Below are 144,179 nucleotides of genomic sequence, written 5' to 3' on the forward strand. Positions count from 1 at the left end.
ATGTAGAACACAGCTTCCAACGTTCATTTATTAATGAGCAGACAAGAGAGGGAACTCTCCCCATTCTGTATAGGTAGTCCTCAACTTACAGCCATAACGGAACCCCACATTTCCCTTGCTAAGCAAGACAATCGTTCAGTGAGTTTTGCCCCGTTTTAGGACCTTTCCTGCCATTGCAGTGAATCTCTGCAGTGTAGTAACGCAGTTAAGTGGCTTCCCCATTTTACTTTGCTTGTCAGAAGGTTGTGAAAGGAGATCACGTGACCAGACACTGCAACCGTCTATTCTGCCCCAGCTACAGACCCCAAAGAACGCAGCACACACAGTCTGTACAAACCTTAGTTTACTAAATTAAATCAGTCTTTTTCAAATAAAGGCTGTTAATTAACTTTCTTAACAGTTTACAAGAATCCAAAGAATAAATAATCGTAATCTTACTATGGTTGGCAGAAAGCCCAGATACAATCTGCAGGAAACTGATAAGAGAACTAAGATCAGGATGTGAAGGAAAGTGAAAGAAGTTGTTCCCTGCAAATTGCCTCAGTCGTCGTCCTTCCTTAAATAGGCTAAAGGAGTGGCCAATTAGCCCCACGCCTTACTCTCGAGGAGACCTCCTCCTGAGGAGCCACTTCTGCCTTTTAACAGCTCTGCGCGCTCGTGCATCGAGAAGATCTTCTTCCTCTTCTCTTATGGGAGGTTCTGGAGGTTCTGAAGGCCCTGGATGAATCCCCGCCTCTGGCACCACATCTTCTCCAGCCTCCTCATTGTCTGACTCGAGTGCCAGCTGCACACACTGCTGGCCCAGCACACCAGCCTCATTGCTGTCTGAATCAGCTATTAGCTGCACAGACCGCTGACGCCACACCACCATCATAAATACATGCCAGTTGCTGAGCCTCTGAATTTTGATCACAAGACCACGCGGATGCTGCAACAATCGTGTATCAGGTTATCAGTCCCTTTTTTCATGTGCCGTTGTAACTTTGAACAGTCACTAAATGAACAAGTTGTAAGTCGAGGACTACCTGAATATAAATTTTAGGGCTAAAATATATGACTTGCAGCCTTGAGGGAAAGATGGCGATTACTTGATCTGAAAGCTCCTTCCAAGTTGTGATTAATCCTGAATGTCTACACCAGAGGTCTTCCAACTTGGCGGCTTTAAGACTTCTGGACTTCAACTCCCAGAATTCTCCAGCCAGCATAGCTGAGTTGAAGTCCACAAGTCTTAAAGCTGCCAAGTTTGAAGACCTCTGGTCTATACCTCCTGTCTGTAGTTTTATTAATTTTATTTACAGTACTTATATACAACCATAGGACTTCCAGCAATTTACAATATCAAAATTTAAAATGTCAGCAGACAAATACAGGTGGTTCTTGTTTAACCACACTGGTTGGAATGAGAAAGTCGCTCATCAAGCAACAGAGTTTTAAGTTGAACATGGTGCTTAGCAATGGCAGTTCCAGCAATCCTGGTTGCCATTGTTAAAACAATTGGGGGAGACGGGGGTCATTAAGTGAGGATCTCACCTGACTTAACATCTGACTTTCCGCTGGCTTCCCCAATGACTTTGCTTATGGAAGCTGGCAGAGGTCATCACAAATCATGATCACGGAAGCAGAGGGACGCTGTGACAGCTGTTCAGTTAAAAAAACTTGGTCATAATTTATTCATTCATTCAGAAGTTGCCATAAATTCAAATGTTGCTGAACGAGTGGACATTAAAACAAGAAGCACCTGCACATCAAACTGATGAAACTGTTAACGTTATCTGTCTCCTCAGCCGAGGAACAAACTTAAGAGGTTTTGCAAACGAGCTCCGTTTAAATCACCTTCTTTCCAAATCTCTACGGGGAGAAACTGTTTCGAGAGCTGTGACAAAGTTATTTTCTTCCACCCCATATATGTGGGGAATCCTCGGCATCTCCTATCTAAGTATCCCAGATAGCTTGGGTCTATTTCCATGATGGCGGACCTATGGGCCAGAAGTGGCACACGAGTCGTCGTCCGTTGCTCTTCCGGGTTCTAGCCAGCTGGTCTTCACATGCGCGGGAGTGCCAGAAACCAGAAGAGCAGCTGCCCGGTGCGCCCAGTGCGCTGACCACCTGGTCTTCTGGTTTCTGGTGCGCATGCGTGCACGAAGACCAGTTGGAAACCAGAAGATCATCTTCCTGGAGCACACATGCGCACCGGGCAGCTGCTCTTCTGGTTTCTGGCACTCCCGCATGCATGAAGAGCAACTGGCCAGTGTGCCAGAACCTGGAAGAGCAACGGGAGCAGAGCTGCCGGCCAGGACGGGCGGTCCTGGGCTTACCTCCCTCCCTGCCGGACAGGCTTTTTGTGCGGGGAGCCCTCTACCCTGTGACACCGACGTGCGTCCGTGTTCCGGAGCACTTGGCTCGCTCTGGTGCATGGGGCAGCTGCTGCCGCTGGGGGCAAGGGGTTGGCAGTGGTTCTCACGCTGTTGCTTCCAGCTAGGATGCTGGAGCAGCCAGAGGAGGAGGAGGAGCCTTCTCATGCATGGAGACAGTGCCAAGGGCCTGGCTCGCCAGCGGGGGTAGTGGCTACGGGGGCTGGCCAGTCGCTCCTGCCCCTTGCTGCTGCTGCTGTTCTGGGGCAGCGGGGCTGTGCAGGAGCTGAGTCCGCGCAGGAGGAACATCTGTCCAGCGCCAGGTAAGAGGCGCACTGGCCAGGAAGCGATCACACTTCCTTGGCAAAAGTGGCAGGAGGGGGGCTGCGCTGACTGGTTCTCAGTGGGTGGGTGCTTCATCCCAGCCAGAGTTGAGATAAAGCTCTCCCATCTGCTGGGCCCCCCAACCCGAGCACCAGGAATGGCAACGCCTCTTTCCTCCGAGGCTGGGAAGGAGGCTCCAGCTTTCCAGCAGAGGGAGGGGCATTCTAACTTTTTCTCCCTGTCCTGTGCTGCAGAACCTGGTTGTTGGGTCGATGTCCCATCACCCCGATGGGGACCAGGGGGGCGGGCAGGGAGGCACAAGGCCCCTGAAAAGCTAGGTAGAGCTGGCGCATGTGCACCGGATAGCTGGTCTTTGGGCGTGCATGCATGCCAGAAACTGGAAGACCAGGTGGCCTTTCCGGCACGCACATGCTCTCGTTTTGGCACTCGGTGCCGAAAAGGTTTGCCAACACTGGTCTATTTGAACGAAATGGTCCTGGAGATGTTTAGGGACCAAACTATAAAAGGTTTTCTGGGAGTTGAAATCCACAAGGTCATAAAGTTGCCAAGGTTGGAAACCCCTGCCCTACACCATTTCAGAAAAATGGTTGTCCAATCTCTTCTTAAAAACCTCCAGTGTTGGAGCACTTACAACTTCTGGAGGCAAACCCTTCCACTGATGATTTGTTCTCACTGTCAGGAAATTTCTCCTTAGTTCTAGGTTGCTTCTCTCCTTGATTGGTTTCCATTCGTTGCTTCTTGTCCTGCCTTCAGGTGCTTTGGAGAATAGGTTTCTGAGAACTTTAAATAATACACCGTTGCACCATCCCCATGGTCATATGATCAAGGGGGAAGCCAGATTCACTTAACAACCATGTTACTAACAACTGCAGTGATTCACTTAACAGCGGAGGCAAGAAAGGTAATCAAATGGAGCAAAAGTCACTTAACAAATGTCTCAACTTAGCAACAGATACTTTGGGCTCAATTATGATGCTGATTTGAGGATTACCTGTAGTCTGCTGATTCTCCATGAATGGTGGACATATAAGTAGCCTGAACATTAATATTTATTTATTTATTAGACTTAGAGGGTTGGCAAATCAGAAAGGTTCAAGGCGGTCATATGACAAAGGAAGACGAAACACCAAAGATGACAAATTCATTCAATTTTAATTTTCTAGGAAAGAGTCCCTCAATGCTCTATTAGACATAATCCATTCCTTAAAATGATCCGACGGAATATGAACAAACCTTGCTATATATATAGTATAATTTAAAAAAAAAAAAAAACCCCAGCTTTTGCTGTCCCAGCCCCAAATTTACAACTATTGAAACTGCACTCCAAGTACAACTGTGACCGAAAAGACGTTATTTCAAAATGAAAGGTGTCTTCAAGAGGTTGGCAGTGATAGGGTGGCCTCTGCGTTGAGCAGCTGGTCATGATCGGAGAAGAGTTCAGAAGACCAGTCTGCAACATGAGGCACAGGAGAAGGTGCGGGGAGCAGCTTTGATCTGCTGAAGTCTACCAAAGGTGGTTTGTCAGGCGATTCGGTGACTGGCGGACCAAGCATTGTTCTCTGTGGACGTACAGGTTGGCCTTCAACGTCAGCTTCTTCTGGTTGCTGCTTTTTAGGAAGAAATCTGAGCTTTGCTAATTTGGAAAGATTTTTTGGACTCGAGGATCCTCCTTGGTTTTCAGAAAGAGGAAAGTCCTCCATAACTCGGCCATCGCTGTGAAACCTGATGAAGCTTTTTGACCTCTTTCTTCTCCACGATTTTACATCCTGATCTTGGATGTTCCCCGAAGGAGGACTCCATTCTTGGCCACCATCTTCAGACAGTGACTCTTGGGCCAAGAGGCGACTCGGAGGTCCACATGGGCTGTCCGTGCCAGCTTCTGCGTTGCTTGACCTTGCGGACGGTGAGAACTTGCTGACAAGCTGTTTCACTAAAAAGTTTTTAGAGGGGAGCCTAGACCTTTTACACCTGGCCTTGTCCCAAGGCAATTTATTCAGAGGGAGTTGGCTTAGAAAGGATCCTTTCCCTGCAGTGAGACACTCTGGATGACAAGGCCTTGCAAGGGGAATGGAGCGGGGAGTGGGAATGAAGTCCAGGATCCCTACAGGGCTGCATTCAGATGTGAACTCTGAGCCAGCAATTGGAGTACTTGTTTTGGGGACTGAGACATCCATTGTATCATATAACGATAACCACAAATGAGAAGTAGTCCAGCTAGCATTTCCCTTACCTTGCCTTGGCATGAATTCTGATATTATACAGTTTGGGGTCAGCATGCCAGCCCGAGACGTAACTATCTGGGGCCCGTGTAACGTTGCTGGAGTGCTTTTCGTTGATCCCCTGGCACTAATATCAAAGAGATCTGCCGAAGCATCAAAATTAGCCTCGCGGCAACTGGAACCCACCTGTGGGAAACAGTAGATGTCCCTTCCTCTCCAAGCACAGTATTCTTCTTCTGCGAGCAGCTCGTTCTCTTTATTTTCGCCTGTTTTTTCGCCAAGAACCGAGGCAGGATGCTGCTCTTGACCGTTTGGGAGATCGGCAGTGGAGCTGCCGTTGTCAAGTCTGGCAAGAAATTCAATCAAGCCTTCGGAGGAGGCTTCTTGAGCGGTTACACCTCCTGTGGCATCAGGAGAAGAGGAGGAAGCAAGGTGCTCCTTAGGTCTCTGGTGGGGCAAAGGGTGCTGCGGATTTGCTAGCCCATCGCTGGATTGGATGCTAATTATGCACGAAGAATCTTTCTGCTCCGATGCTAAGGGGCCTTCTAATATATCACCATCTTTTCCTTTTGCGGAAAGTCTACTTCCCAGTCCGTCCCTAGTGGTGAGACTTTGTGGAGAAGGATACAAACAAGACTTCTTATCTTCATGTACATCTCTCTTATCTCGCTTTGAGTTTGGGCCCCTGAAATTGTACGCCAATTGGTTGTGTGATATAATAAATCCATCTTCGTCTTTTTGTTTCTCCGAGCTGGCCTGGCGTGTATCTAAAGCTGCAGAATGTTCTGCGTCTTCTGATGAGGTGGATGACCAAGTAAGCCCGAATGAGTAAGGCCAGAGGGTTAAAAAAACATTTTTGAGATTTGACTGAGTCGCATCCAAATCGTCAGAGAGATGGAGGCTCTTTAATTCTCCGCTTGGCTGATCAGATGCCAGGACGTGATCCAGAGGCTGTAAAGCCCCATGACTCTGCTTAAACGGACAACTTCGCTGCTGCTCAATATAGTGGATAACGGTGTAGCCCACAAGCCCAGGGTGAGGTAGGGACATTTCACAGGCGATGAGAGCTTTGGTGTTTCTCTCCCTTGGGGGGCCATTTTGCAATAAGGGCTTGTCAGAAGGGACAACGTAGGGCAGGTCGGAACTCTGCAAAGAAATGAAATCCAGTTATTTATTTATGAAATTAAATGTCAGACCTGGATTGTCTTCCTCCGCTCATCCACCTGACAAGGGAGGATTCAGAAACTTGTTTTATCATGTTGTCCACATCAGCCAATTTCAAACTGTAATTACTTGAAGCTGGCTAGTTTAAACTAGACATAGGAAACCTTAGTCACAGTTCTAGATCCAGACTAAGAGGAAGTTGAATCAATCTATCAATCTATCTATCTATCTATCCATCCATCCATCCATCCATCCATCCATCCATCCATCCATCCATCCATCCATATTGCTGCCTACTCGTTCATGGCACCTTAAGGCAGTACAGGAAATAACAATATAAAAGAAAGTTAATAAAAAATAAAAATAATAAAATAATAACCCCCACCCTGGTGACAACACACACACACCAGCCATTTAAAGGGGTCCATCCCGCTCTGGGTCCCCCAGGCCCATTGGCAGAACCACGTCTTTAAGGACTTCCAAAAGAGTGTCAGAGTGGGGGCCAGTCTAATCTCCGGGGGAGGGGTGATGTTCCAAAGGGAGGGAGTCACCATGGAGAAGGCCCCTTTTCTGGGTGCTGACAGATGTTATCTCCTTAGGGGATGAGACCTACAACATTCTTTGCCTCTCTGCTCTAGTAGGTCAGGTGGATGTGACCAGCAAGAGACGGTCCCTCAGATAACTTTGTTTTAACTAAAAACAAAGTGCCTCTTCTTGTTTCTTCAGAGTAGAAGCGTAAGAGGCTGAACTATTTTTGCTGCTCATTTATGCTCATTCCCGAAATGCTTAACTAAGGACTGTCAATCTTTCAGTAAATGATTTACCGTATTTGCTGAGTTTAAGACGCACATTAGTTTTTGGGGAGGAAAACAAGAAAAATAAAATTCTGCCTCTGCCTACCAGCATCCATTGGTATTCATCTGGCTTGTGTCCTTGCAGCAAACAGCAAACAGCAAACAGCCTGGTCAGCTTCAGCACGTTATTGCAGCCTGATTTAGCATGAACAGCTGATTGGCGGTTGGATCAGCCTCCCGGAATACCGCCACTCAGCTGTTCTAAGCTGCAGGGATTGCCAAAGCCCATCGCCGCCTCCATGCACCGCGTTTTTGGCCTCCGCACGCCCCATTTTTGGCCTCCACGCATCACATTTTCAGCTGGTTCCAGGCAGCAGGGATTGCTGCCACCCCCGAAAATGCAACACAGAGGCCAAAAACGGGGCATGTGGAGGCTGAAAATGCGACGTGAGGAGCCCGAAAATGCAACATGTAGAGGCGGCAATTGGTGGCAATGTGCTGTGGCAATCCCCGCAGCCTGGAACAGGTCTAATACGGGGCATGCGAAGGCCGAAAATGCAACACACGGAGGCGGAAAATGGCCTAAGGGTGGGGGCCAGCGGGGCTTCGGCAATATTCGGTGTATAAGACGCACCACAATTTTCACCCACTTTTGTGGTGGTGGGGGAGGGAGTGCGTCATATACTCAGAAAAGTACGGTAATATTTTGGGGAGAATAAAGTCCCCACTGTGGGTATCAATAATGCAAAAGTCCAGGTCTCTCCCATGGCAGGGGTAGATCTGTAGTTTTGTGCATTTCTTGACTCAAAATAGCAATTCATATCATGATTTATGGCTGCAGCAAATACTCTGAAACCATGACAGGCTTGTAATTAAGCCTGTGAAAACTTTCTTTGCTTTCTAGCAAAATCAAACAGAGAGTGCTATTCCTTCCTAAAGTAGACCCTGAATTTATGTTGAGTTTCTCTGCCAACGCATCTATCTGCCTTTGTGAAATTCCCTACCCATATAATTAAAGGATAGTATTAAAATGAGGTTAGAGTCTTGTTTGGATCATCTCACCAAATTCTGCAGAGCTGAAAATTCACTGCATGACAACCTACTATCTCTTTTGATCGGCAACGTCTCCGAAATCTCACAGACTATGCAGGTAGTCCTCATTTAGTGACCAAAACTGAAACCAGCAACTCAGTCGTGAAGCAAAGCTACTGTCCTTATAATCTTATTTCAGCCCTCCTTTGATTTGCAGAAGTGCAAAAAGTGGCAAATGTGACGATTGGTCGCGAAGTTACTTTATTCATCACCGGAGGAATGGTTGTTCAACAAGGCAGTTGCTAAACAAGGACTGCCTATATAAATTTCACAAGATCTCAGGGACCTTACCCTGAGGCAAATATATTGAAGCCCCTGAAATCAGCTAAAAAGTTGGTGCCCTTATAAAATTCCGCCCTCTTTTCTTTTTTCAAAAAAATGTATTTAATCTGAGCAGTTACAGGTCCTATTTGGAGGAATGTTGAAGTCCAGGTGTTTACAGATTGTTCTGTTGCTGACTCTAAGAGATAGTTTATACCAGGGGTGTCAAACACAAGTCCTGCGGGCTGGATTTACCACGCAGGGTACTTAGATCTGGCCTGCAGGGCCGCCCTGGAAACAGTAAAAGACTGGCTGACTCGCGGTGCCTCTGCCAGCAAAACAGCGCCTCCTGCAGCCCTCTGCCAGTAAAAACGGAGCTCGGGGAGGCCATGTGCAACCTGCCCAGGCTGCGTTTTCAGCCATGACGACCACCTCCAGCCCTCTGCCAGTGAAAACGGAGCTCGGGGAGGCTGTTGCAGCTGAAAATGGAGCCTGGGGAACCCCATTTTTGCTGGCAGAGAGCTGCAGGAAGCTGTCGTGGCTGAAAACAGAGTTTTGACTAGTGAAGTCAATCTGGCCACGCCCACCCTGGCCACACCCCCCCCCAGGTCAAAAACAACCCTGATGTGGCCCTCAATAAAATCGAGCTTGAGACCCCTGGTTTATAGCATTTAGCAGTTATGCATGAGGATTATAGTCTTCTACAATTTGAGACGCAACATTATAAACACGAGAAGCAGCACATGGATCAAGGTAGAATCAACATTCCAATTACTGGAACTGTTATTTCAGCCTGTTAAATGCCAGTTATGAGGATGCTCATAATTTAAACCAGAAACCTGACCAGGCACACCCAGGAGCTTGCCCAGCAACATAAATTATCTGTCATGCTTAAATTGCACGTTTCCTAAAAGATTTATTCCGAGCAGAACTGTCACCTTAATCCTGAAGACAAACTTCTTCCCAACAAAGCAAGTTTCAACAGCATGAAATACGGCACCAAACACGGCATCATTTTCGTCCTCTCCTGCTTCGCGGTTCAGTTCTTTGATGTACCTTGATGGAGAATAATTTAATTTCTAATTCAACAGCACTCTCGCAATATTTTTTAAAGTTATACACAGGAAGGGAAGCGAACAGACCTGCCTTTTGATAAATGTTTCATGTTGCTTGTGAACATCTCCCACAAGCCCTTTAAAAATCCAGTCCAAGTTGCTGAATTCAGGATTTTGAGGCACACAATAAACAAAGCAACAGATTTCTGCTTTCTGACCCAATTCCTGTTTTGCTGATAATCATTTATCTGTGTAGTTATAAATCCTTCCGGATGATTTAACCGTGTGGTGATATTTTTTTTCTTCATACATCAAGATTCATCCAGAAAATCTCAGGTGTCTCTAATGCGTGGCTACAATCATGGAAATCGTGTTGTCAATTACATAGAAATTGCCTTCCGAACTGACAGTTGTTTTCAGACATGCTCTAGATAGTCCTCGATTTATGGCTACAATTGAGCCCCAAGTTTCAGTTGGATAGGCAAGATAGTTGTTAACTGAATTCTGTCCCATTTTATGACCTTTCTTGCCACAGTTGTGAAGCGAATCACTGCAGTTGTTAAGTGAGTCCCACTGTTGACATTTTACTTGTGACCAAAGCACAAAGGCTGGGGGAGCCTAGATTACAATAAGACAGGAACAAAACATTTACTGGTTTGATGGCAACATTCTTAAAAACCCTTTATTCCTTATCTCTTGCTCAACTTTCTCTGCAACAGTAATTATCAAATCTGTGAAATATTTTAATTAGACAACCTTAGGCTGTTGGGGAAAAAATATTTATCTGCCTATTACTCATTTTCAGTACAGAATTTAAATGTTCTGGGCAAGAATCCAATAGCTATATTTTCTTTTGATATAGAGAATTGGTGTTAATGAATATATTCCAATGTTCTTATAAAAGAGAAGAGAAAGGTGAGGAATAATTTTCCCCAGGTTAATCATGAATTCAGAGAAATGTGAACTCGAAGAGTTTTGAGACTCAAGTCGAGAATGTTTCTCCATTTAATACACTGGCCCTGCCACAAATTTTATAGCTCTGTAAATTTAATTGCCATTATTAATATATACCAGCTTGGTATCCAGGCAGCAAACTGAACAGCAACTATTCTGAGAGATATAATTAAATCATTCAAATAAGATAGAAGGAGCAGGCTCACGCTTCTTAGCGAAGTAATTCCTTTCTTTACCTTTGCAGGCCTTTTGCTGTAACTCCAAAATAGGTATCTAAGCAGCTTCCAAATACCGTGACCTCAAAAACTTCACGGGTGTCGGCTACCTCCAGCGAAAGTCGGTATCTGTAGTTTGCTTCTTTGGTGTCGCCTGAACAAGCACACTTCTGGCAATTGTATCTGACAAAAGAAAGACAACGAAGGGATTTAACTGTAGGGTCACATGAAAAGTCTCACTACTGCGGGAGGCCCAAGGCTAGTCTCGGACCTGCCACAACTTACCGTATTTTTCGGACTTTAAGACGCACGTAAATTTAGAAGATGAAAACAACAACAACAAAAAGTTTTTGGCCTATCTTTTTTCGGGCCTTTTCCAGTCTTTTTTCGAACGGTTTCCAGGGCTTTTTTCAGCCCATTTTCGAGGCTTTTTTCGGCCCACTTGGGGGGCTTTTTTCGGCCTTTTTTCGGCTTTTTGGGGCCCATTTTTGGGGCTTTTTTGGGCCCGTTTTCAAGGCTTTTTTGGGGCCCTTTTGGGGGCTTTTGGGGGGCCATTTTTGTGGCTTTTTGGCTCTTTTGAAGCTTTTTTGCCTCCTTTTTGAGGTTTTTTGCCCCCTTTTTGAGCCTTTTTGGCCCATTTTCAAGGCTTTTTTGAGGCCGTTTTCAAAGCTTTTTTCAGCCCATTTTTTCTGAAAAAACGGTCCAAAAAAGGGCCTGAAAAAAGGCCCAAAAACAGGGTGTGCGGAGGCCAAAAAAAAAAAAAAAGGCTGGCGGGTGGGCGGGGCTTTGGCAATGTTCGGTCTATAAGACACACAAACATGTTCGCCCCCTTTTGGGAGACAAAAAAGTACTCCTTATAGTCCGAAAATGGTAAGTCTCTGAACAGAAAGAACCTTGGTTCCATTTGTTGAGAAAGGTAGAGTTTATTAGAGGTTGAGCGTATCACAGTATTGATTCTGGGCAATTGTCATAAACAGGAACCAGGTGCCAGGGGTCCAAATTTTAATCGCATGACCATGGGAATGCTGCATAAGTGTGAATAATGGTCATAAGCCACTTTTTTTCAGTGCTGTTGTTAACTTTGGTTGTTAAACAAATGACTGTATAAGTCAGAGGTGTCAATCTCAAGGCCCGGGGTCTGGATCTGGCCTGTGGATTGCTTAAATCTGGCCCACAAGGCCACCCTGGAAACAGCAAAGGACCGTCCCGCAGTGCCTCTGCCCCCGAAAACAGAGCTTGGGAGGGCTGCATGGAGCCCTCCCGAGCTCCATTTTCGCTGGCAGAGGGTTGCAGGAGGCCATCACAGCCGAAAATGGAGCTTGCGAGGGCCATGGGTGGCTTTTTCCAGCTCCGTTTTTGCTGTCAGAGGGTTGCAAGACGCCATCACAGCCGAAACAGAGCTCAGGAGCCAGCTGTCAGATTGCTCGGGCCATCACAGGCGCCCCCAACCCAAGTGACTTTGAGCTAGCCACGCCCACCCTGGCCACGCCTACCCCGGCTCCCCAAAGTCAAACTTTGATGTGGCCCTCAATGTAATCGAGTTTGACATCTCTGGTATAAGTTGAGGACTACTTGTAATTCTTGAGAGGGAGCATACCGTTTGAATTGCAGGGATACTTTGGAAAAGCAACCGTGACATGATGGATACACAAAGCTGCTGTTCTGGATGGAAATCACAGAGGCAACCAGGAAGTGTCCGCCATTCATGTGCTTTCACAATGATCTATCGGGGGAGAAAAAAAATTCAGTTTTAGTTAACCCTGACTGTATGGAATTCTATAATGGAAATATTTCTTACCCTACAAACACATTACACTAAATGTCTATTTGTTGGAGGTTAGCTCACTGGGTGAATTTATCTCCTATAATATTGCATGTACCATATATTATATGACTAAAAAAGCAGATAAATTTTTGCAAGTGTCTTGGAGCATACAATCTGGCAGTTTTGGGGGTGTTCCTTGGAACCCTGACACAATCCTACCTAATTGCACATCTTACTATGCAGTGTAGAATGAACATTTAACACATCGTCTGAAAAACTGACATGGTGAGGACTGTCCCAGAGAAGAAATGGTGAAGTCAGCAAAGTCCAACAACTGTGACGGAATGAAGAGTCAGTTAGTACAGGTAGTCCTCGATTTATGACCACAATTGAGCCCAAAATTTCTGCTGCTAAGCAAGACGTTAAAGTGAATTTTACCCTATTTTACAACCTTTCTTGCCAAAACTGTTAAGTGAATCACAACAGTAGTTAGTAACACGATTGTTAAGTAAATCTGGTTTTCCCATTGATTTTGCTTGTCGCAAGATTGCAAATGGTGATACAATCATGCGACCATCATAAATATGAGCCGGTTGCCAAGCGTCCAAATTTTGATCACATGAGCACGGAGATGATGCAATGGTCGTAAGTGTGAAAAATGGTCATAAATCACTTTTTTCAGTGCTGTTGTTTAACTTTGAACTCTTGAACTGTTGTACACCGGCTCTTTGTAATTCCCCTCGGAGGAAGGAGAGGACATGAGATTGCTCTATCTATCTATCTATCTATCTATCTATCTATCTATCTATCTATCTATCTATCTATCTATCTATTGGTTCGATTTATATGCCGCCCTTCTCTGGAGACTCAGGGTGGCTTACGATGCTTTTAAGCAATAGCCTTCATACTTTTGTATATACCTGCTTAGTAGGGCTTTTGGCCCCCCCTAAGCGGTGTTCTTTTTTTTTTTTTTATACAAAGTCAGCTTATTGCCCCCACAATCCGGGTCCTCATTTTACCTACCTCGGAAGGATGGAAGGCTGAGTCAACCTTGAGCCTGGTGAGATTTGAACTCGCAGTAATTGCAGGCACCTGGCAGCTAAGTGCTACTTTAACAGTACTTTAGTCCGCTGCGCCACCAAGGTGCAGATTACCCACAAGTGCTCCGGACAGTCCTTCCTTATGAGAAGATCGCAATGCAGGGGTCTCCAGTGGGTTTAGAGCTCTAGGACAAGGGGATAACCATCTTGTAGCACAAACTGTGGTCAGATCAAAATCAGATGGGGAGTTTGGGTTGACAGTGTGAGCCTTACCTAATGGTTGTGAGAGAGACAGCAAGTAAGCCATATGGATCTCTTCCAGAATGCACCTCTAAAATGACATCAGTCCAGAAGTTCTTGTTCTAGTGAATGAGTCACTGGCCATAATCCAGGGAGTAACATAAGAGACTAGCCCTCAGTTCCCACCCAGGACAGGTCTGGGAACATTCACTTAAAGGAAGTTGAATTCAGGGTTGTATACTACCTGTCCTGGAAAAGACTATTTCTTGGGGATACGGGTTGGTGAGCCATACACATACAGAAAGTCCTCGATTTACAACCATTCGTTTAGTGACCATTCGACGTTACAATGACAAAAGTGAATTATGACTGTTTTTCAACACTTATGACCATTGCAACCGCCCTATGGTCACATGATCAAAAATCCAGCTGCTTGGCAACCGCCTCAGATTTATGACGGTTGCAGTGTCCCACGGTCATGCGATCACTTTTTGCGACCTTCTGACAAGAAAAGTCAACGGGGAAGCCAGATTCACTTTACAACCGTGTTGCTAACTTAACAACAGCAGCGATTCACTTAACAACTGTGGCAAGAAAGGTCGTAGAAGACTCGACCAAGTTACGGGCAAGACTCGTAACTGTCTTGCTTAGCAAAGGAAACTTTGGGATGATTTCTGGTTGTAAGTCAAGAAGTACCTGTACTAAACGATAATGATAAACCCAGTCAACCTTGGCATTCTATTGGCGTTGCTCAGATCTGGAGTAAGTCTGTCTGTTTCCATTTATCTAGCTTACTCAGATAATGCACAAGAGAGTTTTGCACAATTGCCCATCAGAAAATAGCTCATCTCTGTTTTAATGTACTACATATGCTACTCGAGTAAAAGCTGGTACATTTAGGCCTGCCTAGAAAATCTTCCGTGACCACGGTACAGAAGCATATTTTTGGATGGATTACTCTCTCCTCCTAATGGTGATCTAGTGTTCTACACTCCATTTGGACTAACTCTGAACCAAGAACTTTCTACACAGTCCGCATTCACTCATCCCCGCTTCCCCTGTCTTCGTGCAAAGGCTTGCTTGGAAGTCAAAGAGTTTCAGTCACTGCAGACTCCAATGCAAAGTAAGGTTGCCAAAGCTCTTCTGTCCTAGGAGCCCAGCTTCTTTTTGGAGTGAACAGGGGGCCCTTTCTAAGAAGAAAGAACCTGTTGTTGTTCAGTCGCTAAGACATGTTCAGCTCTTTGTGATCCCATGGACCACAGCACGTCATTCCCCCCCTCCCCCCCCCCCCCGGTCCTCCTCTGTCTCCTGGCATTTCCCCCAATTCCTCTTCGTTGTGTTGACGACACTATCTAACCATCTTATCCTCCGCCTTCCTCTTTTTCTTTTTTCTTTCAAGGAAAGAACCTGGTTTAGCATTTAAAAATAATTCATCATGGAGCAGAATGGGTGAAACACATAAACTGCTTTAGCTATGAGTCTCCATTCCTGGAAGTTGAAGGGATACACAGCTGAATGCCTTAACAAACCATGCAGCCATGAACAACAGGTAGAGGTACTTCCACCAGGTGGAGACATACTGAGAGATTAGGAGTACATGGAGCTCAACTGGTCTCCCAGCCATACATCAGTGTAATAAACCAGCATTGTTAAAGGAATACAGGTAGTCTTCAATTTATAGCTTCATTTAGTGACCATTTGAAGTTACAATGGCACTAAAAAAAGTGACTTACGACCATTTTTCAACCTTACGTCTGTTGCAGCATTCCCATGGTCACTTGATCAAAATTCAGATGCTTGGCAACCGACTCATATTTATGACGGTTGCAGTGTCCTGGGGTCATGTGATCACCTTTTGTGACCTTCTGACAAGCAAAGTCAATGGGAAAGACAGATTGACTTAACAACCATGTGACTAACTTAATAGCTGTAGTGATTCGTTTAACAACCGTGGTAAGAAAGGTTAAAAAATGGGGCAAGACTCTCTTAACATCGATTTCTCTTAGCAATAGAAATGTTGGGCTCAATTATGGTCATTAAGTCAAGGACTACTTGTAATAGCATCAGAGACAACTCAGCCTAACCTGGCACAGTATGATTCCCACATTGACCATCCACAATCAAGTGCAGTTTGTGGGCTATGTAGTTAATCCCATCAAACTGCCCATTCACATGTTCATTTCACTGTTTGTGACTATGTTACATTCACTCTGCTTGTGCAATGATATTCACCCTGTTAAAACACAGGGGCTCTGGGAAAAAGACAAAATGAACTGATAGCTCACCAGAAATTGCCAGGTGGAGGAAAAATGTGTTCTACCCCTTTTTTCCTAGATAATGGGGGTGAGAGAAGCTGGCTCCAACATAGATGGAGAGCGTCAAGATGAAGACATTCAGTTTAAATCTGCCCACTGGAAGAGAAGAGGTCTGTTTTCCTGAAAGATAGGATTAGGATTAGGATTGAACAGAATAGAATAGAAAAAAAAAAGAACAGAACAGAACAGAATTCTTTATTGGCCAAGTGTGATTGGACACACAAGGAATTTGTCTTCGGTGCATAAGCTTTCAGTGTACATAAAAGCTATAAGGGATAAATCATGATCCTAGCCATCATAAAAATACATTCATCATAAATCATAAGATACAACACTTACTGATAGAATCAACATAAATTGTACCAGGAATCTAAATAAAACAATATAAATCATAAAGATACAAGCAACAAAGTTATAGTCATAAGTAGAAAAGGAGATAGATAATAGGAAAGATGAGTAGAATAATAGTAATACAGCCTTACTAGTTTGATAGTTATGATGATGATATTTGTACGTTTCTATGTTAACACCTTGGACACCTAGAGAGCACACTGCTCAACATAGAAAGGAAATGTATGATATAAAATAATAAAAAATATTAAAAATAATAGTTTGATAGTGTTGTGGGAATTAGTTGTTTAGCAGAGTGATGGCATGGGGGAAAAAAACCTGTCCTTGTATCTAGTTGTTCTGGTGTGCAATGCCCTACTACAGCATCATTTTGAGGGTAGAACAGCAACAATTTATTTATTTATTAGTTTGATTTATATGCCACCCTTCTCTGGAGACTCAGGGCGGCTTACAATGCATTAAGCAATAGCCTTCATACTTTGTATATACCTGCTTAGTAGGGCTTTTTTGGACCCTTGAAGCGGTGTTCTTTTTTATACAAAGTCAGCTTATTGCCCCCACAAACCGAGTCCCCATTTTACCTACCTCGGAAGGATGGAAGGCTGAGTCAACCTTGAGCCTGGTGAGAATTGAACTCGCAGTAATTGCAGGCAGCTGGCAGCTAAATGCTACTTTTAACAGTAGTTTAGTCTGCTGCGCCACCAATTTAGCAACTATATTAATTTATTTGATTCTTTTTGTTAGTTTTTACTGTTTTAAATGTGGTCTTATATTCTGTAAGCCACCTTGAGTCGCCATGGGCGAATAGGCGGCAATATAAATTCAATAAATAAGTAAATAATAAATTTAACGCTGGTTGTCTCGGAAATCTCAATTTTCCTGAAAGCACAACTCATTCAGGTTCCCTCTCGAAACTAGAACCTGCACCCGTTGGATTTCCGCCTGCCCCAAGTTTCCGCCCAGGTGTTCCCATGACAGTGAGGCCTTTAGTCGTGAGAAAAGCTGCTGCCTCCATAGCAGTAGTTAAAAGTGCTGGCTGGGGATGATGGGAAGTGGAGTCCACCCTACAGCAGTCTGAAATAATACAAAAACAGGTGCGGTTGGTGTGAATTTAGACCCCCGACTTCTGTACAAAGGATCGAGGCAACCTGCATTATAATCCCTCCTGCTAGTTTTGAGACGACAACAAAAAACAACCCTGTGAGGTAGGCCGGGGTGAATGGGACTGGCCCAAAGTCTCCCAGGGAGTTTCCATCGCTGAGGAGGAACTTCAACCCGGGTCTTCCTAGTCCAATTTTTTTAAAAAAGTTGTGGAGAATAATAATAATAATGAGGTAAATGAGGCGACTATTCACCCATCGCTGCGCCTGAAGAGTAGTAACACACCTTCCAACAGGTAGACTGCTTCTTCCGGAAGCGGTCTCGAGGCTCAGGACGGAAGTGACGACAAACACTTTCTTTTTTTCCTCCCACGCGCCAATCAGCGAAGAGCTCGGAGAGCTCCTCAAAACGCCCGCCCCCCTTTTTTTTCCCGCCTCAACTCAACCTTTTTTCCCCAGCTCCGCCCATTCCCCCGTCTCTAGCCAATCGGAGGGCTTCGCTGTTTCTACCTGCCGTGGCAACCACGAAGCAGTGGGGGGGGGAGAGAGTATAAAAGGCACAGCCTACGCTTTCGCCTCAGGACGTAACCAATCGCAGAAAGCCTCCGAACGGCTTACCTGCCTTTCTGTCTCTCCTCCCACCGCCTTCTCTCTCTCGCCGCGACAGCGAATCATCGAGTGGAGGGGCGTGGCTTCTTTTCGAGAAGAGCCGCTCATTTGTCCGTCTCGGGATGTGGGAGGAGTCAGAGGGCTTTTTTTCGGTCCCGCCTCCTTCCCGAAACCCGGGTATAAAAAGGAGAGGAAACAGCGGCAGACTTGATTTCGGTCGGTTGCTTTGCGGCTATGCGGGTGTTTGCGGGGCTGTGGGGCGGGTGGCTCTTCTGCCTCGCCTGGGTCGGCGATTTCGGGCGTGCCTGGAGCATTTTCGGCCATCCTCACCTCTACGCGGCCTCCCGTCCCGATTCCTCCCGGCTTTTGGGGCTTCGCGCTTACCGCACTTGCTATATAGCCCAGAAGGTAAGGGAGAAAGTGCCGGGCGGCTTCCTCTCAAAGCCCCTTCCTTCGCCAAAAATCCTATATTTCTTCCCTCAACCCCTCTCCCTTCCCGTTCCCCTTTTGAATCATTCTATATATATCTATATCTATGTGTGTACAGTTAATATTAACTGAAAACTTACATAGACAAATATCTATATCTATATATATATATATATCCAGTGGCGGAGAGTTCCGCAGGTTCGCACTCATTTATTGCCTGGAAAAGGGAAAAGATTTGCAGCCAGAGCTCTGCAGCAAACGAGAAGCCAGCAAAAGCAAATCAACCCATGGAACAGAAGCTGCCTTCAGAAGTTGTGGGAGCTTCATCACTGGAAGCTTTCAAGAAGAGATTGGATTGCCATCTGTCAGAAACGGTCTCCTGCTTGGGCAGGGGGTTGGACTAGATGACCTACAAGGTCCCTTCCACCTCTGTTAATGTAATCTAAATTGTGGGAGCTTCATCACTGGAGGCTTTCAAGAAGAGACTGGATTGCCATCTGTCAGAAACGGTGTAGGGTCTCCTGCTTAGGCAGGGGGTTGGATTAGATGACCTACAAGGTCCCTTCCAACTCTTAATTTAATCTAAGTTGTGGGAGCTTCATCACTGGAAGCTTTCAAGGAGAGACTGGACTGCCATCTGTCAGAAACCGTGTACGGTCTCCTGCTTGGGCAGGGGGTTGGACTAGATGACCTACAAGGTCCCGTCCAACTCTGTTAATCTGAATCTGAAAAGTGGACTGGCAAGCAAAAGCCAGTAAAAAGTGATCTGAGTTTTAATGCCGTGATAACTTTAACCATGGTTTGCACATCCTAGCACATCTTAACCTAGCACATCCTCAGTCCTACAGAGTTTAGCATGTCTGACCCATCAACACGCCGCTGGGACTACAATGCACTTGACTCTGAGGTTGTGGGAAGACGGCATAGGAGAATTTGCTGCAGGATGGAGGCATCCTAAATCAGGGTTTCTCAACCTTGGCCATTTATAAATTGTGTGGACTTCCAAGTCCCAGTATTTTCAAATTCAGCATGCAGCCGGTATACTGGCTGGGAAATTCTGAGAGTTGAAGTCCACACCTCTCCCAAATTGTTGAGAAATGTTGGATTAATGCATCTTGTCAACCTGAATCAGGGTTTGTTCAGCAAATCATTGGCTTAGCCTGCCTGAAGATTGTCGTCGTCTTGGACTAGGATGTCTGTGTTGAAAGGAACAGGTTTTGAGGAAGAGAACAATGGATTTTGGGAGAAAGTTTGCAAGACTCTGGGAACAATATTGCAAATAAGAGATGGTCTTAGGATGGCAGTCTGTGTATTGATTATTCTGACTTGAATGCTTTTTTGATGTCTGTTAGTCTAAGGTGTGGAAAGTTTGATGCTGAACATCAGATTAATCAATGAAACAAGCAGCTATCATTAGATAGAGATAGTCCTTGACTTACAATCGCAATTGAGCCCAAAGTTTCTGTTGCTAACCATGACAGTTAAGCGAGTTTTGCCTCACTTTATGACCTTTACTTGCCACAGTTGTTGAGTGAGTCACTGCAGTTGTTTTGTTAGTCACACGGTTGTTAAGTGAATTTGGCTTCCCTGTTGACTTTGCTTGTCAGAAGGTCGCAGAAGGGGATCCCATGACCCCAGGACACTGAAACCATCATAAATATGAGTCATTTGCCAAGCGTCTGAATTTGGGTCACGTGACCATGGGGATGCTACAACAGTTGTGTGAAAAATGGTGATAAGTTTTTTTTTAATGGCATTGAATGGTCACTGAATCAGCTAAACAATGCCGGCTGGCGGGCCCGCGGGGGAGGGCCTTCTCTGTGGCTGCCCCAGCTCTCTGGAACCAGTTACCGCCTGAGGTCCGGACCATCCCCACCCTATTGGCCTTCCGGAAAGCGGTGAAGACCTGGCTTTTCCGGCAAGCCTGGGGCCGTTGATCTCGCTCTTGCGATCTGGTGAGATCCAGCCATGAATGGGGTGAATGAGTTTTTAATGTTTTTAATTTTTAAATTTTATGATTTTTAAAAATGTATTATGAGCCGCCCTGAGTCTTCGGAGAGGGGCGGCATATAAATTGAATTAATTAAATTAAATTAAATTAAATTAAATTAAATTAAATAGTTGTCAGATCTGTAATTGGATGAATATGCCGACTTTAAGGAATGATTTTGAGAGTTTGCTGAAGATGGGATTGTCAATTCAACTTCTATGCAGGTTATATAATGTGAAGTGTAGTTATCTTAATCCTGCAAAAGCAGTTAACGTAAGATCTGATCTTGTTTCCTGGAAGTCTTTAAATTTGGCTCAATTGTACTGGTGCTTTCAAGAAGAGACTGGACTGCCATCTGTCAAAAATGGTGTAAGGCCGTGATGGCGGATCTATGGCAGGCGTGCCACAGGTGGCATGTGGAGGCATATTGGTGGGCACGCGAGCGTTGCCCTATTGCGCTAGCTCAGCTCCAGCATGCATGTGCATGCTGGCCAGCTGGTTTTTGGGCTTTCTGGGCCCACCAGAAGTGGACAAATGGGCTGTTCCCGGCTTCCGGAGGAGTGGGAAGGCTGTTTTCGCCCTCCCCAGTCTCCTAGAAAGTCTCTGCAGCCTGGGGAGGGCAAAAAACAGGCCTACCAGGCCATCACATGCCAAAAGCGGATGAAGCATGTGGGGAGGGGGTGCCCACGCATGCATGTGGGGGGAGGGGCAGGGTGCATAGAATTATGGGAGTGGGCACCACCTCACACTCCCCCAGCTTTTGGCACGCGATGGCAAAAAGGTTAGCCATCGCTGGTGTAGGGTCTCCTACTTGGGCGGGGGGTTCGACTAGATGACCTACAAGGTCCCTTCCAAACTCTGCTATTCTGTCCTGTTCCATTTCTCCTCCAAACATGGAAGTGTGACATTCATTGTTCAGTTAGAAGTGGTGACAGCTGTGTGATTGGAAAGTTAAATGGCAGTTTGTGCTTTCCTAATCGGTCTGTTAAGTAAGCAGGTGAAGAGGCAAATATTGCGATCTTGTAACAGGTGAATTTGCATCCTGTTCAACTTGGGACATCCCAAGCTAACATAAGGATTGGATCACAGTTAAGTGTGGAAACTTTCTGCAAACTTACACAGTATGCCAATCTTCCCACAGATTCCTTTTTTAAAAAAGATTTTTTTTTAGTGTAGTGTAGAACAGCTCTCCCCAACCTTTGTGGCTTGGTGGCCCGGCTTGGGGGCGGGGAGGGGGGAATCGGGCCTCACGAGTAGCAGGTCAGTGTACACGCGCATGTGCAAGCAGCTTGATTTGTGCAAATTGAGCTGCGCGCAGGTGTGCATGCACGCCAGCTCACCACTCATGCGGGCCAGTTCCAAATAGGCCACAGCCCGATATTGGGCCGCAGCAGGGGTGAAATGTAAAATTTGTTACTACCGGTTCTGTGGGTGTGGCTTGGGGTGTAATGTGACTGGGTGGGCGTGGCCAACTTTTTTTTTTTAAACTTTTCAAAGCATTTTTTCTAATGCTTTGAAAGGCCTCTGCCGATCAGGCAACTCAGTTGGGATCGTCAGAGAAGCTTTTTAAAAAATGCTTTGAAAAGCCTCTGACAATCAGGCAACTCAGCTGGGATCAGCAGAGAGGCTTTTTAAAAAATGCTTTGAAAAGCCTCTCTGCCGATCAGGGAACTCAGAGACTTTTCAAAGCATTCAGATCATCTGAATGATTCAAATCGTCAGAGACTTTTCAAAGCATTTTTTTTTACCATCTCTTCGGCCAAGAGGTTGCAGAAAAAAATGCTTTGAAAAGCCTCTGACGATCCCAGCTGAGCCGCGCGATCATCAGAGGCTTTTTTTTCTTTTTACTTTTAAAAGCATTTTTTCGTCGGAAGAGGTTGTAGAAAAAATGCTTTTAAAAGTAAAAAAAAAAAAGCCTCTGATGATCGCGTGGCTCAGCTGGGCATGGTGAGGGGGGGCGCAGGGATTTTTGCTACTGGTTTTCCGAACCACCCGCTGCCATCGCTACCGGATCAGGTGATCTGGTCTGAACCGGGAGCATTTCACCCCTGGGCCGCAGCCACGGTGTTTGGGGACCCTTGGTTTAAAAAAATACAAATTAAATTAAACGTTTAAAGAAACGTTAAAGAAACGTCTCCTTGCTTTTTTAAATTAAAAAAGCAAGGAGACGTTTCCTTTGCTAGATGGGTGAATATAAACCTAGTTACATCTACCCATCCCCTTGGGTAGAAAGCTGAATAGCTGAACCACTAGAAAACTCAATGAAATATAAATGTATGAATATCGGATACTAAAGAAGATGATGTTGCACCTCTATGCATAAACATATCATAATCCCTTGCGGGGTGGAGTCTGGGCAACTGAATGGAGCTAGCAGAGTGTTTACTGGCCAGATGCCGTTCCTGTCACCAGTGTGGAGTTTTGTTCAGCAGATATATTCTCAGTGTGCCCAGAGAGAGAGAAATATCTTGCCTCTACCTAGGATCGAACTTGCAACCTCCTGATTGTGAGGCAAGAGCTCCACCTCTAGGCCATCGCACCACTCCTATGCATAAACATAAACGCACACATCAAAAGAAATGCACATTGGGACTCTTTCGTTGTTTGCGAATTTCTGCAACTTGGCATTGCAGAGGCAAATATTGACGTATCTTGCCCTTCGGTCTGATTTTATATTCTTGCCTAAGGAAGGACCTGAGTACCAATCAATTAGTATTATAAAGGTAAAGGTAAAGGTTCCCCTCACACATATATGCTAGTCGTTCCCAACTCTACGGGATGGTGCTCATCTCCGTTTCAAAGCCGAAGAGCCAGCGCTGTCCAAAGACATCTCCGTGGTCATGTGGCCGGCATAACTCAATGCCAAAGGCGCACGGAACACTGTTCCCTTCCCACCAAAGTTGGTCCCTATTTTTCTACTTGCATTTTTTACCTGCTTTCGAACTGCTAGGTTGGCAGAAGCTGGGACAAGTCATGGGAGCTCACCCCGTTACGCGGCACTAGGGATTTGAATCGCTGAACTGCCGACCTTTCGATCGACAAGCTCTGCGTCTTAGCCACTGAGCCACCGTGTCCCTACAATTAGTATTATAATGACTACCTTTCTTGATCCAGGGATAATATCAACAGCCAAGTACTTTTAGCCACTTTGCAGTTGAAGCATGAGATCAGATTAACTGGGAATTAACGTGGCATTTGATGTGTCATGCCTTAAGCAGAAATGAAAAAAGTATATCGTAGTTTTCGAAGTATAAGACGCACCTACCTTTTTTGGTGAGGAAAAGAAGAAAAAGAAATCTCCCTCTGCCTCTGCCTCTGAGCAATTTTGCCTCCTTATAGCAAACAGCAAACAGCCTGCTTTACTTTCATTTTTGTTTTCAGTATAGCTTGATTAGCACAAGAAAAAAAAAATCTGCTCCCAGCAATTTACCTCCTTGCAGCAAGCAGCAGAGTCCTGTGCAAAACAGCTGAGAGCAAATCAGCTGAGAGTCGGGAGGCCAATCCAATCAACTTGGGTTAATTAGCCTGTGCTGAAGCTGAAAGAAGCTGTTTTTTCTTTCTGTTTGCAAGGAGGTAAACTGCTGGGAGGAAGAGGCCAAAGGGTGGGGGCCAATGGGTGGGCAGGGCTACATTCGGTGTATAAGACGCACCTAAATTTTCACCCCCTTTTAGGGGGGAAAAAGGTGCGTCTTATACTCCGAAAAATACGGTATATCCTTGATATATTTTTGTGTGTCCTAGCAGGTGGTTGGTATGACATAATTTATTTCAGCCACAATAAATTTGTAATTGATATGGAGGGGACTGCAAATCAGTTGCATAGGAGTTGTCCCAGCTGTGCAAGCAATTTTTTGAAAGTTAGATCTAATCTAGCTATGATTTTTTTTTATTTGCTGTTTTATGACCATCTTGTTCTAACCAGAAACAAAAGAGGGCTCTGTTCTTAGGATGTGATGTGCCCTGCCTTCCCTCTGCCAACCTCTCAAATCTCTGAAAACTTGTGAAACCACGCCCTTCGAAAATCTTGTATTTTTATAGCCCTGTGACCCCTCCTGAGATTTCAGTAATTTGGGGGAATGGAAAGGGGCTTTTACTTAAGAACAAGGCTGTGTAAATTACCCAACTTCTTGCTGAAGGAGCTGGTAAATTTGAGAGATGTGGATATTTGCACACTTCTGCTTTTCTTTGCAGCGATATCTGTCGGAGTTAACATATGGCTTTCATAATAATTTCGTTTTATGAATTTATCAATTCTATACCCAGCTAATAATGAATTCCATAACATAATTATGCATTAACTAACAGCTCGGGTGTTTTTACTTGTCCTTATACGAAAGAGAAATAGATATAAACTGCAATAAAGCTTCCTTGTCATCTCATAGCTGATAATATATCAGTAAAAGTCTTTCTTTCTTTTCCGTTTTTTACTTGGTATCAGTGGTGGGTTGCCTCTTGAAAAAAGCACCTTTGGGACAGCCATGGCCTGGATGACTGAGAATCTCCATAGACAGCCAACACCTTGGATTGGACCCGGAAACAAACAGGCAACCATTGCAGGTTGTATGTTATATATACATGGCACCCTAGAGACCTCCAAAACTGTGCCACTGCAACCTGTGCCAACTGTAGCTTCCAGATAGTCTTCAAGTGTTAGCCCCATGTAGAGCACATTGCAGTAATCTAACCCAGTGATTACCAGGGTGTGAGCGAGGCTTCTCTGGCAGATATTGCCACACCAAGTGACCCAAACTGGAAGAAAAAAAAAACCCCACACCCTGGGTTAAAACAATAGCCTTTGAGTAGCTGGGAAAGTACGGAAGTTGTTGTTTGCATATTCCCAGTGAAATTTTATTTCTATGCACTTATCTGCAGGTCACACTGCAGATCTGACTTCTTAAGGATGTCCGGATATGAAGAACTTCCTGCCCCATTTACAGTTTTTTTCCCCTTCAAGACAGTGGGTAGCATCATAAGAAAGCTCCAGCAATTATGGTATCATCCCATTGTAAATATATATGTTTGTGTGTGTGTATATAATTTTTCTTTAACATACATAAGTGCTTAGTGACCAGTGTATTGTCTGGGTCAGTTTACTTATACATAATAACTAATATTTTCTATTTTCTTACTTCTTCGTAGGGTTTATGTGTGTTTTTCCTCTAGCCAGGTTTTCCCTACGTAACCAAGGTTTTTCTGCAGCCCCAGCTCAGTAGAATCACATCCACTCGATTCTGGGCTTTTTTCTGTTCTAGCAGCCAGCAAGCTCTTCCTGCTAGGTGGGAGACCTATATAGATCTATTTCCAGCTCATTTGCTTTCATAACTAATATTTACGTACACATAGTAATAATCTTTCAACTTGTAATATTTACGTGTACATAGTCATAGTAATATAGTATGTGACAGTATACATAATAGTATTTTCCCAATTTCTAATTTCTACCTCTTTTTTCTAATCATTAATAAAACAAATCCCATATTAAAAAGTATTCTGTATCCATCACCTCTTGCCCTTTTTAGAATTTCAACTCTTTTTTTTTTTAAAAAAATAGTTTTTATTAAAGAGTTTTCTTCTTTTTATATCACAACTTCGATCTTTACAGTGTTCCGGTATATCAGTATATCTCCTAAGTACATAGGAGCCTGAGTGGCGTAGGAGGCTAATGCCTCCTACTAAGGCAGCATTTAACATCCAGCTGCCTGCAATTACTGCAAGTTCAATTTTCACCAGGCTCTAGGTCGACTCAGCCTTCCATCCTTTCTAAGGTGGGTAAAATAAGGACCCGGTTTGTGGGGGCAATAAGCTGACTTTGTATAAAATATACAAAAGTATGAAGGCTATTGCTTAACGCATTGTAAGCCTCCCTGAGTCTCTGGAGAAGGGCGGCATATAAAAATAAAAAAATTAAAATAAAATAAAATAAATACAAATTATTTTTGTTATTCTTCCTTTTCTTTTCTGTATGTATCTATTCTATACAATGCATAAATATTGCAATTATATACCTCTATATATTACTGTTTATTATCACAACTTAATTTACTTTTACATTCTTATTCTTTACTTCTATTCTCCAACCAGTTATACCATGTGTCCCAAATCAGATAGTATTCCATTTCACCTCTTTCTTTTATTTCCATTGTTAGCCTGTCCATCTCTGCACATTCTAACACTTTTTTATCACCATTTCATCAGAGGGAGTACTATCGTTTTTCCAGTATTGTGCGTAGATGATTCTAGCTGCTGTTATTATTTATAATGTGATATACTGAGATTTTTTGCTATAATTTCCCCTTAATATACCTAATAAGAATAGTTCTGGTATTAGATCTATTTGTTGTTTAGTAATTTCCTCTAGCCAATTTCTTATCTTTGACCAGTATTTCCTTACATCTGGGCATAGCCACCACATGTGGTAATATGTTCCTTGCCTCCTTTTACACTTCCAGCATTCCGCTGGTCTACTTGGGTACATTTTTGCCAATCTGGCTAGGGGCAAATGCCAACGATAAAACATTTTATATATATTTTCTTTGTATGCTGCCGACATTGTCAGCTTGTAGTTTTTTTCCCCACAGTTTTTCCCAATATTCTAATTCAATAGAGTAGCCGAAATTTTTTGCCCAAATTATCATCATTTCTTTAACTGTTTAACGGTTAAAGAAATTGTTAGTATTTCAACTCTTGTTGACTTTTTAACTAATCTCACATGCTCCTCCCTTGGGCCCTTATGTCTCCTTACATCACTCATATTTAATCTAAATATTTCATCTGCCTCTACGTCTGTCTCATGCCTTCCCATTTCTAGGGCACCCGCCAACAATTCCATCATTTCTAGGGGATCTTCCTCTTTGTCCTCTTCCCCATAGTAAATTTCTTAATCTTTCTCGATCATCTTTTTATTTTGTCAGCCAAAAAAAGTTTTTGGGAGAGGTAGTCCTCGACATACGACCACGATTAAGGCCAAAATTCCAGTTGGTAAGCAAGACAGTAATAGTAAGAGCACCTAGAGTTGAATATCGCTCCACAACGCAGTATTACAAGATAGTTAAGCGGGTTTTGCACCATTTTAAAATCTTTTTTCGCCGCAGTTGTTAAGTGAATCATGCCATCGTTAAACGAATCTGGATTCCCCCCATTGACTTTGCTTGTTGGAGGCCACCCAGGAAGGTTACGAATGGTGATCATGTGACCTCGGGGTCAGGGCAGCCATCATAAATACATGCCAGTTGCTAAGCAACCAGATTTTGATCATGTGACCATGGGGATGTTAAGTGTGAAAACTGGTCATAAATCGCTTTTTTTCCAGTCCCGCTGGACTGGAATGGTCATTAAGCAAATGATTGTAAGCTGAGGACTACTTGTATGTATGGTCAGCCTAAAATTTAATGTTCATTTTTGCCGGGAAATTCTTGGAACTGAAATCCACAATCTTAAAATTGCTGAGATTGGATAATACTGTATTAATCTGTATTCAGATTATGGCTTAATTATGATTATATGACTGGAGTGGAAGTGGGAAAAAAATCTGTGTGGGCAGGTTGTTAGTGAAGTGGGTGTAGAAGGAAGTGTCACCAGGATCTGGTTCTACAGGCAGATGAAGGGTTGATTTTCGGTTTTCTGCAGAAAATCTTAACAGGCTACAGATATCCTCATAATCAGACAGTAACTAGGAATTTTTAGAACGTGTTTAAGTAGTGTGACTCCTCATCTTAGCCTGTGTGTGTAATAACTTGTTTTTCACACGTTGAATTTATGAAGCAGCCTCTGCTTTTTACTTTCCAGTTCAGTCAGCTGTGAGAGCTAAATTCTTTCTTTCTTTCTTTCTTTCTTTCTTTCTTTCTTTCTTTCTTTCTTTCTTTCTTTCTTTTTTCCTTCCTTCCTTCCTTCCTTCCTTCCTTCCTTCCTTCCTTCCTTCCTTCCTTCCTTCTATTTCTTTGCTTTCTTCCTCCCTTTTCTTCTCTCTCCCTTCCTTTTCTTTTATTTTCTTTGCTTTCTTCCTCCTCTTCCTTCCTTCCTTCCTTTTATTTTTGTTGCTTTCTTCCTCCCTCCCTCCCTCCCTTCCTTCCTTCCTTTTATTTTCTTTGCTTTCTTTCTCCCTTTTTTCTTCCTTCCTTCCTCCCTCCCTTTTTTTCTTTTCTTTTCTTTCTTCCTCTTCTTCCTTTTATTTTCTTTGCTTGCTTCCTTCCTCCCTCCCTTTCTTTCTTTCTTTCTTCCTTCCTTTTCTTTTCTTTGTTTTCTTCCTCCTCTCTCTTTCTCTCTTTCTTTCTTTCTCCCTCCTCTTTCTTTCTCTCTTTCTTTCTCTCTCTCTCTCTCTCTCTCTCTCTTTCTTTCTCTCTCTCTCTGTCCTTCCTTCCTTCCTTCCTTCCTTCCTTCCTTCCTTCCTTCCTTCCTTCCTTCCTTCCTTCCTTCCTATCAAAAGCCACAGAATGGAGGTTCTCCTGATTTCATTTTTTTTGAACTCACATAAACATTGCCTTTTAGCAAATGCAGCAACACAGATGCGTCCAAAATAAATTGTAATTTAATCTACAGGTGGGTTGCACTGTAGATTAATTTGAGAACATTGTCAGCTTTGTGCTGAAAGGCAATTCACACCATTTTGTGCCTGCTGTTCGGAGTTGCATGCAAGTTAGATGGGTGGCTACATAAATTGAATAAATAGATTTATTTTGTAGAATGGCCCAACTCCAAATTAGGAACTGACAGATCAGTGCTCTTATTTGGTAAACAAGACAAATTAGTCATAACTTTGTTTAAAACACACATGATCCATAAACTAAATGCAGCATGTGCAGACTGCTAATAAAAACACAATTCAAAAGTTCCAGCAGGAAGTCTACCGCTCATGAAAATCCCTCTTTTTTCCTATACTGGGAAGAAAAAAAATCCACACTGCCTTGAACGGGGAATCAGGGAAGTTTTGATAGTCAAATAGTAAGCTTGATTTACCTTGATTTTTACTCAGTGTCCATGTTGCACAACTGTTTGTGAAACCCTGCATGCTTCTATCTTCAGCCACTCCTGCGTAATGATGGGAAGTCCTATACAATATGTGGGATCATCACCACACCCCAAAACTAAACATTGGGCCACACGGTTTAGGTGGAACCATTCATGAAACTCTGGTTTGCTAGATGGTTCTTTACTGAAGGATCACTGGATTTTTCATTATCCAAGAGGTTCTCTTAGATCAGTACAGGGGTGAAATTCAGCAGGTTCTGACAGGTTCTGGAGAACCGGTAGTGGAAATTTTGAGTAGTTTGGAGAACCGGCGAATACCACCTCTGGCTGGCCCCAGAGTGGAGTGGGAATGGAAATTTTGCAATATCCTTCCCTCAGGAGTGGGGAGGGAATGGGGATTTTGCAGTATCCTTCCCCTGCCACGCCCACCAAGCCACGCTCACAGAACCGGTAGTAAAAAAAGTTGAATTCCACCAGTGGATCAGTGGCTTTCAAACATTGGCAAGGTTAAGATGTTGGGGACGTCAACTCCCAGAAGATTTACAAAGTATGGCATCAGATACAGGTAGTCCTCGAATTACGACCATAATTTATTTTATTTATTTATTTTATTTTATTTATTTTATTTAAATTTCTATACCGCCCTTCTCCAGAATAGGACTTAGGGCGGTGAACAGCCGGAGTAAAAAACAATACATACAAAATTTAAAAAACAATTTAAAATAATTAAATATTATTGGCCGTAAATTAAAATAACCCAATTTAAAATCAATTTAAAATTAACTCAAGCCAGCCCCGCTAGTTGAAATAAATGGGTTTTCAGGGCCCAACGAAAAATCCGGAGGTCTGTTATTGTTGAGCCCAACATTCATGTTGCTAAGTGAAACATTGGTTAGTGAGTTTTTTTGGCCCATTTTACAACTTTTCTTGCCACAGTTGTTAAAGTGAATCATTGCATTTGTTAAGTTAATAACCATGCTGCAATGGTTGTTAAGTATACAAGCAACTTTGCTGAATTTATTACAGGTAATCCTCATCTTACAACAGTTCATTTAGTGGTCATTCAAAGTTACAACGACACTGGAAAAAAGGGATTTAAATGACCGCTTTTCACACTTACGACCGTTGCAGCATCCCCATGATCATGCGATCAAAATTGGGACACTTGAAAACTGGCATGTACTTATGACGGTTGCAGTGTCCTGGGTCGTTCTGAACAGTCACTGGGGAAGCCAGGTTCACTTAACAACTGTGTTACTCATTTAACAACTGCAGTGATTCACTTAACAACTGAGCCATGTTCTGTGAAATTGAGTTCATAGTTCACTGCATCAGCATCTTATAGGTAGTCCTCGGCTTACGACCCATATTGGGACCGGATGTTCGGTTGCTAAGCAGGGCAATCATTAAGCAAGTGATCACGTGAATGAACCCGATTTAATCACCATTTTTACTGAGGTGAAGTAAATCACCTAGTAACCTTGTTGTTAAAGGAATCCGGCTTTCCATTAGACTTTGTGTGAATGCAAAATGCTACAAACATTGTAAATGCGAGCCTGCTACCTGAATTGTGATGATGAGACTATGTGGGTGTGTTGTGACTATCGCAGTAGTGGGTTCCTCCCGGTTCGGCCCGGTTCGGCCGAGCCAGTAGCGGTGACGATATAACATCACCGAACCGGTTCTGTTTGGGAGCTGGGCCATACCGCCCTCCCCCCTGCGTTATTCTTCTTTTATTTGGCCCTGTCCCCAATCTATTCGCTGCCTCACGAATCTCAGCTGATCGGCTGGAAGGAAAAAAACTGTTTAAACTCTTGCCGCGGGGCTTCAAAGGGGCGCCATACAGCTGATCGGTGTTAAAAGGCAGTATGACGGTAGACCAGGGCGCTCGAAAAATAAATGGGTAGACCAAAAACAAATGGGTAGACTGGAACGCTCCAAGAATAAATGGGTAGACCGGTACAGCTCTGCAAGCAGTTAAAAGCCTGGTAGACCAGTACCTCTGCTAAATCCTAAAGAATTGTCACATGACCATCAAACCACACCCACAAAATAAGCCACGCCCACAGAACCGGTAGTAAAAAAATTTAGAACCCACCCCTGGACTATCGTAACTTCGTAAGGACAGGTCGTGAGTTGTTCTGACCGAGGCTTCCCAAGAGTGTGAAGCAGACTCCTTGTCCCGACAAAAAATCCTTTTTATTAAGTTACTATGAATTCTTCTCATTCACATCAGTGGTGGGTTTCAAATTTTTTTACTACCGGTTCTGTGGACGTGGCTTGGCATGGCATGGCTTTGTGGGTGTGGCTTGTGAGTGTGGCAGGGGAAGGATATTGTAAAATCTCCATTCCCTCACCGATCCAGGGGAAGGTTACTGCAAAATCCCCATTTCCTCCTGATCATCTGGGACTTGGGAGGCAGAGAATAGATGGGGGCAGGGCCAGTCAGAATTTTTACTACTAGTTCTCCGAACTACTCAAAATTTCCAGTACCAGAACTGGTCAGAACCTGCTGAAACCCACCTCTGATTCACATCCAGCAAAGTCTTCCAAGGGTGAATTTACAGTCACAGACCTTATCTGGCTTGGAGAGCTGCCAGGCCGATATCTTCAAAACTTGGCAAGGAGTCACGAACCAATTAAGCGAACTAATTGTCTCCTGCAAACTCCACTCCCCTTTCGCTCCTCTTTTATTCCCTCTGGGAGGGGCCATTCACCATCCACCTGTGGCCTTACTGCCAAGTCGACCCTTGTTCTTTAGCTGTTCCCTTCTCCTGGCAACTCTGCGGATGCGCACACTGGGAACAGACTTCAGCTATTCATCTGCCTCACTGATGTCTGACTCTGAAGGCAGCTGATAACTGGCATACGGTCCTAGCCCTCTCTCTGTCTCCGATGCAGAACCCACGTCAGAGCCTTCCCCAGACTCCAGGAGTGGCCCATGTTCCTTCCCAACCTCCTCACTTTCTGAATCTGCTGCCAGATCCGCTGGCTGCTGGCGGGCCACAACATGAGTCTTTTTCCAAGGCCGTAGAAACTTTGAATCATCATTAAACAAAGAGTCAGGACTAATGATACCATGAAAGTGAAGAACCTTAAGTCATGATCCTCATCTGCTCAATTTTGACCAAAAAAACATTTTTTTATTTTGGAATCATACAAAATAAAATCCAGTGTTGGACGAAGTACGATGCCACTTTGCGCTCCACAGGGCAAAGTGAGATGTTTATCTGTTTAATAAACCAGCCATCCCATTTATTTTTGTAGGTTTATTAATTCAATTTATTAATTCAATTTGTATGCTGCCCCTCTCCGAAGACTCCAGGTTTCTCTGGACTTCCTAAAAAATAATGTTGGTCGTGATATTTTGTGTGATTAATTATTGAAATAAATCTTTGGCCATTACAGTAATCGTCTTCTGATCTTCCTACTCCTCTTGGTTTATTTATTTATTGGTTCAATTTATATGCCGCCCTTCTCCGGAGACTCAGGGCGGCTTACAATGCGTTAAGCAATAGCCTTCATACTTTTGTATATACCTGCTTTAGTAGGGCTTTCGGCCCCCCCTAAGCGGTGTTCTTTTTTTATACAAAGTCAGCTTATTGCCCCCACAATCCGGGTCCTCATTTTACCTACCTCGGAAGGATGGAAGGCTGAGTCAACCTTGAGCCTGGTGAGATTTGAACTCGCAGTAATTGCAGGCAGCTGGCAGCTAAGTGCTACTTTAACAGTACTTTAGTCTGTTGCACCACCAAGGCTGTTCAAAGAGTGGTTTCACTCTGTCTTAGCCCAACCACACCTACAAACTCTCGGCAGTTAACAAAAATAAAACAATTAGTGGGGGAAAGGTATGGAGTAGTTTCAGTAACAGAATAACGGAGTTGGAAGGCAAAAATGTCATAAATAGGTCATGTGGCCACAGAATATTGCAACTGGCCATAAAGATGCACCAATTGCCAAGCATCAAAAATGCAATCAGGTTTCCGCCATCAGAACTCCAGAACTGGGTCTAAGTAGCTTCTTATTTGGGGGTGGGTGGGTGTCTGTTGTAACTTGAAATGGTCATTAAGCGAGGACTGTAGTGCAATTTTTTTTTTTTTTTGGTAACAACTTTTCTGGTTAATTTTCCACATTAGCTGTAACGGTGATAAACAAATTCATGTTTTAGTTTTTTAAAAAAATGTCTGAATTCATCTGTTTCAAAATATCTGTCTAAAACGGTATAGGTTCTGAAACGGTACTTGAAATGGTATCTGTCCTAAATGATATAGGTCTGTGATGGCGAACCTATGGCACGCGTGCCACAGGTGGCACACGGAGCCATATCTGTGGGCACGTGAGCGTTGCCTAGCTCAGCTCCAGCACGCATGCACGTGCCAGCCACCTGATTTTCGGCCCTTCCAGGCCCACAGGTGGTTGATGAATGGCCCCTCCCAGAGGGAATAAAAGAGGAGCGAAAGGGGAGGGGAGTTTGCAGGAGACAATTAGTTCGCTTAATTGGTTCCCTACTTCTACCCTGTTTCCCCGAAAATAGGACCCAACTGGAAAATAAATCCTAGCATGATTTTTCAGGATGCTCATAATATAAGCCCTACTCCAAAAATAAGCCCCAGTTAAGATTGTCAGCCAGACGGATGCATTTAGTACCGTATTTCCCCCCAAATAAGACCTAGCCAGAAAATAAGCCCTAATGTGTCTTTTGGAGCAAAAATTAATATAAGATCCTGTATTATTTTCGGGGAAACACAGAACTTCTACTTCTACTTCTACTTCTACTACTTCTACTCTACTCTAAAATCTGATTCGCGACAGGTCTGCAGAGTTTGAAATAAAAGTTTTGTCAGTTGAAAAGTTTTACAAAAACAGTTTTTTCATTCCCTGGAGCTCTTGGGTGGTGGTTCTACATCACACCCTTGGATAAATTCAACATACTTGATACGTACTTCTTGTATCAAGAGGTATGAACTAGAAAAGCCGAAATATTCATAAAGCATCTTGTAACCACAGTATTTGGAAGCTGTTTTAAATTGTCTTATTGTTTTATTCGGTGTGCTTTGTAAATACGGCGATCCTTCAAAAGGCAGAAATGTTTGTTCTTTTGAGAACTCTTCCGTTGACCCAGGACGTTCGGATATGTGCCAGAAACTTTGCAGAGAAAGCAATAAAGTTAGAGTAGCTTTTAGCAGAACCTAATAGATGCTGAGGTTTACGGTTCGTTGCACAGTCGGCCAGATGTTCAGACTGGATTTACCATTTTTGTCCCCCTATTGCACTGTTGGTGAACCTTTTCAGCACTCAGTGCTGAAATGGGAGCACGCGCGTATGCCAGAAACTGGAAAAGCAGTTGCCCGGTGTGCATTCTCATGCCAAACGGCTGCTCTTCCGGTTTCTGGCACGCGCATGCTCCCTGGCCAACTGGTCTTCATGTGTGCATGGGTGCCAGAAATTGGAAGACCAGTGACAGGTGCGCATCTGTGCGCCAGAAACTGGATGAGTAGCCGCCCGGCGTGAGAATGCGTGCCAGGCGGCTGCTTTTCCGGTTTCCGGCACTCCTGCGTGCGTGAAGACCAGCTGGTTGGTGTGCCAGAACCCGGAAGAGCAACGGGCGAGGGCTTGCGTGCCCGGAGAGATGGCTCTGCATGCCACTTCCGGCACGCGTGCCATAGATTCACCATCATGGCATCCTGTCCCTGAGTGAGGAGATGTGGATGTTTGATGGTCTTAAAGGTATTATTAAAAGGAAGTTGGATGAGTTTTGGAACAGTTCTTCCACGATAACGGAAGCCTTCGCTTATTGTGACAAGCGTCTTTTGCCCAAACTATCAAAAATTGTAGCAATAATGGCATTGCTAAAGACGGCGTTAGCGGCTCCTACATTACAGTACTAGGTAGTCCTCACCTTACGACTGCAATTGAACCAGAGAATTTATGTGGCTAAGCGAGAAAATTTGAGGTCTTTTTTTCCCGTTTGATGACTTTTCCCGACACATTTGTTAAGTGAATCAACTGCAGTTGTCAAATTAGTAACAACGGTCGTTCAGGGAATCTGGCTTCCCCATTGACGTTGCTCGTTCAGAAGGTCGCAAAAGATGGTTGCACAGCCGTCATAAATATGAACCAGTTGTCAAGCCTCTGAATTTAAATCAGGTGACCACGGAGGTTGCTGCAACGGTCATAAATGTGAACAACGGTTATAAAACACTTTTTTTCAGCACCGTTGTAACTTCGAACGGTCACTAAATGAACTGTTGTAAGTGGAGGACTGCTTGTACATACACAGTAGCTTGCCCTGCCGGTGTTGGTGGGGTTGTGATTTTTTTTTCTTTGATCATTCCCTGACAAGGATATTGTCTTAAGCTTGCTTGATTGTTATCTCCAGGGTAGTTCCTTGATTAAAGAATTGGTTTCTGCCTGATTGTTTGTCTGGTGTTAATACATTCTTTTCTATTGGTTAAAAGAAGAACAACAGCAGCAGGAAAAGGCTGATGCAATGGTCAGAAGAGTGAAAAACGGTCATAAGTCCCTTTTTGCAGTGCCGTTGTAACTTTGAACAGTGACTAAACAAACTGTTGTAAGATGAGGATTTACCTGTACCATCTACAGTAGTGGCCAAAACTGTGGAAACCTTTTGGGAAAAGTGTATTTTTGAGACTTGATGGCTAATAACACCATTTTTTGGGGGGGAGTTTCAAGATATCCTATTCCACTGCTGGAATAGCCTGGGAATAGTCCAGACCTTCACCCAATTGAAAATCTATGGAGCCGACTAAAGAAACTTGTTAGTCAGAAGCGACCCAGCAATAAAACTCAGTTCATAGAAGCAATCCTTCAATCTTGGTTTCACATGAGAACAGCTGCAGAACTAAAAGACTTGGTTCACTCCATGGGAAGACATTGTAAGGCCGTAATTCATGCTAAAGGTTACCCAACTTAAGTATTAACTGACATGGTGATCATAGTATAGCTCGTTTTTGTATGATGATCATTTTTGTATATCTCATTTTTTCTACGTGTTTCCCTTTTCTTCTTTATACTGTAACTGCTATTCTAATAGCAAATCCTTCATAAAAGTTACTGCGTTACATTCTTGATTAAATTATCTTTCTATTGATATATAATTTTATGGTACTACTCCCAAAAAAAGTGCTGTGATTAGCTAGTTTTAGAAAATAACACATTTTTACTCAATATTACTCAACTTGGGGAAACTGGTATCAATGGATAGAAAATAAAAATAGAAAATATATAGATCAAAATAGGACATGAATTGTGTTCACATATATTTGATCAGGAAGGAATATCTGAGAATATATGAAGAGAGTTAAGAGTTGTGTACTGTTAGAACGACGTTGAATTGTACAACTATAATGGATGTATTTTTGTTACAGATGTATTTGTATTTTAATATTTTAAATTTTAATAAAGGTTTTTTGAAAAAATACACTTTCCCCAAAAGGTTTCCACAATTTTGGCCACTACTGTATGTAATATGCATCTTTATAAAGTTTAATATTGCCAAGCCCCAATCGAAGTGAAGGCAGGTTTTGTGATGTTTTCCAGCCTTAAGGCAAGAAACTGTAACGAGGGATGTAGATATGATGATCTACATAAAAGACCATGGATTGAACTCTTTTGTTCCGTGTCTGAACTGAGCTGCGTGGAAGCAATCTTCCGGCAACATCTGTCTGCAGGGAAGTCTGCATTTGCACTTAAAATCCGAGAGTGACTCAAAAGAAGAGGAAGCTCGCATCAGGATGTCATTAAGAGACATCCCTTAGTACATCAGCCCATCAGGATGAAAGAGCTGGCGGTTAAAAATAGTTGGGCATTGTGGCACCAAATGTCTGGCAAGAGAACGGTTTTCTGTTGTCTTCAAGGTTGGTTTGATGCAGAGGTAGGCTGCTGGGGTTCGGGAGAACCTTTAGCTAAGTTTCTGTGCAGTTCGGAGAACCCACAAATCCCATTCCTGGCTGCCCCCCCCCCAGGAGACCCCACACGGCCCGTTTTGGATGCAGGTAAGTGCAGGGCACGCACGGAGGCTCGGGGAGGGCGAGAAACAGGCCAGCCTCCAGAGGGCTGCAGTGTATATTATAGTTATAATAATAAAACACAAACACACATCCTTCACATTCTATACAATTGAATTGAAAACCCCTGATATTGCATTGATATAACATTATACAGTAGAATTCAATATAGTTACTGCCCTGGGATAGAAGCTGTTTTTCAGCCTATTTGTCCTTGTTTTTATGATCCTGTACCGTCTGCCAGGTGGTAATAGTTCAAAAAAAAAAAAGGGTGCCCAGGATGAGATGGATCTTTAAGAATGTTTTGAACTTTCTTAGCGGGAACTATAAAGCTCTTCCAAGGAGGGGAGAGAACAACCATTGATCCTCTTGGCAATGACGTTAACCCTCTGGAGCGCTGTCCTATCTGCCACTGTGCAATTGGCAAACCATACACAGGTGCAGTAAATTAAATACTCTCTATGGTGCAGTGGTAGAAGGCTGCCACCAGTTTCTCATTCAGTTGTTGTTTCCTGAGAAGTCTCAGGTAGTATAATCTCTGCTGGGCCCTTTCGACCAGTGCTGCAATGTGAGTGCCCCAGATCAGATCCTCTTTTAGGATAACACCCAGAAACTTAAAACTGGCCACTTGCTCCACTTGTATAAGAAAGAAGGTGTGCTGTAAGGTTATTCCTACGAGGTATATGCGGTCCGCCTACTCTGATGAATACTCACGTAATTACTACTAGACACTTACCCTCAAGGAGGAGCATGTAGGCCACCAGGACAATTGCAGTGTCGTTGGCGTCATCGTGGCAGGTTGGGTAGGGCGTCGCAATGACAAAGAAGTAAGGGAGAATAGAATATTGTATGTGATGCCGGAGGGAGGCAATTGGGGAATATTGAAGAAAACCATTTTAGAAGAAGTCCATGGGTATGAGAAAGATACAATACTGCACAAGTGAGGCCACACTTGGAATACTGCATCCAGTTTTGGTCACCACAAAACATAAAAGAAGTTGGGACCCTAGAAAGAAAAGGGAACAGGAAGAGAAGAGGAAGGGATGGGAAGAGAAAAGAGAATAGAGACGGAGAAGATGAGAAGATAAGACAAAGGGATGGGAAGAGAAGAGAAGAAGAGATGAGAAGACAAGACAAAGGGATGGGAAGAGAAGAGAAGAAGAGATGAGATGAGAAGAGAAAGGGTGGGAAGAGAAGAGAAAGGGATGGGAAGAGAAGAGAAGGGAAGGGAAGGGAAGAGGAAGGGATGGGAAGGGAAGGGAAGAAAAGGAGAAGACAAGAGGAAGGGATGAGAAAGGAAGAGAAGAGATGGGAAGAGAGGGAGGGGAAGAGAAGAGAAAGAGACGAGAAGAGAAATGGGTGGGAAGAGAAGATAAGAGAAGAGAGAAAGGATGAGAAGAGAAGAAGAGATGAGAAGAGAAGAGAAAGGGATGGGAAGAGAAGACGAGATGAGGGTGGGGTGGGAAGAGAACATAAGAGGAGAGAAAGGGATGAGAAGAGAAAGGGATGGGAAGTGAAGAGATGAGAAGAAGAGATGAGAAGAGAAGAGGAAGGGATGGGAAGAAGAGAAGAGAGAAGAGAAGAGAAGAGAAGAAGACAGGGATGGGAAGAGGAGAAGAAGAAATGAGAAGAGAAATATGGGAAGAGAAGAGAAGAGGATGGGAAGGGAAGGGAAGGGAAGAGAAAGGGAAGAAAGGAGAAGAGCAAGAAAGATAATTAGGGGTTGGAAGCTAATTGTATCATGAATACAATTGAGAGAGCTATGAATGTCTAGTCTTATGAAGAGAAGGATTATGGGTGATATCATAGCGGTCTACTGGTACTTGAGGAACTCTCGTAGAGAAGAGAGGTTAGACTTCTCCAAAGCAGAAAAGGACAGGACAAGAAATAGCAGGTGGGAAGATCATTAAAGAAAGATCTAACCTAGAACTAAGAAGAAATATCCTGACAGAGACAACAGTTAAATCAATGGAATAGCTTGCCTCTAGAAATTGTGGAACAGAATTATTCTTTTAGAATATTTTAGGGGAAAAAATATTCCTTTCATTGGGGAATTAAGACATAGGAATAGAACAGAACAGACTAACAGATTTGGAAGGCTTAAGTTAAATAAGGAGTTCAGTAAATTAAGTTTAAGAGTTCAGTATTGAGGAAGGAGATTTTTTAAAATGCACTTTTTAAATGTCTTTGTTTTTTTGTGTCTGTTTTTGTAAAAATAGAAACCCTTTTTTTGGAGTTCTGTAATTTAACTTCAGAAAAAAAAAAGGTAAAAAGAGGAAGGGGATATTGGCTATTCCCGTCAGACTGTCTGCATTGTGAATTTCCAGCCTGGAAGCTGGGCAGCCTTTAGCAGGAAGTGATGTGCTCAGGATGAACTTGGATTGATAGCCGTCAATATTAGGGATATGCATAATTTTGTTCAGACTGAAATTTCCCTGGGGGTGTTTCTGAAGGTGGAAATGTCTATATGATGTTAAAAACAAGCCACGAAGCTCGACTTCTTTATATCTCAAATGCTGACTTGCTTAGCTGATCCGATGTTCCTGTTTGGGGGGAAAAGGAGACCTGAGGGATTTTTTTATGGATGTGATAGAACGGAAGTGACTACGGAAAAAGTGGGAACCCAGAAAAACAACGACGGCAACAACACAACAGAGCTTGTTTGTGTTTTGACCTAGGCTTCCTGATACAGTAAGAAGCATACAATTAGTCCCCCAAACCCTCTTTTTATTTCAACGGCTGTGAATTCTGTTTATTCATAGCCCATGTTGAATCACCAAGAGTTTATTTATTTATTTATTTATTTATTTTATTGGATTTCTATACCGTCCTACTCCCGAAGGACTCAGGGCGGTGAACAGCCACAGAATAAAACACATAAATACAAAAATTTAAAATAGAATAAAAATGAATTAAATAATTTGGCTGAGACACAATTTAAAATACCCAATAATTTAAAAACAAATTAAAATTTACATTTAAAAGGGGAGAAGATTTAGGCCAGGCCAGCTTGATAAAATAAGAAAGTCTTGAGCGCGCGATGGAAGGTGCGCAGATCCGGGATCCTCCGTATATCCGGGGGGAGCTCGTTCCAGATCGTAGGTGCCCCCACAGAGAAGGCTCTCCCCCTAGGGGCTTCCAGTCAACATTGTTTGGCCGACGGCACCCGGAGGAGCCCCTCTCTATGGGAGCGTACTGGCTGGTGGGAGGCTATTGGTGGTAGCAGGCGGTCCCGTAGATAACCAGGTCCTAAGCCATGGAGAGCTCTAAAGATGATAACCAAAACCTTGAAGCGCACCCAGAAGACCACCGGGAGCCAGTGCAGCTCGCGCAGGAGAGGTGTTACATAGGAACGCCACGGCGCTCCCATAACCACCCGCGTGGCCGCACTCTGCGCCAGTTGGAGCCTCCGAGTGCAACTCAAGGGGAGCCCCATGTAGAGAGCGTTACAATAGTCCAGACGAGAGGTGACGAGGGCATGAGTGACTGTGCGTAGGGAGTCCCGATCTAGAAAGGGATGCAACTGGCGGATCAGGTGAACTTGATGAAAAATCCTCCTGGTCACGGCCGTCAAGTGCTCTTCTAAAGACAGCCGTGAGTCCAGGAGGACGCCCAAGTTGCGAGCCCTTTCCGTGGGGGCCAATGATTCGCCCCCAATAGTCAGCGATGGCACCAGCTGACTATATCGGGACGTCGGAAACCACAGCCACTCGGTCTTGGATGGGTTGAGCCTGAGCCTGTTTGTAAAGAGTCCGACAGACGTCTGCCACAGTCCTTTGGGATAAGGCTGATAAGCACCTTTATCTCCCTTGACATGCTGCCAAAGACCTAATTGGCAATTAGCTTTGCAAGGACACACGAAGCACAGAGTCAAAACAGAGCTTCAGAGTACAAACTGGCCAGCATCAACAACGGTGCTTCCTACAAAGGCTCAGGTGCCTTTGCTCCTCCTTTATGTCTTATGGGAGGGGCCAATCATCTCCAAGCCTTACTCCCGAGTCACCCCTTTTGTCTTAACTGTTCTTGCCTTCTGGCAGCTCTGTGCATGTGCGCACTAGGAACAGGCTCCCCCTGTTCCTCTGCCTCTCTGACGTCAAACACTGGAGGCTCCGGAGTCAGCACATAACTCCCAGATGGCCCTGGCCCCATCTCTGCCTCCGATGCAGAGCCCTCATCAGAGCCTTCCCCAGACTCCAGGACTGGCCCATGTTCCTCCCCAGCCTTCTCACTGTCCGACTCTGCTGCCAACTCTGCCGAATAGGTTGTAGAAAAAATGCTTTTAAAAGTTAAAAAAAAAAAAAAGGCTCTGACGATCACGCAGCTCAACTGCATGTTACTAGCGGGTGTTTAGTAACACGGTTGTTGAATGAATCTGGCTTCTCGGTTGACTTTGCTTGTCAGGAGGTCACAAAATGACCCCGGAACACTGCAACCGTCATAAATACGAGTCAGTTATCAAGCATCCGAATGTAAATTACGTGATCATGGAGATGCTGCAATGGTCATAAGTGGGGAAAATGGTCATAAGTCACTTTTCAGTGCCGTTGTAACTTTGAATGGGTAACTAAATGAATGATGGTAAGTGGTGGAGTACTTGTATCTTTTGTAAAGAAGTAAATAAATTGTGTTTTGTTTTTGTCCCCCTAATCTAGAAGGATAATTTTCTTTCCGTTTTTTGCTGACTCCTGCAAACCTGTGTTTTTTTTCCACGGGGGTTAATGAAGCTAGTTTTTGACATCTGGTGCTACTGCCTTCCTAGCTGGGATGAATATTGCCCACAGAGCTGTGCACTTCAGCTTTCACTCCCTTTCCACTTCTGCTTTTTTGTTTTGTTCTGTTTTGAAACTGCTATTTTTGTTTGAGTTGTTATTGGCTGTTAAAACCGGTTGCTCTTTCCTGAGCACCTGGAGGAAAGATCAAAGAGGCCACGAATCACTCTATTAAGAAGCTAGTTTCTTGAATCTGTGAGGGGGGAAAGTCATTTTTGGAGCGGTTTCTCCCTTTCCTTTCCTTTCCTTTCCTTTCCTTTCCTTTCCTTTCCTTTCCTTTCCTTTCCTTTCCTTTCCTTTCCTTTCCTTTCCTTTCCTTTCCTTTCCTTTCCTTTCCTTTCCTTTCCTTTCCTTTCCTTTCCTTTCCTTTCCCTTTCCCTTTCCCTTTCCCTTTTCTTTCCTCCCCTCTTCTTCCCTTCCATTTCCTTCCCTTCCCTTCCCTTCCGTTTCCTTCCCCTTTCCTTTCCTTGCCTCCCTTCTCCTTCCCTTTCATTTCATTTCCTTCCCTTCCATTTCCTTCCCTTCCCCTTCCTTTCCTTTTCTCCCCTCCCCTCCCCTTCCCCTTTCCTCCCCTTTCCTTCCTTTTCCTTTCCTTTCCTTTCCTTTCCCTTCCCTTCCCTTCCCTTCCCTTCCCTTCCCTTCCCTTCCCTTCCCTTCCCTTCCCTTCCCTTCCCTTTCCTTCCTTTCCCTTCCATTTTCTTCCCCTTTCCTTTCTTCCCCTCTCCTTCCCTTCCCTTCCATTTCCTTCCCCTTCCCCTTCCTCTTTCCTTCCCTTCCCTTCCCTTTCCTTTCCTTCCACTTTCCTTTCCTTCCCTTCCCTTCCCTTCAGCTGACTCACATTTACAACCGTTGCAGTATCTCAGGGGTCACGTGATCACCTTTTTTACGACCTTGTTATAAGCCAAGTCAGTGGAAACCTGATTCACTTAACAACCATGTTACTACGTTTTTCCCCAAAAATAAGACCCGGTTTTTTATTTTTTTGGGGGGGGGGGGGACCAAAATAAGCACTAGGGCTTATTTTTGGAGTAGGGCTTATATTAGGCGCATGCTTTAAAAAAACCCAGACTAGGTCTTATTTTTTGGGGTAGGTCTTATTTTTGGGGGAAACAGATAATTTAACAACTCCAACGATTCACTTCACAAAAGTGGCAAGAAGAAGTTGTAAAATGCGAGCAAAACTCACCTAACAAATTTCTCACTTAGTAAACGTAAATTTTGGGCTCAGTTGTGGTCGTAACCTGAGGACTATCTGTATTGGTTTGACGTTCCTTTACGGTCTGGAAGATACATTAAAATATGTATGATCATTATCAGCTATGCCAGTGATGGCTAACCTTTTTGCCATCGCATGCCAGGAGAGGGGTGGGTGGGGGAAGTTCACGCGTGCCCACACCCATAATTCTATGTGCCCCCTGCGCATGCGCGCGCAAACCCCTCACCCGCCGCTCCTGGCACGCGATGGCTGGTAGGCCCATTTTTCTTTCTTACCTGGCTCCAGATCCTCTCTATGCATCTGGGAAGGGTGAAAATAGCCTTTCCCACTCCCTCGGAGGCCCTCCGGAGGCCTGGAAGGGCCCATTTCTCGACTCCTGGTGGGACAGGAAGTGACGTTTTTTGCTGTCCCCAGCCTCCAGAGCCTGGAGTTTTCCGATGCTCTAACTCTAAAGTCTGGCAAACTCGGATAAGGTGAAAACATGGAATAAAAGAGATTTACGTTACCTAATAGCTCCATCTGCTGTCTCTTTTTCTTTTTTCCTCCTGTCCAGACTTCATCTTCTGCATCCAATGTGTTTGTTTATTTCTGGAAAAGCTTTTACATGCCACCAGTTTCACAGCTAGCTTCCTTGGCAGCTACTACATTGCAATAATTTCTAGATGCTTTTAAATAACAATAATGCAGAAAGAACATTATTACCGTCCTCCGTCCATAGGTTTTTTCCTTTTTCTCTGCTTTTTATAAAGTCCATGAAGGATACACAGTCCTAGGCTGCATCAAAAGAGGGATACAATCAAAGTGTTAGTACCATTTTATGATGCCTTGATAAAAAACCACACTTGGAATATTGCATCCAGTTCTGGTCACCATGCCACAAAAAAGTTGAAACTTTAGAAAGAGTTCAGAGAAAAGCAGCAAAGATGATTAGGGGACTGGAGGCTAAGCATACGACGAATGGTTGTGGGAACTGGGTATGTCTAATGAAGGGACGCGGTGGCTCAGCGGCTAAGACGCTGAGCTTGTCGATCGAAAGGTCGGCAGTTCAGCGGTTCGAATCCCTAATGCCGCATAACGGGGTGAGCTCCCGTGACTTGTCCCAGCTTCTGCCAACCTAGCAGTTCGAAAGCACATTAAAAAATGCAAGTAGAAAAAGAGGGACCACCTTTGGTGGGAAGGTAACAGTGTTCCATGTGCCTGTGGCGTGGAGTCATGCCGGCCACATGACCACGGAGGCGTCTTCGGACAGCGCTGACTCTTCTGCTTTGAAACGGAGATGAACACCGCCCCCTAGAGTTGGGAACAACTAGCAGATATGTGCGAGGGAAACCTTTACCTTTACCTTTAATGAAAAGAAGGACTAAGGGTGACATGATAGCAGTCTTTCAATATTTGACAAAGAAAAGGGGAGGTGGATCTATTTTCCAAAGCACTTGAGGGGGGAGCAGAACAAGAAATAATAGATGGAAGCTTATCCAAAGAGAAATCCAACGTAGAATTGGGGAGAAATTTCCTGTCAGTGTGAACAGTTTCATCAGTGGAACAGCTTACCTCCAGAAGTTGTGGGTGCTCCATCACCAAAGGTTTTTGAGAAGACATTGGACAGCCATTTGTCTGGAATGGTGTAGGACAGTGATGGCTAACCTTTTTGCCATCGCGTGCCAGGAGGTGGGAGAGGGTTGCGCGTGTGTATGCCCAGACCCATAATTTAATGTGCCCTGGCCCTGCGCATATATGCGCGACACCCCCCACTCCCCCCCGCATCTGGCACGCGATGGCCCAGTAGGCCTGTTTTTCTCACCTGGCTCGAGAGCCTCTCTAGGAGTCTGGGGAGGGGGAAAATGGCCTCCCCGCCTGGAAGGCCCTCCAGAGGCCAGAAACGGTCCATTTGCCAACTTCCGGTGTGACCGGAAGGCCTGTTTTTTGCTGTCGCCAGCCTCCAGAGTCTCTCTAGGAGTCTGGGGAGGGCGAAAACGGCCTTCTCCCATCCCTCTGGAGGCCAGAAACAGCCCTTTTGCCAACTTCCAGTGGGACCGGAAGTTGGCAAATGGGCTGTTTTCGGCCTCCGGAGGATCTTCCGGGGGGGGGGGAGGGCGAAAACGGCCTCCTCAGACTCCTAGAGAGGCTCTGGAGCCAGGTGAGAGTGAAAAACGGGCTCCCCCCCCCCCCGCCGATGCCCTCCGGAGGCAGGAAACGGGGAGTCTGGATAGCTCAACAGACAGAGCTCTGCAATTTAACACCAGCTGTCTGCAATTAAAGTAAGATCGAATCCCGCCAGGCTCAAGGTTGACTCAGCCTTCCATCCTTTCTAAGGTAGGTAAATTGAGGACCCAGTTTGTGGGGGCAATAAGCTGACTTTGTATAAATATACGCATTGTAAGCCGCCCTGAGTCTCCGGAGAAGGGCGGCATATAAATCAAATTAAAAAAATAAATAAAAAAACCCTGTTTCCCTACTTCTGTTGGGCCTAGAAGGCCCAAAAATCAGATGGCCGGAGTGTGCATGCGCGCCGGAGCTGAGCTCGCGTGCCCACTGATGTGGCACGTGTGCTATAGGTTCGCCATCACGGGTTTAGGGTCTCATGCTTTGAGCAGTGGGTTGGACTAGAAGACGTCCAAGATCCCTTCCAACCCAGTTATTTTGTATTCTCTAAGGGTTTCCCCCCCCCCATCCCCATGTTGTTTCAGATCGATCACTTTGGTTTTGCTGAAGACCGCACGTTCAAACAGCGCTACCTCATCGCAGATCAGCACTGGAAGAAAGACGCCGGCTCAATCCTTTTCTACACTGGCAATGAAGGGGACATCGCCTGGTTTGCAAATAATACGGTACAGGGCTTCCGGATTCTGTAACAGCTTTGTTCCCTATATGCCATCCGTCTGGTAAACTCTCACAAGATTCGTTTTTCTCGCCATAAACATGTAGAACTAGACTGGGTTGTTTCTCTGTGTCAGATAATATATGTAGGTATATGCATAATTTTATATTTACCTTGTCTTGTTGATGTAGCGTAAAATTGGAGGTGGTGACCCTTTAAGAGCTGTATCCAATGAAATTTCATTGTTAATGTATGCCAATTAGTGTACATTCAAAGCAGCGGTGGGTTTCACATTATGTTACTACTGGTTTGCCCCGCTTGTGCACCGCTCACACGCACCCGGTTTGCACGCGCACCCCGCCTTCCGCACATGCGCCCGGCCTTTCGCACATACTCTTTGCTCACACGTGCGCCTTTGCGCATGGTCTTGGCTTCAAAAAAGTGCCTAAATAGGATGGCTTACAGCCGGAGCGCTACCGGTTTGGGCAAACTACTCCAAACCGGCTGAATACCACCTCTGATTCAAAGTGACAGTAAAGCTATTCTATTCTATTCTATTCTATTCTATTCTATTCTATTCTATTCTATTCTATTCTATTCTATTCTATTCTATTCTATTCTATTCTATTCTATCCCTATCCCTATCCCTATCCCTATCCCTATCCCTATCCCTATCCCTATCCCTATCCCTATCCCTATCCCTATCCCTATCCCTATTCCTATTCCATTCTTTTCCTTTTTCTTCTTTTCCTATTCCTATTCCTGTTCCTATTCCATTCTTTTCCCTTTCCCTTTTTCCTTCTTTTCCTATTCCTACTCCTATTCCCATTTCATTCCTTCCTTTTCCTTTTTCCTTTTTCCTTTTTCCTTTTTCCTTTTCCTTCTATTTCTATTCCTATTCCTATTCCATTATTTCTATCTCATATCCCGTTAAACTATTTCAGGCTTTTTTTTACAGTATATACATTTGAAAGATCGAAGATTATTCTTTACTGAATTATTATTTTTTTTAAAAAAATGACCATCTTTGCTCCATTTCAGGGTTTCATGTGGAATGTGGCCGAAGAATTAGATGCCATCCTGGTTTTTGCCGAACACAGATACTACGGGGAATCCTTGCCATTCGGAAATAAGTCATACACCGTAAGTATCACTCCCAATTCAAAGTAGTCACAGATTGACTACTCATATGTTGAACTCGGCTCTACAGGCAGTCCTCGGCTTACAACAGTTCATTTAGTGACCATTCAAGGTTACAACGGCACTGAAAAGAATGATGTATGACCAGTTTTCACGCTTACGACCGTTGTAGCATTCCCCATCGTCATGTGATCAAAATTCAGATGCTTGGCCAGAGGTGGGTTTCAGCAGGTTCTGACCAGTTCTGGAGAACCGGTAGTGGAAATTTTGAGTAGTTCGGAGAACCGGTAGTAAAAATTCTGACTGGCCCCGCCCCCATCTATTCTCTGCCTCCCAAATCCCATCTGATTGGGAGGAAATGGGGATTTTGCAGTAACCTTCCCCTGAACTGGGGAGGGAATGGAGATTTTATAGTATCCTTCTCCTGAACTGGGGAGGGAATGGAGATTTTACAGTATCCTTCCCCTGCCATGCCCACCAAGCCACACCCACAGAACTGGTAGTAAAAAAAATTTGAAACCCACCATTGCACTTGGCATATCTTAATTGCAACTAGAATCATATTTGCACAACAATGGAAAAATGATGAGATTCCATCTGAGGGAAATGTTATTAAGAAAATATTAGAATGCGCAGAAATGGACAGATTAACGCTCGCTATTAAGGATAAAGAAGAAACGGAATATTTTCTGATATGGGATATATTCTATCAATGGTTAGACAATAGAAACAGAAGTTAGAAAAGAGGAGAAACAAAAAGAGGAAATGTGGTGGAGAATTGTTAAAGAAGATGATGTTAAGTATTATTGTTATTATAACATCTTTTCCCGAAAATAAGACCCTGTCTTATATTTTTTTGAACCCTGAAATAAGCGCTTGGCCTTATTTTCAGGGAGGTCTTATTATTTTGAGGCATATGGAGCTGTTTTACCTGATTTCCAGCTCTGTCTTCCTAACCCTAACCCAGGGGTCTGCAACTTTAAACACTCAAAGAGCCATTTGGACCCGTTTCCCACAGAAAAGAAAAACACCGGGAGCCACAAAATCCTTCCCGTGCCTGACTATTTCTTGAGCGGCCACAAAACTAGCATATGTAGTTGAATTAAAGGTTCTGTTTTCTTCTGAGACTTTTCTTGGATTTATCCATGGTTGGCCTACCATGAAAAGCTCAATAAATTGCGTGCCGGCGGGTGTCGCACATTGGCGGTTGTGACGCATATTTTGAGTGACGGGGCCACAGCAGAGGGGTGAAAGAGCCACATGTGGCTTCAGAGCCGCAGGTTGCTGACCCCTGCCCTAACCAGAGGAAATGGCGGGGACCGGCTGTGCATGCGTTTAAATATTATCAGGGGAGGGCTTATTTTCGGGGAAACACGGTATTACTATATTATATTATTAATATTATCGTGATGAATATTATAACAAATATGGGGACTATGAATGTTTAAAAATAACTGTACCCAGATCGCACACTGTTGGATGGAAAGTGAATGTTATATAAATAAAACAATGAAAAACACGGAAAAAACAAAAACAAAATTCAGACGCTCGGCAATTGACTCATATCTATGACAGTTGTGGGGTCACGTGATCCCATTTTTGTGACATGACAAACAAAATCAAAATCTCCCAGAAGTTGAAGTCCACAAGTCTTTTGACGGGCAGGAAAGGTGAGTAAATATACTAAGGGCGCCATACAAAAGTTTTGTGCTCTCGTTTCAGGATGCTAAGCACTTGAATTACTTGACTTCGCAGCAAGCTCTGGCTGATTTTGCGGTACTTATCCAGCACTTGAAAAATACGATTCCTGGAACGCAGAATACTCCAGTGATAGCCATAGGAGGGTCTTATGGCGGAATGCTTGCTGCCTGGTTCCGAATGAAGTACCCCCACGTAGTAATTGGGTAAGTCTGGAGCAACTTGGCACTCTCTCCTGTGGAACCACAGAGGAACCAGCTAGTTTCTGAATCTCGCTTCATCTTCCTCCGCTGGTGGTTTTTCATTACTACTACTTCGATCAATACTGCTTTTGATTACTACTTAGATTTAGAGTTTAGCGGTCACGATGCTGGAAAGCGGAAGGCTGTGAGTTCTAATCCCGCTTAAGGCATGAAAGCCGGCTGGGTGACTTTGGGCCCATCATAAGGAGACTGTGAGTTCTAGTCCCGCCTTAGGCGTGAAAGCCGGCTGGGTGACTTTGGGCCAATCATGAGGACACTGTGAATTCTAATCCCGCCTTAGGCGGGAAAGCCAGCTGGGTGACTCTGGGCCAATCACGAGGAGACTGTGAATTCTAGTCCCGCCTTAGACATGAAAGCCAGTTGGGTGACTTTGGGCCAATCATGAGGAGACTGTGAGTTCTAGTCCCGCCTTAGGTGTGAAAGCCGGCTGGGTGACTTTGGGCCAATCATGAGGAGACTGTGAGTTGTAATCCTGCCTTAGACATAAAAGCTGGCTGGGTAACTTTGGGCCAATCACGAGGAGACTGTGAATTCTAGTCCCGCCTTAGACATGAAAGCCAGTTGGGTGACTTTGGGCCAATCATGAGGAGACTGTGAGTTCTAGTCCCACCTTAGGTGTGAAAGTTGGCTTGATGACTTTGGGCCCATCAACAGGAGTTCTAATCCCGCTTTAGGCATGAAAGCTGACTGGGTGAAATGTGGCCAATCACCAGGGGACTGTGAGTTCTAATCCCGCCTTAGGCATGAAAGCCGGCTGAGTGACTTTAGGCATCTGAATGTAAATAACATGACAAACGGTCATAATTGTGAAAAACGGTCATCGGTCCCTTTTTTCAGTGCTGTTGTAACTTTAAACCGTCACTTAGCAAACTGTTGTAAATCGCGTATTACCTGTATTTTGTCTCTTCGGCTGCAGAGCTCTGGCTGCATCGGCCCCCATTTGGCAGTTCGACAGCTTGGTTCCCTGTGGTTCCTTTCATAAGATAGTGACCGAAGATTTCAAAAAAAGCGGGGTTGGCTGTTCGGAATCCATCCGAAATTCCTGGGCGGCCATTAAACGTATTGCTGACACAGGTAGGAAGCTAACAGCGAGTAATTGCTAAGCTGGGGGATTCTGGGTGTTGAAGCCCATTCATCTTCAAGTGGCCAAGAGTGAGTAACTCTGGTGTAGAATAGAATGAGCTGGAAGGGATCTTGGAGGTCTTCTAATCCAGCCCCCTATTCAAGCAGGAGAACCTATACCAGGGATCTGCAACCTTAAATACTCAAAGAGCCATTTGGACCCGTTTCCCACAGAAAAGAAAACATCGGGAGCCACAAAATCTGGGTGGGCGTGGCCAACTCGATGTCACTCAGTTCCACTAATCACATGACCCCCCCCCAAGCCACGCCTACCCAGCTGGTCATTAGGGCAGAGAACCACAAAATCCTTTTGACATCTCTCTCCCTCCTCTTCCTCCTTCCCTCTTTCCCCCCCTCCCCCCCTCTCCTTCTGTCTCTATATTTCTCTATATCTCTCTCTCTCCCCTCTCTCTGTATCTCTCTGTATCCCCAGCTGCTTCTCCATCCCCCACCATAGAGATATGATTGATAGATATAGATGATTTAGAGAGAGATAGTCACTTGGTCAAAGATAGATAAATAGATAGATAGATAGATAGATAGATAGATAGATAGATAGATAGATGGATATCTCAGCTGATAAAGGGAGGAGAACTTGTGGCTCAGAGGTTAATACAACTGCCTAATATGCAGGCAGCCCAAGTTCGGATCCGAGTAAGGGTATGGCTAGCTGATGAGAGCTAAATAGCTTGAAATAGATCTATACTAGTCTCCCTTTATTTCTTTATCAGCTAATATAATTTTTTTATATATATATAGCTATATATATATAAGAGAGATAGATATAGAGATAGATAGTTAGAGAGAGAGAGAGAGAGAGAGACAACTGTAATTTCTTGATTTTTTTTCTTTTTAGAGAAAGGTTTACAGTGGCTTTCCCACACATTTCGTTTGTGCAGCCCCTTGAAAACCACAACAGATGTCATCAACTTCAGAGAATGGCTAAGTGGGACGTGGATTTATGTGGCCATGGTAGATTATCCGTATGAAGCCGCCTTCTTACAGCCTCTCCCTGCCTGGCCTGTTAAGGTAACTGAACCCAAAGTGTCTGTTCTGTTTTCTATGACCCACCCCAAAATTGGCCTTTTCCAGAAGCAGAGGTAGTATTCAGCCGGTTCGTACCGGTTCAGGCGAACCAGTAACAGAAAGAAATCACGGGTGGGCCCGCCCCCTCTCCTCAGCTCTATGCCATCCTATTTAGGCATAGAGACATTTTTGAGGCTGGGTGTATGCGCTGAAGGCTTGCCAGCGAGCAAAGTGCGTGAGCGGAAGGTGTGCGCGCAGCGAACCAATGATAAGAATATTGGAAACACACGGCTATCCAGAAGATGCCAAAGTTAAATTCCTGAGGGGGAAAAAAGGGATTTTATTTATTTATTTATTTATTTATTTATTTATTTATTTATTTATTTATTTATTAGTTTGATTTATTTATTTATTAGTTTGATTAGTTTATATGCCGCCCTTCTCCGGAGACTCAGGGCAACTTACAATGCATTAAGCAATAGCCTTCATACTTTTGTATATACCTGCTTAGTAGGGCTTTTTTTTTTTTTTTGCCCCCCCGAAGCGGTGTTCTTTTTTATACAAAGTCACCTTATTGCCCCCACAAACCGGGGCCTCATTTTACCTACCTTGAAAGGATGGAAGGCTGAGTCAACCTTGAGCCTGGTGGATTAAAGATATTAAGAATTGTTGTGCATGGCAATTTTGTAGGAAAGTGGGTGGAGATAGGTTAGTTTACTGATTGTTTAGTTTAAGAAAAGGGATGTTTAAGTGATATATTTAGGGGAGTGGAGAAAATGGATAGAGTTGAATAAATGTTAAATTAGGATTTATGGGGAAGGCTGCTTTGAAATGTTATATTAATATACACAAAAGATTAAATGTTAAAGTAGGATTTATTATATAGTTTTAAAGTGGAAGGTGGTTTTGAAATGTTGTAATAATATACAGATATAAGTATGGGGGAGGAGAAAAAGGGCAGATTATTGCTAAATTGGGAGTTATAATAATATTATGCTAAATTAGAAGTTATCATATAATGTTATAGTAGAATGTTTTTTTTGAAATGTATGGTAAAAGGGGGAAGTAATAATATTAATAATATTATTAGCAAGTAAGGGTCAGTATTTAGAGGAGGGAGTAAGGGGATGGTAAAATATTATATAATCTGTTATGAATTAGGTTTTTGTTGCAAAGAAGTCACAGGGGGGGATGGGTGGTGAGGGGGGGTTAGGGAGGAGGGGGGGAGAAAAATGGGGGAAAAATTTGTATTTGAAAACTTTTTCAATAAAACAAAACAAAACACCCTTGAGCCTGGTGAGAATTGAACTCGCAGTAATTGCAGGCAGCTAAATGCTACTTTTAACAGTAGTTTAGTCTGCTGCACCACCATCATGAATAAAAATTACCCATATTCTGGCGGCTTTGGAGTTCCGAGGTTCTGTCTCCCTTGCTGAGTTTCTGCAGCTCTTTTTAGAGCTGGCCATACCGCTACTTGTAGTCCTTGTGACCATTCGTTTAGTGACTTTGAACGGTTGTAACTTTGAACGGTCGCAAAGTGAGTGGTTTGTCAATCGAGGGCTAACTCCATCGGGTTGTTTCCTCAAGTTATTTTGATTCCACGGGACAGCGAACCATTTCATTCCTATAATATGTAGCAAGACAAACACGTGGCAAAGTAGCTCAAGAATTGGTCATATCTGATGGGGGAAACCAAGAGTTGCAGCTAAATTTATGAATTTAATTTAATTTAATTTAATTTAATTTCGAATTTATATACCGCCCTTCTCCCTGAGGACTCAGGGCGGTGTACAGCCAAGATAAAAAACATAGAATACAAATATTAAAACATTTAAAAATATATATAAAATTTGGCCCAAAAAATTAAAATCGCAGACTAATTAAAAGGATTTAAAAATTTTAAAAATTTCTTCTTAAGCCAACCCGGCTTGCTGAAAAAGATAGGTTTTCAGGGAACGACGGAAGGCATTGAGGTCCTGGATTCTTCTTATCTCCGTGGGCAACTGATTCCAGAGGGTGGGAGCCCCCACAGAGAAAGCCCTCCCCCTGGGGGCCACCAGCCTACATTGTTTGGCTGATGGCACCCTGAGGAGGCCCTCTCTGTGGGAGCGCACGGGTCGATGGGAGGTCATCGGTAGCAGCAGGCGGTCTCGGAGATAGCTAGGCCCTATGCCATGGAGCGCTTTAAAGGTGATAACCAACACCTTGAAGCGCACCCGGAAGACCACCGGGAGCCAGTGCAGCTCGCGCAGGAGTGGTGTTACATGGGAGCGCCATGTTGCTCCCATCACTACCCGCGCTGCTGCATTCTGGACCAGCTGGAGCCTCCGGGTGCTCTTCAAGGGGAGCCCCATGTAGAGAGCGTTACAGTAGTCAAGGCGAGAGGTGACGAGGGCGTGAGTGACTGTGCACAGGGAATCCCGATCAAGAAAGGGCCGCAACTGGCGAATCAGGCGAACCTGATAAAAGGTCCCCCTGGTAACAGCCGTCAGATGTTCCTCCAAAGACAGCTGCCTATCCAGGAGGACTCCCAGATTGCGAGCCCTTTCAGTGGGGGCCAAAGACTCGCCCCCAATAGTCAGTGATGGAGTCAACTGACTATATCGGGATGCCGGGAGCCACAGCCACTCAGTCTTGGAAGGGTTGAGCCTGAGCCTGTTCCTCCCCATCCAGATCCGCACAGCCTCCAGGCACTGGGACATCACTTCAAGGGCATCGTTGGGGTGGCCTGGGGTGGAGATGTACAGCTGGGTGTCATCAGCGTACTGGTGGTATCTCACCCCAAAGCCACGGATGATCTCGCCCAGTGGCTTCACATAAATGTTGAACAGAAGGGGCGAGAGGACCGATCCCTGCGGCACTCCACAAATGAGAGGCCTCGAGGTCGACCTCTGCCCCCCTGCCAACACAAACTGCGACCGGTCGGAGAGAAAGGAGGAGAACCACCGTAACACGAAAAATGCCTTGCGTTGTTACTGGAAGGGGCCGACATTGCCCTGTTGAGCTTGCTGGCTGAGGAATTCTGGGAGTTGAAGTCCACCCATCTTTAAAATAGCTATGCTTGAGAGACGCTGTTTTTTAGGCTCTCTGATTTTGGAATAGAAGAGAAGAGAAGAGATTGGAATAAGAATTGGAATGAATAGAATAGATTGGAATAAGAATGGAATGGAATGGAATAGAATAGAATAAGAATGAATAGATTGAAAGAAGAATTGGAATAAGAAAGAAGAATAGGATAGGATAGGATAGGATAGGATAGGATAGGATAGGATAGGATAGGATAGAATAGAATAGAATAGAATAGAATAGAATAGAATAGAATAGAATAGAATAGAATAGAATAGAATTCTTCATTGGCCAAGTGTGATTGAACACACAAGGAATTTGTCTGTGGTGCAGATGCTCTCAGTGTACATAAAGAAAAAATAAAATATATTCGTCAAGAATCATAAGATACAACACTTAGTGATAGTCATAGGATCTAATAAGCAACCAAATCATACTAGGAAACAATATAAGTTGTAAAGATACAAGCAACATGGATATAGCCATAAGTGGGAAGAGATAGTTACTAGTAAGGATGAGAAGATTAATAGTAGTGCAGACTTAGTAAATAGTTTGACAGTGTTGTGGGAATTATTTGTTTAGCAGAGTGATGGCATTCGGGAAAAAAACTGTCCTTGTGTCTAGTTGTTCTGGTGTGCAGTGCTCTATAGCGTCATTTTGAGGGTAGGAGTTGAAACAGTTCATGTCCAGGATGTGAGGGGTCTGTAGATATTTTCACAGCCCTCTTTTCAACTTGTGCAGTATACAGGTCCTCAATGGAAGGCAGGTTGGTAGCCATGGTTTTTTCTGCAGTTCTAATGATCCTCTGAAGTCTGGGTTTGTCTTGTTGGGTTGCAGAACCAAACCAGACAGTTATAGAGATGCAGATGACAGACTCAATAATTCTTCTGTAGAACTGGATCAGCAGCTCCTTGGGCAGTTTGAGCTTCCTGAGTTGGCACAGAAAGAACAGCCTTTGCTGTGCTTTTTTGATGACGTTTTTGATGTTAGGCGTCCGTTTTAAGTCTTGAGATATGGTAGAACCTAGAAACTTGAAGGATTCTACTGTTGATAACTTATCAAAAGCAACCCTCGAATACTGGCTTGTTAAGATTTGTCAGTTATGATTTGAGCTTTCTGGGTGCCCTTGGTGCTGGCAGCCTTTTTTTTTTTTTTTTTTAATAAAAAGGTTTGTTTATTTTTGAAATGGTGATGGTGGGGCTTCCCTTGAGAAAACCTTTTCACACGAGATCTTCCAGTCCATCCAGGGTCTAAAAATCAAGGGTTTTTTTTTTTCCTCTTTTGTCAAATCCTTAAAAAAAAAAAAAACCTAACGTATTCAGCTTCCCTGGGTGGCGTAAGCTTTTTCCAGTCACTTCTTCTTCTTCTTCTTTTTTTTTTCTTTGTTTAGAAACCCGGAGAGTTTTCAGTGACCCAACTAATGTGATTATTCTGAGACTGAGCCGGAGAGCTATTGAGTAGCTAGAAAGGTGGATTCATTCAGCTGGCTTGAATACATCGGTTTAATCCTCTTCAGTCATGGGGTGGGGGTGGGGGTGGGGGGAATAGTCCCCTTGGGGAAATGGGAGGCTCTGTGTCTCTAGTTCCCACTTCACTCCGTAAAAGTCGCAGCCTCTTAAGCAACTCTTTTAACTTCCGTATGGCCCATCTGCAGGAGCAGAAACGTTTTGGGAAATCCAGGACTTTCCAGCTGAGAAAAAGGATTTCGGACAACTGGAAAAAGCTTGGAAATACTTTATTAAGTGATTATTTTATTTTAATATTTAAATATTTAAATATTTATTTATCAAACACGTATAAGATAACAGATAGAAGTATACTGTAAACCAGTGGTGGGTTGCTACCGGTTCACCCTGGATCGGGCGAACTGGTAGTGGTGGCAGCGGGAGTCTCCGCCCACCCGCCCGGACAACACTGTGCATGCGCAGAAATGTCAAGCGCGAGCGCCCGCGCACCCACGAGCAAACCGGTAGCAACGGGAGTTGAATCCCACTACTGGTATAAGCCTGATTATGAATATATGAAATGGATACGAATAAAAGGGGACATTAGGACAGGGACAGTAGGCACGCTGGTACGCTTATGCACGCCCTTTACAGACCTCTTAGGAATGGGGTGAGGTCAACAGTAGACAGTCTAAGGTTAAAGTTTTGGGGATTTGGGGAAGAAACCACAGAGTCAAGTAATGCATTCCAGGCATTGACCACTCTGTTGCTGGAGTCGTATTTTCTGCAATCGAGTTTGGAGCGGTTTATCTTGAGTTTGTATCTATTGTGTGCTCATGTATTGTTGCGGTTGAAGCTGAAGTAGTCATTGACAGGTAGGACGTCATAGCAGATAATTTTGTGTACTACGCTTAGGTCAGACCGAAGGTGACGTAGTTCTAAATTGTCTAATCCCAATATTTCAAGTCTGGTGGCATAAGGTATTCTGCTGTGAATGGAGGAGTGGAGGACTCTTCTCGTGAAATTATCTCTGGACTCACTCTATTGTGTTAATGTCTGATATGCAGTGCGGATTCCAGACAGCTGAACCTTCCCCCCCCCCCACTTCCATGGACCTGTCCAATGGCCAAAAAATATTGGTCAAAGATAAAAAGGTGCTTAGAAGAGATTAGATCTAAAACCAGGACTATTTTTATTAGGCATACTACCGGGGAAATATAATAACAGAATCACTTACTCAATGTTACATGTAATAACAGCAGTTAGAATCTCATATGCACAAAATTGGGGAAAAATGAAAGGATCCCTATAGATGAAAAGGTAATAAAGGAAATACTAGAATGTGCTGAATTGGACAGGTTAACGATGGAATTTAAGAAAATCCAGAGTATTACTCAACATGGGACTTATTGTACAAATGGTTAGATAACAGGTGCAGAGATTAGTTATTTAATAAGAAAAGAAAATTAACAAAATAGAAATAAGAGTTATATAGATATAGATATATAAGAATGTATATTGTAAGAAATATTAATATTGGACTGTACGTGACTATAGATTAAAATGTATAGAAAGATAAATATATAGAAGGTTATGGTATAATTATGAGAATAATGGTTGTATCTATGACGTACAACATTATGCATTTAAAAGAGACTATTATACAGGGGTGGACTTCGAAAATTTTAGCAAGGTGTTTGCCCAGTTGCTGGGTGGGCGTGGCCTAGTCGGCCTCCTGCACCACAGTGGGGAGGGGTGTTTGTCCTTCCTGGGCTCCGGAGGCTTTTCTCGAGCCTCCGGGAGGGCAAAAACAGCCTCCCCAGGCTCCGAAGGCCCTCTGGAGGCCGGAAATGGGCCCATTTCTGGCCTTTCTGAACTTCAGGTAGGCCCGTTTTTCACCCTCCCCGAGCCTCCGCGCATGCCCTGCATTTACCTGCAACCAAAACGGGCCATGTGGAGACTCCTGGGAGGGGCAGGGTGGGGTGAGCGGGGCCAGCCAGGAGTGGGATTTGGCGGTTCTCCGAACTGCACAGAATTTTAGCTAGAGATTTTCCTGAACCCCTGCGAACCCCCAGCAGCCCACCCCGAGACTATAATGTATGATTAAGAGAATACTGGTTATAACCAGGGTATATGATACTATATTTACTTGAAAAGGACTGGATACTGGTCATTTGCATTCTTTTAGAGAGTCGTTGAGGCCACTTGGAGGTTTGTCTGCACCCTCGGGGTTTACAACACAGTCCTTTCAGCAGGCTCCACACCCATTTGCACTACTCAGGTGACCCCGAGGACACAGACAAACCTCCAAGTGGCCTCAATGACTCTCGAAAAGGATGCAAATGACCAGCTGTCTGCAAGGAATATCAATCCTTCCATTCCCCACCATCCAGTCAGAGCTGAAGAAGCTTCTTGGATGAGAAACGAAACCTCTTCAAAGAAAAACAAGGAAGTCCAGTTGCCTCCTGAAAAAAGCACCTTCGGGACAATGAACGGTTGAGGGAGCTAGGTATCTCAAAGAGAAGGGTTAGGAGGAACAGGATAACTGTCTTCCAGTATTTGAGGGGCTGACACAGAGAAGAGGGAGTCAACCTATTCTCCAAGGCACCTGAGGGCAGGAGAAGAAATAAGAGATGGAAACTTATCAAAGAGAGATCCCATCCCCATCATCATCATCATCACGTGATCAAAATTCAGATGCTTGGCAACTGTTTCATATTTATGACCATTGCTGTGTCCCGGGGTGACGGGATCCCCTTTTGCAACTTTCTGACTAGCAAAAGTCCCTGGGGAGGCCAGATTCACTTAACAACTGTGTTGCTAACAATTCAATTCAAATCTTTATTGTCAGTGCACAACATTTTTTTTTTTTGCTTTAATTTATATGCCGCCCTTCTCCAGAGACTCAGGGCGACTTAAATGCGTTAAGCAATAGTCTTCATACTTTTGTATATTTATACAAAGTCATCTTATTGCCCCCACAATCTGGGTCCTCATTTCACCTACCTTTGAAAGGATGGAAGGCTGAGTCAACCTTAAGCCTGGTGGGATTTGAACTTGCAGTAATTGCAAGCAGCAGATGTTAATAACAGTGCATTAGTCCACTGTACTACAGGCTCTATATGTACAATGAGATTGGTTGAGCTCCCTCAGTGCACCCACCCCCCAACATAATACAGTGAAGACAGAAAATCCCTAACCCAATAAATCATATTAACAAAACACCCAGTCCTATTGCACCACTTATCAACTGCAATGATTCACTTAACAACCGAGGGCAAGAAAGGTCGTAAAACTCTTTAACAAATGTCTTGCTTAACAACGGAAATGTTGGGCTCCATTGCGGTCATAAGTCGAGGACTGCCTGTGCTTTGCAAATGTGCCAAGAATAAGCTTCTCTGTGCGGGATTGGATTGTGTAACTCTCTGCTAATTTGGGGAGACTCATTTCTTCTCTATTGCTTTTTTTTTTTTTTTTCCCCTCTAGGTTATCTGCAAATACCTGAAAAACCCCAAACAGCCAGACAAGTTGTTGCTGCAGAATATTTTCCGGGCTGTAAACGTCTACTACAATTATACTGGACATGCATCCTGCTTGAACTTAACTCGGACTGCTACTAAAAGTCTGGGCCTCAAGGGCTGGTCTTATCAGGTGGGTGTGTACCCCGTAATCATCGTGGCAATAATGGGAGGGGTGGGTGAAATGGCGATCGTGATGTAAGGCACCCCTTTTTCCAATGTAAAAGTCATACAGTAGTGGCCAAAATTGTGGAAACCTTTTGGGAAAAGTGTATTTTCTAAAACTAGCTAATAACACCACATTTTTGGGGGAGTAGTACCATAAAATTATATATCAATGGAAAGATCATTTAACCAAGAATGTAATGCAATAACTTTTATGAAGGATAGCAGTTATAATATAAAGAAGAAAAGGGAAACACGTAGAAAAAATGAGATCTACAAAAATTATCACCATAGAAAAAACGAGATATACAAAAATGATCATGCTGTCAGTGAATACTTTGTTGGGTAACCTTTAGCATGAATTACGGCCTTATAATGTCTTCCCATGGAGTGAACCAAGTCTTTTAGTTCTGCAGCTGTTATCATGTGAAACCAAGATTGAAGGGTTGCTTCTATTAACTGGGTTTTATTGCTGGGTCGCTTCTGACTAACCAGTTTCTTTAGTTGGCTCCATAGATTTTCCATTGGGTGAAGGTCTGGGCTATTCTCAGGCCATTCCAGCAGTGGAATAGGATTATCTTGAATCTCCCCTGAAAAAAGTGGTGTTATTAGCCATCAAACCTCAAAAATACACTTTTCCCAAAAGGTTTCCACAATTTTGGCCACTACTGTAGTCATTTTTTCAATTGGTAGCTTTTTGTTCTAATCTTTTTAGCGCTTTTTAAACGTTTCATTAACTTACAATACAGGTAGTCCTCAATGTACAACCACAGTTGAGCCCAAAATTTCTGTCGCTGAGGGAAACATTTGTCAAGTGAGTTTTGCCCCGTTTTTGAGTCTTTTCTTGGCTCAGTTCGGAAGTGGATCACTGCGGTGGATAAGTCAGTCACACGGTGGTGGAGTGAGTCTGATTTCCCCATTGACTTTGCTGGATTAGAAAGTTGCAAAAAAAGGGGGGGGGTCACGAGACACAGCCCGCCCCCCCCCCCCCCAGGACACTGCAATCATCATAAATACATACCAGATTCCCAAGCGTCTGAGTTTGGATCACATGACCGTAGGGATCGGGTGGGTTTCACACATTGTTGCCACCGGTTTGCCGCACACACCTTCCGTGCATGCGCCCAGCCTCTAAAAGGCTGGGTCCACCCGCAGTCGCTGCTACCGGTTTGCCCGAACCGGCTGAATACTATCTTTGGTGGGGATGCTGCAATGGTTTGTAAGTGTGAAAAACGGTTGTAACTCCTTTTTTTTCAAGTGACGTCATAACTTTGAACAGTCACTAAATGAACTGTTCTAAGTAGAGGACTACCTGTATTGTAAGCCTACCCGTGGTCGCTGTATTAGTCAGGTGGTAGCCTAGAAATGTAATAAACAATGCAAAAATCTTTTAAGAGTTCGCATTTTTAGGGATTCACCTATGAACGTCTGTCTCTCTGACAGAGCTATTCCAAGCCAGGAGATCTTATCAAATGAAACTCTCCTATTTCCTTTCTCGTCTCCAAGGCTTGCACCGAGATGGTGATGCCCATGTGTTCAGATGGTATCAATGATATGTTTGAGCCACAGAAATGGGACTTCCATTCTTACTCGGAGAGCTGTTTCAAAGCCTGGGGGGTACGGCCACGCCCTTCTTTGATTCCCACCATTTACGGTGGGAAAAACATAAGCGCTCACAGCAACATCATTTTCAGGTGAGTTTGTGTTGTACCAATAACCAATAGCAGTAGCATTTAGACTTATATATTGCTTTACAGCCCTCCTTAAGCGGTTTACAGAGTCAGCCTATTGGCCCCAACAATCTGAGTCCTCATTTTATTGACCTCGGAAGGATTGGAAGGCTGAGACAACCTTCAGCAGGTCAGGATCGAACTCCTGGCTGTGGGCAGAATTAGGCTATAATTCTAACCACTGCACCACCACAGTTCCCCTTATATACTGTACTGTCCCATAGTGCTTTAAAGCACTCCCTGGGCAGTTTACAATGTAGTACCGTGTTTCCCCAAAAATAAGACCCTGTCTTATATTTTTTTGAACCCTGAAATAAACGCTTGGCCTTATTTTCGGGGAGGTCTTATTATTTTGGGGCGCGTGGAGCAGGACGGGGCTCTTCTTGCCATCTTACCCGATTTCCAGCTCTGTCTCTCTAACCCTAACCGGTTTGGCGGAGGATCCCAAAACAGCGAAGATGAACAGAGACGTTTGAGCGGGGATGGGAGACCACCAGGAAAGAGAGGTGGGGAGGCGGGACCTCATCCTGGGTAGGACAGTTGCGCCCCAGAATCCAAAAAAGGGGAAGCAGGGACCAGCTACGCATGCGTTTAAATATTTTCGGGGAGGGTTTATTTTTGGAGGAGGGCTTATTTTCGGGGGAGATCTTATTTTCAGGGAAATACGGTAGCATTATTTGCATATTGCCCCCCAAAATCCGGGTTCTCATTTTACCAACCTTGGAAAGATGGAAGGCTGAGTCAACCTTGAAGCCCAGTCAGGATCGAACTGCTGGCAGTCGGCAGAGTTAGCCTGCAATACCACGTTCTAACCACTGCGCCTGCACTAAGTATGTTTGCCCACTTGAGTAATTTTATAAAAATAAAAAAGATGGGATATAAATAAAGAAAAATCAGGTACCGGGATGGGTACAGAAGGAACTGTCTTCTGATTCTTGAGTGTTGATGTCACAATTCAAGATGCTTGATGAGAGAGATGCCCTCAGAGATCCAACCCAAATCGTGAGCTGAGATGGAATTATTGTGCGGTTACTGTTTCTCTGCATTTGTTCTGTCCCCGTCTCACACACGCACACAAACAGATAGCCAGGGGTTAAATAAAACTGGCAGACAACAAATTCTTTCAATAAGAGGATTGGCAGCAACCCAGTAGCTGCTTGCCAAGAACTTTACTCATAGAGGGAGGAGTTATTCCTCCGACAGATAAACCCAAACAAGATACACACAGTTCAAGAATTGTCAAGTCCAGTCCGTATTAAATCCAAGCCAGATAACGTTGTTTCAAAGATACAATGTGACTCGCTAGTAGTTAGTTTTGTCCGTCACAGAGTCTGAATGGCTACCTCATCCCCTTTTATCCCCTGTGGGGTGTGGTCCAGTGACTCAGCTTAATCTCTGGCATGCCTCCTTTTCTGCTGCGTGCGCTTGTCTCTCTGACGCTGGTGTGAATCCAGCCAAGACTTATCTCCGTCACTGTCCGACTGCGAGGAGATACCTGGCTCCTGGCCAATCTCTTCTCCTTCGGGAGACACCTGAGGCATTGCCAGAGAGGAGGGTCCTGGAGAGGGAGGCCTGGCCAACTCCTCTCCTTCATGTTCGGAGCCTTCTTCCTCCGATAAGTCAGCCTCAGGGGTCAGAGTCACAACAGCATTCTCCTTGATGTCCACATATGCCATTCACACCTGTCTTCTCCATTCTTTGCCAGCAACGGAGGGCTCGATCCCTGGTATGGAGGTGGCGTGACAAAGAACATCACGGATACTCTTGTGGCCATCATGATCCCGGAAGGAGCTCATCACCTGGATCTGCGTGCCAAGAACCCCTCTGACCCAAGCTCCGTCCGGCAGGCTCGCCTCTTGGAAGTCCACTACATGAAGTTGTGGTTACAGAAGCACAAGAGGGTTAAAAAATGCCCAAAGTAACTGGATAGTGGTTGGGGGTTTGTGTAGCAACGGTTATCCTTTGGTTGATTGTCTCCTTTCTGGATTGTCTCTTCTTCGTCTTGCTTTTTCTGAGCATTCTTTAGCTTCTCCTGATTCGTCATCAAGATGTCTGTTTGAGACAAGCTGGAACCGACATGGCTCACCTTCGGTTAGTGACGTCCCATCCATGTCTCTCTTTACAGGAAGCCAAGACGTTTTCTTCCTGTTCTTCACTGAGCTATAGGACCCACAAGTGGGAAAGGAGAATGCTTCTTAATCCCCTTTGCCTGCCCCACTTGCTTAGCTGTCTTTGTACGGGGAGCTGGACTCTCTACAGGTAGTCCTCGACTTACGAACCACCACCGAGCCCTAAATTTATCTTGCTCAGTGAGAAATTTGTTGAGCGAGTTTTGCCCCGTTTTACGACTTTTCCCGCCACGTTTCTTAAGCGAATCATAGAGTGGTGCGGTGGCCTAGAGGTGGCGCTCTCGCCTCACAATCAGGAGGCTGTGAGTTCGATCCTAGGCAGAGGCAGATATTTCTCTCTCCGGGCACGATGAGAATATATCTGCTGAATGTAACTCCCCACTGGCAACAGGAATGGCATCCGGCCAGTAAACACTCCGCTCCGTTCAGTTGCCCAGACTCCATCCCGCAAGGAATTACGGGATCCTTAAAAGATTTCTTAAGTGAATCACTGCACTTGTGAAACTGATAATATGGTTGTGAAGTGCGTCTGGCTTCCCCCCGTTGACTTTGCTCGTCGGAAGGTCACGGAAGCGGATCACGTGACTCTGCGGCCGTCATAAATATGAATCAGTTGCCAAGCATCCGGATTTTAATCCCGTGACCAAGGGGATGCTGCAACCGTCGTAAGTGTGAAAAACGGTCATGGGTCATTTTTTTTTTTTGGCCGGGCCGTTGTAACTTTGAACCGTCACTCCATGACCTGTTGTAAGTCGAGGACTACTTGTATTGTCTTAATTTAAGGAATTCAGGGGACCAACAGGTGGCAGGACGGCTGATAACTTAGGAGGCGACTTTAAAGGAAGAATAGACAAATTTGTGAAGGAACCTTTGCCCTCAAAATACTTGAGGTAATATTTTGCTGTTCCTTGCCATTGGCTGGAAGGCGCTCTACTTGAATAGATCCCGCTCTTGATTTTGGCTGTTTACTTTGAAATCTAGTCACCAGGAAGCACTATTACAGCAGAAGCACGGGTGAAATGCTCCCGGTTCGGTCCGGATCGCCTGATCCGGTAGCGATGGAGGCGGGTGGTTCAGGGAACCGGTAGCAAAAATACTTGCCCCCCCTCCCCATGCCCAGCTGAGCCGCGCAATCATCAGAGGCTATTTTTTATTATTTTTAAAAGCATTTTTCTACAACCTCTGGCCGAAAAAATGCTTTTAAAAGTAAAAAAAAAAAAAAGCCTCTGATGATCACGTGGCTCAGCTGGGATCATCAGAGGCTTTTAAAAGCATTTTTTCTACAACCTCTTCGGCCGAAGAGGTTATAGAAAAAAATGTTTTTTTTTTAAAAAAAGAAAGCCTCTGCCAATCAGGCAAGTCAGCTGGGATCATCAGAGGCTTTTAAAAACATTTTTTTTACAACCTCTTCTGCAGAAGAGGTTGTAGAAAAAATGGTTTTAAAAGTATAAAAAAAAAAGTTGGCCACGCCCCCTCAGTCATATTACCCTCCCAAGCCATGCCCACAGAACCAGTAGTAACAAATTTTACATTTCACCACTGAGCAGAAGACTTGTGTCTCTGCGTGTTGTTTGGTTGCAACTGGACTCTCTTGTTTTTTTTTTCTTTTGAAGACGTTTCGCTTCTCATCCAGGAAGCTTCTTCAGCTCTGAGTGGATGGTGGGGAATGGAAGGATTGATACTCCTTGCAGACAGCTGGTCATTTGCATCCTTTTAGAGAGTCGTTGAGGCCACTTGGAGGTTCACCTGCGAAATGCTAATGGTTCCTGTAGTCTGCAATCTTTTCTGGAAATCCGTTTATACCAGTGGTGAAATCCAAATTATTTTACTACCGGTTCTGTGGGCGTGGCTCGTGGGCGTGGTGTGGTATGGTATGGTGGGTGTGCTTGGTGGGGGTGACAGAGGAAGGACACTGTAAAATCTCTATTCCCACCCCACTCCAGGGGAAGGAAACTGCAAAATCCCCATTCCCATCCCACCCCAGGGGAAGGATACTGCAAAATCCCCATTCCCACCCCACTCTGGGGGCAGTCAGAGATGGTATTTGCCGGTTCTACGAACTACTCAAAATTTCCACTACCGGTTCTCCAGAACCTGTCAGAACCTGCTGGATTTCACCCCTGGTTCATACTTCCACACCATTCGAAGGGGTTTCATCCCAAATTGCAAAGCTTAAAACAACGGATTTCCGGGGGTAGGGGGAAATGCAGACTACAGGAACCATTAGCATTTCGCAGGTGAACCTCCAAGTGGCCTCAACAACCCTCTAAAAGGATGCAAATGACCAGCTGTCTGCAAGGAATATAAATCCTTCCATTCCTGTTCTGCCCCAGCTACGGACCCCAAAGAATGCAGCACATACAAAGTCCGCACAAACCTTGGTGTAGTAATTAAGGACTACTAATGAGCTTTCTTAGTAGTTGTTCGAACACAAGTACAGTTTAAACCAGTCTTTTCTGAACAAGGGCTGTTAATTTAACTTCATTAATAGCCGACAAGAATCCAAAGAATAATAACTCAATTCTGAGGTGCAGTATTTCAAATAACCGTAATCTTACTGTGCTTGGCAGAATGCCCAGAAGCAATTTGCAGGAAAACTGACAAGAGAGAAACAAGAGCCGAATCAAACGTTTCTGGAATCAAGACGCGAAAGGAATATGAACGAAGTTGTTTCCTGCAAATTGCATCAGTCGTCGTCCTTCCTTAAATAGGTTAGAGGAGTGGCCAATTAGCCCCAAGCCTTACTCTCAAGGAGACCTCCTCCTGAGGAGCCACTCCTGCCTTTTGGCAGCTCTGCACACCCGTGCATCAAGAAGAGGCTCTTCCTCTTCTTCCTTTTCACTTAAAGGAGCTTCTGGAGGTTCTGAAGGCCCTGGCTGAATCCCCGCCTCTGGTACCACATCTTCTTCAGCCTCATTGTCTGACTCGAGTGCCAGCTGCACCGGCTGCTGGCGCAGCACCACACCAGCCTCCTCGCTGTCGGAATCAGCTACTAACTGCACAGGCCGCTGACAGGCCACAACAATTCCCTACTATCTACTCAGAGCTGAAGAAGCTTCTTGGATGAGTAGCGAAATGTCTTCAAGGAAAAACAGAAAGTCCAGTTGCCTCCTGAAAAAGCACCTTTGGGATAAACATGACCTGGATATGATGGAGAATCGCTTCAGACTTTTACAAGGATGATGCTAAACAAGATATGTCTGTGACGGTGGGAGGCGGGTAGGAGATGGTCCTGCAAATAGTCAGTTTGTTCCTTCTCTGATTGCAAGAGTTGACCTATTCGTTTCTGCACATTCTAATATTTTCCTAATCGCATTCTCATCCGTAGAAATCTCTTCACTTTTCCAATTTTGTGCAAATACAATTCTAGCTGCAGTTATTACATGGATAATCAAATACACATTCTCTTTACTGTAAGTTTCTGGTAAAATCCCCAACAAAAATATTTCGGGTTTCAAATCAATATGTTGTTGTACTGTGTTTCCCCGAAAATAAGATCCTGTCTTATATTTTTTTGAACCCCGAAATAAGTGCTTGGCCTTATTTTCAGGGAGGTCTTATTATTTTGGGGCGCGTGGAGCAAGATGGGGCTCCTCTTGCCGTTTTACCTGATTTCCATCTCTGCATTTAAATATTTTCGGGGAGGGCTTATTTTCGGGGGGAGGCTTATTTTACTGCATGCGCTCAAAGGCCCAATTGGGGTTATTATCAGGGGATGTCTTATTTTCGGGGAAACAGGTTATCATCTTCTGTTGTAAGTTGAGGACTACCTGTGCCTTCTTTCTGAAAAAAAAAACTATGTGAAATTCTATTTATAACATGGACGTAAGGGGGCAGTATTGTATTTAAGAAAACATCCCGACTTCGGGAATAAAATGTAATTTATTTCCTTTTAAAAAAAAAAAATCCGATTTAAGACACCGTAATGAGTTATTCTAGATGGGTCTCCAATTTTTTGCTCGAAGAAAAAAAAAACTTTTTTTAAAAAAAAGAGCACGATTTTCAGAGTTTAGAAGGACTTGGATGAATGATTTTTAAATTGGGTGTTTTAAATTTTTGGGGTTTTAAATCTGAGCCGAAATTATGTAATAATTTTAATTATTTTTAACTGATGTCTGTCTTTGTGTTTTTAATAGGCTGTACACCGCCCTGAGTCCTTCGGGAGAAGGGCGGTATAAAAATAAAATTATTTATTTATTTTATTTTATTTTGGAAAAGGGGGAGATTTGAGGCACCAAATTCCTTCCGTTGGGCCTTGTTTTTTCCTAATCTGTGGAACCCCATTGGGAGTTTAGGCCTCTGCCATAAAGAGGAAGGGAGACCTTTTAATGACAAAAGTAATGTGATTATCGGGCTGAATGTGAGGAGGGGGGCGTGGATGGAAGGCTTAGAGAAAATCTGTTAGAATAGCTGAATGTATCAGCTTAAATCTTTTAAGATGGCTGCACAACGGTTGCTCTTTCTTTTAAACGCTTCGTCTTCGGAGGAAGGCAGCCAGTCGCTCGAGGGGATTTGAAATATCTTTCTTCTTTCGAATAAAATCTCTCCACAGAACTCGAGGCGGGGTGGAAATGCTTTTAAATCCAAATAACAGGTAGTATCCTTGATTTACAACGGTTTCGTTTAGCGACCATTCGGAGTGACAAACGGCCATGAAAAAAAAAGTGACTTATGGCTGTTTTTTCTCACTCGTTTGGTCGTTTGGTCACGTGATCAAAATTTGGACGCTTGGCCACTGACTCACATTTATGACGGTTGCGGTGTCTTAAATTCACATCATCACCTTTTGCCTGCTTCTGTTAAGCCAAATCGACGGGGGAAGCCAGATTCACTTAACAACCGTGTGACTAATTTAAAATAACCACAGCAGTTCGCTTAACAACGGTGGCAAGGAAGGGCGTAAAGTGGGGCAAATCCCACTTAACAAATGTAGCCAACAGCTAAAGAGCCTTGGTGATGCAGCAGATTAAAGTGGTGTTAAGTGACACCAGCTGCCTGCAATTACTGCAAGTTCAAATCTCACCAGGCTCAAGGTTGACTCAGCCTTCCATCCTTCCGAGGTAGGTAAAATGAGGACCCGGTTTGTGGCGGCAATAAGCTGACTTTGTATAAAAAAGAACACTGCTTAGGGGGCCCCGAAAGCCCTACTAAGCAGGTATATACAAAAGTATGAAAGCTATTGCTTAACACATTGTAAGCCGCCCTGAGTCTCTGGAGAAGGGCGGCATATAAATCGAACCAATAAATAAACAAATAAATGAACAAATTTTGGGCTCGATTGTGGTCGTAAGTCGAAGACTACCCTGTAGTTGAGTCAGAACTAAAGAAGCTTCTGGCATGAGAAGCGAAGCATTTTCCAAGATAAAACTAAGAAAGTCCAGTTTCCTTTTGGGGGAAAAAAAGCACTTTGGGGAAAGTTGAGACAAAAAAGGCAATAGCACTTAGACTTATATACCTCTTCACAGTGCTTTCGTCTTCGATCAATCAGAATAGAGCTGGAAGGGACCTTGGAGGTCTTCTAGCCCAACCCCCTGCTCAAGCAGGAGGCCCTATACCACGTGACTGTCCAGTTTCTTCTTAAAAACCTCCAGTGTTGGAGCACCCACAACTTCTGGTGGCAAGCTGTTCCACTGGTTAATTGTCCTCACTGTTAGGAAGTTTCCCCTCAATTCCAGGTTGCTTCTCTCCTTGATTAGTTTCCATCCAAAGGTGGGATAGAAATAAATAAATACAGGCCGTCCTTGACTTACAACAGTTCATTTAGTGACCGTTCAAAGTTACAAGTAACTTCGAAGTTACTTGTGCCGAAGTAGCGGCACTGAAAAAAGTGACTCTTGACCATTTTTCACACTTACGACCGTTGCAGCTTCGGAGATTTACATTCGAAGGCTTGGCAGTTCCTATTTATGACAGTTGCTGTGTCCCGCGGTCACACAATCCCCTTTTGCGATCTTCTGACCCTCAAAGTCAACGGGGAAGCTAGATCCACTTCGCCACCGTGCAACGAATTGAACAACTTGCAACGATTGGCTTAACAAATGTGGCGAGAACAGTCGTAAAACGGGGCAAGACTCACTCAACAACTCTCTCACTTAGCAACATCAATTCTGGGCTCAATAAATAATGAACATAAGTCGAGGATCATGCCTGCGTTAAACAGCATGGATCTTGACAGCCTTGAACCCTGGGCCCTCTTTAACAAAACGAAATTCAATGCAGAGAAAAGTAAAGTCTTACACTTAAGCAAGAAAAACCAAAAGTACACATATAGACTGGGTGAAACAGGCTTAATAGCAGTAACTGGGAGAAGGATCTTGGAGTCTTAGTGGACAACCAGCTAAATATGAGCCAGCAGTGTGCAGCAGCAGTCAAAAAAGCCAATGCAATCCTAAATTGGTTTTAACTGGGTTGTTTTAAATTGATGGCCAAAATTATTTAATGTCTTTTAAACTGCTTTTAAATTTTATATGTTGTGTTTTACTGTGGCTGTTCACCGCCCTGAGTCCTGTTGGAGAAGGGCGGTATACAAATTAATTAAATAAATAAATAAATAAATAAGTAAATAAGTAAAATAATAATAATAATAATAATAATAATAATAATAATAATAATAATAATAATAATAAAAAATTGCATTAACAGAGGGATACACTCAAGATCCAGTGAGGTACTAATACCACTCTATAAAGCCTTAGTAAGACCACACCTAGAGTACTGCATCCAGTTTTGGTCACCACACTATAAAAAAGATGTTGAGACTCTAGAAAAAGTGCAGAGAAGAGCAAGAAAGATGATTAGGAGACTGGAGGCTAAAACATACGATTAGCGGTTGCAGGAACTGGGCATGGCTAGTCTAGTGAAGAGAAGGACCAGAGGAGACAGGATAGCAGCCTTCCAATATTTGAGGGGCTGCCACAGAGAGGAGGAAGGGGGTCAAGCTATTTTCCAAAGCACCTGAAGGCCAGACAAGGAATAATGGATGGAAACTGATCAAGGAGAGATTCCACCTGGAAATAAGGAGAAATTTTCTGACAGAACAATCAACCGATGTAACAGAAGTTGCCTTCAGAAGTTGTGGGAGCTTCATCACTTGAGACTTTCCAGAAAAGATTGGACTGCCATTTGTCAGAAATGGTGTAGGGTCTCCTGCTTGAGTTGGGGGTTGGACTAGATGACCTACAAGGTCCCTTCCAACTCTGTTAATCTGTTAAAATGAGAGATTCCATCTGGAAACAAGGAGAACTCTTCTGACAGTGAGAACATGTCCCATGGAACAACCCATGGAACAGCAGAGTCCTGTCCAGAACAACCAACTCGAATGGCTTCTTGATTCGGAAATCGGGGCCAAGCCTCTCGTTTTGCAAAAAGACCAAAATCAGACTCTTGACGTCCTGAGAGATCAACACGTGGGAGGCTGAGAGAGAGAGAGAGAGCGCAGTTCAATAAACCGAGCGGCTTGACTTATAGTAGCTCCCTGCCGAAATCCTGGGTCACCAAGTAATTTACCGAGGAGGCTCAAGGACAATTTGGACAGCCCAGAGCCCTCGCTGTCTGCTGACTACCGCTGTTCATATTATTAATCCAATCAACCAACAGCAGGGTGCTGGGCCGGGAAAAGCCACTCGGCTCGAGCAACTAAGCTGGAGGTGGCCACCAATCAGTGGAAAATCCAGAATTAAGAGCTAATGGGAAGGTTAAAAAAAAGAGAGAGAGAGAGAAAGAGAAGGGGGGGGAGGTTAGAAATCTTCCTTGCTCTGATTACCACTTTTACAAAGTTTATTTTTTTTCTAGATGGATTTCTGCAATTTAGGGAGTCGCCTATATAGGTCAGTACGAGGGGTCCTTGGTGCTGTCTGAGCTGGCTTGTTTTCCTGTAGACATTTAATTACCCGAACTAGGTTACATCATTTGTTTATTTATTTATTTTATTGGTTCGATTTATATGCCGCCCTTCTCCGGAGACTCAGGGCAGCTTACAATGCGTTAAGCAATAGCCTTCATACTTTCTGTATATAGCTGCTTAGTAGGGCTTTCGGGGCCCCCTAAGCGGTGTTTTTTTTATACAAAGTCACCTTATTGCCCCCACAATCCGGGTCCTCATTTTACCTACTTCGGAAGGATGGAAGGCTGAGTCAACCTTGAGCCTGGTGAGATTTGAACTAATTGCAGGCAGCTGGTAACAGCACTTTAGTCCGCTGCACCACCAAGGCTCCCAACATCATCAGTGTTGGTTAGAAACGTCTGCAAGAAAAGAAGCAAGCTCAGAGAGCATCCAGGGCCCTGCAGTTCTCCTCCTCCTCTACCCTCCCCTCCACAAACTCCAGTCCCTTCTAGCACTGATGATGTTACCTAGTTGGGTAAGGAAACATCTGCAAGAAAACAAGCCCCTGCTTAGGCAGGAAACCCTACACCCACTTCAGACAAATGGTTATCCAACGTCTTCTTAAAAACCTCCAGTGATGGATCACCCACAACTTCTGGTGGCAAGTCGTTCCACTGGCTAACTGTTCTCACTGCCAAGAAATTTCTCCTTCGTTCTATGGATGGGAAACACCTTAAGGAAACATGGCTGCGAACATCTGGATTTGCAATCGGATCGATCCCTGTCTTTGCATCCTGCCTACTTTCACAGGATCTGCTTCTGCGCTGAGCATTTTGGGCAAAAGATGGGATTTAAATGTTCCTTCCAAACAGCAGTGGGTCAAAGCAGCGGGGGGGGGGGGTGTAGGGAGTAAGTTGCCATCTTTTCTGTGGTTGCTTAGCTACCTTCCCCGCCCCCCCAAAAAAAATTCCCCACCAGCCCTTTGGCATTAATCGAGCAACTGGGACTTGGCAACCTGGTTCTATCGGTTGCCAGCGCTCCACATTATTTCTTCCTCGGCTCTCCCGGTCCTGCGTGTGCCATGTTTTCGATGCCACCCAAACTAACTTCTGCAGCCATATTTCCCAAGAAACGGGGCTTTTCTTTTCTTGGGCCTCTTCCTGGTTTCCTTGCCGTTTCTCCTTTGACGCTCCACAGCGGAAAAAACTGGCAAGGCTGGGGTTCAGTTTACACAGGAAACCTGTTGCCATGCCTGTGATTTTTTTGGCTGGCTTTCTCCAAACGATCACCAAATATTTAACCCCCAAAGTTGGAGCTCTTGGCTTAAGGTTTATTTGTTTATTTGTTTATACTCCGCCGTCATTTTCTTTCTTCTTTTTTTACACAAATAACTCAAGGCGGGGAAACCTATCCAACAGACCTTCCTCCCCTTATTTTCCTCACAACAACCCTGTGAGGTGGGTTGAGCTGAGAAAGGGTGACTGGCCGAAGGTCACCCAGCCAGCTTTCATGGTTAAGGTGGGACTAGAACTCTCCGTCTCCTGGTGATTGGGCCAAAGTTACCCAACCGGCTTTCATGGCTAAGGTGGGACTAGAACTCACTGTCTCCTGGTGATTGGCCCAAAGTCGCCCAGCCGGCTTTCATGGCTAAGGTGGGACTAGAACTCACTGTCTCCTGTTGATTGGGCCAAAGTCACCCAGCCAGCTTTCATGGCTAAGGCGGGACTAGAACTCTCCATCTCCTGGTGATTGGCCCAAAGTCACCCAACCGGCTTTCATGCCTAAGCGGGACTAGAATTCACTGTCTCCTGTTGATTGGACCAAAGTCACCCAGCCAGCTTTCATGGCTAAGGCGGGACTAGAACTCTCCGTCTCCTGGTGATTGGTCCAAAGTCACCCAGCCAGCTTTCATGGCTAAGGTGGGACTAGAACTCTCTGTCTCCTGGTGATTGGTCCAAAGTCACCCAACCAGCTTTCATGGCTAAGGTGGGACTAGAACTCTCCGTCTCCTGGTGATTGGTCCAAAGTCACCCAACCATCTTTCATGGCTAAGGCGGGACTAGAACTCTCCGTCTCCTGGTGATTGGTCCAAAGTCACCCAGCCAGCTTTCATGCCTAAGGCAGCACTAGAACTCACCATCTCCTGGTGATTGGTCCAAACTCACCTAGCCATCTTTCAGATCTAAGGTGTGATAGAACTTGTGATTTTCGGTTTATAGCCTGGTGCCTTAACCACTAGACCATATTGTTTTTCACGAACCACACTGGTTACCAATTGGCTTTGGGGTGCAATTCAAGGTGCTGGATGTCACCTTTAAAATCCTGTTTTTTTGATGTTACCACCTATTCTTTCTGCCTGTACGGTCTAATCAAGCAAAGTGAATGATTGGACTGCCATTTGTCAGAAATCGTGTAGGGTCTCCTGCTTTGACAGTGTGGGGGGGAGGGGTTGGGGGTTGGACTAGATGACCTCCAAGGTCCCTTCCAACTCCGTTAATCTGTAATCTGTAATTATGGATGGACTGCAGGTTCCATCCATCAAACCTGGCCTTCTTATTTGATCCAGCAGACGGCAGAGTGCCTGCCCTCCGAAATGATATTTTTTCCCCCCCAAAATTCCTGTGCCGCCCACTTTTATAACCATCCAGAAATTTCTTTAAAAAAAACCCAACAACCTGATTATCCCATCAGGCTTTGGGGCAGGACGGTCGAGAGAAGCCCCTTTTAATTTTGCTTAATTTTGTTCTTCCGGTTGACTGTGCTGCCTCTTTTATTCCCATTGTTTCTTTTCATTTTATCTGGAAACCTCCCAAACGGTTGGGCGGCTTTGAGATGGGAATTAAGTTAAATAAATAATTTATTCACAGTTGGATAGCCCAAGGATTCTGTGGCTTTCATTCCCGGATGGGATAACTTTTAAAAAAAAGGAAAAAAAAAAAAGGAAACAAACAGAACGTTTGATTTTGGAAGAACTTTTAAGGGCGGGAGAGGTGGAGGAAGCTAATAAATGAAATCGAAAGATTGGCAGTGATTGCCTCTTTGGATAATTTCTCTCACTCTGCTTAACAACTGAAACAATTTCCAAAGCAACAATGTGTGTGCTTCCTAGTACAATTACACCACGCATTCAAATCAGGGGTCTGCAACCTTAAACACTCAAAGAGCCATTTGGACCCCTTTCCCACAGAAAAGAAAACACCGGGAGCCACAAAACTCTTCCCGTGCCTGACTATCTCTTGATCCGCCACAAAACTAGCATATGTAGTTGAATTAAACGTTCTGTTTTCTTCTGAAACTTTTCTTGTCTTGGATTTATTCATGGTTGGCCTACCGGGGCTTGCAAACCTCAATAAATCATGTGTCGGCAGGTGTCGCACATTGGCGGTTGTGACGCATATTTTGAGTGACAGGGAGCTGCAGCAGAGGGGTGAAAGAGCCACAGGCGGCTCCGGAGCCACAGGTTGCCAATCCCTGATTTAAACAGATCAAAGAAGCTCATTAACCACATGCAAAACAGAGACAGGGGCCTTTTTCTCATTGAACTTTGCCCAGCTAATACTAAAGTTGAAAAATTCTTCCTGCAGGAAATACTTTGCAGGACACACAGGAAAAAAAATTTAGCAAGGACAGCAGTGTTTGCTAGGGTTCTATGGGCAAGGAAAGATGGATGGCATTCCAGAAGTTGAGCTGCCATCAGCCCCAATGCAGTTATTTCTTTATTTTTAGGTTTTTATCCTAACTTTATTACTTGATAAATAACTCAAGGGGGCAAACATTATTATTTTATTTATTATTATTTATTAAATTTTTATGCCGCCCCCTCTCCCGAAGGACTCGGGGCGGTGAACAGCCAAGATTAAAAACACACAATACAAATATTAAAATGCATTAAAACAGAATTAAATTATCTTAGGCTTCTCCAATTTTAAAACCCCGTTACCCATAAAATTCACCAATTAAAAAAGTTTTAACCCAGCCCGGCTTGCTGAAACAGAAAAGTCTTCAGGGCCCGGCGGAAGGTCCGGAGATCCGGGATTAGTCGTATCCCTGGGGGCAGCTCATTCCAGAGGGCGGGTGCCCCCACAGAGAAGGCTCTTCCCCGGGGGGTCGCCAGCCGACATTGCCTGACAGACGGCACCCTGAGGAGACCCTCTCTGTGGGAGCGTGTTGGCCGGTGGGAGGTTATCGGAGGCAGAAGGTGGTCTCGTAAATAACTGGGTCCTAAGCCATGGAGCACTTTGAAGATGAGAACCAACACCTTGAAGCGCACTCGGAAGACCACTGGAAGCCAATGCAGCTCGCGCAGGAGAGGTGTCACGTGGGAGCGCCATGCCGCCCCCATAAGTACCCGCGCGGCTGCATTCTGCACCAGTTGGAGCCTCCGAGTGCTCCTCAAGGGGAGCCCCATGTAGAGAGCATTACAGTAGTCAAGGCGGGAAGTAACGAGGGCATGAGTGACCATGCATAGGGAGTCCCGATCCAGAAAGGGGCGCAACCGGCGTATCAGGCGAACCTGATAGAAAGCCCCCCTGGCCACGGCCGTCAAATGCTCTTCTAAGGACAGCCGTGCGTCCAGGAGGACACCCAAGTTACGCACCCTCTCCGTGGGGGCCAATGTCTCGCCCCCAATAGTCAGCGATGGCACCAGCTGACTATATCGGGACGCCGGCAGCCACAGCCACTCAGTCTTGGAGGGATTGAGTCGGAGCCTGTTCCGCCCCATCCAGACCCGCACCGCCTCCAGGCACCGGGACATCACTTCAAGGGCATCGTTGGGGTGGTCTGGGGTGGAGATGTACAGCTGGGTGTCATCAGCGTACAGATGGCACTGCACCCCAAAACCACGGATGATCTCGCCCAGCGGCTTCACATAAATGTTGAACAGGAGAGGCGAGAGGACCGACCCTTGTGGCACCCCACAAACCAAGTGCCTTGAGGTCGACCTCTGCCCTCCAGCCAACACAGACTGCGACCTGTCGGAGAGATAGGAGGAGAACCACCGTAAAACAGTGCCTCCCACTCCCAACCCCTCCAACCGGCGCAGCATGATACCATGGTCGATGGTATCAAAAGCCGCTGAGAGGTCTAATAGGACCAGAACAGAGGAGCAACCTCTGTCCCGAGCCCTCCAGAGATCATCAACCAACGCGACCAATGCCATTTCCGTGCTGTACGCGGGCCTGAAGCCGGACTGGAACGGATCTAGATAGACGGTTTCCTCCAGGTACTGCGGGAGCTGTCGCGCAACCACACTCTCAACAACCTTCGCCAGGAAGCGAAGGTTGGAAACTGGACGATAGTTTGCTAAAACAGCTGGGTCCAGAGAGGGCTTCTTGAGGAGGGGCCTCACCACCGCCTCTTTCAAGGCGGAAGGCAAGAACCCCTCGCCCAAGGAAGCATTTATAATCCTCTGGAGCCAGCCTCGTGTAACCTCCCGGGTAGCCAGCACCAACCAGGAGGGACACGGGTCCAACATACCTAATACACCTTCTATTTTCTTGCAACAACCCTGTGAGGTGAGTTAGACTGAGAGAGAGTGAGTGGCTCAAAGTCACCCAGCTGGCTTTCATGCCTAACGCAGGACTAGAACTCACTGTCTCCTGGCAATTGGCTCAAAGTCACCCAACCAGCTTTCATGCCTAACGCAGGACTAGAACTCACGGTCTCCTGGCAATTGGCTCCAAGTCACCCAACCAGCTTTCATGCCTAACGCAGGACTAGAACTCACTGTCTCCTGGCGATTGGTGCAAAGTCACCCAACTGGCTTTCATGCCTAACGCAGGACTAGAACTCGCTGTGTCCTGGTGATTGGCCCAAAATCACATCGATGGCTTTCGTACCTAACGTGGGAGTAGAACTGACACCTTTTTTGGTTTCTGGCTGGCTTTCCAGTCATTTCCATCTAAATTAAAATTCAGCCATTTAAAAAAATGAGAGAAAGAGGAAAAACTATGTATTTGATGCAAAACATAATATAATTATTGACTGTTGGAATGAAAAACAACCACTCCCTGTAACCAGTGGTGAAATCCAAATTTTTTTACTACCGGTTTTGTGGGCGTGGCTTGGTGGGCGTAGCAGGGGAAGGATATTGCAAAATTGCAAAATCTCCATTCCCACCCCACTTCAGGGGAAGGATACTGCAAAATCTCCATTCCCAGCTCACTGTTGGTGGAGCCTTGGTGGTGCAGCGGACTAAAGTGCTGTTAAGTAGCACTTAGCTGCCAGCTGCCTGCAATTACTGCGAATTCAAATCTCACCAGGCTCAAGGTTGACTCAGCCTTCCATCCTTTCAAGGTAGGTAAAATGAGGACCCGGATTGTGGGGGCAATAAGCTGACTTTGTATAAAAAAGAACTCCGCTTGGGGCGGCCGAAAGCTGTACTAAGCAGGTATATACAAAAGTATGCAGGCTATTGCTTAACGCATTGTAAGCTGCCCTGAGTCTCCGGAGAAGGGCAGCATATAAATCGAACCAATAAATAAACAAACAAACAAACAAACAAACAAACAAACAAATAAATAAATAAATAAATAAATAAATAAATAAATAAATAAATAAATAAATAAACTCTGGGGCCAGCCAGAGGTGGTATTTGCCGGTCCTCCAAACTACTCAAAATTTCTGCTAGCAGTTCTCCAGAACCTGTCAGAACCTGCTGGATTTCACTCCTGCCTGTAACTGTCAATATTTCCTGCCAGGCACATAATATGATGCACTTGGTAAAACAAGAAATGAATATTTTGCTATAGACAACTAACTATCCCTAGATAAGTGCAGTTAAGTTCTATCCTGACGCATAAATATATATACATATTTAAAATAAAAGTGGCCTTTTAATTTAAGCCACCATGAGAAAGGGGTGGTGGTGGGGAAAAGGAACATTTTAGGCATTTTCCCAGATCTGTCTCTTAGAAATCATTTCTTGGCAGTCGTGATTTGGCTCCACAGCCTTCCAGAAGCTGCTTCTATTGTTGGTTGAATCCAGAGATAAATAAGAGTGAAAAAAGACCGACTCTCTCTCTTTCTCTCTCTTGCATACAATTCTGCCTTTATCGCTGGAAAAAGATTCAGCGCTGAAATGTCAGAATCGCACTTATTTTCCCTTTTGTGCTCGGGCACAGATGTTGTGCCAGATACTCGCCGGATTTTATTTATGTATTTATTTATTTAAATAAAGCCGGTGTTATCAGTATTTTCCACTGTATGCCATAGAAATGCAAATATGCTTGGTGCAACAAATGGCCGATCTCTCGCTGTATTATTGTTATTATTTTTTATTAGCTCTCACTTCCTTGGAGCACGGCTGGATGTGGAATTCTCTTCCGCCCTCTTTCCATGCTTGCATTTTTTTCTTCTTCTTCTTCTTTCTCTTCTTTCTACTCCTTTTTTCCCCCTCTAGTCAGTGTATTTGTTTCTATATATATATATATATATATATATATATATATATATATATATATATATATATATATATATATATATATATATTTTAACCCTTCCAAAGGCCCCTACATGGGGCTCCCCTTGAGGAGCACCCGGAGGCTCCAGCTGGTCCAGAATGCAGCCACGCGGGTAATTATGGGGGCGACATGGCGCTCCCATGTAACACCTCTCCTGCGCGAGCTGCACTGGCTCCCGGTGGTCTTCCGGGTGCGCTTCAAGGTATTGGTTCTCATCTTTAAAGCGCTCCATGGCTTAGGGCCTGGATACTTACGAGACCCGATAACCTCCCACCGGCCAATCTGCTCCCACAGAGAGGGTCTCCTTAGGGTGCCATTGGTCAAGCAATGTCGACTGACGATCTCCAGGGGGAGAGCCTTCTCTGTGGGGGCACCCGCCCTCTGGAACGAGCTACCCCCAGGAATACGACTGATCCCTGACCTCCGTACTTTCCGCCGAGCGTTGAGGACCTTCTTATTCCAGAAAGCCGGGCTGGCTTAAAATTTTAATGGGCTATTTTATGGGTAAAGGGTTTTAAAAAATTTAGGGAAGCCAAACTGATTTAATTCTGTTTTAATTTATTTTAATTTTTCTTCTGTATGTATTTTAATTTTGGCTGTTCACCGCCCTGAGTCCTTGGGGAGAAGGGCGGTATACAAATTTCATAAAACAAACAAACATTTTTCTAAATCAGGAGTGGAAAAAGGAGGCTGCAGTGGCAGGTAACAGAAGTTCAAACAGTAAGCACAATTTAACGCAAAAGAAAATTGAATACTGTTCAAGAATTCAAATGATTCTTTGGGGGCTGCATGTCACATCCCTCAAATTTACTTGTTTGTTGATTCAATTTGTTTGCCACCCATCTCTCCGCAAGATGACACAGTCATGTTTTCAGAGTGATTACAGGTAGTCCTTGACCTACGACCACAGGAAGGGGGTTGTTAAGTGAGTCACGTCCAATTTTACAATCCTTTTTTTTTTTGCCATGGTTATTAAGCGAATCACTGCAGTTAAGGGAATCATGAGGTCGTTCAGCGAATCTAGCTTCTCCCGTTCACTTTGCTTGTTGGAAGCCGGCTGGAAAAACGATGATGATCATTGCAAACCATGATCACATCACCTGGAATGCTGGTTGCCCAGTGCCAAAATTTTGATCCTCTGACCATGGGGATGCAAATTCCTTAAATTTTTCTTCTTTGATGATTGCAAATGCTGTAATGCTTTGATGATTGCAAATGCTGTAATGTATCCGGTGGGCATAAACTTGCTATCCAGTATTCCGAGGAAGAGAAAAGAGAAGAGAAGTCCCACCTTAGGCATGAATGCTGGCTGGGTAACTTTGGGCCAATCACCAGGAGACTGTGAGTTCTAGTCCCACCTTAGGCATGAATGCTGGCTGGGTAACTTTGGGCCAATCACCAGGAGACTGTGAGTTCTAGTCCCACCTTAGGCATGAATGCTGGCTGGGTAACTTTGGGCCAATCACCGAGACTGTGAGTTCTAGTCCAACCTTAGGCATGAATGCTGGCTGGGTGAATTTGGGCCAATCATGAGGAGACTGTGAGTTCTAGTCCCACCTTAGGCATGAATGCTGGCTGGGTAACTTTGGACCAATCACCAGAAGACTGTGAGTTCTATTCCTGCCTTAGGCATGAATGCTGGCTGGGTAACTTTGGGCCAATCACCAGGAGACTGTGAGTTCTAGTCCCACCTTAGGCATGAATGCTGGCTGGGTGACTTTGGGCCAATCACCAAGAGACTGTGAGTTCTAGTCCCACCTTAGGCATGAATTCTGGCTGGGTAACTTTGGGCCAATCACCAGGAGACTGTGAGTTCTAGTCCCACCTTAGGCATGAATGCTGGCTGGGTAACTTTGGGCCAATCACCAGGAGACTGTGAGTTCTAGTCCCACCTTAGGCATGAATGCTGGCTGGGTGACTTTGGGCCAATCACCAAGAGACTGTGAGTTCTAGTCCCGCCTTAGGCATTTCGGTTCAGCATCTTCCTGGTTTTTTTTGTTTTTTTCCTCTTTCTTTTTCTTCCAAATACGGGATATCACATCAGCCCCATCAGGTTCCAACCTCTGCTGCATGACTGTGTTCCCTTAAGAAACCCGGGATCTAAGCCGGCGAAGAAGAGGACATTTTTTCTGAAGCAACCCCTGATTCCCATTGAACAATATGTCCTTTTCTTTTCCTGCCTTTGGAGCCCGGCCCAACTGCCCTTCTGGACAAAGCCGGGGAAAAAGAATCAATGAACCAGTCCGAGGCTCTTTTCTAAGACCGAGCCATGTCTGCCTTTCAAGCTGTCGGTTATGTTTGGAAAACTTTGGATGACGGGGGATGCTCTCCTTTCTTTCAACGGAGAAAAGGAAAGTTGGGTGGGGGGGAAGGACAGGACTTAAAGGAAGTGGGTCTCTTTAAAAACAGCCAAAGACGTTAATTAAGTATCCCATTCATTTAACTGTCCCCCCCCCAGAGCATTAATCAGATTTCTGATTAGCATCTGGGACAGTGCGGGAATTCAATTTTTTTTTTTTACTACCGGCTCTGTGGGCGTGGCTTGGTGGGCGTGGCAGGGGAAGGATACAGCATAATCTCCATTCCCGCCCCACTCCAGGGGAAGGATACTGCAAAATCTCTATTCCCACCCCAATCCAGGAGAAGGATGCTGTAAAAATCTCCGTTCCCACCCCGCTCCAGGGGAAGGATACTGCAAAATCCCCATTCCCACCCCACTCCAGAGGAAGGATACTGTAAAAATCTCCATTCCCACCCCACTCCAGGGGAAGGATACTGCAAAATCCCCATTCCCACCCCACTCCAGGGGAAGGATACTGCAAAATCCCCATTCCCACCCAGCTCCAGGAGAAGGATGCTGTAAAAATCTCCGTTCCCACCCCGCTCCAGGGGAAGGATACTGCAAAATCCCCATTCCCACCCCACTCCAGAGGAAGGATACTGTAAAAATCTCCATTCCCACCCCGCTCCAGGGGAAGGATACTGCAAAATCCCCATTCCCACCCCACTCCAGGGGAAGGTTACTGTAAAATCTCCATTCCCACCCCACTCCAGGGGAAGGATACTGCAAAATCCCCATTCCCACCCAGTTCCAGGGGAAGGATACTGCAAAATCTCCATTCCCACCCCACTCCAGGGGAAGGATACTGCAAAATCCCCATTCCCACCCCACTCCAGGGAAAGGATACTGCAAAATCTCCATTCCCATCCCACTCCAGGGGAAGGATATTGCAAAATCCCCATTCCCTCCCCACTCTGGGCCTAGCCAGAGGTGGTATTTGCCGGTTCTCCGAACTACTCAAAATTTCCGCTGCCGGTTCTCCAGAACCTGTCAGAACCTCCTGAATAGCAGCCCTGATCTGGGTGATGAAACAAAATAATTTCACTAGACAGGTAGTCCTCGACTTACAACAGTTCGTTGAACGACTGTTCAAAGTTACGACAGCACTGAAAAAAAGTGACTTAGGACCATTTTCACACTTACGACTGTTGCAGCATTGTCACGTGATCAAAATTCAGACACTTGGCAACTGATACCTACTTATGACGGTTTTAATGTCCCGGGGGTCATGGGATCTCTTTTGCGACTTTTTGACAAGCACAGTCAATGGGGAAGCCAGATTCACTTAACAACCATGGCAAGAAGAGCCATATTAACAAATACAGGGATTCACTTAAGAAATGTGGCAAGAAAAGCCGTAGAATGGGGCAAAACTCAACTTAATAAATGTCTCAGTTAGCAACATAGATTTTGGGCTCCATTGTGGTCGTAAGTCGAGGACTACCTGTGGTTCAGAGGTAGTCATTTGAGTCTCTTGCTGGGATGCCAAAATGGGGTGACTCAAGAATTAAATACAAGTAGTCCTCGACTTATGACCCAAATTGGAATCATTACATCTGTTGTTAAGTAAGGCAGTTGTGAAGTGATAAATACATGCCGGTTGCCAAGGTGTCCGAATTTTGATCACGTGATTGTGGGGAATGTTGCAAAGGCCGTAAGTGAGAGGACAGACCGCAAGTCACTTTTTTACGGTGTAAGTTGAGGTGTAAGTTACTTACCAATGTGTGTTGTGACTATATCAGGGGTAAAATCCAGCAGGTTCTGACAGGTTCTGGAGAACCAGTAGCAGGAATTTTGAGTAGTTCGGAGAACCTGCAAATACCACTCTGGCTGGCCTCAGACTGAGGTGGGAATGGAGATTTTAGTTAGTTTAGTTTAGTTTATTATATTTATATACTGCCCTTATCCCAAGGGACTCAGGGCGGTGAACAGCCATGGTAAAAACAATGTACAACAAAAATTAAAAGCGTGTTAAAATAATTCAATCATTCGGCCAAATTTAAAACATCCAACTAAAATCATTTTTAAACCCCTATCAAAACCCAATTTAAAAAACCTTTATCCTGTCAGACCAGCTTGCTGGAATAATAGGGTCTTCAGAGCGCGACGGAAGGCACGGAGGTCGGGGATCCTTCGTATGTCCGGGGGCAGTTCATTCCATAGGGCCGGGGCCCCCACAGAGAAGGCTCTCCCCCTGGAGGTCGCCAACCTACAGTGTTTGGCCGACGACACCCTGAGGAGGCCCTCTCTGTGGGAGCGTATTGGTCGGTGGGAGGCAATCGGTGGTAGAATGAGGTCCTGTAGGTAACCAGGTCCTAAGCCATGGAGTGCTTTAAAGGTGGTAACCAACACCTTGAAGCGCACCCGGAAGACCACCGGGAGCCAGTGCAGCTCGCGCAAGAAGGGTGTTACATGGGAGCAACCAGCTGGAGCCTCCGGGTGCTCCTCAAGGATTTTGCAGTATCCTTCCCCTGGAGTGGGATGGAAATGGAGATTTTGCAGTATCCTTCCCCTGGCATGCTCACCAAGCTACGCCATGCCACGCCACGCCACGCCCACCAAGCCACACCCACAGAACTGGTAGTAAAAAAAATTGGATTTCACCTATCTATCCATCCATCCATCCATTCACCTATCTATCTATCTATCTATCTATCTATCTATCTATCTATCTATCTATCTATCTATCTATCTATCTACCCCCTCTCTCCTGTCTATCTATCCATCCATCCATCCATTCACCTATCATCCATCCATCTATCTATCTATCTATCATATATCTATCTATCATCTATCTACCCCCTCTCTCCTATGTATCTATCTATGTATCTATCTACCCCCTCTATCCATCCATCCATCCATCCATCCATCCATCTATCATCTATCTACCCCCTCTCCTATCTATCTATCTATCTATCTATCTATCTATCTATCTATCTATCCATCCATCCACCTATCATCTATCTATCTATCTATCTATCTATCTATCTATCTATCTATCCATCCACCCATCCATCCATCCACCTATCATCCATCCATCTATCTATCTCTCTATTATCTACTGTCCCCCCCCTCTCTCACACACACACACACCACACACACACACACACATCTGATCTATCTCAGATATATATGTGTCTCTATGATATCTACCTGTCTGCGTTTGTCTGCCTATCAGTCTTTGCCCTAAAGTTTTGCAAAAGTTTATCCTTAGAAGATAGCTGTGGGAAAATTCACCGCCACTCAATTCATGGTTTGGATCAGCCTCAAAGACAGGGAAACTGATTCATAGAGAAAACTCTTTGGGTTTTTCCACCTCTCTCTCTCTCTCTCCTTTTCTTTCTTCAGCACTGAAAGCCCGGGGGGGGGGGGGCGGGGGGGGAGGGATGCTCATAAAATTGTCCTTTGTGCCCAGAAAGGAGTTGTGTGCGTGCGGGTGTGTTTTAAACTGTTGCTATGTTGCCTTTTGTTTCCCGCTTGTGTTTTGTGGTTGGGGGCAACCTTCCTTCGAGGCCTCTTTCAATGAAATTCTCTATTTGGGGCTGCAGATAATTAGATCATTGGTATCATTTTCACTATCCTCTCTTTCTTCCTTACCCCCCAAATCTGGCTGAATTTGCATCAGAATGTGTGGTCTCCTTGCTCCTCTTTCCCCACCGAAAGGGCTGGATTCAAATAAGAGAGAATGAAGTACGTTGCCTTGTTTTAGTAAAACAAGGCAACAAAACATCTGTGTTGAAACCCTTGCGAATTTCCCGAAAATCTCTTTTCTTCCATACAACAGGATTAAACAGAATTAGCCAGCAAGATTGGATCAGGAGCTTAATACCAAAACAAAGATATTTCGCCTTCTCTATCTTATCAAGAACCAGTATGATTCCATGCCAGTTCGAGGGGGTTTGATTTCCAACAGGCCTGTCGAAGATAAAGGATGTTGGGACTCTGGAAAGAGTGCAGAGAAGGATTAGGAGGACCAGAGCTAAAACGTATGAAGAACGGTTGCAGGAACTGGGTCTGTCTAGTCTAGTGAAGAGGGACACGGTGGCTCAGTGGCTAAGACGCTGAGCTTGTCGATCGAAAGGTCGGCAGTCCAGCGGTTCGAATCCCTAGTGCCGTGTAACGGGGTGAGCTCCCGTTCCTTGTCCCAGCTTCTGCCAACCTAGCAGTTCGAAAGCAGGTAAAAAATGCAAGTAGAAAAAATAGGGACCACCTTTGGTGGGAAGGTAACAGTGTTCCATGCGCCTTTGGCATTGAGTCATGCTGGTCACATGACCATGGAGGCATCTTCGGACAGCGCTGGGTCTTCGGCTTTGAAACGGAGATGAGCACCGCCCCCTAGAATTGGATACAACTAGCACATATGAGCGAGGGGAACCTTTACCTTTACTCTAGTGAAAAGGACTATGGGTGACACGATAGCAGTCTTCTAATATCCAAGGGGCTGCCACAGAGTACTGAATTTTTTTTAAAGAGGAAATATCTAAATATCCTTCTAATTTTTTTTCCTTAGGAAAAAAATAGAATAGCAATAGCAACTTAGACTTATATACCGCTTCCCGGTGCTTTACAGCCTTCTCTAAGCGGTTTACAGAGTCAGCCTATTGCCCCCAACAAGCTGGGTCCTCGTTTTACCGACCTTGGAAGGATGGAAGGCTGAGTCAACCACCTTGAGCCAGTCAGGATCGAACTCCTGGCAGTGGGCAGAGTTAATCTGCAATACTGAATTCTAAGTACTGTGTCACCAGGGCTATCTTCTTCCCTCCCTCCCTCCCTCCTTCTCTTCCTTCCTTCATAATAGCACTTAGTCTTATATACCGCTTTACAGTGCTTTATAGCCCTCTCTAAGCGGTTTACAGAGTCAGCATACTGCCACCAACAAGCTGGGTCCTTATTTTACTGACCTTGGAAGGATGGACGGCTGAGTCAACTTTGAGCCTAGTGAGATTCAAACTGCCAAATTGCAGGCAGCCTGCAGTACTGCACTCTAATCACTGTGCCACCGTGGCTCTAGAGTAGGAGTCAAGCTATTCTCCAAAGCACTTGAAGGCAAGACAAGAAGCAATGGAGGGACATTAACTTTACTTCTTCTTCCATAGTTTTACTTGTATATAGGATTTGCTGCTCTAGTAATTCTTGTCTCTCTTGGTTCTTTCACCCTTGCTCCTTCTCTTATTGTTATTTCCTCCTTGCCTTTTGCCTCTTTTTTCTGTTGTTTGTCCCTCTCTTCCACAAATTTTTCCTGGTGTCTAAACTTTCTCTCTTCTCTTAATCTCTCCTCTTCTTGCAGTCCCAAATATTCGTCATAAAATTGTTCTGCTTTCTCTACTGAATCTAACCTATGTCCAGGGATGAAATCCAGCAGGTTCTGAAGAACCTGTAGCGGAAATTTTGAGTAGTTCGGAGAACTGGTAGCAGAAATTTTGAGTAGTTCAGAGAACTGGCAAATACCTCTGGCTGGCCCCAGAGTGGAGTGGGAATGTAGATTTTGCAGTATCCTTCCCCTGCCATGCCCACCAAGCCACACCACACCCACCAAGCCACGCCCACAGAACTGGTAGTAAAAAAAATTGGATTTCACCCCTGGCTATGTCTTTGCTCCTGCCATGTCACCAGTACTCCCTCTGGTATCAACCATCTAAAATTCACTCCTTTTTTGATCAAACACTTCGTCAAAAACTGGTATTCTCTTCTTAAATCTCTAACTTTCCTCGGAATTTGTTTTAACACTACTATTTCTCTACCTTTATACTTAATCGGATTGTCTCTTGCTTTCTGTAGAATCTCATTTTTTATTGCTTTCTTGGTGAATCTAACACGTACCTCTCTAGGTAATTTATTTCTCATTGCATGTTAAGTGCAAGGACTGATTGTAAGTCACTTCTTTCAGTGCTGTTGTAACTTCGAACCGGTCATAAGGCGAGGATTACCTGCGTCTGTAACTTTCAAAAGTATTTTTTCCCAGGCTGCACCGCATTCTTTGACTGAAGGTATGGAAAACACATGGTTAAGTATTTAGTTATCAATCAATAAAAATAATTTGGCCAATTTTTGCATCGTCTTCTTCTTGTGTGATATCCATCATTGGACGTTGGCGATCATGTTGGCGATCCTATTTTTATCAACAGTTCGTTAGTTTACTTTATTGTCATTGCACCTCATACAGCAAAATTAAATGCCATCCTCAGCGTACATTATAACTATAAAAATAAAACACAAACACACATCCTTCACATTCTATACAATTGAATTGAAAACCCCTGATATTGCATTGATATTGCACTCTACAGTAGAACTCAATATAGTTACTGCCCTGGGATAGAAGCTGTTTTTCAGCCTATTTGTCCTTGTTTTTATGATCCTGTACCGTCTGCCAGATGGTAATAGTTCAAAAAAAAAAAAAAAAAAAAAAGGTGCCCAGGATGAGATGGATCTTTAAGAATGTTTTGAACTTTCTTAAGGCAGCGGGAGCCATAAAGCTCTTCCAAGGAGGGGAGAGGGCACCCAGTGATCCTCTGGGCAATGACGTTAACCCTCTGGAGCGCTGTCCTATCTGCCACTGTGCAATTGGCAAACCATACACAGGTGCAATAAGTTAAAATACTCTCTATGGTGCAGCGGTAGAAGGCCACCAGCAGTTTCTCATTCAGTTGTTGTTTCCTGATAAGTCTCAGGTAGTATAATCTCTGCTGGGCCCTTTCGACCAGTGCTGCAATGTGTATGCCCCAGATCAGGTCCTCTTTTAGGATAACACCCAGAAACTTCAAACTGGCCACTTGCTCCGCTCGGTCTCCATTGATAAGCAAAGGCTGGCTATCTGATCTATTCCTTCTATAGTCCACTATAAGCTCCTTGGTCTTATTGGTGTCAAGGACCAAATTATTGTCTCCACAAAAAAAGTGCTGCTGAGTTTTGTCCAAACCCAGTCCCTTAGATTGTTGAAACCATGATAGTTCTTCTTCTGCCTGGACCACTTTTCCATGGCCCAGCAAATGATCTGAACCTTGGCCTTCCCTACCCACACAATAGAATAACAGAGTTGGAAGGGACCTTGGAGGTCTTCTAGTCCAACCCCCTGCTTAGGCAGAAGACCCTACACCACTTCAGAGAAGTGGTTATCCAACATCTTCTTAAAAACCTCCAGTGTTGGAACATTCACAACTTCTGGAGGCAAGTTTTCCACTGATTAATTGTTCTCACTGTCAGGAAATTTCTCCTTCGTTCTAAGTTGTTTCTCTCCTTGATTAGTTTCCATCCATTGCTTCTTGTCTGGCCCTCAGGTGCTGTGGAGAATAGCTTGACTCCCTCTTCTTTGTGGCAGCCCCTGAGATATTGGAAGACTGCTATCATGTCTCCCCTAGTCCTTCTTTTCATTAAACTAGACATACCCAGTTCCAGCAACCGTTTGTCATATGTTTTAGCCTCCGGTTCCCTAATCCTCTTTGTTGCTCTTCTCTGCACTCTTTTTAGAGTCTCAACAACTTTTTTACATCGTGGCGACCAAAACTGGATGCCGTATTCCAAGTGTGGCCTTACCAAGGCTTTATAAAGTGGTATTAACACTTCACGTGATCTTGATTCTATCCCTCTGTTTATGCAGCCTAGAACTGTGTTGGCTTTTTTGGCAGCTGCCGCACACGGCTGGCTCCTATTTAAACGGTTGTCCACTAGGACTCCAAGATCCCTTCTCAGTTACTACTACTGAGCGAGGTACCACCTATACTGTACCTGTGCATTTGGTTTTCCTTGCCTAAATGCGGCACCTTGCTTTTTTCACTGTGGAATTTCATTTTGTTAGATAGCGCCCAATGTTCAAGTCAAACATTTCCAGCTGCGTCCTGCCGAAAAGTTACGAGGAGAAGGAGGAGGCACACGGAGTCGTCCCCCACCCCCGCATGCCTCAAATTGGGGTTGCAAACTTTTGCAGGCAGAGGCCTCCTTCCAGTTTTGTAAAAATCCTACACACACACACACACACACACACACACACACACACACAGACAAACATCCAGAGCACACCAAGATCTCCCCCCTTCCCCTTTTAGGTCACTCAGCCCAAAGTGCCCTTGATTTCCCTTTAATTTAACAGCTCTGGCTCCTTTTGCAGTTAAATGGAGTGTTCATTATTGAGGGAACCTCCTTCCCTCTCCCCCCACACCGCCCTTTCTTATCCTCCTCCTCCTCCTCCTCCTCCCCCCCCAGCTTTCTGAAGGTCTTGTGTGGTGCAGTTTAATGAATATTTGGCACAAAGCTCTCTTTCACGCAAGGCAAAGAATAGGCTGGCCTGTTTAGGTCCTGGAAGGCTGTATGTCAAAGCCTTCCCATAATGCTTGTCAGGCAGGGAGAGAAATTCCCACTGCTGACTTACTCGATTGACGAGCAGATTAAGACGCAAGCAGGAAATGAGATTGTATGTGGGGGGGGGGAGGGGGGGAAGGGCGGGGGACACCTGTTTGGCCGCTCTCATTTTCCCATCGGCCGGGGCCGGAGGGAGAAAGGAAGAAAGAAAAGAAAAGGGGGACCCACTTTGATCAAATTAGAGAGAGAGAGAGAGGGGGGGGGGAAGAAATTCTCACTTTGGCCATGCTCCATCCCTCATCGTTGTCCTCGTTGGTCTTTCTGTCCATCTTGTTAACATGGGTGGGTATGGGTGGGGGAAACTCTTTGCAATTTAGGATGGTTCTGATGCAGCCAGAATCAACAAGGCAGCCCAAGCAAAGTGGGATAGATAGGTACCATACGTAGGTAAATTTCCATATTGAAAGAGAGAGTTGAATAGGTAGGTAGGCAGGCAGGCAGAGATAGGGGGGGATCTCTCTCTCTCTCTCTCTCTATCTCTCTCTCTCTCTCTCTCTCTCTCTCTCTCTCTCTCTCTCTCTCTCTCTCTCTCTATATATATATATATATATATATATATATATATTCTTACTTCTTCGTAGGGTTTATGTGTGTTTTTCTTCTAGCCAGGTTTTCCCTACGTAGCCAAGGTTTTTTTGTAGCTCCAGCTCAGTAGAATCTCATCTACTCGGTTCTGGGCTTTTTTTTTTTTTTTTGCAGAACCGAGTAGATGAGATTCTACTGAGCTGGAGCTACAAAAAAACCTTGGCTACGTAGGGAAAACCTGGCTAGAAGAAAAACACACACACACACACACACACACACACACACACACACATATACATATTTGTAGATAAAGAGATAGAGATATATATATATATATAGAGAGAGAGAGAGATTAGATATATAGATACATCTGCATAGTTGGATGGAAGGATGGATAGATAGAGATAGAGATTTCATTATTTGTAGTATAAATAGTTATACCATAGATAGATCGCTATATTTGGATAGAAGGAAGATAGATAGACAGACAAACATTTTTCTATATTTAGATAGATAGATAGATAGATAGATAGATAGATAGATAGATAGATAGATAGGCTGGCAGGCAGGCAGGCAGGCAGGCAGGCAGGCAGGCAGGCAGGCAGGCAGATATAGTGACAGATAGATTTCCGTATTGTCTGTCTGTCGGTCTGTCTGTCTATCCATCCATCCAACCATCCATCTTTCTATCTATCTACCTATCTCTCTCTCTCTCCATCCATCCATCCATCCATCCATCCATCCATCCATCCATCCATGGATGGATAGCTAGATTAATCAATCAATCAATGCCCTGTACTAAACGCTTCCAACTTTGTTATTCTCTCTTTTGCTTTTTGTGCCCTTTTGCTTACTCCTGGTTGATCTCCCTCCCCCTCCATGAGAGGCCACCAGGAGACCTCAAACCTGGAAGCCTGGAAAGTGTTAAAAACTGTAGAAATTCCCAGAAAGTGGCCCTGGCAAAACTTCCTTTCTGAATCCAACCCCCCACCCCCCACCCCCCGAAAACCCCTGCCCTGAGGTTCTCATGAAGAGTCAAAAACTCACCCGGAAGAATGTCCCACCTCCCTTTTCTACAGACATCAAATAACTCTCTCTCTCTCTCTTTCTCTCTCTCCCTCCCTCCCTTTCTCTCTCTCCCTCTCCCCCTTTCTCTCTCTCCCTCTCCCCCTTTCTCTCTTTCCCTCTCTCCCTTTCTCTCTCTCTCTCTCTCCCTCTCCACCTCCCTTTCTCTTTTTCCCTCCCTCCTTTTCTCTTTCTCTTTCCCTCCCTTTCTCTCTCCCTCCCTCCTTTTCTCTCTCTCTCCCTCCCTTTCTCTCTCTCTCCCTTTCTATCTCCCTCCCTCTCTTTCCCTCCCTCTCTCCCCCTCCCTTTCTCTCTCCCCCTCCCCTCCTCTCTCTCTCCCTCCCTTTCTCTCTCCCTCTCCCTCCCTCCCTTTCTCTCTCCCTCCCTCCCGCCCTTTCCCTCCCTCCCTCATTTTCTCTCTCTCCCTCCCTCCCTTTTCCTCCCTCCCTCCTTTTCCTCCCTCCCTTTCTCCCTCCCTCCCTTTCTCTCTCTCTCTCCCTCCCTCCCTTTCTCTCTCCCTCCCTCCCTCTCTCCCCTCCTTTTTTCTCTCTCTCTCTCCCTCCCTCCCTCTCCCTCCCCTCCTTCCCCTTTCTCTCTCTCTCCCTCCCTCCCTTTCTCTCTCTCTCCCTCCTTCCCTTTTCCTCTCCTTTTCTCTCTCCCTCCCTCCCTCCCTTTCTCTCTCCTTTTCTCTTTCTCTCTCTCCCTCCCTTTCTCTCTCTCTCTCTCCCTCCCTTCCTTTCTCTCTCTCTCCCTCCTTCCCTTTTCCTCTCCTTTTCTCTCTCCCTCCCTCCCTCCCTTTCTCTCTCCTTTTCTCTTTCTCTCTCTCCCTCCCTTTCTCTCTCTCTCTCTCCCTCCCTTCCTTTCTCTCTCTCTCCCTCCTTTTCTCGCTCTCCCTCCCTCCTTTTCTCTCTCCCCCTCCCTCCCTTCCTTTCCCTCTCTCTCCCTCTCCCCCACACCCACACCCTTCGGCGCTCGAGGCCATTCAAGAGTTAACCGCCCCCTCCCCTCTCCGCCCCAGACGAGCCCCCTTCCCGTCCCCCTCCTCCTCCTCCCGCCAAGTGAAAGCCGAGGGGTGGGGAAAAAAGAAAGAAAGAAAGAAAAAAAAAAAAGAAGAAGCAGCAGCCGCGCCACCACCAGCGCTTCGCAGCTTCCCGGAGTTTGCAGAGGCGGCCCCGGCAACAGGCAGCCCGGCCCCGTTGCCCGGCCAGGCCCCGCGGCTTCCCAACTCCCTCCCTTGTCCGGGAGGCCTCGGGGCGGCAAGATGCGGGGGCCATCCGGGCAGGCTCTCCTTCCTCGACGCCCGTCGCGGCCTTTGGCAGCCGCCCGAAGCCCGCAGTAAAAAAAAACAAACCCCTCCAAACCTCTCCGGCGATGGCGGTGCAAGCGGCGCCTCTGCCGCCTCCCCACCACCAGCCCTTCGGCCCCTTCGGCTTCCCGACGGCCGAGAGCTGCTACGGCCCCGACGGCAACGGCAACGGCGGCGGCGGGGCGTTGCTGTTGCTGGAAGGCGGCGGCGGCGTCGTCGGGGCTCCCGACGGTTGTTGCCCCGAAGCGGCCGATTTCCGCGAAGCCACCCGGGACCTCTTGAGCTTCATCGATTCGGCGTCGAGCAACATCAAGCTGGCCTTGGACAAGCCGGGCAAATCCAAGCGGAAAGTCAACCATCGGAAGTATTTGCAGAAGCAGATCAAGCGCTGCACCGGCCTCATCGGAGCCAACGCGGAGGCGGCTGCTGCTGCGACGACGGCGACGACTCCCGCTTCGGTTGCAGGTTCGAGTCCAACCGCCGCCCCCGCGAACAAGCCACCCTCGGCCTCCCCGGCGCCTTCCGCCTCGACGGCTCCCTCCTGCAAGCCTCCTAAACGGGAAAGCAAAAGCCTAGCGGCGCTTTTCGACTCCTGCTTGCGCTCCACGCCGCCTTTCCAGCCCGGCGGAGCCCCGACGGCGGCCGTTGCGACCGCGGCCGCTCCCGCCTCCAACGGCAAGGAGCATCATGTAGGCTCCGCTCCGACGGCTCCCGCCGCCTGCAAGAAAGTCCCTTTACGGAACCGTAACCTGCCCCGCTCCTTCTTCACCGAGCCGGCTCCCAACCGAGCTCCCAACCCCGCCGGCTTGGAAGGAGGAGCCGTCCCGTCGGTGGCCGAAGAGCTCTTCGATCTGCTGGCCGCTCCCGATTACCGAGCCTTGTTGCAAGAAGCGACGGAGCCGCATCCGCAGCCGCCGCCCGTCTTTCCGACCGAGCTGCCTCTGGAGCCGCCGTTGTACGAGACGCTGCCGTCGTTGGCTCCCCTGCTGTACGCCGAGACCCCCTTGCGACCCCTGCCGGCTCTCTACGCCGCCGCCGTCGCCGTGTCGGATCCGACGGCGCCCTTCTTCGCGGATTGCCCGCTGCCGCCCCCGCCGTCGATGCCCTACGATTACGGCTACAATCGGGGGGCGCCTTACCCCAGCCTTTAGTCCTTGGAGGGGGGGCTCGGAAGACACGAGGAAGGGGGGGGTGAGGGTGGGGAATGGGGGGACCCCCCCAGATAAGGGACAAAAAGGGCAATGTCTGGACTTGGGGGGGGCAGAGACCCCTGGAAGTGGGCACCCCCTCACTGGTAGGACAAAGAAGACTACTTGGGAAAGACTTTGGGCAGCCTTTGCCCTGCCTGATGCCCTTTGGAGGTCCCACCCTCCTCTTCCAGCCTTGCCTCCTCTGGTTATGCAGACTTGAACTTCGGAGGGTCCCGAAAGCTTTTGACATCAAAGGAAAGTTGGATGGTGATGGTTGAAGAGTGATGGGCAGGAAAATCATTAGTCTCTTAAAAGAAGGACCCATCTGTCCCAGGAATTTGGGGGACCCCGATATAAGGGACAAAAAGGGCGAAGTGTAAACTTGGAGGACGAGGGACCCCTGGAAGTGGGCACCCACTCACTGGTAGGACAAAGAAGACTACTTGGGAAAGACTTTGGGCAGCCTTTGCCCTGCCTGATGCCCTCTGGAGGTCCCACCCTTCTCTTCCAGCCTCGCCTCCTCCGATTACGGGGTCCTGAAATGTTTTGACATCAAAGGAAAGTCGGATGGTGATGGTTGAAGTGTGATTGGCAGGAGAATCATTAGTCTCTTAAAAGAAGGATCCATCAGTCCCAAGAATTTGGGGGACCCCCGATATAAGGGACAAAAAGGGCGAGGTGTGGACTTGGAGGGCGAAAAGACCCCTGGAAGTGGGCACCCACTCGCTGGTAGGACAAAGAAGACTACTACGGGCAGCCTTGCCCTGCCTGATGCCCTCTGGAAGTCCCACCCTCCTCTTCCAGCCTCGTCTCCTCCAATTACAGGGTCCTGAAATGTTTTGACATCAAAGGAAAGTCAGATGTTGATGGTTGAAGAGTGATGGGCAGGAAAATCATTAGTCTCTTAAAGGAAGGACCAATCTGTCCCAAGAATTTGGGGGACCCCGATATAAGGGACAAAAAGGGTGAAGTGTGGACTAGGAGGGCGAGGGACCCCTGGAAGTGGGCATCCACTCATTGGTAGGACAAAGAAGACTACTTGGGAAAGACTTTGGGCAGCCTTGCCCTGCCTGATGCCCTCTGGAGGTCCCACCCTCCTCTTCCAGCCTTGCCTCCTCCGGTTACGCAGACTTGAACTTCGGAGGGTCCCGAAAGCTTTTGACATCAAAGGAAAGTTGGATGGTGATGGTTGAAGAGTGATTGGCAGGAGAATCATTAGTCTCTTAAACGAAGAACCCATCCTTTTCCAGAAATTTGGGGGACCCCCCCCTTTCCCGGACCCCCGATATAAGGGGGCAAAGAGGGCAAGGTGTGGACTTGGAGGGCGAGGGACCCCTAGAAGTGGGCATCCACTCATTGGTAGGACAAAGAAGACTACTTGGGAAAGACTTTGGGCAGCCTTGCCCTGCCTGATGCCCTCTGGAGGTCCCACCCTCTTCTTCCAGCCCCGCCTCCTCCGGTTACGCAGACTTGAACTTCAGAGGGTCCTGAAAAGTTTTGACATCAAAGAAAGGTGGATGTTGATGGTTGAGGAATCCCTCTATCCCAGGAATTTGGGGGACCCCTCTCCCCGGACCCCTGATATAAGGGGCAAAGAGGCGAAGTGTGGACTTGGAGGGCGAGGGACCCCTGGAAGTGGGCATCCACTCATTGGTAGGACAAAGAAGACTACTTGGGAAAGACTATGGGCAGCCTTGCCCTGCCTGATGCTCTCTGGATGTCCTGGACTACATCTCCCATCCTCCTCTTCCAGCCTCGCCTCCGATTACGCAGACTTGTGTTGAACTTCAGAGGGTCCTGAAAGGGTTTTGACATCAAAGGAAGTTGGATGTTGATGGTTGAAGAGTGACTGGCAGGAGAATTATTAAGTCTTTTAACAGAAGAACCCATCTGTCCCAGAATTTGGGGGACACCCCCCCCTCCCAGGACAGTTAAGCCTGTGTAAAGTCTTAAACTGAGATTGCTCTGAATTGTAACATTTTCATATCCTTATGGGCCAGTTTTGTCCAAGCTGAATAAGTCTTATTTTGGGGGCGGGAGAATTGATGTTGGATTTGGGGATTTGCATGCCTAGCTTAGTTTCCAGAACGAAATCATAAAATGACACCGTGGCCTAGTGGCTAGAATGCAGTATTGCAGGCAAACTCTGCCGACGGCCAACAGTTTGATCCTGACTGGCTCAAGGTTTGACCCGGCCTTCCATCCTTCCAAAGATGGGAGGACCCAGATTGTAGGAGCGATATACAGGTAATCCTCGATTTACGGCTGCGATTGAGGCCCAAATCTTAGTTGCTAAGTGAAACATTGGTTAAATGAATTTTGCCCCATTTTAAGACCTTTTGTGCCACAGTTGTGAAGTTAGTAACGTGGTTATTAAAGTGAATCTGGCTTCCCCATTGACTTGCTTGTCAAGTGCTCTGCAAAAGGGGTTCACACGAGACCGGGAGACTCCAAGCATCATAAATGTGAGTCAGTTACATTCAAGTATCCTGAATGTAAATCACACAATCATGGGGATGCTGCAACAGTCATAAGAGTGGAATTTGTTCCTAAATCGCTTTTTTCCAGGGCTGTTGCAACTTTGCACGGTCACTAAATGAACTGTCGTAAGTTGAGGACTACCTGTACATAGTGACTTGGCTTGATATATTAAAAAAATTTACTGTATTTTTCGGAGTATAAGACGCACCTTTTTTCCCCCTAAAAGGGGGTGAAAATTTGGGTGCGTCTTATACACCGAATGCAGCCCCGCCCACTCACTGGCCCCCACCCTTTGGTCTCTGCCTCCCAGCAATTTACCTCCTTTGCAGCAAGTAGCAAGAAGAAACAAGCCTGTTTCAGCTTCAGCACAGTCTAATTAGCACAAGTTGATTGGATCGGCCTCCCGACTCTCAGCTGTTTTGCTCTCAGCTGTTTTGCGCAGGCCTCTGCTGCTTGCTGCAAGGAGGTAAATTGCTGGGAGCAGATTTTTTTTTTTTTTGTGCCTATCAAGCTATGCTGAAAACGAAAATGAAAGTAAAGCAGGCTGTTTGCTGCAATGAGGCAAAATTGCTGGGAGGCAGAGGCAGATTTCTTTTTCTTGTTTTCCTCACCAAAAAAGCTAGGTGCGTCTTATAGTCTGCAGCGTCTTATACTCCGAAAAATACGGTCGTTTGTAACGTTCTTTGCATTGTGTAGGCAGACCAGGCTATCTGCAATGACAATCTGCAAACTTTATTCCTCTTTTCTAAGTTGCAAGCAAGAGAATGAAAAAAAAAATAATCATCTGCTTTACAGGAAGTCCTTGATTTACGACTGTAATTGAGGATAGAAATAATGGTCGCAAGTTGGGCCACATGGACCGGACCTGATTCTATGACCTTTTTTGTGGAAGGAGAAAACTTAAATCATGATTATAGGACTCTGCAAAGAGTTGTAAATCAGCGCCAGTTTGCAGAGTGGCCGAATATGTGGTCACAGCAATGTGAGGTGGGGGGGATGTCGGAACTTCAAAATCAGGTCATAAGTCCCGTTTTCAAACAATTGCTAAGAGGTTGGTTGTAAGTCGAGGACTGTAGGTAGTCCTGGAGTTACAACCATTCACTTAGTGACTATTCAGAGTCACAACCACACTGAAAAAAAAAAGCGACTTACGACCCTGTTTCACATCTACGACCGTTTCGGCATCCCCCCAAATTCAGACGCTTGGTGGCTGGTTCCTCTTTATGACGGGTTGCAGTCAGTCAAGATCCCTATTTGCGACCTTCTGACGAGCGAAGTTGATGCGGGAGCCGCAATCCCTTAACCGCTGTGTCGCTAACTCGACAACAGTGACCAGGAAGGTTGTAAAATGGGGCAGAAGAACTCACTGAACAAACTGTCTCGCTTAACAGCGGAAATGTTGGGCTCAATCGTGGTCGTAAGTCAAGGACTTCCTGCCCCTCTGTTTCATAATGTTACATATAACCTACCGTCCCTTAAGCTGTCGGAGAGAATTGTATAGGTGTTACATCCGTATTATGCCTCTGTCCACAAGATTTTACCTGACTGTTTACATGGAACATATTTGTTTTTCACAATTAATGTTCTGTTTGGTGATAATTCAGTTATATTAACCTTCTGGAGGGTGTTTTGTATCCTTTTCGGGGCTCTAGATGTACAGAAAATATTTTTTTGGCGGGGTTCAAACCCTCTTAATGTATCAGGAATTGAATTCATGGGCCATTATGCTTTATATGACCACGTACAGGTAGTCCTTAAAGAGTGGTGAGGTAGCCTAGAGGTGGAACTCTCGCCTCACAATCAGGAGGCTGCGAGTTCGATCCAAGGTAGAGGCAGATATTTCTCTTTGTGAGCACAATGTGAATATATCTGCTGAAAAAAAAAAACCTCTGCATTGGCGACAATAAGGGCATCCGGCCAGTAAATACTCAGCAGCTCCATTCAGTTGCCTAGACTCCGCCCCGCAAGGGATTTAGGGGGTCATTAAAAGAGGAATGATGATACAGGTAGTCCTTAACTTACAACCATTTGCTTTAGTGACCTTTCAAATTTACAACGGCACTGAAAAAAGTGACTTACGACTGGTCCTTGCCCTTACGACCATCATGGTCACTCTTGGCAACCAAGCATCTATTTTATGATGGTTGCAGTACCCCAGCGTCATCTGATCTCTGGCTTTCTGACAAGCAAAATCAATGGGGAAAGTCAAACCGTGATTCGCTGAACAACCGCATTGATTCGCTTAACAACTGCACCCCCAAAAGGTCGCAAAATGGGGCACCACTCCCTTTACACTTAATTTGCTTGGCAATGGAAATTCTCGTCCTAACTGTGATTGTAAGTCAAAGAATGCCTGTACAGCATGTTAGTTATAGGATCTGTCCAGGTTTTGCTGCCGAGTGGTGTTTTGCTATGCACACCTGACGATTCCCAGTAAGGATGAAACTGGTCATGTCCTGCTTTGCTAATGCTTCATGCTTCATTCATGTACAGCACAGAATTGTGTGGATAACGACGTGTGGATTTTTCTCCTAACCACATTCATAATTTTTAATTTAGTGTGTGCATGCAGATCAGGCTAGAACATAGAACATAAAATTAACAGAGTTGGAAGGGGCCTTGAAGGTCTTCTAGTCCAACCCTCTGCTTGAGTACAATTTCAGACAAATGACTGTCCAGGCTCTTCTTAATATCCTCCAGTGATGGGGCACCCACAATTTCTGGAGGCAAGTTGTTCCATTGGTTGATTGTTCTCACCGTTAGGACATTTCTCCTTAGTTCTAGGTTGTTTCTCTCCTTGTTTAATTTCCATCCATTGCTTCTTGTCCTGCCCTCGGGTGCTTTGGAGAATAGCTTGACTCCCTCTTCTTTGGGGCAGCCCCTCAAATATTGGAACATTGCTTTCATGTCACCCCAAGTCCTTCTTTTCATTAAACTAGACATACCCAATTCCTGCAACCGTTCTTCATATGTTTTAGCCTCCAGCTCCCTTAATCCAGTGGTGAAATCCAGCCGGATCGATCCGGTTCGTGCAAACCGGTAGCGCTGGCGGCGGGAGGCTCTGCCCACCTGCTGGGACGTCATTACGTCCCATGTTTGACCCTCTGCACATGCGCAGAAGGCTCTGTGCATGCGTAGAAGAGGCGCACAGGCTCCATTCCCGAACCGGTAGCGAAGGTAAACGGATTTCACCGCTGCCTTAATCATCCTTAGGTCTCTTCTCTGCATTCTTTCCAGAGATTGTATTTTAGACAGGTGTTTCTTAGCACTTCATTGGACATTATCAATCACGAAAAGGTGACTTGTGCTTGACACGTTGGCTGGGGGAATTCTGGGAGTCGAAGTCCACGGGTCTTAAAAGTCGCCAAGGTTAACCATCCCTGATCTAAACTCTACCTTGAAAATGATGTGGAAGAATTCCGTTCTAAGCTATATCTGATCTAAGCGGATCGGAAAATCTGTTGTCCATTCAAACTCCCTGAAGTAACTCTTTGAGATGCCTCCTTCTGTACCGATTGGGAGTTTACTGTATGAGGTATCAATGCAGTCTAAATTGGTAGCGCAGGATCCCACTTCATTTTGCAAAAGGCATGACTCAGCAGTTAAATTTGCAAAGTCGGGATTGGTTAGGTCTGTGGAGATTCTCAGCCATTCCTGGTCATGGTTGTCCCCAAAGTGCTTTTTCAAAAGGCAACTAGAATGTCTTTGTTTTTCTTTGAAGACGTTTCGCTTCTCATCCGAGAAGCTTCTTCAGCTCTGGCTTGGATGGTGGGGAATGGAAGGATTGATACTCCTTGCAGACGGCTGGTCATGTGCATCCTTTTTAGGGAGCCGTTGAGATTAGATTAAAAATGAAAGCCCCAATCCAATCACTCATTTGCAAAGTTTATACAGCTGGTCCTTAAGGGGACGTGGTGGCTCAGTGGCTAAGATGCTGAGCTTGTCGGTCAAAAAGTCGGCAGTTTAGCGGTTCGAATCCCTAGTGCCGCGTAAGGGGGTGAGCTCCCGTTCCTTGTCCCAGCTTCTGCCAACCTAGCAGTTCGAAAGCAGGTAAAAAATGCAAGTAGAAAAATAGGGACCGCCTTTGGTGGGAAGGTAACAGCGTTCTGTGCGCCTTTGGCGTTGAGTCATGCCGGCCACATGACCACGGAGACGTCTTCGGACAGCGCTGGCTCTTCGGCTTTGAAACGGAGATGAGCACCGCCCTCTAGAATCGGGAACGACTAGCACATATGTGCGAGGGAAACCTTTACCTTTACCGCTGAAGTTATGGGGAGGCATCTTCCAAGAAAATCTGCTAAGTAGAGTCCACTCAGAAATAAAATGTTTGTTTGTTTTTTTTAAAAAAGAACACACTCCCTGTGTCTGTTGGAGCTGACACAGAAGAATTACTGGATTTTCGGAGTGTGGTTTTCATCAGTGGTGAAATCTAAAATTTGTTACTACCGGTTATGTGGGTGTGGCTCGGTGGGGGGGTAATGTGACAGGGTGGGCGTGGCCAATTTTTTTTTTTTTTACTTTTAAAACCATTTTTTCTACAACCTCTTTGGCGAAGAGGTTGTAAAAAAATGCTTTCAAAAGGCTCTGACGATCCCAGCTGAGTTGCCTGATTGGCAGACACTTTTTTTCTTTTAAATGCCTCCGACGATTAGGCAACTCAGCTTGGATCGTCAGAGGCATTTAAAAGAAAAAAAACCTCTGATGATCGCGTAGCTCAGCTTGGCATGGGGGAAGGGGGCAGGGATTTTTGCTACCGGTTCTCTGAACCACCCGCCTCCATCGCTACCGGATTGGGCAATCTGGTCCAAACCGGGAGCATTTCACCCCTTTCATCCTCAGGATAATGATACATGCTCCACATTGGACGATGATAGGATAAGTCAGATGGAGTTAGTAAAACATACAACATCCATATCACTTTGATGGAGCAAAGAACAGGATTATGAGTCACCTCCAAAAACATACATAAATGCAACACAGGTAGTCCTCAATTTTCAACGGTTCATTTAGTGACCAGTCGAAGTTATAACGGCACTGGAAAAAGTGACTTATGACTGTTTTTTCACACTTAATGACCGTTGTAGCATCCCCATGGTCACGTGATCAGAACTCAGTCGCTTGGCAACCGACTCATATTTATGACAGTCGCAGTGACCCCCTTTTGCGACCTTCTGACAAGCAAAAGTCAAGGGGGAAGCCAGATTCACTTAACAACCGTGTGACTCACTTAACAACAGCAGTTATTCACTTAACAACTGGGGCAGGAAAGGTCGTAGAGTGGGGCAAAACTCGCTTAAGAAATGTCTCGCTTAACAACAGAAACTTTGGGCTCAGTTGTGGTCATAAAATCGAGGATTACCTGTACACATTTCGGGGAGGTGGGGGTGGGGTCCACGCAAAGAACTAGAAACATGTCACATTTGTAGAACTGTTTGCCAAATCCTGAGAAAGGACTAGGTTTCATTCATTTTGATGAATAGAGTCAAAATGAATGAACTTTCATTTAACTTGTACTTCCCTCTGATCGAAAACATGAGATCTAAAAACCCTTGGAAAACTCTGCAAATGCAAATTTCATTTATAATGTTATAAATTTGGACCATGAATGAAATTGTCTGCTTCTGGCAAAACCATTTTGAGAATATCTTCCGCTCCTTTTCTAGAAGTTTTGGGCCATAATTTTTGACAATTTTTCTACAAATGCAGAGTTACATTTTTTCTGGATCACAGCCAGGGGCGGGTTCTAATTTTTTTTACTACCGGTTCTGTGGGTGTGGCTTATTTTGTGGGTGTGGCTTATTTTGTGGGCATGGCTTGATGGTCATGTGACAATTATTTAGGATTTAGCAGAGGTACTGGTCTACCAGGCTGTACCGGTCTACCCATTTATTTTTGCAGGCACCCGTCTACCAGGGTGGATTTCATTTAAATCAAGTTGATTTAAATCACAATTTAAATCATGATTTAAATCACTAGTAAAAAGGCTTGATTTAAATCAACTCGATTTAAATCATAATTTTTAAAGAGCAACTGTCATCTCTGCTACTCCTTTGACCCACTGTTGACTCACCGATAGTCCCAGGGTTGCAGAATATACAGCCTCGTGCTACATAACTAAGCTCCATTTCATGCTGAATAAACTAAATTGTTTATGCATCTTAAATAGAAAACTATCTTACAATAGATTTTTACTCCAAAAGTTTTTTATTAAAATAAATTCGATAAAAATAAAAAAAATCTGATTTAAATAAAAAAAATCTGATTTTTTTGATTTTTTCAAAAAAATCATTGATTTTTATCCACCCTGCGGTCTACTCATTCGTTTTCTTTTAACACTGATCAGCTGTAGGGCGGCCCTTTGAAGTCCCGCGGCAAAAGTTTAAACAGTTTTTTTCCCTCTAGCCATCAGCTGGGACTCAGGAGGCAGCAATAGATTGGGGATGGGGCCAAATAAAAAATAAGAATAACGTGGGGATGGGGGAGGGGCGGGAGGTGGCAGAACCGGTTCGGTGATGTCATATCGTCACCGCTACCGGCTCGGCGGAACCGGGAGGAACCCACCACTGATCACAGCAGATAAGAGTCCAATCTTGACCCCATTTTCTTAAGAAACGTTTACCAGCAATTCATTTCTCTCCCTTCCTGGTGTTGACCGATGTTCAGAACCCCCGTTGTTAAATATTTCGCGATGTAAAACGGAGAGGCATTTAATTCCTTGGATCTCTGTGTGTTTTGATATAATGCAATACATGGTGTGGCTAGAGAGTTCCTTAGCCTTTAGTTTAACTATAACTGTTGGCGACTGGTAGTATTGTTTCTGTTAACTTCCTTTGGACCAGAGGCTGTTCTTTTTCAGCCATGACTAATGAGTTTCAACTGTGGGAAGAAATATCCATCTGGGTTCAGTTCCAAGTGGGGAGAAAGACACCGGAAACGTGGAGGCTGATTGGAAAGATGGTTTATCGATGAACAGGACCACATGGGTGTGAGGTCCTGGTGTAGCTGAACACATGGAGAGGAGAGCGAGAGGTATTTATACCCTCTCTTGGGCTTTGAACTTGAGCTTCCTGTTCCTGTGGCAAGGGCATGTATTCTATTGGTTGTTGTAGGGGGTCACTGCTAACTTTGTAGGCTGTCTGAGATACGTTTGGTTGAACCTTGCTGGGTGATGCAATGTCCTTAGGAAATTTTGAGCCCTGCTGCTAGATGGGTAGAGGGCTAATCCTATTATGTCCTAAGGGGTCATGTCTTAATCCCATCACCCTGGAGCTGAAGGTCTAATTGTCTTGTAGATAGTTTGGCCCAGTCTTTCTCAACAGGCAGCAAATATCTGCTCTTAGTTTCTGTCTCCCTTCAGATTTTTTTTTTTTTTTTAAATTTGATTTATATGCCGCCCTTCTCCGGAGACTCAGGGCGGCTTACAATGCGTTAAGCAATAGCCTTCATACTTTTGTATATTTATACAAAGTCAGCTTATTGCCCCCACAAACTGGGTCCTCAATTTACCTACCTTAGAAAGGATGGAAGGCTGAGTCAACCTTGAGCCTGGCGAGATTCGAACTTACAGTAATTGCAGACAGCTGGTGTTAATCACAATGCTTTTACTCTGCTGAGCCACCAGGCCCTATTTCTCTTTTAGGGGAAACATCCTTCCTTTTTAATATTTTCCTGAAGTATTTCATTCTTCCAGGAGAAGGGTGGGTGCTAACTTTCTACACAACTTCAGTTTTTCAACAACAGCCGTCTCCCTCCTCCGTCCGTTCCTGTTCTTGCAGTGTTGTTGTCTATTCCTGTACATTGTGATTCTGTATTTTCATTAATGGGTGCTAATAATATTCCTAATTGAAGAAAACGGCGTTGCGTTTGTGACTAAATCCTGAGAACTTCAGCCATCGTCAGGTTGCACTAAATTTTTTTATTGCAGAGTGCTGTTTAAGCCAATAGATATTAAACCCCGTGGGCTAAGCCTGTCTTTGTTAACCATGGTTTGTGACTAAAAAGTGGCCGGGTTCTGCAATGCACAAAGCAAGGGTGAAATGCTATCGGTTTGCTCCGGTTCGGGAAAACCGGTAGTGATAAAAACTACCAGTTTGGGCAAACCCAGTGATGGGTTCCAACCGGTGTGACTACCGGTTCTCTTCGCGCACACGCTTTGCGCGCAATCGCCGTGCAAACGCGCTCTGCACAAGCACGTTAGGTTTCTGGCCAGCTGAGATGCGGCAATCCACTCTGCCGCGCCTATCAGCTGGGCTAAAAACCAAGAAATAAAGGTAGGAATAAAGCCGGGGCGGGCGGGAGGGCCCAGCTCCCAGTCACAGAGAACCGGTTCGGTGACGTCACATCGTCACCGCTACCGGCTCGGCCGAACCGGGAGCAACCCACCACTGGGCAAACCAGTAGTTAAAAAAAGCTACCGGTTCCTCCGAACTGGTATTTCCGACGATCAGCTGTGCAGTGGGTTTAGCTGCTTTCCAGCAAAGCTAAATCGTGCGCCACAGCTGATCCTCCCCTCGTTTCTGCTTAACCTTCCCAAGCCTCCTTTTGGTGCATGCTGTGCATGCAAGTGCGCATGCACAGGTTTGGTGTGCACTGTGTACACTGTGCGTGCGCAGCCAGCAAACCAGTAGCAAACCGATTCGGATTTCACCCCTGGCACAAAGCCATAAATCATGGATGGCTGAACTGTGGCTTGTCACAGGGCAGGAAGCTAAAAACAAAAACCACTGTTAGTTTAGAGCCAAGTGCAAAACCCAAGGCTACAGATCCCAGAGACTTAATTTTAATCTGTTTTTAGGTTTGCAACGGGTTAACAACGTATCAAACGATACTGCCAAAAAAAAAAAAAAATCATTTGGGGATTATTCAATGCAAATCGAAGCCTTGATCCCGTTTGTAACATCTCCAGAACTTGTGCAGGCCATGCAAAAATATAATTTTGAGAATTAAGTTATGCTAATTCAACTCCGTCAAGCTGCACCGTGCTGTAATGATTAATGACAAGCAATTGGGGAGGGGGGGGAGAGGCAATACAGAGAGTGCCTTGATCTACGGCCCCAACGCCCCCCCCCCAATACAAGTTGTAAAGTGAGTTGGAGAACTTCAGGTGTAGAAAAATCCTTGAAATAAATACGTTCTTAACTCTGGTTAAAGTGGTTGATTTGTGAGTTGTTTGCTTTCCTGCATCTTCAGGGTTTTATTTTTTTTAAAAAATAAAAAAAAATAGGTTGGGATTTTGCACAAGCTGTGGCTAGGAAGAATCATCGTTCATGCGGAAAGGCAGTTTTATAACAGTCATGACAACAGTAAAATACTATTAATATTATTACTACTACCATTATTATTACTAATTTTTGTTGAGATCAAAGGGAAACAAAAGGAAGGCGCTGTACCAAATTCAGAGTACACCAAGAACCACAGCTGACCACAGTTCAACCCTGTTACACATATTGTAATATATGTCTCTGTGCAAAAACAACTAGACACACAGTCAGTGGTTTTCCTCATGCTGAACACTTAATTTAACCTAATTTAAATTTTAACACTTAAAACACTAACCAACTCGTCCTCTGTCATCCCCTTCTCCTTCTCCCTTCCACCTTTCCCAACATCATCCCAATTCACGCTTAAATCTGGGTAGAATGTAGCACCCAGTACATGGCGCACAGTTTTCAAAGATACTCATTGTTCTGTCCCCGTACCACACACGCACCCCCACGGACGGCCCGGAGTTAATAAGCCACACGACAAAATTCTTTGAAGATAAAGCTGGCAGCAACCCAGTGGCTAGCTGCCAATTCAGACTTTACTCACACAAAACAAAGATTAGACTGCCAGCATTCTGATAAAGCAGGCAGAGATTCAACAATACAAGGATTAATCCAAATGCAGTCCGATAAAGCAGGCAAAGTCCAGTAACGCAGAGATCATGGATTATTTCTAGTTTTTGCTCATCACAAACTGAACTGGCCACCACACCCACATTTATACCCTGTGGGGTGTGGTCCAGTGACTCAGCTAATCTCTGGCACGCCTTCCCCTCTGCTGCGCACGCTTCTCCCTGCGCCTCTGCCGAGGGTCCAGCCAGCACTTATCTTCCTCGTCACTGTCCACCTGTGGCTGCGGGGACGTGCTTGGCTCTGAGCCTATCGTTTGGCCTTCGGTGTCCTCTGGAGGCATTGCCAGAGAGGAGGGTCCTGGAGAGGGAGGCCTTGCCAACTCTTCTCCCTCACTCTCAGAGTCTGCATCTGTCGATAGCCCAGGCTCAGGCAACGGAGCCACAACACTCATATGATTGTAACTTTGTCTCATATATAGGTAATCCTTGAGTTACGACAGTTCACATAGCAAACATTCAAAGTTACGACATAACTCCCCCCTCCAAGTACTTACGAAACGGTCCCAAAGGTACGAATGTTGCAGCACCACGACAGTCATTCCTCCTTACGAACGACCGCAGAGAAACGGCAACATTAGCACTGGACCTGTGGATACTCACCTTGCGAAGATCTAGCGAGCCTTTGGTTTCCTGGCCGATTTCGGTGCGTCAGGTCCTTCCGTGCGTTCGCAGACAGAGGAGGCCTAAAGTACCGCTAGATCTCGTGAGATCAGTAGCGCGAGGTCTTGTGCTACGGATCGTGCATGATCTCACGGTACTTTAGGCCGCCGTTCTCTGCAGACAGAAGCCTCGATGACATCTGTGGCAGAAGGCTTAGCAAACGGAGGGGAGGCCTGAAGCACTGAAGCCTTCCCTTCGTTTGCAAAGTCTTTTGCCATCTTTGCAAAAAGACTTTGCCGATGAGAACGGAGCCCGGGCAGGGTGCGCGCATCCTTCCGGCCCTCCGTTTACAGCAACAAAGAGCTTTCCTCAAGTCTTTGACTTACAACCGTTTGTTTACAGTAGTGGCCAAAATTGTGGGAACCTTTTGGGAAAAGTGTATTTTCTAAAACTAGATAATAACACCACTTTTTTTTTGGAGTAGTACCATAAAATTATATATCCATGGAAAGATAATTTCATCAAGAATGTAATGCAATCACTTTTATGAAGGATTTGCTATTAGAAGAGCAGTTACAGTATAAAGAAGAAAAGTGAAACACATAGAAAAAAACGAGATATACAAAAATGATCACCATAGAAAAAACGAGATATACAAAAATGATCACCATGTCAGTGAATACTTAGTTGGGTAAACTTTAGCATGAATGACGGCCTTACAATGTCTCTCCATGGAGTGAACCAAGTCTTTTAGTTCTGCAGCTGTTCTCATGTGAAACCAAGATTGAATGGTGGCTTCTACTAACTGGGTTTTATTGCTGGGTCGCTTCTGACTAACCAGTTTCTTTAGTCGGCTCCATAGATTTTCCATTGGGTGAAGGTCTGGGCTATTCCCAGGCCATTCCAGCAGTGGAATAGGATTATCTTGAATCTCCGCCCCCAAAATGGTGTTATTAGCTATCAAACCTCAAAAATACACTTTTCCCAAAAGGTTCCCACAATTTTGGCCACTACTGTAGTGACTAAAGTTACAAAACCACTGAAAAAAAGTAATTTACAATTGAGCCTCACACTTATGACCCTTGCAGTTTCCCACGGTCACATGATCAAAATGGAGTCGCTTGGCAACTGCCGTGTATTTATGATAATCACAGCATCCTGGGTTCAAATGATTACCGTTTGCGACCTTCCCAACTGGTTTCCAACCAGCAAAGTTAATGGAGAAAGACAGATTTGCTTAACAGATGCCGGATTCATTTAAGAAGTGAAGTGATTCACTTAACAACCGTGATCATAAAACTGAGTGTGATTCACTTAGCAGCTGCCTTGCTTAGCGATGGAAATTATGGACTGAACTGTGCTAGTAAGCCAAGGTAGTCCTGTATGTAGGCAAAATGAGCCACTGACATGTTCTGCAGAGGCTGACCATTTTTAAAAAAACAAAAACTAGAACTCATTGTGTCTTGGTCATTGGCCCAAAGTCACCCAGCTGGCTTTCATGCCTAAGGCGGAACTAGAACTCACTGTCTCCTGGTGCTTGGCCCAAAGTCACCAGCCAGTTTTCCTGCCTGTGGTAAGATTAGAACTCACTGTCTCTTAGTGACTGGCCCAAAGTCATCCAGGTAGCTTTCATGTCTAAGGCGGAACTAGAATTCACTGTCTCCTAGTGACTGGCCCAAAGTCACCCAGCAGCTGTGGAAGCCTAAGGCAGAATTAGAACTCATCATTTCTTGCTGATTGGTCCTAAGTAACTCAACTTGCTTTCATGGCTAAGGCCACTGTCTCCTGCTGATTGGCCCAAAGTCACCCAGCTGGCTTTCATGCCTAAGGCAGAACTAGAACTCACTGTCTCCTGGTGATTGGCCCAAAGTCACCAGCCAGTTTTCCTGCCTGTGGTGAGACTAGAACTCACCATCTCCTAGTGACTGGCCTGAAGTCACCCAGGCAGCTTTCATGCCTAAAGCGGAACTAGAATTCACTGTCTCCTGGTTTCTAGTCTGGTGATTTATCCACTAAACCAAACTGGAATTGATGCTAATCGGTGGGATTATTACAATGTTCATCTACAACTCTTAGTGCCAATCTTAATAAGGTTTCTCCTAGCATGGGGAAAATTATGATGATGGGCATCCACAGCCCGAATGATAAATTCACAGTGGTTGGAGACACTCATCAAATTGTGGCATGAAAACTATAGAGAGAACTTCTACTGTAAAATATGCACCTGTATTTCAAGGGCAGGGAAATATTTAATAGACAAAGTCCTTTACCACCATCTGGTGGATTTCTATGGATACTACATCCTCTCTGTTTATTTTCATAATTAGGACTGGGTTAGCATCCTAATAAGAGGACAGAGCTCTAAATGAGACTTGCAAGTAGTCAGAAAAGAATTTTAAATCCATGAACAATTTGTTTGAAATTGCCAAATTTCATTTGCCAGAGATTTTATAGAGCACAATCATTTTTTTGGTGCTCTAGGAGTGAAATGTGAAGATAAGGTGTTTCAACATTTGGAAGATGTGATGGGAATTTCAAGTAAAAAAAAACAACTGTGCTTATCTTTCCCCAAATAGTATATGAAAAAAAAAAAATCAGATACCTCCTCATACAAGTGATCTTTGACTAATAGCCATTTGGTTAGAGACCGTTCAGTGACAGTGGCACTGAAAAATGTGACTTATGGCCATTTCTCACACTTACGACTGTGGCCCCGTGGCCAGGTGATCAAAATTCAGATGCTTGACAACTGGTATGATTTTATGATGGTTACATTGTCCCGGGGTCATGTGACCTTCTGACAAGCAAAGTCAACGGGGAAGCCGGATTCACTTAACAAATGTCTCACTTAACAACAAAAATGTTGGGTTCAACAGTGGTCGTAAGCAGGGGAGGGCTGCTGGGAGTTTGCAGGGGTTCGGGAGAACCTCTAGCTAAGATTCTGTGCAGTTCGGAGAACTCCCAAATCCCACTTCTGGCTGGCTCCGCCCACCCCTCCCCTCCCCTCCCAGGAGTCCCCACACAGCCCGTTTTGGATGCAGGTAAGTGCAAGGCACAGACGGAGGCTTGGAGCGGATGAAAAATGGGCCTACTAGAAGTTCGGGAAGGCCGGAAAACAGCCTGTTTCTGGCGTCCGGAGGGCCTCTGGAGCATGGGGAGGGGGTTTTTGCCCTCCCGGAGGCTCAAGGAAAGCCTCTGGAGCCTGGAGAGGGCAAAGGGCTCCTGTGGTGCAGGAGTCTGACTAGGCCACACCCACCATGGCCACGCCCACTCAGCAACAGGGCAGAGAAATCCTTGCTAAAATTTTTGAAGCCCACCCCTGGTCGTAAGTTGAGGACCACCTATATTCATATTCCTCCCTATAACTCCCCTCTTTGGATAGAAAATGAGTATAGACAATAAACATGGTAAAGACAAGAATTTTGAGATGAATGTGTTGTAGTATGTTAAAATTAAATGAAAAAAAAGGAAAGATAAATATATATGTCAAGAAATGATGGTACACTTTGAAGATGATGGCACAGAAGTTATACCCAGATGAAACATGGATTGATTTATAATGTACAGGAATATTAGAAGAGGAATAATTGTAAAGTTAAAAAAGAAATTTGAAATGAAGATGTATGTAAATAGAAATCGAGTCTGCTTGAATACCATCCTAGATTGAATTAAAAAAGGAAACAACTAGGGAATGGGAATGAGGGTTAGGAGTAGAGAGAGGAAAGTAGGGGAGTTGGGAGGTGAGAAGAGAAGAAAAGAAGACTGGAAAAAGGAGAGGAAGAAGGAAGGGGAAAGAAGAGTAGGAGAGAGGGTAAGAAGGGGAGGAAGAAGAGAGGGGAGGAGAAAGAGGAGAGGAAGTAGAAAAGGAAAGGAGAGGAGGAATGAGGAAAGTAGAAAGAAAAGAGGAGAAAAAACGGAAGAGAAAAAGGAAAGATTGTAGTAAAACAAAGGAAGGAAATGGTAAAAGAGTAGACTCGAACAATTTATTCATTAATTAGCTAATAGAAGTTAAAGAATAAGATGAACGAACAATGGATAAGGATGGATAAAAGACTGTACATTTAAATATGTTGATGAAAAAAAACACACACCTCCCCTCTTTGCTTCAGAAGCAGTTACTCCAGTTATGCAGGAGGAAAAAAGCAAAAGAAAGGAAAATATATATTTTTCCCCCCTTCAAGGAGGTTCTGCTAATACATTCCAAGCAAAGTCCAATTAACTGAGGAGGCCAAAAACGGACTGCGGATTATGAATTGTCCTCGTTTTTCCTAATGGTGGCTCATCTCTCTCTTAGCAGATTGTATTTGCTGACCCAGTTGGTGGTAATTATCTTATTCATAACACTGGGTGCATCTTCGAAGGACTGAAAATTTCACCATTCTTTCAGGGGGTACACATCAGTGGTGGGTTGCCCCCAGTTCGGACCGGTTCGCAAGAACCGGTAGTAAAACTGGCGGGAGGCTCCGTCCACTCACCCGGATGTCATCATAAGCGATCTGCGCATGTGCAGAAGAGTGCGTGCACGTAGGAGGGAAACAAGTATGCACGGGCAGGCACAATGCGAACCAGTAGTAAAGGTAAGTAGAACCCACCCCTGATACACATGGCATGAGTGTGAACAAGTGTGTCACACAGACCACTTTATAAAGCCTTAGTATTTATTTATTTATTTATTTATTTTATTCGGTTTATATACCACCCTATCTCACAATGGACTCAGGGCGGCTCACAACAATAAAACACAAGCCACAATATAAAATAAAGACCAAAATCTAAAAAAAATTAAAATTAACCCTTAAAACCAATTAAAACCCCATCATCAGTCCAGGTCAAGGGATTTGAAAAGCCAAGTTTTTAATTCCCGGCGGAAGGTGCGAAGGTCAGGAGCTAATCGGAGCTCCAAGGGGAGTTGATTCCAGAGGGTGGGCACACCGACTGAGAAGGCTCTACCCCTGGGGGCCGCCAGCTGCAACTGTCTAGCCGACGGCACCCTGAGTAGGCCCTCTCTATGGGCGCGAACCGGGCGATGGGATAACGTAGTAAGGCCACACCTGGAATACGGCATCCAGTTTTGGTCACCATATTACAAAGAAGAGGTTGAGATTTTGGAAAAAGTGCAAAAAAGAGCAACTAAGAGGATTAAAGGCCGGGAGACTTAAACATATGAAAAAAGGTGGCAGGATTTGGGTTTCGACAGTCTAGAGAAAAGAAGGACTGGGGGGGGGGGGACACACATGATAGCAGAATTCTAGTAGTTGAAGGGCTGCCACAAAGAAGAGGGGATCAAATTATTTTCCAAAGCACCAGAGAGCAGGACAAGAAACAATGGATGGAAACTAATCAAGGAGAGAAGCAACATAGAATTAAGGAGAAGCTTCCTAACAGTGAGGACAATTAATCAGTGGAACAGCTTGCCTCCAGAAGTTGTGGGTGCTCCATCACTGGAGGTTTTTAAGACGAGATTGGACAGTCACTTCTGAAATGATATAGGGCCATGATGGCGAACCTTTTCAGCACCGAGTGCCCAAAATGGAACATGTGCACACATTCTGGGAGTTGAAGTCCACCCACCTTAAAGTATCTGATTGTTGTGGCCTGTTGGCCGCCAGCCGAATCCGAGCAGGAGGAGTCAGGGTCAGCATTAAGGCAACCTGAGAGCTCCGAGGGAGAAGAAGGAATGGAGCTGGCAGAGAGAGAGAGACAGAGGTGGAGCCTGGGCTGTTCGTCAGCCCTCAGATGAAGAGTCAACAGTGTCCAGGTCTGGAAGTGGCTGATGAGGAAGAAGAGGAACAGCTGGGTCCAGTGGATGCGCAGAAGGCAGAGGAGAGGAGAGCAGTGGAAATCTATGGGCTGATCCTTGGGACGGAAGAGCCACCGCTGCTAGTGAAGCCCCACCCCTAGCTCTGGGGATAAAAAGCAGGGGGTGAAGATGAATAGATGTGCCAGACAACTATTCATCTTCTGGCCGGTCAGACTTGTTAGCCTGTGTTGAGAGAGAAACTTTTTTGCCAGGGCTGCTAGTGCTCCTAATAAAGGAATCTTTAAAGTTCACGTCAGAGGGTTTGTCATGTTTGGGAAGCTGAGTCAAAAGACCGAGATTGCAAAACACTGCAAAACATTTGGAGGCTATTCGATATTTCAGTTATCAGTTGTCCAGCTATTCAAACTTTCCTTCAGTTTTATTTACCTGGTCTCAAATCGGGCACCAGACAAACAAGTTCAATTTTATTATGGGACATTTTTTAAATTGGAAATACATTTTATCGATGACGGTAGCATTCTGCTTCATCTCCATTAGATGGTGCTAAAACACTAATGTTCCGATTGTCAGAAAAAGTTGGATCTGATCATTTTTTTTTCATTGAATATGAGGACCTATTCCTCCCCTTTCTCCTTTTTCTCTTCCTTTGAAAGTACGGTGGTGTTTAGGCATAGACTTAGATGGTGTTTAGGTTTAGACGAAGACACTGGCCTCTTGCCTCTGACACTTTGGATCGCCAAGAGCTTCTGAACGATGAAATATGGATCTGTAGTATTTATTTTACTTCATTTTTCATACATCGATGAAGACAGGTTTTCTGGTCAAATTATAAATAAAGACCAGAGTTTTATAAAAGGTAAAGATTCCCCTTGCACATATGTGCTAGTCGTTCCTGACTCTAGGGGGCAGTGCTCATCTCCGTTTCAAAGCCAAAGAGCCAGCGCTGTCTGAAGACATCTCCGTGGTCATGTGGCCGGCATGACTCAACGCCAAAGGTGCACTGAACGCTGTTCCCTTCCCACCAAAGGTGGTCCCTGTTTTTCTACTTGCATTTTTTACATGCTTTCGAACTGCTAGGTTGGCAGAAGTTGGGGCAAGTAACGGGAGCTCACCCCATTACACGGCACTAGGGATTCGAACCGCTGAACTGCCGACCTTTCGATCGACAAGCTCAGCGTCTTAGCCACTGAGCCAACACGTCCTACAGAGTTTTATACATATCCCTTTCCCCTGCCAATTTGTCTTAAACAATTAACAGGGAAAGAAAGCTTTGCGGTGGGTGCGGTTTTGCCGAAAACTGGAAGACAATGCTGGTCTTCAGCAAAACTAATTAAATTAAATACCGTATTTTTCAGACTATAAGATGCTCCAGAGTATAAAATCACACCAAGATTTCAAAGAGGAAAACAAGAAAAAAAATAGTTTTTGCCCTTCCCAGCCCCCAGGAGCACTCTGCAGTTCTCTCAAACCCTCTGCGCCAGAGGTGGGTTTCAGCAGGTTCTGACCAGTTCTGCAGAACTGGTAGCGGAAATTTTGAGTAGTTCGGAGAACCGGTAGTAAAAATTCTGACTGGCCCCGCCCCCATCTATTCTCTGCCTCCCGAGTCCCAACTGATCAGGAGGAAATGACTACTCAAAATTTCCGCTGCCGGTTCTCCAGAACTGGTCAGAACCTGCTGAAACCCACCTCTGCAAAAAAGGTCATAAAATGGGGCAAAACTCACCTCCTCCTCTGATTCGGCTGCTGGAGGGGCCGGCGGCCAACAGCCCATAACAAGACCATCCGTAGCTTTTGAGTAGCCTTGATGTATGCTATCGGCCATAGTTACAGCTCAAGCAAGTTTCTGGCTAATATGGATAAATGAGAATCAGAGCTGATTACTTTTTCTCTGCGCCTGTTCAGATCAGATGCGCAAGATTAACATGGGGACATTGTAAAGACAAATGAATGTTCCTTTTAAGTGATGGATGTGGCCCAGGGTCTCCTAATGAAGAAGAAAAAAAAACATAACAGGAAGCCAATTTTTGGAATGCCGATATTGGAAGGATGGTGAAAAGTGATTCCAGCTATGCAGAAAAAAAAACCAACAACCCGTTGAAAGATGCTTAACAGCCAATTGGAGGAATCCATTTTGCCTGCAACTTTTTCAGGATTTAAATTTAAAAGACGGGGTTTGGGCCATCTCTGAAGTTCCATGGAGGGGAAGTGTCCAAGATGTTTCATTTGGTAAGAAAACCTTAACTGGCAGCTAAAGCCGGATTTCATTAAGAAAAATAAAAATAAAAATTACGGCTATGACTAAAGAACAGCAAATCTAATTTCAGAGGTTAATCAAGGTCCTTGCGACGGAGATTCAGCCCAGTCCAAAAATAATTGGAAATCTGAATAGGAAATATTGCAGAGTGGAATAACAGAATAATAGAGGTGGAAGGGACCCTGGAGGTCTTCTAGTCCAACCCCCTGCTTAGGCAGGAAACCCTACACCACTTCAGACAAATGGTTGTCCAATCTCTTCTTAAAAACCTCCAGTGATGGAGCACCCATAACTTCTGGAGACGTCATTCCACTAATTATTAATATAATTCCACTAATTATTATGTCAGGAAATTTCTCCTCAGTTCTAGGTTGGTTTTTTCCTTGATTAGTTTCCATCCATTGCTTCTTCTTCTGCCTTTGGAGAATAGCTTGACTCCCTCTTCTTTGTGGCAGCCCCTCAAATATTGGAAGACTGCTATCATGTCTCCTCTGGTCCTTCTGTTCCTTAAAGTGAAATAACAGAAATAACAAAAAGTCGTTCCACTGATTAATTGTTCTAACTATCAGGAAATTTCTCCTTAGTTCTAAGTTGCTTCTCTCCTTGATGAGTTTCCATCCATTGTTTCTTGTCCTCCTGCTGCTTTGGAAAAGAGATTGAACTCTCTTATTTGTGGAAGCCCCTCAAATATTGGAACTCTGCCACCGTGTCACCCCCTAGTCCTTCTTTTCATTAATCTAAATATATCCAATTCAGTGGTGGGATTCAGCTGGTTCAGGCAGGTTCGGGCGAATCGGTAGTTAAATTGCTGACTGGCCGCCCCCTTCCCCGCAGCATGTTTTCACTCCCAGGAAGCTTCAGGGAGGCCTACTAGGCCAAAACGGGGCACAGGGGGCCCCACGTCCCTCCGTGTCCCGTTTTTGCTCCCGGGGGGGTGCAGGAGGCCAAGTGCTGCCTGTCACACCCCTGGGCCATGCCCACCATGGCCACACCCACCCAGCCGGTCATTAGGGCAGAGAACTGTTTGTTAAATTATTTGAATCCTGCCACTGACCCAATTCCTGCAACCATTCTTCATGTTTCAGCCTCCAGTCCCCCAAATGAGCGAATGCGAATATCTTCAAATTGATCTGTCCCCGTACCCACACACACACCAACACAGCCAGTCAAGGGTTAAGGAAACACTTTGGAACGCACCCAGGTCTTATCTCCGACTTGGCAGTGATAGACACACCGTCTGCCAAGTGACTTTATTTTCAAAGTAAAACAGAAAGATAAATACTCAAGAGTCCAAATGTCCGACACTTTAAATCTTTCTCTCAGCAGTTCCGGACGAGGCTTTAGTGACTATCCAAGGTTTGCTTTGTTCGTCACAAGGATCACTGACCACTACCCTCTATTATATAGTCTCTGGGGTGTGGTCCAGTGACTCAGTTCTAATCCCTAGCACGCCTCCTAAGCTGCTGCAAACGTTTATCACGCCTTCGGAGGCGTGCGTCCAGGAATGATGTTTCTTCATCACTCTGATTTGAATCAGCTGTCTCTTCTCCCTCGGCCGGCACTTGAGACAGTGCCAGAGGGGAGGGGCCTGGAGAGGGAGGCCTGGCTGACTCCTCTTCCTCATGCTCGGAGCTTTCTTCCTCCGATGGGACAGGCTCAGAGGGCGGGGCCACAACACAAATAAACTCAGCATTTTGCTTTTCACTCTGTTTTGATTGCCCATTAAGTTGATGGCATCAAATATATGCTTGTTGCCAATTCAGATCTCCCTGACCCTAGTTGATGTTGGTGCTTTAAATATTTGTAGAGACACGAGTTCTGGCAATTGGGGCCAGGTTTTCTGTTGTAAGTCATTGAAGTCATAAATCGAATGAGACCCAGGTTTTTTTGGCGGTGCTTAAGTAAATTTAGCTCCCCCAAGAGGTGTAATTTTTGCCACTTTTGCCATTTTTTGGGGCCAAAGTTTACAAATTGCAATCACATGACCCCAGGACACTGCAGCCAGTCGTAAATGTGTGCCCGTTGCCAGGTGCCTGAATTGTGATCACATGACTTTCAGAGGCGATGTGATAGTCATAAGTGCGAGTACAGCTCGTAAGTCACTTTTTTCAAGGCGCTCGTAACTTTGAACCGCTGCTAAATGAACGGTCTTAAGCAGGGGTGAAATCCAAAATTTTTCCCTACCGGTTCTGTGGGCGTGGCTTGGTGGGCGTGGCAGGGGAAGGATACTGCAAAATCTCCATTCCCATCCCACTCCTGGGGGAAGGATATTGCAAAATCTTCATTCCCACTCCACTCCAGGGGAAGGATACTGCAAAATCCCCATTCCCCCCCCACTCCTAGGGCAAGGATATTGCAAAATCTCCATTCCCACCCCACTCTGGGGCCAGCCAGAGGTGTTATTTGCTGGTTCTCCAAACTACTCAAAATTTCCGTTACCGGTTCTCCAGAACCTGTTAGAACCTGCTGGATTTCACCTCTGGTCTTAAGTGGAGAACTACCAGTATACCCTTAGATTTGGGCTTAGAATAGACTTAGATTTAGAATAACTTTATTGTCACTGTGAATGTACACTAATTGGCATACATTGAAATGAAATTTCATTGCATACAGCTCTCAAAGGGTCTCCACTTCTAATATACACGATATAAACAAGACAAGCAAACAAACAAATAAATAAATAACAAAATTAAGTATACAGTACTTCTTAAGATTCATCATAGAAGGCATGCATATAAGGTTAGAAACAAGCTTCTCAAGTTTGCAAACACCTATTTTTTGTCAAGTTAATCATGGGTTTCAACCCCCTACTCCCCTCAGGTAGCCAGGTGGCAGCACTTAATTGACTTTGGATACTTTCAAAAACAGAAATATCTAGACTGAACAGACAAGAAGTAGATGCAGATACTGAGTAGAGTAGAGATAAAGATCCAAGAGAGGAATATGGGAGGCAAGTCAAAAAAAGCATAGCAATTGAAGTATTGAAGCGGGCAAGAGACGATGGATAGACGATTTCTCCTTTTTGTTGTTGTTCTGATTTGCTTTTCTTTTTCTCTCGCTTTCTTTTCTTTTTTTAGATGGGTGACATGACTAGAAGTTAGGTAGGGTAGAAAGAAAATGTTTTTTTTAATAAAGGGTGACATGATTAAAAGTTAGAATAAGAGAAATAAGAGAATGGGGAATGTGAGTGTATATACTTTTATTCAATCAAATAAAAGCAATAAAGAGAAAACAAGAAATAATTGGATAATGATAGACTGCAACTTAATATAAATGTGTATTTTTAATAGAAATATATAAGTTGATTGGATCAGGGGTGGGTTCTAAATTTTTTTACTACCGGTTCTGTGGGCGTGCCTTATTTTGTGGGCGTGGCTTGGTGGTGGGGGGTAATGTGACTGGGTGGACGTGGCCAACTTTTTTTTTTTAACTTTTAAAAGCATTTTTTTCTACAACCTTAAGAGGTTGCAGAAAACAATGCTTTGAAAAGCCTCTGCCGATCAGCTGAGATCGTCAGAGGCTTTTCAAAGCATTTTTTTTACCACCTCTTTGGCTGAAGAGGTTGTAGAAAAAATGCTTTGAAAAGCCTCTGATGATCCCAGCTGAGACGTGGGATCATCAGAGGCTTTTTTTTTTTTACTTTTAAAAACATTTTTTCGGCCAAAGAGGTTGTAGAAAAAATGCTTTTAAAAGTTAAAAAAAAAAAAGCCTCTGATGAGGTGGGCGGGGTAAGCGAGTGGCAACCGGGCCGGGGATGGGTTCGGGGGCGTGGCCAGCCAATGTTATTACCGGTTCTCAGAACTACTACAAATTTTTATTACCGGTTCTTGTGAACCGGTGCGAACCGGGAGCAACCCACCACTGGATTGGATGTAATAACTATGATTAATTCTACTAGTTTTATTCATATTAGAATGTTTTTATCAATCAAATAACAGAAGTAGAACCAGATACAGTTGATTTTTTAAGATTGGAGATCCCTAGGAAGTCCCAGGGCTACAGGCCAGATTGGGAGGTTTAAAACCCCCCACTGTAGATTCCTTAGTGATCTCTGAGCTTAGTTGTTTGCTTGCCAACGCTTCATTACCCAATTAGGTAACATCATCAGTGCAAGGGAGTGTGGGATTTGCTTCCTGCTTATACAGGTAGTCCTTGACGTATGACCACAACGGAGCCCAAATTTTTATGTTGCTAAGTGAGATACTTGTTAAGTGGGTTTTGTCTCATTTTATGCCTTTTCCTGCCACGTTTCTTAAGTGAATCACGTCAGTTATTAAATTAGTAACTCGGCTGTTAAGTGAATCTGGCTTCCCCCGTGACTTTGCTTGTCAGAAGGTCGCAAAAGGGGGATCACAAGAACCCCGGGACACTGCGACTGTCATAAATAGGAACCAGTTGTCAGGCATCTGAATGTAAATCACGTGAAACAGGGGTGGGTTCTAAATTTTTTTACTTACTGGTTCTGTGGGCGTGGCTTGTTTTGTGGGCGTGGCTTGATGGTCATGTGACAATTCTTTAGGATTTAGCAGTACTGGTCTACCAGGCTTTTAACTGCTTGCAGAGCTGTACCGGTCTACTCATGTATTTTTGCAGGCATTGGTCTACCGATTTATTTTTGCAGGCATTGATCTACTCATATATTTTTGCAGGCACTGGTCTACTCATTTGTTTTCTTTTAACACTGATCAGCTGTAGAGCAGCCCTTTGAGTTTAAACAGTTTTTTTCCCTCTAGCCATCAGCTGGGACTCAGGAGGCAGCAATAGATTGGGGGTGGGGCCAAATAAAAGGTAAGAAGGGGGCAGGGGGGTGCAGAACCGGTTCGGTGACATGATATCGTCACCGCTACCGACTCGGGAGAACCGGGCCGAACCAGGAGGAACCCACCACTGATGTGAAACCGTGGATGCTACAACGGTCATAAATGTGAAAAATGATCCTCAGTCACTTTTTTCAGTGCTGTTGTAACAGTCACTAAATGAACTGTTGTAAGTCGAGGACTACCTGTTCAGAGTAGCTTGCCCTGTCTGTGTTGTTGGGGTGTGTGATTTTTTTTCTTTGATCATTCCTTGACGAGAATATTGTCTTAAGCTCGCTTGATTGTTATCTCCTGGGTAGTTCTTTGATTAAAGTATTGGTTTCTGCTTGATTGTTTGTCTGGTGTTAATACATTCTTTTCTATTGGTAAAAACAACAACAACAGCAGCAGGAAAAGGCAGATGCAAACCACTTCTGTAGCGATGTCAGGAAAGCTAAATGGACAAATAGTCACCAGGAGTCCAGCCTGATGTGGAGAGTTTGTCTTATTAGCCAATACAGGAGAAATTTGTTTTTCTTTTGGCCGATAGGTTAGTGCCACCTGCAGACTTCTCGTTGGTGAGCTGCAGTTTTATCACATTTTTTCCTGGCGAAGAAATCATTTCAGTTCTTCAGTTTTAACAGTAGAAAACAGTGTCTGCAATATTATCACAGGTTTTTTTTTTAATATACTTAGAGGAGAAGAGAAGTAAACGGAAGTCTTTTTTTTTATTCAGCACAGACAAGAGGAAGAGGGCCTTGGAGCCTGTGTGGATTGCAAGCATACACACAAAGGGATAAAATACTTTTAGGGAACTTTCTCCTGCAGATTAATAAAGACAAACTGGACATTTGGACAGTGAATGTTATTTCTGAGGGAGGAAATAGAAACCGAGGCAGGGACCAAAAATAGACTTGGAAAAAAAAAAAGAAAAAAAAAGAAAAAAATAGATTTGGGCTCATCGGGGGGTCATGCCCCCCTGCACTCCTTTTGGCACGTGATGGCACAGTGGGCCCGGTAGACCCCTTTTTCACTCTCCCCAGGCTCCAGAGCCTTTCTAGGAGCCTGGGGAGGGCGAAAACAGCCTTCGCCCCACTCACCCCAGAGGCCCTCCGAAGGCTGGAAATGGTGCTTTGGAGAATAGCTTGACTCCCTCTTCTTTGTGGCAGCCCCTCAGATATTGGAACAATGCTATCATGTCATCCCTAGTCCTTCTTTTCATTAAACGAGACATACCCAGTTCCAGCAACCGTTCTTCTTATGTTTTATCCTCCAGTCCCCTAATCCTCTTTGTTGCTCTTCTCTGCACTCTTTCTAGAGTCTCCACATCTTTTTTACATTGTGGGGACCAAAACTGGATGCAGGATTCCAAGTGTGGCCTTACCAAAGCCTTATAAAATGATATTAACACTTCACGTGATCTTGATTCTATCCCTCTGTTGATGCAGCCTAGAACTGTGTTGGCTTTTTTTGGCAGCTGCTGCACACGGCTGGCTCCTATTTAAATGGTTGTCCACTAGGACTCCAAGATCCCTCTCAAAGTTACTACTATTGAGCGAGGTACCACATATAGAATAGAATAGAATAGAATAGAATAGAATAGAAGAGAAGAGAAGAGAAGAGAAGAGAAGAGAAGAGAAGAGAAGAGAAGAGAAGAGAAGAGAATTCTTTATTGGCCAAGTGTGATTGGATACACAAGGAATTTGTCTTGGTGCATATGCTCTTGGTGTACATAAAAGAAAAGATACATTCATCAAGAATCATAAGGTACAACACTTAATGATAGTCATAGGGAAACAGCCAATATAAATCTTAAGGATATGTATATATATATATAAAAATATACTGTACCTGTGCATTTTGTTTTTCTTACCTAAACGTAGAACATTGCTTTTTTCACCATTGAATTTCATTTTGTTAGATAGCGCCCAATGTTCAAATCTGTCAAGATCCTTCTGTATCTTAAACCTATCTTCCGGAGTGTTGGCTATTCCTGACAGCTTGATATCATCTGCAAATTTGATGAGTTTCCCCATCTATCCCCTCATCCAAGTCATTGATGAAGATGTTGAAGAGTACTGGGCCTAAAACCATATTTGAAACGTGGCCTCACTAGTGCAGTATAGAATGGTACCATCACTTCTTGTGATCTTGATACTATCCCTCTGTTGATGCAGCTTCCAATGTTTGTTTGCAACAAATATAATAATTAACATCCCCACACCTTCCAAAGTACGCATCCTTCCTGGCTCTGTTCTTTCCATAAATACACCTTTTCAATCAATAAATCCTGAAATCACCAGTTTATAGTTCCTCATTTTCAGCAAAAACTCCATAAAGGGTGTCACCTTTTATAAAGGTAATTGTAGTTCTTTTCCTTAATCGAATAAGTCAATTTAGCCGCTTCTGCAAACTCAGCTATCTTCATGATCCATTCCTTTATTATGGGTTTTTCTGTACAGAAGTCTTCTTTCTTCATGTGTATAACCATTTAACTGCAATTCTCAACTGGTGGAACAACTTGCCTCCAGAAGTTTTAAATGCTCCAACACTGGAAGTTTTTAAGAAGAGATTGGACAACTATCTCTTGGACAACTTTTGGACAACTGCAGAAAAAACAATGGCTACCAACCTGCCTTCCATTGAGGACCTGTATACTGCACGAGTCAAAAAGAGGGCTGTGAAAATATTTACAGACCCCTCACATCCTGGACATAAACTGTTTCAACTCCTACCCTCAAAACGACACTATAGAGCACTGCACACCAGAACAACTAGACACAAGGACAGTTTTTTCCCAAACGCCATCACTCTGCTAAACAAATAATTCCCTCAACACTGTCAAACTATTTACTAAGTCTGCACTACTATTAATCTTCTCATCGTTCCCACCACCCATCTCCTCCCACTTATGACTGTATGACTGTAATTTTGTTTCTTGTATCCTTACAATTTATATTGATATTGTTTCCTAATTGCTTATTTGTACCCTATGACTATCATTAAGTGTTGTACCTTATGATTCTTGATGAACGTATCTTTTCTTTTATGTACACTGAGAGCCTATGCACCAAGACAAATTCCTTGTGTGTCCAATCACACTTGGCCAATAAAAAATTCCTATTCTATTCTATTCTATTCTATTCTATTCTATTCTATTCTATTCTATTCTATTCTATTCTATTCTATTCTATTCTATTTGTCTGAAGTGGTGTAGGGTTTCCTGCCTAAGCAGGGGGTTGGATTAGAAGACCTCCAAGGTCCCTTCCAACTTTGTTATTTTATCTATCATATATAGGATCAGTTGTCCATGAGCCTTTTCTAGTAGACTATAAATTTAATAAAAATGTTCTGGTTTCATCTGAATGTTAATTTTTAAAAAGTCTCTCTGTGTATTTCTATCTAATATTATTCCTCCCACTTTTTTTCACAAGTCCACCATGCATGATAAAATGCACCTTCATGTTTTTCACATTTCCAACAGAAAATGAGAAGTAGTTTTTAACCTCTTAGTCAATTCCTTTGGGGCCATATACCAGCGATAGATCATTTTTTAAAAGTTCTTTTTTAATTTTTTTTTTAATTTGATTTATATGCCGCCCTTCTCCGGAGACTCAGGGCGGCTTACAATGCGTTAAGCAATAGCCTTCATTCTTTTGTATATTTTATACAAAGTCAGCTTATTGCCCCCACAAACTGGGTCCTCATTTCACCTACCTTAGAAAGGATGGAAGGCTGAGTCAACCTTGAGCCTTGGAGAGATTCGAACCAGCAGAAATTGCAGGCAGCTGTGTTAATAACAGGGTGCATTAAACCACTGTACTATCAAGGCTCTTGATTACATCAAGAGCCTTGATCAACAATTATAAGTTGATGTGAATTTCAGACCTTTTAATGACATTCTTTCCCATGGACCTGTTTGAATATTAAAACCAAAATTCTTGGCCCACGTTACCTTATCATTTGCTCATTTCAAATCTCAACGGAAGTTTATACATTTTAATAGTTGCTTGTTCATCATTTCTCCATAATTCATTTTCACATTCTGCTTTATCATATTTTGTTCCTGATTCTCCCAAGATTTTATTTTTTTCCACAGAAGTCACCGTTAGCTAGTTCCTGATAAGCGAACTATAAGAGAAGAGCAGGCGGAGTTAAGTGTGTCAATAGCTTAGAGTCCTTATGTTGCCACAAACCATCACAGTCCAACCCATCCTGAATTCCGTTGATTCTTATCTGGTGCCAATTTAGTGTTGAACTTGAGTTGACCAAATTCTTGTGTATAGGTTTGAATAAATCTTGTACACTGTGCCCTAATTGTTGGTTCCAATTCTTTGCACTTAACGGAAACGTGGCAAAGGCAAGCCAGAAAAAGTGGTACGTATAGTTTTAGGATTGTTTCAACTGGTCCATATATCAAATATTAATGAAGGGTGCAATATTTATTGGATTTATATGCTGGCCATCTCACCCCAGGAATTTAGGGTGATATAAAAGCATTAAAATAGCAACTATTATATGTCCTAAAGGTGCTTTTTCAGGAGGCAACTGGACTTCGTTTTTTCTTTTGAAGATATTTCACTTCTCATCCAAGACGCTTCTTCAGCTCTGACAGCTCTCCATTCCCCACTATCCTGTCAGAGCTGAAGAAGCGTCTTGGATGAGAAGCAAAACATCTTCAAAAGAAAAAAACAAAGTCCAGTTGCCTCCTGAAAAAGCACCTTTGGGACAACCATGACCTGGATGACTGAGAATCTCTACAGACTTTTAACAATTATAACATATTATCCAAGTTGCCTATAGTATAGGTATATAGTATAGGGCTGTAATGGCAAATCTATGGCACATGTATGCCACAGGTAGCACACGTAGCCATATCAGTGGGCACGCGAGCTCAGCTCCGGCGTGCATGTGCACGCTGGCCAGCTGATTTTTGGGCCTTCTGGACCCACCAGAAGTAGGGAAACAGGCTGTTTCCTGCCTCCAGAGGGCCTTGGGGGTGTGGGGTGGGGAAGGCCCGTTTTTCTCTCTCACCTGACTCCAGAGCCTTTGTAGGAGTCTGGGGAGGGTGAAAACAGCCTTCCCCACCCCCCGGAGGTCCTCCAGAGGCCAGAAACAGCCCGTTTTCCAACTTCCGGTGGGACCAGAAGGCCTGTTTTTTTTGCTGTCCGCATCCTCTAGAGCCTCTCTAGGAGTCTGGGGAGGGTAAAAGCGGCCTTCCTCACCCCCAGAGGTCCTCTGGAGGCTGAAAACAGCCCATTTGCCAACTTCCGGCCAGGAGCTGGGGTCGTGGGGGGGGTCATGCGCGCATGCATGGGGCGGGGCCCCCCTGTCCCTCCTCCTGGCACGTGATGGCAAAAAGGTTAGCCATTACTGCTTGAGCGAGGGGTTGGACTAGAAGACCTCCAAGGTCCCTGCCAAATCTGTTATTCTGTTAAAACAATAAACCCCACATCACAATCAGTGGTGGGTTTCCAATATTCTTACCACCGGTTCGCCGTGCATGTGCATGTTCGCTTTGCATGTGCGTGCCCCTTCTGCACATGCGCCCGGCCTTCCACACATGTGCTTTGCTCGCTTGTGCACCTTACACGCATGTGCCCGGCTGCGAAAATGTGCCTAAATAGGACGGCATAGAGCCGGGGCGATCTCCGCTACCGGTTTGCCCCAACGAACTTGCTGAATATCACCTCTGATCACAATAACTCCACATGACAAAAAAACATCATCAGAAAAGTTCTTAGTTTGCTGGCTGGATTGGGGCCACAAGGGGGCGCTCACTGCTGGGTGTGGTTAATACAGTAAGAATTAGTTCTGGTTTTTGTTATAGTTTTAAACTATTTAAATGTAATATTTAATTTCAATTTAATATTAGACATTACTTTAATTTAAGTATTTATTTAAACCAACCAATACTTTATGAAATAGTTATGGGTGGAATGATTAAATTAAATGTGAAATAAACGAAATAAATATTAACTAATAAAATAAAAACAAATTAAATCAATGTGGGAGCCCCAGCCCTGTGGAATGAACTGCCCCCAGAAATTTGTAAGATTTCTGACCTCCGGGTATTTCGCTGTGCACTCAAGACCCTATTGTTCCGCCAGGCTGGGTTAGCAACATAATTTTAAATTGGATGTTTTAAATTTTTGGGGTTTTAAATTAAGCCAAATTTATTTAATATTTTTAAATTATTTTAAATTGATGTTTATTCTGTTTTTAATTAGGCTGTACACCGCCCTGAGTCCTTCAGGAGAAGGGCGGTATAGAAATAAAATTATTATTATTATTATTATTATTATTATTATTATTATTATTATTATTATTATTATTATTATTATTATTAATTTGACTATTAATTTAAAGATTGAATTTAATATTTAAATTTAAATATTAAAACAGTTTTAATACCTGACTTATTTTTCTATTTGTCTTTTTATAATCTGCAAGCCACCCAGACTCGCCTTCCAGGAGAAATGGGCAGACTAAAAATGTAATAAATAAAAATAAACAAACCAATAAACGTAGATTGTGTTCTCCCCAAACACTGAATTTTTTAGCAGGAGCTTCCAAAATCCGCTTCAGCCTCAGGGGGCAGTTCCAGAGATGGTATTCAGCTGGCTTGGACCGGTTCGTGCGAACTGGTAGTGGCGACTGTGGGTGGGCCTGCCCATCCACCTCGGCGTAATGCCGTTCTATTTTGTCAGAGTTTGCCGCAGAAATTAAATCCAGAAAACACACACAGGCAGACTGATGCAGCAGGATTCATTAACTTCTTTAGATACGTAATAACATATGAAGATAAATGTACAATACCAATATAGATTCTTCTTCAACTTAGTATCAGTTAAAAGCAAAACAGAAGGCAGGAGAGAACAGTTAGTTTCATTTCAGCAGAGATGCAAGTCCAGACTTGTTTCATTTCAGAGCTGAGCACAGAGCTTAATACGAAGAGAGCCTCCTCTATACAGGGCAGTTAAGCTTCTGCACAGACTCAGTTGCCTAAGCCACGCCCAGACTTCTACCTTAAGTTTCTGTTTCTAAGCAGCCTTCATTGGCTGAGCCTGTTACCATGCCTATTCATTGGCTTACCTTGTTTCCATTCAGTCCCCATTGGCTGATCTATTCCAGTCCATGAATATTCATACTCTGACATATTTAGCCATGTTTTCGAGGCCAGGCGCATGTATGGAAGGTGCGTGTGCGCATGCACGGATGTACATGTGTGCACAAAGCAAGCATGCGCACCTGCGGTGAGCCGGTGTTCTGCCCCAGTTCCGGATTCCCAAGGATTGTGACACACACCAATGGTCCTTATCAAAGTTATAGCGTACCAAGAATAAACAAAGTTTGGCAAAGGTTGGCAACCAGCCCAGAAAACAAGATACAATAAGACACTCACTCTCCAAAATGCTCTGTAATAATTATACGTTGTTTCCAGCAAGAAATGACTAACTGCGTGCAATTTAAATAGGCTAAGGGAATGGCCAATTATCCTCAAACCTTACTCTCGAGGAGACCTCCTCCTCCTGAGTAGCCACTCCTGCCTTTTGGCAACCCTGCGTGCTCGAGCATTGAGGAGAGGCTCCTCCTCTTCGCTCTCTCCACTTGAAGGAGCCTCTGGAGGTTCTGAAGGCCCTGGCTGAGTCTCTGCCTCTGGCACCAGTCAGCCTCCTCGCTGTCCGACGCGAGTGGCGGCTGCGCAGGCTGCTGGCGTGACACCACACCAGCCTCGTCACTGTCGGGATCAGCCATGATCCGCGCAGGCCGCTGGCGGGCCACAACAGCCGGTGGTAAGAATATTGGAAACTCACTGCTGGGCAGTTCCAATCAATTTGGTCTAGAATAGAAAGAAAATTGCTGAACGTGCTGCTCTCGATCCTGTCAATGGCAATCTACAAAAATGAACCTTGAAACTTCCCTCTCTCCGTTAAAAAAAAGAAAAAAGGAACCCCACCCTCCCCACCTTTAAAACATTTCTTGGCTGTATTTCATGCATCCTTTTCAAGGGCACCGTGCATTAATTTTGGAGCGCCATTGACTTGGTTGCCGATCTCCAATAAATTATGGCAGGTAATTAAGCTGTTCATTTCCCCTTCAGCTCCGGTGTCTCTTGTGTCCTTGCCATATCTCAAAGCCCGGATTGATTTGCAGCTGAAATTAGTGGCAGCCTAGCTTCTTGATCCGTGGCTGCTGATAAGGCCGGCTAAGTTGGGTGTATGTGTGTGTGTTGAGAGTGAAGAACGTTAATATCTTGAAACCATCATCAAGGCTTCAATACGTCATTAAAAGAGGACAATTACACCGGACAGGCTTTGCTTCCCTTCTGCTTTGTGGCGCCGGATTCTTACTCAGCATATGTTTCCAATAATTATCTCAGTTCTTCCTGGCTTCTGTCTCTTCATCCTCCCACATGCCACATAATTGGGTATTTTGAGGGCTATCAGGCCCCAGACCAAGAATGAAACGTGGGTTCTCCCAAGAAGAGAAGAGAAGAGAAGGGAAGGGAAGGGAAGGGAAGAGAAGAGAAGAGAAGAGAAGAGAAGAGAAGAAAGAGAAGAGAAGAGAAGAGAAGAGAAGAGAAGAGAAGAGAAGAGAAGAGAAGAGAAGAGAAGAGAAGAGAAGAGAAGAGAAGAGAATAACAGAGTTGGAAGGGACCTTGGAGGTCTTCTAGTCCAACCCCCTGCTTAGGCAGGAAACCCTATACCTTTTCAGACAAATGGTCATCCAATCTCTTCTTAAAAACTTCCAGTGTTGGAGCATTCACAGCTTCTGGAGGCAAGTTGTTCCTCTGATCAATTGTTCTAGGTGTCAGGAAATTTCTCCTTAGTTCTAGGTTGCTTCTCTCCTTGATGAGTTTCCACCTGTTGCTTCTTGTTCTGCCTTCAGGTGCTTTGGAGAAGAGCTTGACTCCCTCTTCTTTGTGGCAGCCCCTCAGATATTAGAACACTGCTATCCTGTCTCCCCTAGTCCTTCTTTTCATTAAACGAGACATACCCAGTTCCCGCAACCCTTCTTCATATGTTTTAGTCTCTAGTCCCCTAATCACCTTTGTTGCTCTTCTCTGCACTCTTTCTAGAGTCTGCACATCTTTGTTTACATCATGGTGACCAAAACTGAATGCCGTATTCCAAGTGTGGCCTTCCCAAGGCCTTATAAAGTGGTATTAACACTTCACGTGATCTTGATTCTATCCCTCTGTTTATGCAGCCTAGAACTGTGTTGGCTTTTTTTGGCAGCTGCTGCACACGGCTGGCTCATATTTAAACGATTGTCTTGCCAGGCTGAAAACTCTGCTATCTGCAGCTGGGAACCCTTGAGAAGGGTCTGTCTTCACCCTCTTTCTCTCCCACATCCTATCTGAACTAAGTTGCCTCTTATTCCTCTGCAGTGCACTCTCTCATCTCCTTAATACATTCCATCATATCGACCTACAATTTGTACATAATCTAAAGTGGAATCCCATATTATTATTATTATTATTATTATTATTATTATTATTATTAGTCATATTTCTATGCCGCCCACTCTCCGAAGACTCTGGGCGGCTTACACCAACAACAGTATATACTAAATAGCATATTGCCCCCAACAATCTGGGTCCTCATTTTACCCACCTTGGAAGGATGGAAGGCTGAGTCAACCTTGAGCCGGTGAGATTTGATCCGCTGATCTGCTGAACTAGCAGTCAGCTGAAGTAGCTGCAGTGCTGCACTCTAACCACTGCGCCACCTCGGCTCCACCTATTGCTTTTTCTCTAGCAACTGGTGGGCAATGTGAGAGAGTGCAAGGAGGCTGGGAAAGGAATGGGGAGGGGATGTTTGTTTAAATGGAGCAATCAAGCAACAGAAGGCAAATACATTGGTAGCTGATCTCTACCTTGGCAGAGATCATAAATGCCAGATCAGGTAATGAGAAAATTTGGAAAAAAAAAAAACATTTCAAAAGGACTCTACATTAACGAACTGGTGAGGATTGAGAATTCCTCTTGCAATTTTGTGTTCTGCATTTAATCTAAATTAGGAGTGTCAAACACAAGGCCCACAGGCCAAATCCGGCCTGTGATGTGGTCGGATCTGGCCCACAGGGCTGCCCTGGAAAATGTAAGGTGTCAGCACTTCAACCTGCATTTACTCTAGTGCTGACATAAGGAGGAGAAGAGGGGCCAGCTGGCAAGAGGACGCTTGATACTTCACCTACTTATTTTCCTTGAAGATAATATCCCCTAGGAGATGAGAGGGAGGGGGGGCATTCCTGAGAGCTTAGGTAGTAGATATGGGGAGAGTGATTTGGAAGAAGGCCAATTAGACGCAGAGATTTGGGGAATGGAAAGGGAGGGTTTGGGGGTCAGGAAACCAGAACTGGCTACGCCACGATCGGGGCCAGATTGTCGTGCTTAATAAAATGAAAGATTTCTTCAAAGACTATCTGTTTGGAAATGCAATTTATTTTATTTGAAGATGATATCGAAACCTGACATAAGGGGCCGTCCTGTGTTGCTTTGGCCCAGTCTACTCAATGCAAAGGGGAAACATGCTATCAGTTTGGGGAATGGCGTCAAGCTGGCCCCACCCACCCAATCGGCCCCATCTACCCAATTGGCCACACCCAGTGAGTGGCATCAAGCTGGCCCCACCCACCCAGTTAGCCACACCCAGCCAGTCGGCCATGCCCTCAAGGTCCCCCAAGGTCAACCACAGCCCTGATTCGGCCCTCAATGAAATTGAGTTTGAGACCCCCTGATCTAAATCCTAGAATTTAAGTGCACCTTTTTGGAATCTATGCACAGATTCCAACTTACAACCATTCATTTAGCGACCGTTCAAAGTTACCGCAGGACTGAAAAAAAGTGGCTGATGATAGTCAAAATTCAGACATTTGGCCACTGGTTCCTATTTATGATGGTTGCAGTCATGTGATCCACCCCTTGTGACCTTTTGAGAAGCCAAGTCAACGAGGAAGCCAGATTCACTTAACAACCGGGTTACTAACTTAAGAACCGTAATGATTCATTTAACGACTTCAGCAAGAAAAGTCATAAAATGAGGCAAAACTCCCTTGATAACTGTCTTGCTTAAGAACAGAAATTTTGGGCTCGATTCAAGTCAAGGACCAGCTGTAAAAAGGTAAAGGTAAAGGTTCCCCTCGCACATATGTGCTAATTGTTCCTGACTCTAGGGGGCAGTGCTCATCTCCGTTTCAAAGCCGAAGAGCCAGCACTGTCCGAAGACGTCTCCGTGGTCATGTGGCTGGCATGACTAAACGCCAAAGGCGCACGGAACTCTGTTACCTTCCCACCAAAGGTGGTCCCTATTTTTCTACTTGCATTTTTTACCTGCTTTCGAATTGCTAGGTTGGCAGAAGCTGGGACAAGGAACGGGAGCTCACCCCATTACGCGGCACTAGGGATTCGAACCACTGAACTGCTGACCTTTTGATCGACAAGCTCAGCATCTTAGCCACTGAGCCCACTTAAACTTAAACAGCTTATAAACCTTACAAATGAACGATTGGATTGGGGCTTTCGTTTTTAATCTAACGGCGCAAAACGGTGGACGAAAACATTTTATAAAAGCATCAGAAAGTCGCTAGAAATAATTACAACAGTGAATGAAAGCCGGCACAAATATACAGAAGGGTTTTGTTGTTGTTTAAATCGGAAATGCTTCCCTGCTTGCTTTGGCTGAGTGATATCCATCAAGGGGAACTGTTCGAGAATCTTGATTTACCCCAGAAGTAAGATCAAGGGAAAGGACAGTTAGATGTTTATTTATTCAATATATATACCCTGCCTCTCTTCTCAGTGGGTACTGAGGGAGATTAACAAAATTCAGAAACAGCATTCCCCCCCCCAAAGATCAGACAGGTGTGTAATGGGAGAGACGCGTGTCAGATTGTTAGATCCTAAACTGTTTAATGCTTCAACACCCAACAGTTTAAACTATGCCTGGAAAGCAACGGACAACTTTCCAAGCAAACATCTTGGGAATAATTTACCACCTACATTTTCCAACCAACTGAAACTTTTGGCTATTCTTTTTTTTTTTTAAATATTTTTATTATACATTTTCCTTTTTTATACATCACATTTCAAGTTTTGCAACGACAGTCTCCTGGCTGTATCCAGTCCTTTTTAAGTATAGACAGTATTATACACCCTGAGTATAACCATTATTCTCGTAGTCATACAATATAGTCTCTTTTAAATACATAATGTTGTACGTCATAGTTATAACCAGTGGTGGAATTCAATTTTTTTTATTACCGGTACTGTGGGTGTGGCTTAGTGGATGTGGCAGGGGAAGGATACTGCAAAATCCCCATTCCCACCCCACTCCAGGGGAAAGGATATTGCAAAATCTTCAATCCCACCCTTCTCCGGGGGAAGGATATTGCAAAATCTCCATTCCCACCCCACTCTGGGGCCAGCCAGAGGTGATATTTGCCAGTTCTCCGAACTACTCAAAATTTCCGCTACTGGTTCTCCAGAACCTGTCAGAACCTGCTGGATTTCACCCCTGGTTATAACCATTATTTTCATAGTTGTACCACAACTCTCTATACATTTATCACTCTGTATGTTTTAATCTATAGTCATGTACTGTCTGATATTACTATTGCTTATGGTATATATACTTATATATGTCTATATAACTGTATCTATTTCTATTTTGTTGATCTTCTTTTGTTATTAAGTTACTAATCTCACCTGTTATCTAACCATTTGTACAATAAGTCCCATGTTAAGTAATACTCTGATTCCTCTTTATCTTTAAGTTCCATCGTTAAACTGTCCAATTTGGCACATTCTAACATTTTCTTTATTACCTTTTCGTCTATAGGTATACTTTCGTTTTTCCAATTTTGTGCACATGTGATTCTAGCTGCTGTTATTACATATAACATTAAATATATAATAGAATAGAATAGAATAGAATTTTTTATTAGCCAAGTACGATTGGACACACAAGGAAATAATTTTGGTGCATATGCTCTCAGTGTACATAAAAGAAAATATTAAATTATATTAAATATGTAATTCTTTTATTGTATTTCCCCATTAGTATACCTAATAAGAATAGTTTTGGTTATAGATAGATAGATAGATAGATAGATAGATAGATAGATAGATGGATATAGAGATAGATAGATAGATAGATAGATAGATAGATAGATAGATAGATAGATAGAATTCTTTATTGGCTAAGTGTGATTGGACACACAAGGAATTTGTCTTTGGTGCATATGCTCTCAGTGTACATAAAAAGACAAGATACATCCGTCAAGAATCATAAGGTACAACACTTAGTGATAGTCATAGGGTACAAATAAGCAATCAAATCATACTAGGAAACAATCAATATAAATCGTAAAGTAAATGTTGCAGCAAACAACAAAAGTAAACAAGTAAAATTTAAATCTATTTGTTGTGCTGTCATCTCTTCTAACCACCTTTTTATCTTTGACCAAGATTTTTTGCCATTGGACAGGTCCACCACATATGATAGTAGGTACCTGAAACTTTTGGATATTCTTCAAGGGCAGTCTCATGTACAATGCATTATAGTAGTCAAGATGGGGTACAGCCAAGGTGTCCACCCTTCCAACCAGCTCAAGCAAATCCAAGCAAATCCAAGGAAGAAACTGCTTCATGGGTGGAACAAAGGAATATAGAATATAGAATAACCTGATTGGAAGGGACTTTGGAGGTTTTCTAGTCCAACCGTCTGCTTATCTCCTTCTCCTTCCAGAGAAATGGTTGTCCAATTTCTTCTTTTACAAGAAGAGTTACGGGGTCCTCTGATCAATTTTTGAGACCTTTTGACAAATTCAATGGGGAAGCCAGATTCACTTAACAACCATGTTATTAACTTAACAACTGTGGTTATTTACTTAACTGTGGCAAAATATGTCGTAAAATAGGGCAAAAGAACTGTCAAGCGCCGGGGAACTCAGGAAATTCAGGCGGTTCAAATGAGTATAAAGGTTGGTTGCAAGGTTAAGCTCTCTACAAGAATCTGAGCTACTAACGGTCAACGGAAATTAGTGGGAGTTAAGCAAGGAATTCAAAGTGGGCTGGACTTCGATTTCTTGTGGGCACGCAGGGACTCATGACCGATGATGCATTTGACTCCTCCCTCAGCCTGATCCTCTCCTACAAAACTCACTTAACAACTGTCTCGCTTAGCAGCAGAAAGTTTGGCCTCAACTGTGGTCATAAGTGGAGAACTGCCTGTATCATTTCGGCCCATCTCACTCACATCCTTTAAGCTACATACATACATCCATTCCTTATGTGTGATGAATGTTCAGCATAAAAACAGAACCATGGACAGCTCCTTCTGCTTTTCAACAATATTTCCCATTTCCATTTGCCTCCGTTGACTTCCATGGAGGCCCTTGGAAGGAGAGATATCTCTTACTTTGCTTCAGTCACAGAAGCAATTAACTCTCTATTGAGTTTGGGGCGGGGAAGCCCTTGTATTTATTGATGAATAGATTCCACTGTAGTGTGATATTTGAAGACAACTGCCATAATTAAGAGCTCTTTGAGGGATCGGTAAGCAAAACGCAAGGACGGAAAAGCCATTGAAAGAATTAGTTCACTTCTATTGAATGAGATGAGCTAATATATATGATTTTGCACCCAACCCCTACTTCTGTTCATAGATTTCTCCATTAAATACCCGAAGGCTCCCTCATTCTATTCTCTTTTAGGGCAGACAATACTATGCATTTAAAAAAAATTTTTTTTTTATTAGTTTATAATCTGTTGTTGTTAGTTGCGAAGTCATGTCCGACCCATCGCGACCCCATGGACAACATTCCTCCAGGCCTGTTTTAGCCTCCAGTCCCCTAATCATCTTGGTTGCTCTTCTCTGCACTCTTTCTAGAGCAGTGATGGCTAACCTTTTTGCCATCGCGTGCCAGGAGAGGGGGGGGGCGGGGGAGGGTCGCGCACGCACATGCCCACGCACATGCGCATACAACCCCACCCACCCCCGCTCCTGGCGCATGATGGCCCGGTAGGCCTGTTTTTCTTTCTTACCTGGTTCCAGATCCTCTCTATGCATCTGGGAAAGGCGAAAACAGCCTTTCCCACTCCTTTGGAGGTCCTACGGAGGCTGAAAGGGCCCATTTCCCAACTCTCGGTGGGACAGGAAGTGACATTTTTTGCTGTCCCCAGCCTCCAGAACCTCTCTAGGAGTCTCTAGGAGCCTCTCTAGAAGTCTCTAGGAGCCTCTCTAGGAGTCTCTAGAAGCCTCTCTAGGAGTCTCTGGAGGCTGGGGGACAGGAAAAAAGTCACTTCCTGTCCCACCAGGAGTCGGGAAATGGGCCCTTTCAGCCTCCGTAGGGCCTCCAAGGGGGTGGGAAAGGCTGTTTTCGCCCTTCCCAGATGCATAGAGAGGATCTGGAGCCAGGTAAGAAGGAAAAACGGGCCTTCTCCACCCCACCCCCGGCCCTCCAGAGGCAGGAAAAAGCCTTTTTCCCTACTTCTGGTGGGCCCAGAAGGCCTGAAAATCAGCTGGCCGGCACATGCATGCGCCCCAGAGCTGAGCTGGTGTGCCCACTAATATGGCTCCGCATGCCACCTGTGGCATGCGTGCCATAGGTTCGCCATCACGGTTCTAGAGTCTCCACATCTTTTTTATAGTGTGGTGACCAAAATTGAATGCAGTTTTGCATATTTAAGAGGGACTTAACGTGTGGCCTGTTTATAGCTCAAGGTCAATTTATGCAAATTCAGGAGATACTCCACATCACTCTGCTGAAATCTGAGGGCATCCTTTCTTCACATTTTCTTCTCCTCCCCTCAAAGGTACAGGTAGTTCTTGACTTACAACAGTTCACTTAGTGACCATTCAAAGTTACGACGGCACTGAAAAAAGTGACCTATGACCATTTTTCAGACTTATGACCGTTGCAGCATCCTCATGGCCACATGATTTACATTCGGATGCTTGACAACTGACTCACATTTATGATGGTTTCAGCATCCCGGGGGTCACGGGATCCCTTTTTGCGACCTTCTCTCAAACGTAGTCCATGGGGGAAATCAGGTTCATTTAATAATCGGGTGACTAATTTAACAACTGCAGTGATTCACTTAACAAACGTGGCAAGGAAAGTCGTAAAACGGGGCAAAACTCACTTCACAAACGTCTCACTTAGCGGCATAAAATTGTGGTCGTATGTCGAGGACCTCCTGTCGCAGATGGAAGCTTCTACTTTGCTTTGGACATCGGTTTTGGGATTAGCCTTCATCCTGACCCAAACAAATCTCAAAATTTCAGCTCTTGTGGGTCCTTCAGCCCCGCATGAAGGCAAAATAGCAACTCAGCAGGCAGACACGAAAAACGGAATTGCTCCCTCACGTCGCACAAACGTCGTCAGGCCCATATCGGAAGTCATAAGCTGCTCGGAACACAGGGCCTGATGGATTGGCAGATTCACTGCCTTGCCACTTTGATTTATCATTTTTTTTCCCCGGCTCGTAGAGAAAGGGTCATGTCTGTAGGTTTTTACTGCAGATTGAAGTGATTTATTTTCATTTTACTTCCCCGTTGGGGCTTTAGCAAGATTATCTCTCCCCAGCACATCAAAACGGAGTGTATTTTCCTCTGCTCCTTCTTCACATGTCTCTCCGGTGTAGCACCGATGGTTAGCTTCAACAGAAATGAGGAACAGTGGCAGGAATTGGGTAGGTCTAGTTCAGGGGTAGGCAACCTGTGGCTCTGGAGCTGCATGTGGCTCTTTCATCCCTCTGCTGAGGCTCCCTATCGCTGGTCGGCACCACAATTTTGAGAGGAGCTTCCAGTTGTGGGGAGGGGGGGAGCAGAGCATGCCAGGAGGAGACTCTATGGCAAGGGGCGAGTTTTCAGGTCAGCCCACAGTTGATAGGGTTAGGACTAGTAGAGGAAAAAAGACACCATGCTAGGAGGAGACTCTATGGTGGGGGAACCGGACTTCCGGTCAGCTCCAGAAGTGAACGGGGGGCTTCCGGTTAGGACCAGTAACAGTAACATAGTTGGAAGGGACCTTGGAGAGGTCATCTAGTCCAACTCCCTGCTCACGCAGGAGACCTGTACTAGGGATTCGAACCGCCGAAGTGCCGACCTTTCTGATAGACAAGCCTTTGATGTTCTTTGAGGGTTTAAGGTTGCCGACCCCTGGTCTAATTTAATGAAAAGAAGGACTCGGGATGATAGGATAGCAGTATTCCGATATCTCAGGGGCTGCCCCAAAGAAGAGGGAGTCAAGCTATTCTCCAAAGCACCTGAAGGCAGGACAAGAAGCAACGGATGGAAACTAATCAAGGAGAGAAGCAATCTAGAACTGAGGAGAAATTTCCTGACAGTGAGAACAATTAACCAGTGGAACAACTTGCCTCCAGAAGTTGTGGGTGCTCCATCACTGGAGGTTTTAAGAAGAGAGTAGACAACCGTTTATCTGAAATGGTATTGGGTCTCCTGCCTCCAAGGTCTCTCCCAACTCTCTTATTCTGTTACTCCTTAGAGCAGGGGTGTCAAACTCAAGGCCTGGGGGCCGGATCCGGCCCATGGAGTGCTTAGTTCTGGACCAGGGGCTGCCCTGGAAACAGTGAAGGACCGGCCTGCAGTGCCTCTGCCAGCAAAAGCAGAGCTCAAGAGGGCTTCATGCGGCCCTCCTGAGCTCCGTTTTCACTGGCAGAGGGTTGCAAGAGGCCATCGCACCTGGAAATGGAGCTCGGGCAGCGGTGCAATCCGACCAGATCTATCCGGCTCGCGCGAGTCGGTAGGGCCAGCAGTGGGAGGCTCCGCCCACCCACCGGGATGTCATTACGTCCTGTTTTTGACCCTCTGCACATGCATTGAAGGGTCTGCGCATACGCAGAAGAGGAGTGCGTGCTCACATTTCCCAACTGGTAGTGAAGGTAAGTCCTTTTCACCGCTGAGCTCGGGAGCCCGTTTTCGCTGGCAGAGCACTTGGACCACAGGCGCCCCCGACACAAGTAACGTTGAGTTGGCCACACCCACCCTGGCCATGCCCACTCCACCTCCCCCCCAGGTCAAACACAACCCTAATGCGGCCCTCAATGAAATCGAGCTTGGCACCCCTGCCCTAGAGCAACTCAACTTTTTTGACCTTTGGGTTTACACCTATAAATCTAGGTTTGGTTCTTCCAAGGGAGACGAACAAAAGCAGAAGTGCATGAACCGGCTGAATACCACTTCTGAACGCGTCGCTAACAACAACTGCAATGATTCGTTTAACAACGGTGGCAAGAAAGGTCGTAAAATGGAGCAACGCTCATTTAACCAATGTCTCATTTTACAACGAGCCAAATGTTGGGCTCTACTGTGGTCCTAAGTTGAGGACTACCTGTAAAAAAATATTCTCAATAAATAATAATAACATCAAACTTGCCTCCAGGCTTAAGAACCAAGTTCTGCTGAGTTTCCAGGAATGGGTAAAAATTTGCCTCAGGAAGAGAGTAGCTGAAGATGTTCAGTTTTCTTTTATGAGCTCCTCTGCTGGCAAGGGAAATATATCACAGTGGTGAAGTTTTTATTCCTGTTATATGTCCCTGCAAGCTGTTTTGGGTGATGCCGAAAGAAGGGAGGATGAAAAGGAGGAGGTATTCAGGATAATAATTCAAGATTCTTCTCAAAGGGAAGAGCTATAAGCCTGCTCTTCGTAAGACAATAGATAACAACGAAGTCTCTTAAGCTAAGAATGTTCTTGGTGACTTCCCAGATGTGTCCTGTGCTACTTTCTTGGCAACAATATATATATATTTAACCATTTTTTTTTAAAAAAAATTGATTTATATGCTGCCCTTCTCCGGAGACTCAGGGCGGCTTACAGTGCGTTAAGCAATAGCCTTCATACTTTTGTATATTTTATACAAAGTCAGCTTATTGCCCCCACAAACTGGGTCCTCAATTTACCTACCTTAGAAAGGATGGAAGTCTGAGTCAACCTTGAGCCTGGCAAGATTCGAACTTACTTTAATTGCAGACAGCTGGTGTTAAATTACAGTGCTTTAGTCTGCAGAGCTATCCAGGCTCTATATTTATTTAGTGTATATACCAGTGATGGCTAACTTTTTTGCCATCGTGGGCCAGGAGGGGGCAATGGGGTGTGTGTCACGCACTCATGCCCCACACCCATAATTCTATGCGCCCCGCCCCCATGCATGCGCATGCACCCCCCTCTCCCGGCACGCGATGGCCCAGTAGGCCTGTTTTTCTCTCTCACCTGGCTCCAGAGCCTTTCTATGAGTCTGGGGAGGGTGAAAACAGCCTTCCCTACCACCTCCCAGGCCCTCCGGAGGCAGAAAACAGCCTGTTACCCTACTTCTGGTGGGCCCAGAAGGCTCAAAAATCAGCTGGCCGGAGCGCGCATGTGCGCTGGAGCTGAGCTTGCGTGCCCACTGATATGGCTATGCGTGCCACCTGTGGCATGCCTGCCATAGGTTCGCCACCATGGGTATATACTGTTTCGTTTCCCTAGAAGGATGTAGCGTAGCACATCCTTCACCTGGGACAGCCTCCCAGTCTAATTCATCATGTATTCTGAAATGAAATAAAACTTTAAAAGCCCAATTTTGTGTCATCTCAGGTGTTAACAAGGGAGTGGGACGCAAAGAAGAAGTGATTAACCTCTTAGGCCACGTAAGAAGGGCAGAGGTGGTATTCAGCCGGTTCGGATCGGTTCGCCCAAACCGGTTGTAGCGACTTGTGGGTGGGCTTGCCCCCCTGCTCCCCCGCTATGCCGTCCTATTTAGACACGTTTTCAAGACACACACATGCGTGCAAGCCCTGCATGTGAGAAAAGCACATGCACGGATGGCTGTGCACATGTGTGGCCAGGACATGCGTGCTCACATTTGCGAACTGGTAGGGAAAGTAAATGAATGCCACCCCTAAGGAAGGGCTTTTTCAAAGCTCACGCTGTACATCTACCAAAGATGCTCTGAGCAGCCCGATGTTCTCGGATAGCCACATATGTATTAAATTAGTCTTTCTTTATTCCCGACATCTTCCGTTCTCTGTAAATCTCTGGCTGACTCTAAACAATACTTAATAAAACATGTTTTCTCCGGTGGTTGACAAGGAGCAACGACAAGATCATAATTACATAAAAATCCTGCAGGGTTGTTTATTTATTCCTCACTTCGTTTCGTCTTTAAAGGAAGGCAATTGCTTCGAGGAAGGATGGCGGTGCCTTCAGTACCGTGATAAAAAATTCACATTTCCCCGCTGTTAGTTACAGAATGTGAAAATGCACGTAAGACACCAACGAGTTCCCCAGCGAAGATGACGGGCGGCTTAATGAATTAGCTGGTTGGCAACTTCTCTTGAAGGACAAAGTCTGCAGTCAGTTATCTAAGGTGTCCTTATCAGTGGTGGGTTGCCCCTGGTTCAGACCGGTTCTATAGAACTGGTAGTAAAACCAGTAGGAGGCTCCGCCCACTGACCCGGACGTCATCAAAAGCAATCTATGCATGCGCAGAAGGGCGCATGTGAGCGAAGCGAGTGAAGCAAGCGTGCACGCGCAGGCACGATGCGAACTGGTAGTAAAGGTAAGTAGAACCCACCCCTGGTCCTTATATTTCAGTTCTCCCTCCCTCTCTCCCACCCTCCCTCCTGTTTTCTGGAACCAAATGGGCCTTCTGCAATTCTCTCTCTCTCTCTCTCTCCCTCTCTCTCTCTCTCTCTCTCTCTCTCTCCCCCTCTCCCTCTCCCTCTCCCTCTCCCTCTCTCTCTCTCTCTCTCTCTCTCCTATATTCATCATCGTCTGTCTGTCTATCTATCTATCTATCTATCTATCTATCTATCTATCTATCTATCTATCTATGTTGTGATCTAGGCCCAAGTAGTTATTACCAGACAAATTAGTCCTAAACAAACATATTTTATTAGAACAGCTGGAAATTACTTCATTCTCAGTTTAGTCCAAATTAATTCCAAAATAGATCCTTCAGAAAAAGTCCTTTGGCCTGATCACAAACCTTTATCTTCTTTGGCACCCTGCCAAAGGCTTTTCTTGGCAAAGCCCCAAAGTTCAAAAACAAGAGATGCCGACAAGAAACAAATGTAGCAATGTTGCTTTCCTACAAAGAGCCCAAGAGCCGTTCCTGCTCTTTTAAGCCTTCTGGGAGGGGCCAATCATCTCCTGGCCTTACTCCCAAGTTGTCCTTTTTGCTTTAGCTGCTCTTGCCTTCTGGCAGTTCTTCACATGCGTGCACTAGGATCAGGCTCCTCCTGTTCCTCTGCCTCTCTGCTGTCAGCCTCTGGAAGCTCCGGAGTCTGTGCATCGCCCCCAGATGGCCCTGGCCCCATCTCTGCCTCTGATGCAGAGCCCTCATCCGGGCCTTCCTCTGACTCCAGGACTGGCCCTTTGTCCTCCCCAGCCTCTTCACTGTCTGACTCCGCTGCCAGCTCCACAGGCTGCTGATGGACCACAATACTATCTCTCTCTCTCTCTCTCTCTCTCTCTCTCTCTATCTATCTATCTATCTATCTATCTATCTATCATCTTTCTATCTATCTATCATCTATCATCTATCCATCCATCCATCCAAGGATCAGCCCATAGTCTTCCACTGCTCTCCTCTCCTCTGCCTTCTGTGCATCCATGCGTCAGGCACTAGACGCAGCTGTTCCTCCTCTTCCTCATCAGCTACCTCCAGACCTGGGGGCTGTTAACTCTCCATTTGATGGACAGGCCAGGCTCCGCCTCCATCTCTAGCTGTAACAGCTCCATTCCCTCTTCCCCCTTGGAGCTCTCAGGTTGCCTTGATGCTGGCCCTGATCTGATTCGGCTGCCGGAGGGGCAGGTGGCTCACGGGCCACAACAGTTCCTTTCCTAGCTGCAAGAATGTCTTTCTTTCTTTCTTTTTTATTAATGACCATTTTGGAAAATGAATTGTTGATATTGTGAATTATGTCTTTGAACTGCTTTCTAAAACCGGTAAGGCCTCATCTGGCTTTTGAGCTGTTGACATCTCCATAAATTACGCTGCTCAGAATGCTGTGATAGGGATCAAGCATCTCACTAACTTTTGTCAATGTTCATAACCCATCACATGATTGATATTTACATTGCCGGCTCATCTAAAATGTTAATGCAAATCATTAATTCCGGTCTACAGATTTCTTCCAGCTTGTTAAGTGAAACTTGAGGAAAGGAAGAAAATGAGCTGCCTTTTAATGAGGCTGCCTTTTGCATGGATTAAAGCCCGCACAGTTTAATCTTGGTCTATAGCATGATTGATCTAAACTGTAATTGGAGGAAGGAGTACCCAGGCTCATCAAATAATAAATCCCCCCCACCCCCGACTCCCTCCAAGCTTTGTGCAAAGGGTTTAACCTGATTGGGTAGAACTTGGAGAGTTATGGAAATCTCTGGAAGTTACTTTAGGAGTTAGACCTGAAATGTATGGAGTCTTGAACAGAGCACTTTCTGAAGGCAAAACTTGTGTATTATTCTGCACTACAGCTGAGTTCTGCATTTTATCTAGCATCTATTTGTCTGTCTGTCTGTCTGTCTGTCTGTCTGTCTGTCTGTCTGTCTGTCTGTCTGTCTATCTATCTCAATTTATCATCCATCCATCCAGCCAGCCATGCTCTCTCTCTCTCATCTCTCATCCATCCATCCATCCATCCATCCATCCATCCAATATCTATCTATCTATCTATCTATCTATCTATCTATCTATCTATCTATCTATCTATCTATCTATCATCTATCTCAATCTATCATCCATCCATCCATCCATCCATCCATCCATCCATCCATCCATCCATCCATCCTCTCTCTCTCTCTCTCTCTCTCTCTCTCTCTCTCTCCCTCCCTCCCTCCCTCCCTCCCTCCCTCCCTCCCTCCCTCCCTCCCCCGCTCTCATCTTGTTGCCCAAACATGCGAATAATGGTTTCAGGAATTGGGTAAGCCTAGTCTTAGGAAAAGAAAGATTAGATATGACATGATAGAAGTCTTCCAATATCTTGATGTCATTTTTGTTTTTTGTTTACTTCAATTACCACTTTTTCCTCTGAAAAATGCTCTGAATCAAAAGATCTTAAAGCAGCTGGAGGTTTAAATTATACTGCTCACCAGCTGCCCAAGACAATAATTTAAAAAAAAAGTTTTAAAACTAACCACACCAAAATAAAAAGCAACAACAACAACAAAAAATCAGGATGTCTGATGAACCCTGGAGATCTTTTACCACCCTTCCAAGGAAGCATCATAAACAAGTATTCTTAGTCACTTAGCAAAAATCCTAATGGGAAGAACCAGTGGTGGTATTCAGCCGGTTCAGACCGATTCGGATGAACCGGTAGTGGCGACCTGCGGGAACCGGTAGTGGCGACCTGCGGGAACCGGTAGTGACGACCTGTGGGAACCGGAAGTGGTGAGCTGTGGGAACCGGAAGTGGCAATCTGTGGGAACTGGTAGTGGCGAGCTGCGGGAACCGGAAGTGGCGAGCTGCGGGAACTGGTAGTGGCGACCTGCAGGGACCAGTAGTGGCGACCTGCGGGAACTGGTAGTGACGACCTGCGGGAACCAGAAGTGGTGAGCTACGGGGACCGGAAGTGGCGAGCTGCGGGAACCGGAAGTGGCGAGCTGCGGGAACTGGTAGTGGCGACCTGCAGGGACCAGTAGTGGCGACCTGCGGGAACTGGTAGTGACGACCTGCGGGAACCAGAAGTGGTGAGCTACGGGGACCGGAAGTGGTGAGCTGCGGGAACTGGAAGTGGCAATCTGTGGGAACTGGTAATGGCGAGCTGTGGGAACCGGAAGTGGCGAGCTGTGGGAACCGGAAGTGGCAATCTGCGGGAACCGGAAGTGGTGAGCTGCGGGAACCGGTACTGGTGACCTGCGGGAACCGGTAGTGGTGACTTGCAGGAACCGGTAGTGGCAACTTGCCCGCCCACCTGCCCACCTGCCCACCTGCCCACCTGCCCACCTGCCCACCTGCCCTGGCGCTATGCCATCCTATTTAGCCACATTTTCTATGCTGTGTGCATGTGTGCAACTCATGCACGAGAGCAAAGCACATGCGCGGAATGCCGCCTGTATGCGTGGAAGGCCGCATGCTCACAATTTTACCGGTGGTAAAATTATGTGAAACTCACCTCTGGGAAGAACCCAAAAGTGCTTTTTCAAGAGTCAACTGGACTTCCTTTGTTTTTTTCCCTTGAAAGACATTTCGCTTCTCGTCCAAAAAGCTTCTGCAGTTCTTCAAAACTAACAGGGACAACCATGGATGTGGATGATTGAGAATCTCCACAGACATTTAACTAATGCTGGGGGAAAAAAAAAATCGACTCAGTGGCTCAGTAGCTAAGACACTGAGCTTGTCGATCAGAAAGCTCGGCAGTTCGGCGGTTCGAAGCCCTATTACAGGTCTCCCTGAGCACGGGGTTGGACTAGATCAGGGGTCAGGAACCTGTGGCTCTGGAGCCGCATGTGGCTCTTTCACCCCTGTGCTGCGGCTCCCTGTCACTCAAAATATACGTCACAACAGCCAATGTGCGACACCCAACGGCACGCGATTTATTGAGCTTTTCAACCCCCGGTAGGCCAACCATGGATAAATCCAAGAAAAGAAAAGTTTCAGAAGAAAACAGAACATTTAATTCAACTGCATATGCTAGTTTTGTGGCCGCTCAAGAAATAGTCAGGCACGGGGAGGGTTTTGTGGCTCCCGGTGTTTCCTTTTCTGTGGGAAATGGGTCCAAATGGCTCTTCGAGTGTTTAAGGTTGCAGACCCCTGGACTAGATGATCTCCAAGGCCCCTTCCAACTCTGTTACTGTTACTGCAGGCCTGTGATTTACAGAGGAAATGGACTTTTCAGCCAACAATGAAGTTTGCTGTTCAAGATCAGAGACTTGTGGGGGGGGGGAAGAGGGAAACAATGCTAAAGGGTGAACTTTGAGGTTT

The 144,179-nt window shown here is 44.9% G+C and overlaps 3 protein-coding genes across 3 annotated transcripts; 2 read left to right on the plus strand and 1 right to left on the minus strand.

The window, feature by feature from the left end:
* Nucleotides 1-3,882: 3,882 nt before the first annotated feature.
* DDIAS (DNA damage induced apoptosis suppressor) lies at nucleotides 3,883-15,896 on the minus strand. The gene is made up of 5 exons (XM_070944054.1): nucleotides 15,781-15,896; nucleotides 12,048-12,173; nucleotides 10,472-10,633; nucleotides 9,165-9,282; nucleotides 3,883-6,061 (listed from the first exon to the last, which is right to left on the minus strand). The coding sequence occupies exons 2-5, from the start codon at nucleotides 12,155-12,157 to the stop codon at nucleotides 4,070-4,072; spliced, it is 2,382 nt and encodes a 793-aa protein (XP_070800155.1). The 5' UTR covers nucleotides 12,158-12,173; nucleotides 15,781-15,896; the 3' UTR covers nucleotides 3,883-4,069.
* A 2,208-nt stretch (nucleotides 15,897-18,104) lies between these two features.
* PRCP (prolylcarboxypeptidase) lies at nucleotides 18,105-63,178 on the plus strand. Its single transcript, XM_070944055.1, has 9 exons — nucleotides 18,105-18,278; nucleotides 45,953-46,093; nucleotides 47,125-47,226; nucleotides 48,946-49,127; nucleotides 50,101-50,258; nucleotides 51,163-51,335; nucleotides 59,330-59,494; nucleotides 61,033-61,220; nucleotides 62,962-63,178. The coding sequence occupies exons 1-9, from the start codon at nucleotides 18,105-18,107 to the stop codon at nucleotides 63,176-63,178; spliced, it is 1,500 nt and encodes a 499-aa protein (XP_070800156.1).
* Nucleotides 63,179-92,327: 29,149 nt separating this feature from the next.
* On the plus strand, nucleotides 92,328-93,413 carry FAM181B (family with sequence similarity 181 member B). Its single transcript, XM_070944056.1, has one exon. It carries the CDS (start codon nucleotides 92,328-92,330, stop codon nucleotides 93,411-93,413), a length of 1,086 nt encoding a protein of 361 aa, XP_070800157.1.
* Nucleotides 93,414-144,179: the final 50,766 nt, after the last annotated feature.

The sequence above is a fragment of the Pituophis catenifer genome, unplaced genomic scaffold (genome assembly GCF_029215685.1).
Source record: "Pituophis catenifer annectens isolate HBS135680 unplaced genomic scaffold, rPitCat1.0.hap2 SCAF_4, whole genome shotgun sequence".
NCBI classification, from domain to species: domain Eukaryota; kingdom Metazoa; phylum Chordata; class Lepidosauria; order Squamata; family Colubridae; genus Pituophis; species Pituophis catenifer.

What these genes read in the sequence shown, in the direction of transcription:
- DDIAS (XM_070944054.1), bottom strand. Translation starts at nt 12,157, where the DNA reads ATGAATGGCGGACACTTCCTGGTTGCCTCTGTGATTTCCATCCAGAAC. An exon ending in GTATCCCTGCAATTCAAACG is followed by an intron (nt 10,634 to 12,047) that starts GTATGCTCCCTC and finishes TTCTTTTGTCAG; the next exon opens with ATACAATTGCCAGAAGTGTG. An exon ending in ACAGCAAAAGGCCTGCAAAG is followed by an intron (nt 9,283 to 10,471) that starts GTAAAGAAAGGA and finishes TTCTCCATCAAG; the next exon opens with GTACATCAAAGAACTGAACC.
- PRCP (XM_070944055.1), top strand. Translation starts at nt 18,105, where the DNA reads ATGCGGGTGTTTGCGGGGCTGTGGGGCGGGTGGCTCTTCTGCCTCGCC. An exon ending in CCTGGTTTGCAAATAATACG is followed by an intron (nt 46,094 to 47,124) that starts GTACAGGGCTTC and finishes GCTCCATTTCAG; the next exon opens with GGTTTCATGTGGAATGTGGC. An exon ending in CACAGCAACATCATTTTCAG is followed by an intron (nt 61,221 to 62,961) that starts GTGAGTTTGTGT and finishes ATTCTTTGCCAG; the next exon opens with CAACGGAGGGCTCGATCCCT.
- FAM181B (XM_070944056.1), top strand. Translation starts at nt 92,328, where the DNA reads ATGGCGGTGCAAGCGGCGCCTCTGCCGCCTCCCCACCACCAGCCCTTC.